We start from the raw sequence: 144179 nt of genomic DNA on the forward strand, positions 1-144179 counted from the left end.
AATACTACTTGTAGGCACTGTAATTTGTTGGAATTGGAGCTGTGATTTCAAAAGCTGCAGTGTCTTGTTTTTGCAGAATTCAATGCACATTTTGCATTCAAACAGCTGGTGAAATAAATATTGAACATGTCACCAACTGTCTAAGTAAATATATTTCTAAAGGTGCTATTGACATGAATTTCTCCCCAGATGTTGGTAACAACCCATCTAATCAATCCACACAGGCAAAGAATCAAACAATACATACATTTAGTAATGTGTAATAATGTGAAATGACAGGGAAAAAGAAATTGAACCCGCTTACTAAAATGTATTTAATACTTCGTAGAAAAGCCTTTCTATGAAGAAATTAGTCGCATGCATTGTTCAGGTGTGATTTTGGTCCACTCTTCCACACAAACACTCTTCAAATCTTGAAGGTTCTGTGGCCTCCTTCAATGAACTCTGACTTTTAGTTTTTTACATCAATTTTCTGTTGGATTCAGGTCAGGGGATTGGTTTCAGAGAAAGAAAATCAAGCTGCTAGAATGGCCCAGCCAATTAAATTTCCTTGGTTGTGTGTTTGGGATCATTGTCTTGGTAAAATGAAACGATGGTGGACATTTTCATCATTTTAGTAGATAGCAACAAATTTTTTATCAATGTCTTTGTACATTTGTCCATTTATTCTTCCTTTAAATATATGAAGTCTGAAATAGGTGCAGCCTCAAATCATGTTTCCTCCTTCAAACTTCACGGTAGGTGTGATGATTTTGGGGTTATATGCAGTGCCTTTTGGCATCCAAATATGGTGTGTATTATGGCATCCAAAGAATTCAATTTGGGTTTCATCTGACCAGACTGTATTATTCTTCCAGCATCTTACAGACTTCTCTAAATGTTGTTGAGCAAATGTTTAAGTGCGGAGTCTTGTGTGATGAGTTATGCGTGCTTGGAGGCCACGGAGGTTGAATGCATTGCTTATTCTTTCCTATGAAACAATTGTACTTCCTTATCCGTAGCACTTTCTGTAGCTCTCCACAAGTGATTCTTGGCTCTTGGACAACTCTTCTGATAATTCTTTTCTCTACTCTGTCTGAAATCTTGCAGGGAGCATCTGGTAGTTGCCAGTTTAAGGTGAGATTATGTTCTATTTTTAGACTTTGGCCACAGCCAACACAGGAACCATCGGTAGTCTAGAAATTCTTCTGTTACCAATGTTTAACAACAATAAGGTTGCAAAGGTTTTGACACAGCTCACTGGTTTTACCCATCATGAGCTGTTTCTTGTTTGGTACCTTGGTAATAAGACACCTTTTTTATAGGATATTAGTTGAACCAGCTGATATTTTTTTTTTTCCACTAAGTGGCAGGATTGCTTTCTAATTAGTGATAGGTTTAAGCTGGTGTCATGACTTTCCATGGCTCTTTGCACTTCTCTTCTTGTGTTCAATACTTTTTCCTTGTCTTTTTTAATTATTATACATAACTTATGGTTAAAAATGCTGGCAGAAACAGCGCAAACAGTGTCTTATCCTAAAACACTGCCAGCAAAGGTGCTGTAAGGGTAAACTCACCTGGAGTGGTTATGAGTCACAACCACTGTAATGGCATAAATAAGACTGCAGCAGAACCCACGTCGAGATGCAGTTCAAATTTAGAGAGAGAGAGGGGTTAGTAGACAGCGCTGCCGTAGAAAAGAGGATCTTTGTAGAAGGCATGATTATATTTACGCGTTTCAAAGCCTTATGGCTTGTTCCTCATTTCTCCTGAGGAAGTCATAAGGCTTTGAAACGCGTAAATATAATCATTCCTTCTACAAAGATCCTCTTTTACAGTAGCACGGTCTATTAACCCTTTTCTCTCCAAATTTACACTGTAACTTAATTTAATTTATGGACATTATGATTTCTTTGCTTGTGTGGATTGGATAGGTTGTTACCGACATCTGCTGAGAAATTCATGTTAATAGCACCTTAGAAATATATTTACTTAGAAAATTGGTGGTGTTCCAGGGCTGTGGAGTCGGAGCTCATTTTGGTGGAGTTGGTATAAAATACTCCGACTCCTAAAATATATAATAAATTGGGGACAGTAGTGCAATGCAGCATGTGCTGAATATTTTACTAAATAACATTTAGTATAATGCTTATATTTAAGTGAAAAATATATTGTAGCACAATGTGAACATTAGACATTTAATTATTTTTATGATACAATAATCAAGATATTTGGATAGAACATAAAATATATTTATTGGAATACAACTTTAGAACACAAACTAATAAATTGTAAATATGTAATACAATATGAAATATATATATATAATATATACACAAGATATATATGTAATTACTGTATAGTACATAGTATATTACATTTACAATTTATTACAGTTTGTGTTCTAAAGTTGTATTCCAATAAATATATTTTAGGTTCTATCCAAATATGTTGATTATTGTATCATAAAAATGATTAAATGTCTGATGTTCACATACACATGTTCATGTATTACAATACATTTTTCACCTAACTATAAGCAATATATGTCGGAGTTGGTGCAAGAGAAATTGAGGAGTCGGAGTCGAAGGTTTGGTTTACTGACTCCACAGCCCTGTGGTGTTCAATACTTATTTCAGCTATATGAAAACAAAATGTGCATTGACTTCTGCACAGACAAATGACACTGCAGATTTTGAAATTACAGCTCAGATTCTACCTATGCAGATAAGTTGTTGAGATTTCATTTACTTAGATACAGATTTTTAAAATGCAAGTATATGCAGAAAGTTTGCAAATAGGTAACAAGTGAGTATACCCTCAGGCTATGTGCCCACGATTTGGACAATAAGCAGTAAATTGACATGATGCTCTTCAGCAATAAACGGACGCAAGTCAGTTTACACTGCGGGCAAAACAAGCACTGTGGGCAGCAGATTTCTAGAAATCCCATCCATTTGTGCTTGTACTGTAAATCGCAGTGTTTTGAATGCAGCAATAACACGCTGCGTCCAAAACGCTGTGAACCCTGATCGTGGGCATGCAGCCTCATCTGACACTTTTTTTTTTTTATTTATTATTTTTATTTTTTTTATTAAGTATGGATGCTTTTTAAAATAAAAACAAAGAAAAGCAGAGGCTTATTCACTTGTCGGCAGTCCAGTGAATACATCACAGGCTTATTTTGGAGGTCTGTTCAAGTTGAAAGCCACAGTACTGCTGAAGCATGTGACAAACACATCATCAGAGAATCATTCGATGATGTGCTCCACTAGCTACCTGACCGCTGCAGCCAATCACAAACTTCAGCAGTCCTGTGAGCCACATATCCAGAGCATTCCTTAGTTTTCTATCATAAAAGCATTCATTCCTTTAAAAAAGAAAATATGCCAGACAACCCCTTTCACATTTTTTCCTTCCTCCTTACAGGCAGAGTTAAACGTTCTTGTGACTTAGCAGCTGGTGGGTTCATTCTTAGTACATTGGGCTCTTGGTAAGTTTTTATTTTCCTTCCTTCTATATTGGCTGAAATGTTAGCAGAGATGCATGTATTATTGTGTGGGAGGTGCAGCTTCAAAACTACTGCCACAACCTTGTAAAGGGACTCTTTCTACCAGGTTCTTGATCACCCATCTGAGAGCAGCATGTAGAGACAGAGACTCTGATTCCAGCGATGTGTCACTTAGGCCTGTTTTACACATCCGGCATTTCTCCTGATGCCGGATCCGGCACGCATGCAGTACAGTACATTCATTTACAGTGGAAGCGCACACCATGCGGTTGTGTGCGTCATGCACAACCGCATTTGTCTGCATGGTGTCACGCTTCTACTGTAAATTAATGTACTGTATGCGTGCTGGATCCGGCATCAGGCGAAATACTGGATGTGTAAAACAGGCCTTACTGAGCTGTTTGCTGTCAGTTTGATAATCAATATTGTCTCTGTTGCAGATCTGGCAGCACACAAAGTACTTCTCTAATGATAATTACTGCTGATTAAACAGTGATTTTATAAAAACTACCCCAAGCAGCTTAGTAAGTGACAACGTTGGAATCAGGATCTTTGCCCCATGTTATGCTGCTCTCAGACTAGGTGACAAAAACCCAGTGACAGATTCCATTTTATAGCTTTTTGTGGAATTAAAATCAAGGTATTATATTCACATTATAATATGCTGAACAGCTATTTGGGGTGTAAATACCAGTTTAATTATTTTTCTGTTTTATTGTAGGTTATACTGTAGATACAATTATGCAAAACTGAGGATTCAGCAAAGAATAGTACAAGAAGGTATTAAAAATAAGGTGATATATGAAGGCAGCAATATTGATCCAGCCGTTAGAGACAGCCGCAAAAGTAGCTCATAACCCAAAAATCATAATCATGGACTGGAGGAGCTCAAGGCTGTTTAACAAGTGGCATGGTGAATTCACCTACTTGTATAGCTAATCTTACAACGTGATGGGAATAGAGAAGCAGTGTAAGAATGCCCTTTACACCATCAAATCAATCTCCGCTTTGTTGGATTCGACATCAAGCTACTTTTTATACTAGTATACACTGGAAACTTGTTGGCAAGTTTTCTGAATGTTATATCAATTTATTGAAATTGTTATTTTAATGTCCTATGGGAATAATAAATCATGTTTTCTGTGTATGTTGCAAACACACTTATATTTGTGTGTTTTTGCTTATTGTATTTTGTTCAAGTCGACAGCACAATATAATCAGATGTCAAGATGTAAGAAAGAAACACTGTGTAAAGGATTATACATTTGTAAGGGAATTCTGAGGTAAACAAGTTAATAAAAAGATGGAAATATTGGGTTCATGGATGGTGTCCAAATAGATTGTGATAGAGCTCGATCTCCAGATCTCCCCCCTATTAATTGTATAGAAGGGAGAAAAAAAATGGGGAGTTATGTCACCAATCCTGCCGTCCCTTTTAATTGATACTTATAAAAAAAAATGTAATGTCGCATTCCTTGTGTCAAGCCACTTATGACCAATAGACAATGCCAGAAGCGTCTTACCTTGGCCAAGGAGAACAAGAACTGGACTGTTGCTCAGTGGTGTTTTCAGATGAAAATAAATTTTACATTTAATTTAGAAATCGCGGTGCCAGAGTCTGGAGGAAGCGTAGAGGCCACAATCCAAGCTGCTTGAGGTCTAGTGTGAAGTGTCCACAATCAGTGATGGTTTCGGGAGCCATGTCATCTGCTGGTGTAGGTCCACTGTGTTTTATCAACAAAGTCAGCGCAGCCGTCTACCAGGAAATTATGAGCACTTCATGCTTCCCTCTGCCGACAAGCTTTTTGGAGATGAAAATTTTCTAGCAGTACTTGGCACCTATTCACACAGCCAAAAGTTCCTATACCTTGTGTAATAACCACAGTATCACTGTGCTTGATTGGCAAACAAACTCGCCTGACCTAAACCCCATAGAGAATCTATGGGGTATTGTCAAGAGGAAGATGAGACACCAGACCCAACAATGCAGATAAGCTGGAGGCTGCTATCAAAGCAACCTGGGCTTCCATAACACCTCAGCAGTGCCACAGGCTGATCACCTCCATGCTTCATCCAAAAGGAGCCCCGACCAAGTATTGAGGCATTTACCGTACACTTTTCAGTAGGCGCCAACATTTCTGAATTTAAAATCATTTTTTCAGTTGGTCTTATAATATTCTAATTTTCTGAGATAATGACTATTGGGTTTTCATTGGCTGTAAGCCATAATCAACATTAACCCCTTAATGACCACGGGCAGTAATATTACGTCCTAAGCGGTCATAGTCTGCCGGCAGCTGGTGGGGATCCGTGCACATGTCAACTGATTTGTACAGCTGACATGGGTGCCTCGCAGGCACAAGTAGATTCGTGTTCTGCCCGTGCCTGTTAACTCCTTAAATGGCACTGTCAAAATGTGACAGCCATTTAAATACCCACCACAGTAAATCTGTACTCACCAGCATTGCAGTGACGTGATCACTGTGAGCCGATGGTTGACATGGTAGCACACGGTCATGTAGCTAGCATGAGTCACTTCCTCTTTCACCGAGCCGCCTGTTGCCAGAGACAAGATGTGAGTTTTTCTGCTAATCTCAGCTGTGTAGCTAAGATCAACAGAAAAGAATGAGCGATCGGACTGCTGATCCTTAGTCCCCCAAGGGGACTAGTAAAATAATAAAAAAAAAACAAAACAAACCTAAAAGTTCAAATAAAATATACACATTTTATATCGCTGCGTTCAGAAATGCCTGATTAAAATATAAAATCAATCTGAGTAAATGGCAAAGTGGCAGTGCCAAAATTACGTTTTGTCGACACAAATTTTGCGCAAAATGTAATAATAGTCGATCAAACCATAGCATCTGCGCAAAACTGGTACCATTAAAAACATCAGCTCGAGACACAAAAGTGACTGAGCCATAGATCCCAAAAAATGAGAATGCTACATGTTATGGAAAATGCCGCAGAACGTGTGCCATTTTTTTTGGAAAAACCTGATTTATTTTTTTTTAACCTCTTAGATAAAAGTAAACCTATGCATGTTTGGTGTCTACGAACTTGTACCGACCTGAGGTATCACACAAACATCAGTTTTACCATTTAGTGAACATGATGAATAAAATATAACAATCATTCAATCGCACTTTGTTTTGCAATTTTTACGCACTTGAATTTTGTTTGCTGTTTTCCAGTACTCTATATGGTAAAACTATTGGTTTCATTTAAAAGTACAACACATCACACAATAAACAAGCCCTCATATGGCAAGATTGAAGGAAAAATAAGTTACGGCTCTTGGAAGAAGGGGGAGCAACAAAAAAAACCCAAACAAACAGAAAATCGGCCGGGGTGAAGGAGTTAACAGAAATAAACACTTGAAATAGATAACGGTTTATAATAACTATATAAGGCTGGTTTCACACTACGTCTTTTTAACATCCGTTGAAAACGTTATTTTAGCGGAAGTACGGATCCAGTGCAAATGCGTTTTCATTTCAATGCATTTGCAATGGACTCGCGTTAACATGCGTTCACCTGCGTTTGCGTGCGTTATAGTGCGGATCCGGTGACTTGCAGTTTTTTAACATGTTTCAAAAACGCTACTTGTAGCGTTTTTGAGCTGCGTCAAAATACTGCAAGTCACCGGATCCTGACTAAACAGCACGCGAACGCAGGTGAACGCTGGCGTGCTGATAGACAGGATCCTGCTTTTGTACTGAGCATGCCCAGAAAGTACTGAGCATGCCCAGAACCAGTCTCGCGTGATCTGTCTCTCTCCTCCTCCCTCCCTCACCCTCTCTCTATCTATGTCTTTCCCCCTTCCTCTCTCTCCCACCTGAGAGCTGCGGACACTCGTAACCAAGGTAAATATCGCGTAACCACTTCTCTTAGTTACCCGATGTTTACGTTGGTTACGTGTGCAGGCAGCCCTGCTCCTAGCAGCTGCAGACACTCGTAACCAAGATAAATATCGGGTATCCAAGCCCGATGTTTACCTTGGTTACCAGTGTCTGCAGCTGTCAGAAGCCGGCTCCCAGTCTAGTTCCCCTCACTCCCGATCACATGACTCCAATGCCCGCCCCTAAACATCCAGTGCAGGATCCTGCAAAATAACAGATGCGTTTGCATACGTTATTTGCTCTAAAAGCAGGATCCGTATTTCCGCTAAAATAACGTTAAGGGCGGATGTTAAATAAACGTAGTGTGAAACCAGCCTAACATATGCATTTTCCTTTTTGTATTGAATTACTGAAATTTCAAAATCTCAAAATTATGAGATTCTAATTTGAGATGCACCTGTACATACAGACACTGTGCCTTGCGAAAGTATTCGGCCCCCTTGAATTTTTCCACACAAATTTATGGTGAAAAATCAACAAGTGGGACACAATTGTGAAGTTGAGTGAAATGTATTGCTTATTTTAAACATTTGTAAAAAATAAAAAAACTGAAAAGTGGGGCGTGCAATATTATTCGGCCCCTTTTACTTTCAATGCAGCAAACTCACTCCAGAAGTTCATTGAGGATCTCTGAATGATCCAATGTTGTCCTGAATGACTGATAATGATAAATATAATCCACATGTGTGTAATAAAGTCTCCGTATAAATGCATCTGCTCTGTGATAGTCTCAGTGTTCTGTTTAAAGCGCAGAGAGCATCATGAAGACCAAGGAACACAACAGGCAGGTCCGTGATACTGTTGTGGAGAAGTTTAAAGCTGGATTTGGTTACAAAAAAATTTCCAAAACTTTAAACATCCCAAGAAGCACTGTGCAAGCGATAATATTGAAATGGAAGGAGTGTCATACCATTACAAATCTACAAAGACCAAGCCATCCCTCAAAACTTTCATCTCAAACAAGGAGAAGACTGATCAGAGATGCAGCCAAGAGGCCCATGATCACTCTGGATGAACTGCAGAGATCTACAGCTGAGGTGGGAGAGTCTGGCTATAGGACAACAATCAGTCGTACACTGCACAAATCTGGCCTTTATGGAAGATTGGCAAGAAGAAAGCCATTTCTCAAGCATATCCATAAAAAGTGTAGTTTAAAGTTTGCCACAAGCCATCTGGGAGACACCAAACATGTGGAAGAAGGTGCTCTGGTCAGATGAAACCAAAATCAAACTATTTGGGCACAATGCCAAACGATATGTTTGACGCAAAAACAACACAGCTCATCACCCTGAACACACCATCCCCACTGTCAAACATGGTGGTGGCAGCATCATGGTTTGGGCCTGCTTTTCTTCAGGAAGATGGATAAAAATTGATGGTAAATGGATGGAGCCAAATACAAGACCATTCTTGAAGAAAACCTGTTGGGAGTCAGCAAAAGACCAGAGACTGGGACGGAGATTTGTCTTCCAACAAGACAATGATCCCAAACATAAAGCAAAATCTACAATGGAATAGTTCACAAATAAACGTATCCAGGTGTTAGAATGGCCAAGTCAAAGTCCAGACCTGAATCCAATCGAGAATCTGTGGAAAGAGCTGAAAACTGCTGTTCACAAACGCTCTCCATCCAACCTCACTCAGCTCGAGCTGTTTGCAAAGTAAGAATGGGCAAGAATTTTAGTCTCTCGATGTGCAAAACTGATAAACACATACCCTAGCGACTTGCAGCTGTAATCGCATCAAAAGGTGGCGCTACAAAGTATTAACTTAAAAGGGACGACTAATATTGCACGCACAAATTTTCAGTTATTTTTTAAAAAAGTTTAAAATAAGCAAAAAATTTCGTTCAACTTCACAATTGTGTCCCACTTGTTGTTGATTCTTCACCAGAACATTAAACATTTTTATCTTTGTTTGAAACCTGAAATGTGGGAAAAAGGTTGAAAAATTCAAGGGAGCCGAATACTTTTGCAAGGCACTGTAGAACGTAGTGTTCAATATTGACAATGCACCACTACATTCCCCATGCAGTTAAATGGAAAAGGCTATAACATACAAACGAATATATAGCCCTATAACACAAAATAGTCAGTACAAAATATACAATTATGAAAGTTTATTAATAGATTAAAAACAAGATAAAAAGCTATAAAAGTAGTGTTATATGCACCAAACGGCACAGCAAGGGACAATAGAACAAATAGCTCAATGATAATGCTATGTACTCCAATAAGAGCAAATGTTATACAAATAGGAGTACGAACAATATCAATAAAAGCCAATGGTTACTATGAGATTTTATATACCGTATTTTTCAAAAAAATAAGACCTCCCCCAAAAATAAGCCCTAGCAGGGATTTTCAGCATTTTCGGAGAAAGGCTTAAATATAAGCCCTCCCCCGAAAATAAGCCCTAGTCCCGGATCAATAATGAAGTGTCCGTGCAGCTAAAAAAGTTACAGATACGGCAGGACACTTCCTTATACCCAGCGGCACCCGGCAATCACATTCACCAGACGCCAAGCAGCAGGACCTGCAGTGATCGCACACATCACACCACACACACACACCCGCACATATCACACACACACACCAGATCTCACACACAAACATCAGAACGCACACAATCAGATCGCACACACAAACATCGGATCACACGCAAACATCAAATCACACACACACACAAACATCGGATCGCACACACACCTCATCCAGCGACACCGATCTCTTCCCACCGGGAGAATCCTGAGAGGCAGTGCGGTGCAGCGCGACGAACAGGACCTGCAGCCGGACACGTGACTTGCTCTAATTCCCTGCTGCCGTAAGTGCTGGATGTGATGTGATGTGTGTCTGCGATCGGCTGTGTTTTTCTGCGTTCGGATGTGTGTATCTGTGATCGGATGTGTGTATCTGTGATCGGCTGTGTGTGCCTGTGATCGGATGTGTGTATCTGTGATCGGCTGTGTGTGTCTGCGATCGGATGTGTGTATCTGTGATCGGCTGTATGTGCCTGCGATCTGTGTATATCTCTGATCTGCTGTGTGTGTGTGTGTGTGTGAGAGAATGAGAGATCTGCTGTGTGTGATCTGCTGTGTATGTCTGGGATCTTCTGTGTGTGTCAGCGTGTCAGCTAGCAGCAGGGTAGGACGGCGTACATCACCGACCGGAGATCACAGGAGGACCTGGGAACCACGCAGACGCCCTGGTCTGGGGAGTATGAGTCTCCTGGGAAGGGGGGGGGGGGGGGAAGTCTGCTTTTTTGGGGGGTAAACTTACCCACAACCGTATTTCTCCAAGAATAGGACCTCCTCAAAGAGACTGTCTTATTTTTGGAAAAACACGGTGTGTGTGTGTGTATATATATATATATATATATATATATATATATATATATATATATATATATATATATATATATATATATATATATATATAAAATTTATTATATATATATATATATAATCAGAAATACACAACCAATTAATAAATACCTATATCAAAGATGATAAAGTGACGTATGCGCAAATTACAGAAAAGTGCACTTTTAATGATAACCAACCTTAGTAGAAGAATGTTTCTTAGAATAAGAAATATATGATGTGTATAGAAAAAATGGCCCCAAAATTTGGCATGTATATAGGTTGAATAAAGTGCAAGTTTAAATAAAGTGCAAATTTAAATAGGTGTCAATAGTATCAAAGTGCATAGTAATAAAAAGAGATGATGGACAGAAACACTTAATGTATAACTTACTGGGTGCTGATGTATCAGAGGAAGGGTGATAACAGAGAGCAATAACCAGGCAGAGCACACAATAACATGTCAAGATGGTATATACCTAAATGAACAAGTGTTTGCCTGAGGGCATGTCCCGCTTATTGCTGTGCCGACACCAGGACCCTACACGTGTTTCAGTGTGTAGCCTTCGCCAGGGAGTGTGGCCATAACGCGTACAGTCTAATACTCGCGTATACATTCAGAATAGCGTGTTCAATGCAAGTCAATGGGGAAAAACTCGCAAAATAACGAGTAACCTGAATGCCGTACTATTCATGCGAGTAGCGAATAGTATGCCATTCGGGTTAGGCTGCTTTCACACATCCGGCTTGAGCTGTGCGTCTCAATCCGGCTGTGCAAGCTATGCAACGGATGCGGTGAAAACACCGCATCCTTTGCATATGTTTTTCCCATGCGGCCCGTCCAGTTTTTGCCGCTTGCGGCATGCTACTGAGCATGCGCAGTGGCAAAAACCGCATGCGGCGGCCGGATGCGTTTTTTGCCGCATCCGGCCGCCATAGGCATGCATTGAAAAATGCGCCGCATCGGCCGAATGCGGCGCAATGCGGTTTTTTTTGCCGCACGAAAAAAACGTGCCAGGCAACGTTCCATCCGGCCGCCGCATCGGCTAAATCTGCCGCATGCGGCAAAAACCGGACCGAACGCAAGGCCATGCAGAAAAATGCGGCACTAATTAAAGTCTATGCAGATAAAACGCAACCGGCAGCAAAAAAAACCGGTTGCGATTTTCCTGCAAAGTGCCGGATTGTGCCGCATTGCAGAAACCGGAGGTGTGAAAGCAGCCTTACTCGTTACATTGCAAGTATTCCACATTAACTTGCATTGCACATGCTATTCGGACAGTACTAGTTTTTAGTATAGCGAGTACGAATAGTTAGGTACTCGTTCAACTGTAATCCAAGTATTCATAAGAGACCACTCACCTGGATCTGTGCTAATAGATCACCATAGACAAAGTGATCTATTTCAGCATGTTGGTTTTCAAGCTAATGTTGCTTTCATAAAAACTTTGTGGACACTGTCAAAGGAGTTTTCTAAATAGGTGAAAAGGTAAATGCTCTAACCCAGCTTTTTGGACACAATTATTACATTAGGAGTGTGTCACAAGTAAAGCTGAGGAAATAGATTTGCAGACCCCTTGCCTAGCAGACACATTGGTAAGCCATCATTTCCAGGGCTTTCACCAACACAATGGGTTAACGTATAGGAATAAAAGTTACTTATCCTGAAAGGGCAGCCTAACCCTATTGTAGGATACGATTAGTATGGTACACAAAAAAAGAAATTACGTATTTCCTTTAAGGACATAAAACTAGTGTGGCGCTGCATCACTCATTAATTTCCTTTCATTGCCGCCGTGCTACAGCCACCCATTACAGCACATATCCATTTAAGGGGCCTTTGGGTATAGAACTGGACTATAGGGGGACCCTCTCAAATTAGACAACGCCCTCTCCAAGATATTTAGAAATCCTTTAAGGGTTAAATTATCCAACCCACAGGTGTAGTTAAAGCCGCCAACAAGTCTCCTTGTTTCTAACAAAACAATTGACATGCTTGTAGCTATCATGTAGCCTAAGGCTATATTCACACAGTAGAGAAACACAAAAAACTGGAGCTTTAAATGTGCAAAATGTATTTTTTTTAATTTATATTATTACAGAGCAGAGAAGTAAAAATTCACTATAGAAAATAAAACGCCACGAATGGAAATAGAAACTAGCCCAATGTCAGTGGGTCACCAGTTAATCAATATACAAATATCACAGCAGTAAGGCTCTGTGCCCACGTAGCGTATTTTCATGCAGTTATGCTGCGATCTGCACCGCAGTGTAACTGCATGTGTCCTGTATCCCCAGCATAATCTATGAAGATTGTGCCTAATCCAAGCCCACGTGGCGTCTTAGAGCGCAGCGCTTCGGCTGCTTCCAAATCGCTGCGTTCTAAGAAGTGACATGTCACTTCTTTCGTGCGCTTTGCATACAGCCCCCGCTCTGTATATGGGAGGGGCTGCATCCAGAGCGCATGAAAATCGTTTTTTCAGTACGCACTGTTTCTGCAGCGATTTGAAGCGCACGTGTGCTGTTGAAATCGCTGCAGAAATTTCTGCAGGGACAGAACGCAACGTGGGCACATAGCCTTAGGAAAGTGCCCATGTGCATAAAGTGCATATATCATTAAAAAAAAAAAAAAAATATATATATATATATATATATATATATATATATATAATATATAATAAAAGTGTGATAATATACGGTAGCTGGAGAAGAGCAGCACGCTGCAGCCGAAAAACTGCAGGTGATCCCAAATCCGTAACCGGTGAATATCTTCCATAAAAAAAAATATATATATATTAAAATTCTTTATAAAACCATTAGGCAAGGTTTAGGCTATGACTGCACTTTGTGTTGTTCTACTTGCAGTTCAGAACGCACGTTTTTGCCTTAATTGATTTAGCCAAAGTTGCCTTTTCCAGAAATTTAGCGCTAAAAACGCATGCATATTTACTGCGTTTTAGATGCGTTTTCAACGCTTTTTAACCTGCGTTTTGACAAATGCGTTTTGAACATCAAGACACTGCTAAATAAAGTTTACACAGTCAAACAATGAAAAAAGTGAAAAAAAACAATACCTTTATGATTTGTGAATTAATAAAGAAAAAAGTTATTTAATGAAATTATAGCGGTTTTATAATATTTAATGCTAAAATAGCAATAAAATCATAATTTTCTTTAATTTAATCGTCGGACTATGTGTGTGTGTAAAGGGACATATTATTCCATTATTTTAATGTCAGAAAAGCATGCATTTTTGAAGTTCAAAATTCAAATTTGAAGTTTCTTGGTTTTTGCCATTTCTCATTGACTTCAATGTTAGCAAAACACACCCAAAATGGCAAAAACAATTGACATGCTGCTTCTTTGAACGCATGGTTTTTGCCACAAAATATGCAAATTAAACGCAGCGTTTTAAAACGCAAAGTGCGGACTAGAAATCCCCATTTTCCATAGACTTTGCTGGAAAATCAAAATGCATGCCTTTTGGCATGAAAAAGGTGCATCTCAAAATGGACCTAAAAAGCACCTGAAACGCAAAGTGCGGTCTAAGGCTATGTGCGCACTAGGCGTTTTTTTCACGCTGCGTTTTTATGTGCGTTTTTGTCTAAAAAACGCACCCGCGGCTAAAAAAACGCGGCAAAAACGCATGCGTTTTTGCCGCGATTTGGTGCGTTTTTGCTCACTGCGTTTTTAATCAGTGCACAATGCCATTAAAGATTGTTGATGAAAAAAAAAAAAAAAAAGGTCTGATGTCATTTCCTTCTTCAAAATGTTCATTGTATGCAGGAGAGCAGACAGCTGCAGAACTAGTGTATGCAGGAGAGCAGACAGCAGCTGCAGAACTACAAGTCTCAGCATCCTCCATTCACTAGTGTAAGCAGGAGAGCAGACAGCAGCTGCAGAACTACAAGTCTCAGCATCCTCCATTCACTAGTGTATGCAGGAGAGCAGACAGCAGCTGCAGGACTACAAGTCTCAGCATCCTCCATTCACTAGTGTAAGCAGGAGAGCAGACAGCAGCTGCAGAACTACAAGTCTCAGCATCCTCCATTCACTAGTGTATGCAGGAGAGCAGACAGCAGCTGCAGAACTACAAGTCTCAGCATCCTCCATTCACTAGTGTATGCAGGAGAGCAGACAGCAGCTGCAGAACTACAAGTCTCAGCATCCTCCATTCACTAGTGTATGCAGGAGAGCAGACAGCAGCTGTAGAACTACAAGTCTCAGCATCCTCCATTCACTAGTGTATGCAGGAGAGCAGACAGCAGCTGCAGAACTACAAGTCTCAGCATCCTCCATTCACTAGTGTATGGAGGAGAGCAGACAGCAGCTGCAGAACTACAAGTCTCAGCATCCTCCATTCACTAGTGTAAGCAGGAGAGCAGACAGCAGCTGCAGAACTACAAGTCTCAGCATCCTCCATTCACTAGTGTATGCAGGAGAGCAGACAGCAGCTGCAGAACTACAAGTCTCAGCATCCTCCATTCACTAGTGTAAGCAGGAGAGCAGACAGCAGCTGCAGAACTACAAGTCTCAGCATCCTCCATTCACTAGTGTATGCAGGAGAGCAGACAGCAGCTGCAGAACTACAAGTCTCAGCATCCTCCATTCACTAGTGTATGCAGGAGAGCAGACAGCAGCTGCAGAACTACAAGTCTCAGCATCCTCCATTCACTAGTGTATGCAGGAGAGCAGACAGCAGCTGTAGAACTACAAGTCTCAGCATCCTCCATTCACTAGTGTATGCAGGAGAGCAGACAGCAGCTGCAGAACTACAAGTCTCAGCATCCTCCATTCACTAGTGTATGGAGGAGAGCAGACAGCAGCTGCAGAACTACAAGTCTCAGCATCCTCCATTCACTAGTGTATGCAGGAGAGCAGACAGCAGCTGCAGAACTACAAGTCTCAGCATCCTCCATTCACTAGTGTATGGAGGAGAGCAGACAGCAGCTGCAGAACTACAAGTCTCAGCATCCTCCATCCAGGACTGTATGCAGTTTTTTGCCCAAAAAGAAAAAAAAAAATGACATGGGCTTCGCCATATTTTTGTATGCTAGCCGGGTACAGCAGGCAGGTACGGGCTGCCCCCAACCCCCAGCTGCCTATTTGTACCCGGCTGGGAACCAAAAATATAGAGAAGCCCTTTTTTTTTTAATTATTTCATGAAATAATTAAAAAAAAAAAATGACGTGGGCTTCGCCTAATTTTTGAGTCCAGCCGGGTACAACTAGGCAGCTGGGGATTGGAATCCACAGTGCAGGGTGCCTATGCTTTCTGGGCACCCCCACTGCGAATTGCAGTCCGCAGCCACCCCAGAAAATGGCGCTTTCATAGAAGCGCCATCTTCTGGCGCTGTATCCAACTCTTCTAGCTGCCCTGGTGACGGGTGGCGAGCTAGGTAATAATGGAGTTAGGGCTAGCTGTATATTATCAGCTAGCCCTAAGCCCGAAATTCATGGTGTCACGCCAATATTAGACATGGCCACCATGAATTTCTAGTAATGATAAAAAAAAAAACACAACACACAGAAAAATATTTTTATTAGAAATAAAACACAACACAATTAGTGACTCCATCTTTATTGAAATAAACCCCCCTCCGCAGTAATCCTGGGTTAGGGTCCCGCGCCGTCCAATCAGGATCCAATATCATCTGATCAGTTTGCTGGAAGGCATACCGATCAGATGATGTGTCAGGATCAAGTGCCTGAATCACATCACACATCAGCTGATTGTATAAAAGCCGATTATACAATCAGCTGATGCATCAGTAGAAAAAAAAAATAAAAAAAATAATACTCACTTATGTGCTGTGATTACCGGCAGCTCCTGGAGCGATCGATTGGACAGGAGTCTGATCCTATACGATCGCTGCAAGAGCTGCCGGTAATCAGCTGATGAAGTCCCCTGACGGCAGGATCAGCTGATAGCCGGCCGGGCGCGAAAAAGCCGGCGAGACTACGATCAGCTGATGCGTCAGGTGACTGCATCAGGTGATCAGCGCCAGGTCCTGCCCCGGGGAGACTGCACACAGCCAGAGCGGCGGGACCGGGAGGAGATGGGAGCGGGCATGGCACCGGGACCCTGCGGACAGGTGAGTATATGACATTTTTTTTTTTCTACTGTTCACTTTGTTTTTCGCCGCTGCCTCCACCTCCCGCCCAGACATGGCGCCGCACGGAGCTGACATGCACAGGACGGGAGGTGGAGGCAGCGGTGACGGTACCGGGAGGATTCCTGCTTCTGTGTTTACCAACAGAAGGAATCCTCTTCCTGTACACGTCACTGTAGTGCCCACCCCTTGCGTGTATAGCTGCGTTTTTAGTCATAGAAACGCGGCTATATGCGTTATTCATTGCGTTTTTAACATCTCATTGAATTCAATGAGTGAAAAACGCAGTGGAAAACGCAGAAATAATTGACATGCTGCGTTTTTGTGGTCACCACAAAAACGCAGCTAAAAAAAAACGCTGTGTGAGGACAGCACTTCTGAAAACCCATTGACATTGCTGGGGAAGCAATGTCACTGCGTTTTCAGCACAAAAACGCGGTAAAAAACGCCGCTAAAAACGCGGCAAAAACGCCTAGTGCGCACATAGCCTTAGCCTTAAACACAAACTGGTGTCTGCAGCTTTCTGCAATGCTAGTGCTGAAGATCAGGTTACAGGCTACATGCTATCAGGTTTTATCAGCATCCATCAGAACATATAGCAGTAGAGCTTGGCAATTTTTTACTGGTTAATTTGAGTTGCAAACGACCCTGGCAGCCTTTTGATCATATGCAGATACTTAGGCTATGTGCGCACGTGTGCGCTCTGCACCGCACCGAAAATGTGCGCTTCAGAGCGCAGCTGAAAAGCTGCGTTCTGAAGCGCATGGTGCCGGCAGATTCGTGCACTCTGCATGCTGCCTCTCCCTATAGACAGCATGCAGAACGTACGAAAGAAGTGACATGTCACTTCTTAGAACGCAGCGATTCGTCAAGCAGCCGAATCGCTGCGTTCTAACATGCCACGTGCGCACGGCTCCTGCACAATCTCCATTAACGAGATAGGACGCATGCAGTTACGCTGCTGTGCAGAACGCAGCGTAACTGCATGTAATACGCACACGTGCGCTCATACCCTAATACAGAAAAGTTAAATCCCCAAACCTTCCTTAAAAAGGAAACTTAGGCTGGGTTCACACATAGCGACAACGACATCGCTGTTACGTCACCATCTTCTGTGACGTAACAGCGACCCTCTAAGTCGCTGTTATGATCGCTGCTTAGCTGTCAAACACAGCGACGCAGCAGCGATCATAACGTCGCTACATGTGCAGAGAGCAGGGAGCCGCGCACACTGCTTAGCACTGGCTCCTTGCTCTCCTAGCTACAGTACACATCGGTTAATTAACCCGATGTGTACTGCAGCTACATGTGCAGAGAGCAGGGAGCCGCGCACACTGCTTAGCGCTGGCTCCCTGTTCTCCTAGCTACAGTACACATCGGGTTAATTACACTATGTGTACTGCAGCTACATGAGCAGGGAGCCGGCAGCACAGGCAGCGTGAGAGCGTCGGAGGCTAGTAACGAAGGTAAATGTCGGGTAACCACCTTGGTTACCCGATGTTTACCCTGGTTACAGCTTACCGCAGCTGCCAGATGCCGACTCCTGTTCCCTGCTCACTTCATTTCGTCGCTCTCTCGCTGTCACACACAGCGATGTGTGCGTCACAGCGGGAGAGCGCCTTTGAAGAAAACGAACCAGGGCTGTGTGTGACGAGCAGCGATCTCACAGCAGGGGCCAGATCGCTGCTCAGTGTCACACACAGCGAGATCGCTAATGAGGTCACTGTTGCGTCACCAAAACAGTGACGTAGCAGCGATTTCGGTAGCGATCTCGCTATGTGTGAAGCACCCCTTAGGAGAATTTTACCCCCAAACTATTTATATGTAGATGTAAGGGTATGTGCGCACGTGTGCGTATTACATGCAGTTACGCTGCGTTCTGCACCGCAGCGTAACTGCATGCGTCCTGCATCCCCTGCACAATCTATGGAGATTGTGCAGGAGCCGTGCGCACGTGGCATGTTAGAACGCAGCGATTCGGCTGCTTGCCGAATCGCTGCGTTCTAAGAAGTGACGTCACTTCTTTCGTGCGTTCTGCATGCTGTCTATAGGGAGAGGCAGCATGCAGAGCGCACGAATCTGCCGGCACCATGCGCTTCAGAACTCAGCTTTTCAGCTGCGCTCTGAAGCGCACATTTTCGGTGCGGTGCAGAGCGCACATGTGCGCACATAGCCTAACTTTCAAAGACAAGTCCAGCAATACCATTACATGGCCAGTCCATTCCTCCACTAATGAGAAAGTATGGGTATCACCTAATAGGCTGCGGGCTAGTGACTGTGAATCTGCATGTGTGAACAGCACTCTATGCAAGCCATCAGTGTGCAGTTTTATTATCCAGCAATCGCCCCCTCCATTTTTTTTGGCAGTGTGTGATTTGCTCCTCCTGCACCTGTGATGCCTCCACTTAGTGGGGGCTTAGCTGCATCCTGCTAGAGTACTACGGTAGTTTTTGGCCCGGGAGATGTACAACTGCTGCCCTTCTTTGCTGTAAGGAATGCTTAATTTTTGGAGGATATTTATTCCTATTTTTGTTGCTATTTTTATACATAGTTTGCGGACTCTATTTGCAGAGCCCCTGATATGCCTTAGTAATGGAAACCCCCCTCAAGTGACCCTTTATTAAAATTTACACCCCTCTGGGAATTCATCTATGGGGATAGTGTGTTTTTACACTATGAGCATTTTCCAGAAACAAACCTGCACAGTAAGTTGCAGAGTGAAAATTGCCAATATGACATTGTAGTGCCCAATATACTGTAGCGCCCCATACATTGTGCTTCTGGAACCACACAATCGTAAAATAGGAGGGCTCACCGCACTACGTTAATTTCAAACATGGATGCTAACTGTGGTGGTTTAGGAGCACTGTTAGGCTCAAAAGGGAAGGGCAGTAGGATTTACAAGCGGAGATTTCTTTGGGTGGGAGCCATGTTGCTTTTCAAGAGCCTTTTTTGCTACCAGTTACTTGGACATCCCCTATATGTTTCTTAACAAATGACGGACCCGAGTGGGGACTTGTGTTTTTGTGGGTTGAGTTAAATCTTTTATTGGTAGTATTTTGGAGGTAGAGAACATTTTGGATTAGTTCACATGTATCTGGTGCTCTAGGCTGAGAGCACTTACATTGGGGTTCCCAACTAAATATCTAAAAAATATAATTCACATAAATCAGTGAATGGATCCATTCACTACTGAAATTGATTGAATTACTCCAGACTCCATTTGGTCTCTGTTTAGTGGTGTCCAGCTTTCCAGAGGTTCCTAAACCTGTGGCTAAGGGCAGTTTCACACATCTGGCATTTCACCGGATACGGCACGCATGCAGTACAGTTGATTAATTTACAGTGGAAGCGCGTCACCATGTGGACAAATGCGGTTGTGCATGAAGCATGGCGTCACGCTTCCACTGTAAATAAATTACTGTACTGCATGCGTGCCAGATCCAGCGAAATGCCGGATGTGTGAAACAGGCCTTACCGTGCTTTTGTGCACGCCTAAAAAGAGCGACACCACTGTATCACAGGCCAGACAGCGTCCAGTGTCTTCAACTGTTTCACTGTACTGAATATTCCATCTTACATATTTAAAATCTTTATACTTTCATTTTTTTCCACTTTAGTTTTGCGATTTCTTTAAAAATATTTTCACAATTTAAAAACTTTTTTACTTAGTCCCTCTATTGGACTTTACCTTTCATTACTCTGTTCGCTGATTTAATGCATTGCCATGTTCCAACATGGCAATACAAGACACCAATCAGTGATGAAGTGACCGAAGTCTCAAATCATTCTCCTGGCATGGTCTTGCCATAGCAGTTTGACCCAGAGGTAGTCATGGCAACAATCTGGCCATCGCAATGACATCGCGGAGGTGCAGATAGGGGGGAGCTCCATCTCCTTTCCTAAGCGTCCTAAATATTTTAGAGACGTGGGGGGGGGGGGGGGGGGGTAAACTGCCTGGGGCAGTGCAGGCAACACTTCCGGCTGTCACGTATGCATAGCTCCCTGTGGCAATCATGTGGGCTCTGCTCCTGTGCCCTGCCCGCACGCCATGGCGTACCCATACATATCTCAGGTCCGCCTTCTCAACTATAACGTATGGGTACGTTATAAGTCATGAAGAGGGTTAAGTGATCTGAAATGTTATGAACCCAAAATAGGTACCAATAAAAGCTTCAACTCAACCCACACAAAAAGAAAGAAAAACCCTCACCTCAGGTCCATCATCAGTTAATGGAAATCTAGTGGGTTTCAACATTACGGGTAGAAAAAAAAAATAAATAAAACCATTGCTTCCCCCAAAGAAATTAAGCTCCCATAGCCAAATGCCCCTCTCCCTTCTTGGCCCCACAGTGGGCCTAAATTGCAGTTAGCATCCACGTTTGGCATTACTGTAGTGAGGAGACCTTGTGGTTTACGGGTTGCGTTTCCAAATGCATGAGCTGGGCACATTAAGGGGCACTACATTGTATTGGACATTATAATGACATATTTACAATTTTCTTTCTGCAAAATCCACTCCGTACTGGTTTTTGGAAAACACCCATGGCAGTCAAAATAGACACGAAACCTGTAGATGAATTCCCAGAGGGGTACAATTTCCAAAATGGGGTAATGTGAGGGGTTTCTTCTGTTCTTACAAGGGATTTGCAATTTGTGTCTCCAAACTATTCTAGGAAAATCTGTACTCAAAGTCAAAATAGCGCAACTTATTCCCGAGCCCTGCTGTGTGGCCACTGCTATAGAGCCACATATGAACCTCAGGAGAAATTGCGTAACAAATTACGGAGGTCCGTTTTCTCATCTTACAGTATGAAATCCCAAGCACTCAATTGGACATGAGAGATAATGCAAAATGTGTTTTATTGATAATTATTTGCAAAAGGAAAAAAGAAACTCCACTACTAAAAATAGAGCAAAGCCAACGTTTCAGCCTAATTCGGCCTTTGTCAAGGTCTTGCGTATAATAGAATGGTGGATGGGACGAATTGGACGTCTAAGGACTGTAACATAAGTGAGGCGTTACTTTTCAAAGGTACCTTGCAAAAGGTGCAGTTACCGCAGACCTCTGGGACCCCGTCCCCCATTCCTCGTGCTCTTCAGGCATCCTCTTTCTCCCTCTACCTATCTTCCAGGCCTTCCTGGCTTTTGCAAAGTACCTTTGAAAAGTATTGCATTACATTTTGCATTACCTCTCTTGTCCAATTGAGTGCTTGGGATTTATCATACTGTCTAGTTATTTTTCCCTTAAGCACCTCCCTCTTAAAAGGTAGCAGAGCCCAGCTTTACCCTTGTATTCCGTTTTCTCATCTTAGTCCATTTGATTAAAAGCTTGGGGCTTAAAGATTTAATGGATTTTTTTAAAAAAAAATTTCAGTCTTATTACACAATTCTTTGAATCACCTGTGGATTTAAAAATGATAACTACAAATTTCGTTAAGGGGTTCAGGGACAGGAAGATAATCCAGCATCCAGTTCCAGAAATTTAAAACATCAATTTTATTCAGAAAAAAATTAAAATTCCATGTTCCATAGTTGCATTAAAAACGCATCATAGCGGGTGTAAACATGGATACGCGTTTCGGACGTATGTGTCCTTAGTCTAGATAGCACTATGCAAAATGACATGTTACTATAAGGCTATGTGTCCACGGTAGAATGTACCTGCAGATTTTTCTGCATGAAAATCCGCGACTTTCGGGCGGGTGCGGATTTGCCGCGGATTTTTTTTTTCCCCCATTCTATACCCAAAATCCACACCAAATCTGCAACAAACAATTGACATGCTGCAGATTTTTCCGGATCAAAATCCGCGGCAAATCCGCAGCGGAAAAATCCGCAGCATGGACACAGCATTTCCAAAATGCCATTGAAATGGCTTGGAAGTGCCGCTGCTGCAGATTTGCGGCAAATCCGCGGTAAATCCGCAGCGTGGGCACATAGCCTTAGGGTAAGAACAGGAAGTGGTGGAACAATCAAGTCAAGTGAGATACACATGTTTCACAGATTTACCACACGAGGAGGAAAAAAAAAAAAAAAAAAGAGTGAAATAATTTAGAGGACATTGGAAATCTCATTTTTCACATTCATGCCATGCGGCATTCTTGTTTTAAGTAAGAACATCCATTTTGCCTCTCTACACAATAAAATTTCCCCCATGTCACCACCTCTGTTTGGTAAAACAATTTTTTCAGCTGCAACAACTTTTAAAGAATCCAGATTGCCCTCATGCTGGCTCTGAAAATGTCTAGATGCCGCAGATAAAGTGTGAGTGGTAGTGTGACTGACATCATAAACATGCTCGCATATGCGTCTTCGTAGTGCACGTGTTGTGGATCCCACATACTGAATATGGCACTGTGTACAAGTTACAACATATATCACACCACTTGTGCCACAATTTATCAATGTGCGGATTTTAAATTCCTGTTCAGACACACTTGAAACAACTTTAGTAGTGCCTGTAATGAACTTCCACAGTCCACAATTTTTTTGTCCGCACTTGTAAGAGCCAACAGTGGGCAACCAACTTTGCTGGGCATTTTTATTTGTTTTTAGCATTTTTATTTTGGTGGTTGCTAGGGGCAACCATATTTGCAATAGTTTTATTGCGTTTAGAAACGAATTTTACACCATCTTTTAAGATGGTCCTTAAAGTGTCATCCACATACAGAATTGGCAAATCTTTCTTCATGACACTAACAATACTATAAAAATCACTGCTATAATCAGTGGAAAAAAAACACAGGTGAACAGTCCATTGAACTTGAAGGAGATATTTTTTTCGTTTGCAAATACTGTTCCTTGGTTTTTCCATCTGATTTTTTCTTGGCTGCACTGATGATTTTAGATGAACAGGAATTTAAAATCCGCACACTGATAAATTGTGGCACAAGTGGTGTGATAGATGTTGTAACTTGCACACAGTATGTGGGATCCACAACACGTGCACTAAGAAGACGCATAGCATGTTTATGATGTCAGTCACACTACCACTCGCACTTTTCTGCGGCATCTAGACATTTTCAGAGCCAGCATGCGGGCAACCTGGATGCTTTAAAAGTTGTTGCAGCTGAAAAAATTGTTTTACCAAAGAGAGGTAGTGACATGGGAGACATTTTATTGCGTAGAGGCAAAATGGATGTTCTTACTTAAAACAAGAATGCCGCATGGCATGAATGTGAAAGAAGGGAATTTTGTTACTTACCGTAAATTCCTTTTCTTCTAGCTCCTATTGGGAGACCCAGACGATTGGGTGTATAGCTACTGCCTCCGGAGGCCACACAAAGCATTACACTAAAAAGTGTAAGGCCCCTCCCCTTCTGGCTATACACCCCCAGTGGGATCACTGGCTCACCAGTTTTAGTGCAAAAGCAAGAAGGAGGAAAGCCAATAACTGGTTAAACAAATTCACTCCGAGTAACATCGGAGAACTGAAAAACCGTTCAACATGAACATGTGTACCCGAAAAAACCCAAAAATCCCGAAGGACAACAGGGCGGGTGCTGGGTCTCCCAATAGGAGCTAGAAGAAAAGGAATTTACGGTAAGTAACAAAATTCCCTTCTTCTTCGTCGCTCCATTGGGAGACCCAGACGATTGGGACGTCCAAAAGCTGTCCCTGGGTGGGTAAATTAATACCTCAAGTTAGAGCTGCAAAACAGCTCTCCCCTACGAGGAGGCAACCGCCGCCTGCAGGACTCCTCTACCTAGGCTGGCGTCTGCCGAAGCATAGGTATGCACCTGATAATGTTTGGTGAAAGTGTGCAGACTCGACCAGGTAGCTGCCTGGCACACCTGTTGAGCCGTAGCCTGGTGTAATGCCCAGGACGCACCCACGGCTCTGGTAGAATGGGCCTTCAGCCCTGATGGAACCGGAAGCCCAGCAGAACGGTAGGCTTCAAGAATTGGTTCTTTTGATCCATCGAGCCAGGGTGGTTTTGGAAGCCTGCAACCCTTTGCGCTTACCAGCGACAAGGACAAAGAGTGCATCGGAACGGCGCAGGGGCGCCGTGCGGGAAATGTAGATTCTGAGTGCTCTCACCAGATCTAACAAATGTAAATTCATCTCATACCGATGAACTGCATGAGGACAAAAAGAAGGCAAAGAGATATCCTGATTAAGATGAAAAGAGGATACTACCTTCGGGAGAAACTCCTGAATGGGGCGCAGCACTACCTTGTCCTGGTGGAAGACCAGGAAAGGAGCCTTGGATGACAGCGCTGCTAGCTCAGACACTCTCCAAAGAGATGTGATCGCTACCAGTAAAGCCACTTTCTGTGATAGTCTAGAAAGTGAAACCTCCCTCAGAGGCTCGAAGGGCGGCTTCTGGAGGGCAACTAGTACCCTGTTCAGATCCCATGGATCTAACGGCCGCTTGTACGGGGGTACAATATGACAAACCCCCTGCAGGAACGTGCGCACCTTAGGAAGCCGTGCTAGACGCTTTTGAAAAAAGACGGATAGCGCCGAGACTTGCCCTTTAAGGGAGCCGAGCGACAAACCTTTTTCTAACCCAGATTGCAGGAAAGAAAGAAAGGTAGGCAATGCCAAAGGCCAGGGAGACACTCCCTGAGCAGAGAACCAGGATAAGAATATCTTCCACGTTCTGTGGTAGATCTTAGCGGACGTGGGCTTCCTAGCCTGTCTCATGGTGGCAACGACCCCTTGGGATAATCCTGAAGACCCTAGGATCCAGGACTCAATGGTTACACAGTCAGGTTCAGGGCCGCAGAATTCCAATGGAAAAACGGCCCTTGGGACAGTAAGTCCGGTCGGTCTGGTAGTGCCGACGGTTGGCCGACCGTGAGATGCCACAGATCCGGATACCACGCCCTCCTTGGCCAGACTGGGGCGACGAGTATGACGCGGCTGTAGTCGGATCTGATCTTGCGTAGCACTCTGGGCAAGAGTGCGAGAGGTGGAAACACATAAGGGAGCCGGAACTGCGACCAATCTTGCACTAAGGCGTCTGCCGCCAGAGTTCTGTGATCGCGAGACCGTGCTATGAAGGTTGGGACCTTGTTGTTGTGCCTGGACGCCATTAGGACGACGTCCGGCCTTCCCCAGCGGCTACAGATTTCCTGAAACACGTCCGGGTGAAGGGACCATTCCCCTGCGTCCATGCCCTGGCGGCTGAGGAAGTCTGCTTCCCAGTTTTCTACGCCGGGGATGTGAACTGCGGATACGGTGGAGGCCGTGGCTTCCACCCACGTCAGAATCCGCCGGACTTCCTGGAAGGCTTGCCGACTGCGTGTCCCTCCTTGGTGATTGATGTATGTCACCGCTGTGGAGTTGTCCGACTGAATTCGGATCTGCTTTCCTTCCAGCCACTGCTGGAAGGCTAGTAGGGCAAGATACACTGCTCTGATTTCCAGAACATGGATCTGAAGGGTGGACTCCTGCTGAGTCCACGTACCCTGAGCCCTGTGGTGGAGAAAAACTGCTCCCCACCCTGACAGACTCGCGTCTGTCGTGACTACCGCCCAAGATGGTGGTAGGAAGGATCTTCCCTGTGATAATGAGGTGGGAAGAAGCCACTATTGCAGAGAGTCCTTCCGAAAAGGATACTTTCCTGTTCAGGGATGTTGACTTCCCGTCCCATTGGCGGAGAATGTCCCAATAAGAGGACGCAGATGAAACTGCGCAAACGGAACCGCCTCCATAGCCGCCACCATCTTCCCGAGGAAGTGCATGAGGCGTCTTAAGGAGTGCGACTGACCTAGACGGAGAGGCTGCACCCCAGTCTGTAGTGACCGCTGCTTGTCCAGCGGAAGCTTCACTAGCGCTGACAGGGTATGAAAACTCCATGCCAAGCTACGTTAGTGATTGGGTCGGTGACCGGTTTGACTTTGAAAAGTCGATGATCCACCCGAACGTCTGGAGAGTCTCCAGCGCAACATTCAGGCTGAGTTGGCATGCCTCTTGAGAGAGTGCCTTGACAAGTAGATCGTCCAAGTAAGGGATCACAGAGTGTCCCTGTGAGTGCAAGACTGCTACCACTGCCGCCATGACCTTGGTGAACACCCGTGGGGCTGTCGCCAGACCGAATGGCAGAGCTACGAACTGAAGATGGTCGTTTCCTATCACGAAATGTAGAAAAACATTGGTGCTCTGTAGCAATCGGCACGTGGAGATAAGCATCTTTGATGTCTATTGATGCTAGGAAATTTCCTTGAGACATTGAGGCAATGACGGAGCGGAGAGTATCATCCGGAACCGCCTGGCCTCCACGTGCTTGTTGAGCAGTTTTAGGTCCAGAACGGAACGGAAAGAGCCATCCTTGTTTGGCACCACAACCAGATTGGATGAAAACCGTGTCTTGTTCCTGAAGAGGAACCGGGGTAATCACTCCTTATGCCTGCAGAAGAGCATCGGCTCGGTGGGGAGGTGGGGACGTTCTGAAGAATCGAGTCGGAGGACGAGATCAGAACTCTGTCCTGTGCACGTGGGCACACTGTCCCTCACCCACCGGTCTGTGACCTGTGGCAGCTAAATGTCGCCAAAGGCGAGCGAGTCTGCCATCAACCGCGGATGCGGAAAGATGAGAGAGCTGAGAGTCATGAGGAGACCGCCTTGGTAGCGGTTTCTCCGGCTGCCTTCCTTGGGCGTGATTGAGCCCGGCCGGCAGCTGAGCCCCTCTGAGGCTTTTCAGCCCTTTTGGACGAGGACAATTGGGACCTGCCCGAGCCTGGGAAGGACCGAAACCTCGACTGTCCTTCCAGGACAGCATTAATAGAGTAAGTCGCAATGCAGACATTGCGAGGTTACGGACGCCCCTGCGGCACAGAGGTACCTGTGCTCAAGACCAGCTGCGCAAGAACAGCTGAAAAGCTTAGGGTGCCCATACGGCTGTGAATGCCGGAGCAACCGACACGCCGATAGCCTCATAGACAGATTTCAACCAGAGTCCATCTGTCTGTCAATGGCATCTGTAAGTGAAGTCCCATCTCCACTGCAACTATGGCTCTAGCCGCAAGCCTGGAGATTGGAGAATCCACCTTTGGACCCTGGGTCCAACGCCTGACCACGTCAGGGGGAAAGTGGTAACGTGTATCCGTAATACGTTTGGAGAAAACGCTTATCTGGGAAGCGTGGTGTTCCTGGACTGCTTCTCTGAAGTCAGCGTGGCCAGAACAATACTCAATATACGTTTGAGCTACTGAAATGGGACTTCTCCTGCTGTGAAGCTGACTCCTCCGCTGGGGGAGCTGAGGGAGAAAGATCCAACATTCCATTGATGGACGCTATAGGATCATGCCTTATGGCGTCACCATCCGGTGTATCCGGAGTGAGAGCGGTGTCAGGATCAAAGTCCTGATGAGCTACGTCTGCCTCATCATACAGAGAGCCTCCCGGGACTTCCCCCCGGAGCACCGATTTTATTCCGAGTGAGGGTGGCCAGGGAGCAATGATCCAGATTGCCCATGGCCTGTCCGGACTGCAAGTCTCTATCCCCTTGCAACTCCGTCCCTGTCCTTGGACAGGGTTGAGAGGTGGTTCTTTTGGCCACGTCAAGTAGAGACCCCGGCTGACCAAGTGCTACAGGGGAGCATTGCACCCAATGGGGAGCAGTGCCGTGGAACAGTATCACATGCAGCAAAAACAGCATCGAAAGCCTGTGTTGCTTATATGCTGCTGCCGACTTATAGAGCCAAGAATGGCGACCGTACAGTGCAATGTATATCATACAAGCATAAAGTACAAATGAACACTGCAGCACATGCAATACCAGCAGCATAGAAAGCCTGCTTTTCTGCTGCTGTAGACTAGCCATCTAGGGGAATATAGCCCAGGATAGCGACCATACAGTGCAATGTATAGCATACAGGCATAAGTACAAATGAACACTGCAACACCTGCAATACAAGCAGCATAGAAAAAAACCTGTGCCTCAGCACCCTTGCTTTTCTGCTGCTGTAGTCTAGCCATTCTATGGCGAATATAGCCAAGACTAGCGACCGTACAGTGCAGTGTATAGCATACAAGCATAAATACACATGAACATTTCAGTACGTGCAATACAAGCAGCATAGAAAGCCTGTGCCTTAGCACCCATGCTTTCCTGCTGCTGATGTGTCGCCATCTAAGAGGGCATATAGCTCAAAATAGCGACCTATGCAGTGCACTTAAATACAAATAGACAAACTGCGGTATTTAGTGTCAGCACCCCAGGTGCCGCTTACCGCCCGCCTATAAGCGGGTGTGTGGGCGCCCTAGTCCTGTTGTTTGCCCAGAGTCCGTTCTCTCAGCTCGGGCTGCAGGAATGGCTGCCGGCGTCCTTCTCCAGCTCGTATGAGTAGGGGCGGGCCGTGGGCGTGCCCCAAGTCAGAGCGGGAAACCGGCGTCCCACAGTGTCTAGTGAGAGGGCTGGAGCATGTAAATAAGGCTCCAGCCCTCGGCGCTGCTGATTATACAGCGTCTCTCCCCTACCCTGATTGACAGGGTGGGGGCGGGAACGAAGCTGAGCTAGGCCGCAAAAGCCGGGGACTGGATTTATAAGCGCCGCCGCCGTAAAAGCGCGGTCGGCGCTAAGTCCCCGGCGCACTACAAGTCCCAGCCGCGCCGCCGCTCCCAGAGCGTCCGGCGCGGTAGTTCCCAATAAATAAAGTCACTCAGCTAGGCTGCAGTGACTGTAACCCTTTACTGTCCCCGGCGCACTAGCACACCCAGCAAGTCTGGAGTGTGCTGTGCCTGTGTGTACGGGGACACAGAGTACCTGAATGGTGCAGGGCCATGTCCCTGAACGGCACTCCCGCTCCACATCCAGCAGGTTCAATGGGTCTGTGGATGGAGCCCGGCCTCAGGGCTTTGGGGCCGGTAAGATCCCACTTCCTCAGAGCCCCTCAGGGGGATGGGGAAGGAAAACAGCATGTGGGCTCCAGCCGCCGTACCAGCAATAGGTACCTCAACCTTACAAACCACCAGTGGGGTGAGAAGGGAGCATGCTGGGGGCCCTATATGGGCCCTCTTTTCTTCCATCCGATATAGTCAGCAGCTACTGCTGACTAAACAGTGGAGCTATGCGTGGATGTCTGACCTCCTTCGCACAAAGCCGAAAAACTGGTGAGCCAGTGATCCCACTGGGGGTGTATAGCCAGAAGGGGAGGGGCCTTACACTTTTTAGTGTAATGCTTTGTGTGGCCTCCGGAGGCAGTAGCTATACACCCAATCGTCTGGGTCTCCCAATGGAGCGACGAAGAAAATGAGATTGCCAATGTCCTCTAAATTATTTCACTTTTTTTTTTTCCTCCTCTTGTGGTAAATCTGTGAAACATGTGTATCTCACTTGACTTGATTGTTCCACCACTTCCTGTTCTTACCCTTATAGTAACATGTAATTTTGCATAGTGTTATCTAGACTAAGGACACATATGTCCGAAACGCGTATCCATTTTTACACCTGCAATGCAACTATGGAACATGGAATTTTAACTTTTTTTCTGAATAAAATTGATGTTTTAAATTTCTGGAATTGGATGCTGGATTAATCTTCCTCTCCCTGAACCTCGTGGTAACAAGGTCTAACTACCAAAAGTCCGTGCACCGTTGTGGCTGATACTCTAATCTCCTGAAAGGGTGAGCTGGTTTTTTTCTTCTTAATGAAATTTAGACAAGGGGTATAGTTTCCAAAACGGGGGCTACTTGTAAGGAGCAGGGGTTCTACTGTCTTGGCATTTCAGGGCCTCTCCCAATGTAACATGGTGTTCAATCTGTTCTAAACAAAACTTGTGCTCCAAAACTCAAATGCTCCGCCTTCCCTTCAGAGCCCTGCAGTGTGCCCAAATAGTAACTGGCCATATATCGGGGCATCGCTGTACTGCAGGTGGAAAAAATATTGTAAAAATTTTCATGCCCAAATATTATAAATTTATGTCGAGCACTAGTGCATTCAAGATGCTCACCACACCCCCAGGAAAATCCCTCCTTGTATTGTAGTTAAAATGAAAAGAGAAAAAAAAAAAAAGTGGACTGACGTGTGGGAGGTTTGTTATTTTAGCACCTAGGGGGTCTCTGCAAATACAAAAAGGTGTCTACAATCTATTCCAGAAAGAGGAAGGAAAAAAAAAAAAAAAAAAAAAAACACAAAACAAATTTTTTTTCTTCTAGTTTGCATTAATTCTTGTTAAGCACCTGAAGTGTTAAACTTAATACAATGATAAATACTTTGAGAAGTGCAGTTTTTAAAATGTGGTTTTTGTTTGTAGATTTTCTGGCACAAGCACCTCAGACACTTTATAAGGGAAGTTGTACCTAAAAATTTAAGATTTTGCAAATAAAAAAAAAAAAATCCCCAAAACTACTGATTGAAACGTGGTAAATGTTAGTTATTGACTATTGTGTTCTATGACAAAATAATTTTTATATCCCCTTAAAATTGCAAACCTTTCCAAATGTCAATTTGATATTTTCATAAATACATACAAAACATATCAACCTAAATTTACCACTCTAAGTACAATGTGTCATGGAAAAAAAAAAAAACACAATCTGAGAATCACCAAGATGTGGAAGCATGGAGTTATTACTACATACAGTAAAAATGAACATGTTTTATTAGGACACAAGTCATTTTTTACCTTTAAGTAGGGAAAACCATCATGAGGACCAGTGGTACAGCTATTGTAACGAGAATAGTGCCTAGTTTTGCCATCGTATTCATGGTAAACTTTGAGGGAACATACAGCTGAAGACAAAGGAAACTTCATATTGCAGCGACGGTTCATCGATGAACAGTTTATTATATGGGAGGGCCATGAAGATCAAACTCTAGCGGGTAATCAGCTCATTTTACACCAGAGTAACCCAGAGGTCAAATTTATCAATATAGTAATTAGCATAAAAAATTCAAATAGAAGTGGACTTCCACGCTGTTGTAAGATGGTCAGCAGTAATGGTTAAATGTGATGTTATTACGCATTTCAGAGATCACATCTCCTTCAGATAAATCACATGTACATATATGTATATTTCCAAACCATCCCTAAAAGAACCCAGTTTTATTTTTATTTTTTTGTAGAATATGTGTAAATACCACCTTAATAGATTAAAACCCTATGGTCTCCATGAGTTCACAGAAGTGATCAGACTCAACATACGGGTAGTAGATATAACAAATGTATTCTTATATATCAAGGACTATTTATCAACCTGATTACAGTTAGGTTCTCTCTTTGGTAAAAGTTAGAATACAGATAAAAACACAAAAACAATCTGGTCTCCAGTGATCTGAACATTTCAGTGACCAGTCTATGTACAAGTATTGCACACCTTTTCTGGGCCAACCTTTTAACCAAAAAGTAACATGTAGTTAGATTAAATTGTATTTTAGATGGTAGTGTTAGAGCTTAAATTACACCAAACATAAGAGCGCAAAAGGTTTGGTTTTGCGCTCATTTGTCATGAGCTGAACTCTTAAGATGTAAAACTTTCTACGTACACAAGAGGCCTTTTTCACTCTAACACTGTTCACAAATTTGTGTAAATCTGTGTTCAGGTACATGCCAATGATCCGGAAATGCCAAGTTCTAGACACAGCATCTTCTCTCATGTAGATACTCATGTTCAACGCAGTGTCCATGATCAGGGTTCTGGGCGAAGGGGATTTGCGTCTCCACAAGCATAAATTGATCTGCTGCGACTGGGAAAGCTGCACTGCAGGTCAGTTTACACTGCAGAGAAAGAGAGACTGCATAGAATTTTTATAAATTCCATCCACTGTGCTTGTATTGTACAATGCAGCATTTTGAACACAGGGGTAAGGGGGAAGAAAAAAAAAATACTTCTATTCACTTAGTGAGCACTTCTTTGCCAAAATAATCCATACAGCTCACTGCTGTGGCATATCAAGATCCTGATTAGAAAGCATGATTAATGATTATTGCACAGGTATGCCCTAGGCAGGCCACTCTAAAAATATGCAGTTTTAGGCTATGTTCACACATGCATCTTTTGTAACTACAAAGATGCAGCGTTTTTGGGCTAGTGCGGTTACTGCCAAATTCTCTGAAACACTTTTGGAGCTGGCTAATGGCAGAGAAAATGAACATTCAATTCGAATAGGTTTGAGGGACATTCCTGCAGTCAGCATGCCAATTGTGCAATGTGTAGCATTGTGCTATGATAAAACTGCACACTCATTTTAGAGTTGCCTTTTATTGGCAGTCTTAGGCTCTGTGCGCACTTTGCGTTGAGTTTCTTGCAGTTCTAAACGCATCCTCTGGCAGAAATGGTCTGTCAAATTTGGTTTTGACCACAAAACCGCTAAAAATATGCTTGCGTTTTTACCGCGATTTACATGCTTTTTCAGTGCTTAAAGTCAGATGCGTTTTGAATACAAATACACTACACTACTAAATAAAATTTAAACAAACACTGAAGAAAAAAAAAAAACAGGAAAAATGATAAATATGATTAAAGTCATGCACAAAATGGCTAATTTTATTAAAATTACAACTTTTATAATATTTATGCATAAAATAACATTAAATTATGTTTTTTCATTAATTTAGTTGTCGGACTGTGTAAAGGGACATATGCCCTTATATAGTCAAAAAGGCATGCGTTTATTTTGTCAAAAAAGCATGTTTTCTGAATCAAAAAAGCATGTTAAATGCTGGGATTTTGATTTAGGATGAGTTTTGAAAGTTCACATTGACTGTTCGCAAAACACTGCCAAAATGGCAAAAACAATTGACATGTTGATTCTTTAAACGTTGAGTTTTTTGCCAAATTTTCTGCAACTGAAACGCAGCATTTTTAACAGCATTGTGTGCACAAGAAATCATAATTTCCCATAGACTTTGCTTGAAAATCAAAACGCATGCATTTTAGCATTAAAATGCTGCAGAAACGCATGAAAAACACAAAGTGCGCACAAAGCCTTAGTGATACCGGTCAAATAATCATGATATGCCATACCTGTGAGGTGGATGGATTCTCTCAGCAAAAGAAAAGGGGCTCACTGACCGCTTTAGGCCAGAATCACTTGAGACTCGCGCTAGTCTCGCATCGCATCACCCGGCATGGCCTCACACTCTCCAGACAGGAGCAGGATGGCAGCATGCATTTCTATGCAGCTGAGAAGCTCCTGTCTGGAGAGCATCAGGCCATGCCGGGTGATGCGAGTCTCTCACAAGTGTGACTCCAGCCTTAGACACGTTTGTGAACAATATTTGAGAGAAAAAGGCCTTTTGTGTACATGGAAAAGTCTTAAAATCCTTGAGTTCAGTTGTCAGGTCTTTTGGACAAGTCATTGGAATGTAATAGCCTTGTATGTTTGTCTCATCCTGAGGAAGGAGTTGGTAAAACTTTGAAAACCCATTTTAATATCCATCTCTCCACCGATTTACTTTAGCGGTGGTGCTACCGGCTATTAGTTTGTACATGTTCCCTTAGATGGTTACAATCTCATCAATTCATACCAAGGGCAAACACCACTGGAGTGGAACCAGCAACAACTACCGCTATCACACAAGCAAAACCTTATGTCCTCAATACATCCAGGTAAGTAGTGAGCAAAAACCACAAGGGGAAGTTATCTACTTCACCTTTACAGATATACCATTACAGTAGTGCACTGAGCCCAGTTTTATTTTGATATACTAGAAATCTGCTCTAAAATATGGTGGGGATATTTTCCCTCTTTCAAGCTGCGATATGCATGACCAAAACCAAGGTAACATTCATAGTATAAGAACTTAATAAATGAGGCAACAAGCTTTTATTATAAATCAATTTTTATTCAATACAAAAATAAAACTGAGGTGGGTGTATAAAATAAATGTAATATTCAGTTGGATCTTTGTGTCTAGTAAACGACTCATCTCTTCACGTATGGTCCTTGAGCTCTTGAAGTTACAAATAGTACCCTCTGGGATTCAGGAAATGCACTGAGTTTTAGGTCAATAAAAATGACCTAACCAAAGAACCAGTTATGAATTTTCATATTACTGTTCCAAACTTCCATTTTGGAGTTATACTATACTGGAAGCTTGGTGGCCATAAATACTAACTGCATTGTATTTACATATTCCAAAACCATTTGAGTCGTTCCACAAGTCTTACCGTATGTTGAAAATTTAGCTTTGTAACCCATACCCCTAACCATGTGCTATATAGCAAAGAAAAAATTTGCCTAAAAAGGCACAAACGTTATATATCACATTCCAGGTTATATACATGGTATTGCACATTGCTTCTGCTCACATTAATGTAATAGGATTCAGTAGAAGAATGTACACGCTAGTATGTCCCTCGAATGGCATATTGCATGGAAAGTAAATGTCTACAATATGAATGGTTTGGATTGGGGTCTGTCTAGTATATGTTCAACCTGTGTGCAAATCGAAACACATGGCATCAGACTTATAAGTGATAAATCGCTGGCCCTGATGTACATAAAGTGCAGGGCACTACCACCACATTGCTATACAGCATTCTGCAGCATATTAAAAAAAAAAAAAAAAAAAAAAAAAAAACATTTCAAAAACAGAGTTCCAACAGAGATAAAAAGGCAGGTACCCAATTTTCAGTTCACCTTCCTAAAATCATAATAGGTAAAGCAAGATATTGCTTACACCTGAGAAATGCAAATGAAGCCAGTTGGTTAATGCTCAATCTTCTGGGTGCGGAGATGAGAATAAAGGAAACTACAGAAATGCCTTGTATGATCTTATTACCCTTTGTTAGAACTAGATGGACAACCTTCCACAATTGTAAGTGAATTCATTGTTGTCACCTAAGCTTAAGGTACTGTCACACATAACGAGATCGCTAGCGAGATCGCAGCTGAGTCACCGTTTTGGTGACGCAGTAGCGATCCCGTTAGCGATCTCGTTATGTGTGACACCTACCAGCGATCAGGCTCCTGCTGTGAGATCTCTAGTCGTTGCAGAATGGTCCAGGTCATTTTCTTCAAAGGCGATGTCCTGCTGGGCAGGACACATCGCTGTGTTTGACACTGTGTAACAGGATCACAGTGACTGCTGAGATCGTTATACAGGTCGCTACTGCGATCTGTATTGTTCTGCATCGCTGGTAAGATCTCACTGTGTGACATCTCACCTGCGACCTCCCAGCGACTTACCTGCAATCCCTATCAGGTCGCATCGTTTTTGGGATCGCAGGTAAGTTGTTATGTGTGAAGGTACCTTTAGGATTAGATAGCATACCTTCACCTTTATCTTTACAAAACTGGTCTGACCAGACTCATGAGGGAAGATATGACATTTGTTCCAATACTGCTCATGCTAGATAGATAAAAAAAAAAAAAAAAAAGGGGGACAAAAGTGATCTAGAGCCATGGTTTCTGCAACAGCAGAAGCTTTCTATTAACATAAGTGCAACAGTCATATTTCCTGATGTTTAAGGAAAGGACTGAAATATAGGTCAGTTTAGAGTGGATTCTACCAAACAGCTTAAAGACTTTCCATGTGACCATCTGAAAACAGGTCAGATATACTGCCGTGCTCTTTCTGAAGAAGGGAATTTTGTTACTTACCGTAAATTCCTTTTCTTCTAGCTCTTATTGGGAGACCCAGACGATTGGGGGTATAGCTGCTGCCCTCTGGAGGCCACACAAAGCACTACACTAAAAAGTGCAAGGCCCCTCCCCCTCTGGCTATACCCCCCCGTGGTATCACGGGTTCTCCAGTTTTAGTGCCAAAGCAAGAAGGAGGAAGCCAATAACTGGTTTAAACAAATTAACTCCGAATAACGTCGGAGAACTGAAAAACCGTTCAACATGAACAACATGTGTACCCGCAAACAACCAAGAAATCCCGAAGGACAACAGGGCGGGTGCTGGGTCTCCCAATAAGAGCTAGAAGAAAAGGAATTTACGGTAAGTAACAAAATTCCCTTCTTCTTCAGCGCTCTATTGGGAGACCCAGACGATTGGGACGTCCAAAAGCTGTCCCTGGGTGGGTAAAGAGATACCTCATGTTAGAGCTGCAAAACAGCCCTCCCCTACGGGGATGTCACTGCCGCCCGCAGGACTCTTCTACCTAAGCTGGCATCCGCCGAAGCATAGGTATGCACCTGAAAATGTTTGGTGAAAGTGTGCAGACTTGACCAGGTAGTTGCCTGGCACACCTGTTGAGCCGAAGCCTGGTGTCGTAGCGCCCAGGACGCACTCACGGCTCTGGTTGAATGGGCTTTCAGCCCTGAAAGAACCGGAAGCCCTGCAAAACGGTAGGCTTCCAGAATTGGTTCTTTGATCCATCGAGCCAGGGTGGCTTTAGAAGCCTGCAACCTCTTGCGCGTACCAGCGACAAGGGCATCGGAACGGCGTACGGGCGCCGTGCGTGAAATGTAGATTCTGAGTGCTCTCACCAGATCTAGCAAACGTAAATCATTCTCATACCGGTGAACCGGATGAGTGCAAAAGGACGGTAAGGAGATATCCTGATTAAGATGAAACGAGGATACTACCTTAGGGAGAAACTCCGGAATGATGCGCAGCACTACCTTGTCCTGGTGAAAACACCAGGAAGGGAGCCTTGGATGACAGAGCTGCCAGCTCAGACACTCGCCGAAGCGATGTGATCGCAACGAGAAACGCCACCTTCTGTGACAGGCGAGAAAAAGAAACTTCCTTCAGAGGCTCGAAAGGCGGCTTCTGGAGAGCAACTAAAACCCTGTTCAGATCCCATGGATCCAACGGCCCCTTGTACGGGGGTACGATATGACAAACCCCCTGCGGGAACGTGCGCACCTTAGAAAGACGTGCTAGACGCTTCTGAAAGAACACGGATAGTGCTGAGACTTGCCCTTTGAGGGAGTCTAGCGACAAGCCCTTTTCTAACTCCTATTGTAGGAAGGAAAGAAAGATAGGCAATGCAAATGGCCAGGGAGACACTCCCTGAGTAGAGCACCAGATTAAGAAAACCTTCCACGTTCTGTGGTAGATCTTAGCAGACGTGGGCTTCCTAGCCTGTCTCATGGTGGCAACGACCCCTTGGGATAATCCTGAAGACGCTAGGATCCAGGACACACAAGCCACACAGTCAGGTTCAGGGCCGCAGAATTCCGATGGAGAAAACGGCCCTTGAGACAGTAAGTCTGGTCGGTCTGGTAGTGACCCCGGTCGGCCGACCGTGAGATGCCACAGATCCGGGCACCACGATCTCCTCGGCCAGTCTGGTGCGACGAGTATGACGCGGCTGCAATCGGATCTGATTTTTGCGCAGTACTCTGGGCAAGAGTGCCAGAGGTGGAAACACATATGTGAGCCGGAACTGCGACCAATCTTGCACTAAGGCGTCTGCCGCCAGAGCTCTGTGATCGCGCGATCGTGCCATAAATGCCGGGACCTTGTTGGTGTGCCGAGACGCCATTAGGTCGACGTCCGGCCCCCCCCCAGCGGCAACAGATTTCCTGAAACACGTCCGGGTGAATGGACCATTCCCCCGCGTCCATGCCCTGGCGACTGAGGAAGCCTGCTTCCCAGTTTTCTACGCCCGGGATGTGAACTGCGGATATGGTGGATGCTGTGTCCTCCACCCACATGAGGATTCGCCGGACTTCCTGGAAGGCTGCTGACTGCGTGTCCCTCCTTGGTGGTTGATGTATGCCACCGCTGTGGAGATGTCCGACTGGATTCGGATCTGCTCCCTTCTAGCCACTTTTGGAAAGCTAATAGGGTAAGATACCCTGCCCCGATTTCCAGCACATCGAACTGAAGGGTGGACTCCTGCTGAGTCCACGTCCCCTGAGCCATGTGGCGGAGACAAACTGCTCCCCACCCTGACAGACTCGTATCTGTCGTGACCACTGCCCAGGATGGGGGCTATGGCAATGAGGTGGGAATAAGCCACTATTGCAGAGAGTCCTCGGCCGTCAGGGAAAGGGAGACTTCCCGTCCAGGGAGGTTGACTGCCCATCCCATTTGCGGAGAATGTCCGATTGCCGTTGGCGCAGATGAAACTGCGCAAAGAGAACTGCCTCGATGGCTGCCACCATCTTCCTTAGGAAGTGCATGAGGCGCCTTAAGGGGTGCGACTGGCCTTGAAGGAGAGACTGCACCTCTGTCCACAGTGAACGCTGCTGGTTCAGCGGAAGCTTCACTATGGCTGATAGAGTATGAAACTCCATGCCGAGATACGTTAGTGATTGAGTCGGAGACAGATTTGACCTTGCCAAATTGATGATCCACCCGAAAGTCTGGAGAGTCTCCAGCGTAACATTCAGGCTGCGTTGGCATGCCTCGAGGGAGGTTGCTTTGACGAGTAGATCGTCCAAGTACGGAATCACTCCGTGAGAGTGCAAGACTGCTACCACTGCTGCCATGACCTTGGTGCCCACCCGTGGGGCTGTCCCAGACTGAATGGCAGAGCTACGAACAGAAGATGTTCGTCTCCTATCACAAAACGTAGAAAACGTTGGTGCTCCGTAGCAATTGGCACGTGGAGATAGGCATCTTTGATGTCTGTTGAGGCAAGGAAGTCTCCTCGAGACATTGAGGCAATGACGGATCGGAGGGATCCCATCCGGAACCGCCTGGCGTTCGCATGCTCGTTGAGCAGTTTCAGAACCAGAACAGGACGGAAGGAACCGTCCATTTTTGGAGCCACAAAGAGATTGGAGTACAAACCCTCGCCCTCGTTCCTGAGGGGGGACAGGGATCACCACTCCTTCTGCTCTTAGAGCGTCCACCGCCTGCAGCAGGGCATCTGCTCGGTGGAGAGGTGGGGCCGTTCTGAAGAATGGAGTCGGAGGACGAGAACAGAACACTGTCCTGTGCACGTGAGCACAATGTCCGTCACCCACCGGTCTGTGACCTGTGGCAGCTAAATGTCGCCAAAGGCGGGGGAGTCTGCCATCAACCGCGGATGCGGAGAGAGGGAGAGAGCTGAGAGTCATGAGGAGACCGCCTTGGTAGCGGTTCCTCCGGCTGCCTTCTTTGGGCGTGATTGAGCCCGGCCGGAATCTGAGCCCGTCTGAGGTTTTGTAGCCCTTTTGCACGAGGACAATTGGGACCTGCCCGAGCTTGGGAAGGAACGAAACCTCGACTGTACTTTTAGGACAGCATTAATAGGGTAAGTCGCAGTGCAGACATTGCGGCGCAAGAACCGCTGAAAAGGTTAGGTTGCCTATACGGCTGTGAATGCCGGAGCAACCGACACGCCGATAGCCTCCTAGACAGATTTCAACCAGAGTCCATCTGTCTGTGAATGGCATCTTTAAGTGAAGCCCCATCTCCAGTGCAACTATGGCTCTATATGCAAGCCTGGAGATTGGAGAATCCACCTTTGGACCCTGGGTCCAGCGCTGACCACGTCAGGGGAAAAAAGGGATAACGTGTATCCTAAAAACGTTTGGAGAAGACGCTTATCTGGTAAGCGTGGTGTTCCTGGACTGCTTCTCTGAAGTCAGCGTGGCCAGAAAAATACTCAATATCTGCGTGAGACACTGAAAAGGAACTTCTCCTGTTCGTCTCCTATCTCCACTGGGGGAGCTGAGGGAGGAAGATCCAACCTTCCATTGGTGGACGGTATAGGATCATTCCGTATGGCGTTACCACCCGGTGTATCCGGATTGAGAGCGATGTCAGTATCAAAGCCCTGAAGAGCTGCCTTTTGTTCAAGTAGATTGCCCATGGGTGCAAGTCTCTAAATTATGACTACTCCGTCCCTGTCCATGGACAGGGTTGACAGGAGGTTTCTTTGGCCACAACTAGTAGAGCCCCGGCAGACGAAGTGCTAGAGACCCCGGCAGACGACGTGCTACAGGGGAGCATGCACACAATGGGACGGTGTCATGAACAGCATCCCATGTAGTAAAAACAGCACTGAAAACTGTGTTGCTTTTTTGCCGCTGCCGACTAGCTATCTAGAAGTATATAGCCAAGATTGGTGACCGTACATTGCAATGTATAGCATACAGGCATAAAGTACAAATGACCACTGCAGCACAAGCAATACAAGCAGCATAGAAGCCTGTGCCCTGGCACCCCTGCTCTTCTGCTGCTGTATACTAGTCATCTAGGGGAATATAGCCCAGAAGAGTGACCCTACAGTGCAATGTATAGCATACAAGCACAAGTACAAATGAACACTGCAGCACATGCAATACAAGCAGCATAGAAGCCTGTGCCCTGGCACCTCTGCTCTTCTGCTGCTGTAGACTGGTCATCTAGGGGAATATAGCCCAGAAGAGTGACCATACAGTGCAATGTATAGCATACAAGCACAAGTACAAATGCACACTGCAGCCCATGCAATACAAGCAGCATAGAAAAAAACCTGTGCCCCAGCACCCTTGGTTTTCTGCTGCTGTAGTCTAGCCATTCCAGGAGAATATAGCTAAGACTAGCGACTGTACAGTGCAATGTATAGCATATCAGCATAAACACAAATGAACACCTCAGTCGTGCAAAACAAGCAGCATAGAAAGCCTGTGCTTTAGCACACCTGCTTTCCTGCTGCTGATGAGTCGCTCCCCAAGCGGGCATATAGCGACCTATGCAGTTAAAAACAACACATGTATACACTGCATATATATTGTGGTCAGCACTATGTGTGCCCTTACCGCCCGCCTATAAGCGGGTGTATGAACGCCCCTGTCCTGCCTTGGTGCCCCGAGCTCTGTAATGGCTGCCGGCTTCTTCCCCAGCTCGTGTGAGGAGGGGCGGGCCGTGGGCGTGCCCCCAAGGCAGAGCGGGAATCCGGCGCCCGACAGTGTGCAGTGAGAGGGCTGGAGCATGTAAATAAGGCTCCAGCCCTCGGCGCTGCTGATTGCTCAGCGCCTGTCCCCTTCCCTGAGTGACAGGGAGGGGGCGGGAACGAAGCGGCACTAGGCCGCAGAAGCCGGGGACTGGAGTTATAAGCGCCGCCGCCGTAAAAGCGCGGTCGGCGCCCAGTCCCCGGCGAACTACAAGTCCCAGCCGCGCCGCCGCTCCCGGAGCGTCCGGCGCGGTAGTTCCCAAAACACAAAGTCACTCAGCAAGGCTGCAGTGACTGTAACCCTTTACTGTCCCCGGCGCACTAGCACACCCAGCAAGTCTGGAGTGTGCTGTGCCTGTGTGTACGGGGACACAGAGTACCTGTAATGGTGCAGGGCCATGTCCCTGAACGGTACTCCAGCTCCGTATCCAGCAGGTTCAAATGGGTCTGTGGATGGAGCCCGGCATCAGAGCTTTGAGGCCGGCAGGATCCCACTTCCACAGAGCCCCTCAGGGGGATGTGGAAGGAAAGCAGCATGTGGGCTCCAGCCTCCGTACCAGCAATAGGTACCTCAACCTTACAACACCATCCAGGGGTGAGAAGGGAGCATGCTGGGGACACTATATGTGTCCTCTTTTCTTCCATCCGAAATAGTCAGCAGCTACTGCTGACTAAAATCTGTGGAGCTATGCGTGGATGTCTGACCTCCTTCGCACACAAAGCTAAAACTGGAGAACCCGTGATACCACGGGGGGGTATAGCCAGAGGGGGAGGGGCCTTGCACTTTTTAGTGTAGTGCTTTGTGTGGCCTCCAGAGGGCAGCAGCTATACCCCCAATCGTCTGGGTCTCCCAATAGAGCGCTGAAGAAAATAAGGGTTATACATGACAATTCTGACCGTGACCAACTAAATTCTTGCCCCCACTGGCTCAGAGGTTTTTTCTTTAGTGCTTTTTGCACTGTACAATATTTGTAGCTCCAAAAAAAAAAAAATAAATAAATAAAATGCTTTGTGCTCATGCTGGGTACATGAGTAACCACATTATCCAAGGGAAGTTAGTTTCAAGGAGACAGCAGGAATTTGTAAAATATATTTCACACTACATGGACAGAAGCATTGGGACGTGTCAGTGAATTCAGGTTTTCCTTCAAATCCCATCGACACAGATTTATATAATCCAGCCCCTAGCTATGTGGTCTAGCTTTACAGAGCAAATGTGACATTGGGTCACTCAAAAGAGCTCAATGCCAGCGTGGTCCTGTACTAAGAGCCACAGTCAAACATGGCCATTGTGATATTCCTCCCTCCTAAATAGTCTTTCAAATGTGAAAAAAAAAATGGAAGAGTTAGGAACCAAAGCTACTCCACCACAAAAGTGGTAGATGGGGGTTGTCAAGTACTGAGGGGTATAGTGCACAAAACATGGCATTAACAGGTTCATGACATGAGTTCCCATGGCCGACCAGCTGCAAGCAAGCCTTACATAACCAAGCACAACACAACAAGTGTTGGATAGTGTGTGGTAGAGAGCATGGTAGAGCAGACACTGAACCAGTGGAAATGTGTACCTTTATCTGGCAGTATGAAGGACGAGTCAATTTGGCAGATGCCAGAACGTGGCTGTAAAGTTTCAAGTTTCATGAAAGAGAAAGTTAGAGTTGGTCTGCACCCAATAGTTGCCATGAAAGGTAGGCTTACTGCTCTTGTATACCAGGATAATTTAGACATTTGCTTCTGTGTGACAATTCTGGTAAGGCCCCATTCTGTTTCAGCAAAAATGTGCACAAAGTGAGGCCCATAAAAGGCACAGTGGGGGGGGGATGTTTGGTGTGAAAGAACTTTACCAGCCCACACAGAGCCCTGACATTAAGGCTGTGTGCGCACTTTGCGTCGAGGTAGTTGCAGTTCAAAAAGCATCCTCTGGCAGAAATGACAATGCTTTGGTCTTTAAAAATGCATGTAAAAGGCAAAGAAAGTAGCCTATGCGCACCTTGCGGTTTTCTTGAGTTTTTAGTGCTTTTCCGGTGCTTTTAGAAACGCTGCAGTTTTGTATTAAATTGAATGGATGGGAAACGCAGCCAAAAATGGCAAAAACAATTGACATGTTGCTTCTTTAAACACTGACGTTTTGCCCAAATTTATGCAAATTAAACAGCGTTTTGAACAGCAAAGTGCGCACAAGAAAGCTCAATGTCCCATGCTTTAAAAGCATAACGCAAGCATTTTGGCATGAAAACGCTGCAGTTGAAAAAGCAGTGGAAAAGCAGGTAAAGAAGCAAAGTGCGCACATAGCCTAAACCCATCGAGTACCTTTTGGGATGAACTAGAACAAAGATTGCAGGCACTCAGAACTGTGGCCTCACAAAAGCTTTCCAGCATACTCCCTCCTAAGTCTTGTAGAAAGCCTTCCCAAAAAAAAGGTCAAATGTTTATTGCAAAAAGGAGTAGAAAAGTATTAAACATTATATAAAAATATATTTAGAATAGGATATCTCAAGTTCCTCTGTTCAATTATTAGGTATGTGTCCCAATACTTTTATCCATAGTGAGTGTTACATAATCTAGCTATTCCTTCTTTTCACTTATTGCAGCAGTATTTCAGAGACGGAATATGAAGGAAATGTCTGGTACTAGTCAAAGGATCTTCTGCATGACAAGACAGGCCAAGCAGTTCTAGCTTTTAGAAAAATAAAAAAAATATACTTACCAATGTATTTAGTACTTACCAAGCACATTGTTAAATCGTACAAACCAAGCTATTGAAGAAAAAAAAATAGAGCGTTAGTTACACAGGCCAAGAACTGTATGATGCAATACAAAGAAAGACTGTTAGGCATCGATGAAATCTACAGAGATTTATTCAATGCACAATACAACTCAGAAGGGGGTTTAAGGCCCTCTGCGCACACTGCGTTTTTGCCACAGATTTGCCATGGTTTTTGCTCATAACCATTCTGCAGTCCTGGGAAGGCTGTCAAACTTTATCCAATCTAGCTATACAGTGAGGAAAATTAAAAGTATACTGCCGATTTTGCAAGTTTTCCCACCTACAAAGAATGGAGAGGTCTGTAATTTTTATCTTCAATTGTACCAGACAAGAAAAAAAAAAAAAAAAAAGTTTGATTTTTAAATCATTAAATTTGTATTTTATTGCATGAAATAAGTATTTGATCACCTACCAACCAGCAAGAATTCGGCCTCACATTTTTTTCTTTAAGAAGCCCTCCAACAGTGCACTCATTACTTGTATTAATTGCACCTGTTTGCACTAGTTACCTGTTTAAAAAAAAAAACCACATCTGTCCATACAATCGCTCCAACCTCTCCACCATAGCAAAGACCATACAGCTGTCTAAGGACACCAGGGACAAAATTGTAGACTTGCACAAGGTTGGGAAGGACTGCAGGACAATAGGCAAGAAACTGTCGGAGCAAGTAATAGAAAATGGAACAAACAGAAGGGGACTGTAAATCTTATTCGGTCTAGGGCTCCATCTCTCACCTCATGAGGTAAGGAGGATTCTGAGAAAGGTCACAAATCAGCCTAGAACTACACAGGAGGACCTGGTCAATGTCCTGAAGAGAGCGGGGACCAGTCTCAAAGATTACAGTTTGTAATACAGTACACTGTCATGGATTAAAATCCTGCAGGGCACACAAGGTCCCCCTGTGCATGCCAGCTTCAAGTTTGCCACTGACCATCTGGATGATCCAGAGGCGGCACGTGGTCAGATGTGATCAAAATACCGAAAAGTTGTATCAACTCCTCTCCACATTTGGAAGAGGAAGACTGATTACTACAACCCCAAGAACACCATCCCAACTGTGACAGAGGAAAAAAAAAAAATTATGCTTTGGGGGTGCTTTTCTGCAAAGGGGACAGGTCAACTGCACCGTATTGAAGGGAGGATGGATGGGGCCATGTATTGTGAGATTCTGGACAACCTCCTTCCCTCAGTAAGCTTTGAAGATATGCTGGAAGACCCAGCCATGACCCATCTTGACAATGACCCAAAATACACAGCCAGGGCAACTAAGGTATGGCTCCATAAGAAGCATTTCAAGGTCCTGGAGTGGTCCAGCCAGTCTCTATCCCAAAACTCAATAGAAAATCTTTGGAGGGAGCTGAAACTCCATGCTGGCCAGCAACAGGCCTGAAACCTGAAGTATCTGGAGACCTGTTTGGAGGAGTAGGCCAAAATCCCTGCTGCATTGTGTGTAAGCTTTGACAAGAACTACAGGAAACATTTGACCTCTAGATGCAAGCAAAAGGTTTCTGCACCAAATATTAAGTTAGTTCTGTTTTTCTATTACAAACATTCCATGCAATAAAATGCAAATTCATACAATTTGATTTTCTGGATTTTTTTTGGAGGGGGGGGGGTGGAATGTTGTTCAAGGTTGAAGTGTACCCATGATAAAAATTAGAGCCCTCCATTCTTTGTAGGCGAGAAAACTTGCAAAGGCGGCAGTGTATCAAACACTTTTTTACCAACTAAGTATGCTTTAAGACTGGTTATCTTTGTGTTTGATCTCATGAGCAAGAAAATCTGCTCATGCGATGACAATTAAGTTATAAAGAAGAAAAAAAAATAAGCATATAAAAAGGCTGGTGGAAGTTACTCACATTTGACAGTGAATTCACAAAAGGAATTCTGAAAAACAAAAACAAAATAGTCACACATCTATATAAAAAACCCCAGCTTGAGTGCCTGTAAATATAAAATCATGCAGATCAACTACCCGTCTGAATGACCTGTGCCATGAATACGAAGTATACAGATGTTTGCACTATAGCTGATAAGTTGAAGTGTGACATCAATGAGAAACAGAAGACACAAAGTCTCATTTTATCATTTAGAATGAAGACCTAGTCTGCAAAACTGAAAACTCAAATGGTGCAGACGTCCACAAGTTTGAGCTTTCCCAAGCATAAGATCAGTACTTTCAACAGGATTGTAAGCAATATAATCAAACAAAAAACCATTGAATCCACTGGAGCTCGGTATTAAACAATGCAGCCCCTAGATACAGCCTTGTGCATATTTGCTTCCAAGCAGTGACATCAGCACTTTCTAAAGGCATGTAATACCTCGAGCAGATGTTCAGGCAAGGCCCACCATTTTGGAAGAGGCTGCCACAACTTGTATTTTCTGCCTTCTCCCCTACCTATAGTAGTAGTTTAAGGATTATAATCTTCAGCCTTATTTCAATCAAAGGCAAAACACGAACCTAGTTATTTAAGCCAGCACTTCAGAATCTTTAAACCAGACCCTGATATGGTTATTCACCTTTACATTAAGAACCATGATCACATATTTGTATATGCTGCCATTTTCTTAAACAATCACAATCACACAGGAAAAATTAATAAGGCACCAGAGAAATTATAGGAGTACTTTATTTCAGACTAGAAGTGGGGACAATCCCTTTGTGTAAAAGGGATTAACGGAGTTATACAACTTACCAGAAACTTGTTAATTAGAATAATAAATTCAAGCAAGTACTTTATTTACAAAGTCAGTTCAGTGGAGACGCTCCCATCCAAAGTTAAGAGACGGGAAGCAGGCTTGACAATCTTTACCTTACGGGCATAAGCCACATAACGTCAGTTGCTCCATAGTATTTTGCACCATTCAGCTGGGACATAGGTGAAAATCCCTCCATGTAACGGTTTACTTTATACCATGCTTCTCATCGCAGGGTTGGGACACCGAAGAACTGCTTTGCACGGGTCTTGGGTAGCAAATAAAGCAGCTGGTGTATATCTGAGGCGACTGCCATGCCATGGCCTTTGAGATGTGCATATGGACCAAGGCCAACTGCTGTAAAATGGACGGCATCCCAATCCACTGGGTTATAGTGGAGAGAGTGTGGACATCAGCACATTCCTTTCAGCTCTTTAATTGCAGTCAAGTCTAAGCATATCACAGACATGGCAGTTGTATGGGGCAGGGATTAGGTTTCTCAGACGTTGGTGACAATCCCAAACAAGAGTGTAATTCACTTTTATTTATTGCATTTGTTCTATGGATGGATTCCAGCTCGACCTCTTTAGAGGTTAGCAGGCAATATGTAAAGAACTGACATTTTTCCAAAAAAACTATAGTAATGTAACTCACAATATCAATTTACAATGATGGTGCAACTACAAGCATACTAGGCAAATAAGAACTGCAAGGGAAGGGGAAGAGGAGATACAAACACGGCTAACGTCATACAGATCCCAGACAGCTAAATTTACAAGTTTCGTTTAATAAGAAACAGGCAGTCGCCTTTTCTTCGCAGAATCAAAATTTAACAAATGGCAAAACACAGTTTTAAACCTTCACAAGTTAAAGTCTCTGCAGTTTCCACAGGTAAAGCAGAAGATGTAAGAGCTAGAAGCACTCCAACCTCACCAACTTGCTTGCAATATTTTTAGGTTATTCTCTTTACATGGCAAACAGCCTTCATTCCCTGACAGATCAGGATGTTCACTCTCAGAACTAACACGATGTACAACTGCAGGGTCATCAAGAGACCGCTGCACGGGCCGAGAACCTTTACGCCTTCATGTTTAGAGTCTGACAGCTAAACCTGACTTCCTTTCCTAGTGTTCAATGGAGTCATTTTGCTTAATAAAAACGCCAGTTACAAAACAATAACTTTACTGTATATATATGGTTAAAAAAAAAAAAGCAAAATAAGTGTACAGATAAAATGTAAAACCCTGAAATACTAACATTCTCTTATCGTGCACAATGCTGAGGTTCTTATCAATCACTTAAAACTGCAATAAAAATTTACAAAAACAAAAATTTAACCCAAAAAGAAAAAAGCAACTAAAATGAACCAAAAGCAGTAAAGAACCCGCAGGCACTTCCTCTTGTGGAATGTTTGTTTTTTTATAATTAGCCTAAAGAAAAACAGTCGACTTCTTGTGAAGGTTTGAAGAGAAATGTGTATCAGTTCACTTTTATTTGGGTATTCAATAATATCCTTGGTGGTACTGCTGGCTCCATGGCTTTTGACCCCAGTATTGCTGCAATTAGAAAAAGGGGTAAATATTAACATGTTAACAAGCTTGTAAGCTTAGATGCCAACAAGAATTGCTTGATTATGTGTAACATTTGAATGTCATTAATTTAACTAGGAGCCTAATTGTGACTAGATACCGAAAGAGCCTTTAAGTCTTTTGTACCCTGCAGTATGTGGAATATAATCTAAGTCTAGAGTCAGGTGCACCCTTGGGAGAGGCTGTGGTAGATGGCAGGCCACTGGTGGGGAGCCATTCCTAAATTTGCACAGACAATACTTACACCCTGCTGCTGCCACTGGTTGTAACCCTGAGAATGGTTTTTGAAGCCACGGTTGTTTCCCCGTCCTCTATAATTCTGCAGATTTAACAAGAGTCAGGATTTAAAAATCAAGTTAAATGCAATAAGATGTTTAATATATATAGGGTATTTTAATTTTACTTCTGGAGTGGTGCTTCTATTCCAAGTTCCCTGACCCCTACAGCATCTTCATCTTATATTACCACAGCTCTGGCTGGTTTTCTGCAGTGGGTGACCTACCCGCAGCAGCGTCTGTTTCACGGAGCACCGGAGGTCAAGAAAATGCAAATTTCACAGCCTTGTCCTGGCTCAGTTTAATGGAGAGCTTGGGACGCAACTTCCAGCCAGTCAGAATTTACGGGCACAAGACAGTCGTGGAGCCGGACCAATGATAATAAAAAGGTGAAAATGCCAGCCAGAGCAGTGTGCGGGTAGTGGCAGGGACAAAAAAAAAAAAAAAATTCCACATTGTGGTTATGATAACATGATTTCCAGGAGCCGGCAACCAGTCTCAGTGTGTACGCGAAAAACTTCTGCACTTCCGATCATGCACAGTGCGCGCCTCTGAAGCTGGGTCTAGTACACCTGGCTTTGGAGGTCTGCAGATGCTGCCAAAGTGAGCCATGCACAAGATTTCTACAAGCTGCAGTGACAGACACTTGGAAGAAGGGAATTTTGTTTACTTACCGTAAATTCCTTTTCTTCTAGCTCCAATTGGGAGACCCAGACAGTGGGTGTATAGCTACTGCCTCTGGAGGCCGCACAAAGAACTACACTTAAAAGTGTAAGGCCCCTCCCCTTCTGGCTATACACCCTCCCGTAGGAGTACGGATTCCTCAGTTTTAGTACCAAAGCAAGAAGGAGGAAAGCCAATAACAGTTTCAAAAACAAATTCAATCCGATAACTAGATCGGAGAACTTAAGAAACAACGTGAACAACATGTGCACCCGAAAAAACGAAACCCTAAAAACAGATAGGGCGGGTGCTGGGTCTCCCAATTGGAGCTAGAAGAAAAGGAATTTACGGTAAGTAAACAAAATTCCCTTCTTCTTTTTCGCTCCTAATTGGGAGACCCAGACAGTGGGACGTCCAAAAGCAGTCCCTGGGTGGGTAAAAAGATACCACATGAACGGGCTGTCATACAGCCTCTTCCTACAGGTGGGCCACCGCCGCCTGAAGGACCCGTCTACCTAGGCTGGCGTCTGCCGAAGCGTAGGTATGCACTTGATAGTGTTTGGTAAACGTGTGCAGACTCGACCAGGTAGCCGCCTGGCACACTTGCTGAGCCGTAGCCTGATGCCTCAACGCCCAGGACGCACCAACGGCTCTGGTAGAATGGGCCTTCAGTCCAGATGGAATCTGAAGCCCAGCAGAACGGTATGTGTGAAGAATTGGTTCCTTGATCCACCGCGCCAGGGTGGATTTGGAAGCTTGCGATCCCTTATGCTGACCAGCGACTAGGACAAAGAGCGCATCCGAACGGCGTAGAGGCGCCGTGCGAGAAATGTAAATCCTGAGTGCTCTCACCAGGTCCAACAGATGTAAACCCTTTTCAAATTGGTGAACTGGATGCGGACACAAAGATGGCAAAGTGATATCCTGATTGAGATGAAAGGAAGAAACCACCTTGGGAGAAAACTCTGGAATTGGACGCAGTACTACCTTGTCTTGGTGAAACACCAGGAAGGGAGATTTGCAAGATAACGCCGCCAGCTCGGACACTCTTCGAAGAGATGTGACCGCTACAAGAAAAACTACCTTTTGTGAAAGCCGAGAAAGGGGAACCTCTTTCAAGGGCTCGAAAGGCGGCTTTTGAAGAGCAAGGAGAACCTTGTTCAGATCCCAGGGTTCCAATGGCCGTCTGTAAGGAGGAACGATATGACAAACTCCTTGGAGAAACGTGCGTACTTTAGAAAGCTGTGCCAAGCGCTTCTGAAAGAATACGGATAACGCGGAGACTTGACCCTTAAGCGAGCTAAGGGACAAACCTTTTTCCAACCCAGACTGCAGGAAGGAAAGAAAAATTGGCAATGCAAATGGCCAGGGAGAAAACCCTTGAGCCAAGCACCACGCTAAGAATATCTTCCACGTCCTGTGATAGATCTTAGCTGAGGATGGTTTTCTAGCCTGTCTCATTGTGGCAACAACTCCCTGAGATAAACCTGAGGCCGCTAGGATCCAGGACTCAATGGCCACACAGTCAGGTTCAGGGCCGCAGAATTCAGATGGAAAAACGGCCCTTGAGACAGCAGATCTGGACGGTCTGGTAGTGCCCACGGTTGGCCTACCGTGAGATGCCACAGATCCGGGTACCACGACCTTCTTGGCCAATTTGGAGCGACGAGTATGGCTCGCTGGCAGTCGGACTTGATTTTCCGGAGAACTCTGGGTAACAATGCTAGAGGTGGGAACACATAGGGGAGTCGGAATTGCGACCAATCCTGAACCAAGGCGTCTGCCGCCAGCGCTCGGTGATCGTGAGACCGTGCCATGAAAACTGGGACCTTGTTGTTGTGCCGTGACGCCATCAGATCGACGTCCGGCGACCCCCAGCGGCAACAGATCTGTTGAAACACGTCCGGGTGAAGGGACCATTCTCCTGCGTCCATGCCCTGGCGACTGAGAAAGTCCGCTTCCCAGTTTTCCACGCCTGGGATGTGAACTGCAGATATGGTGGACGCTCTGCTTTCCACCCACGTCAAAATCCGCTGGACTTCTTGAAAAGCTTGGCGACTGCGTGTTCCCCCTTGGTGGTTGATGTACGCCACCGCCGTGGAATTGTCCGACTGAATCCGAATCTGCTTGCCTTCCAGCCATTGTTGGAAGGCTCGCAGGGCAAGATAGATTGCTCTGATTTCCAGAACATTGATCTGCAAGGTGGACTCTTCCTGAGTCCACGTCCCCTGAGCCCTGTGGTGGAGAAACACCGCTCCCCACCCTGATAGGCTCGCATCTGTCGTGACCACTGCCCAGGACGGGGGAAGGAACGACTTTCCCTGTGACAATGAGTTGGGGAGAAGCCACCAACGTAGAGAGTCCTTGGCAGTCAGAGAGGGAGACAGTCCTGTCGAGGGACGTCGATTTCCCATCCCATTGGCGCAGAATGTCCCATTGGAGAGGGCGCAGATGAAACTGCGCGAACGGGACTGCCTCCATTGCTGCTACCATCTTTCCTAGGAAATGCATGAGGCGCCTCAGTGAGTGCGACTGGCTCTGAAGGAGAGATTGCACTCCAGTCCGTAGCGAGCACTGCTTGTCCAGTGGAAGCCTCACTATCGCTGATAGAGTATGAAACTCCATGCCAAGATAAGTCAGAGATTGGGTCGGGGTTAGATGAGACTTTGGAAAGTTGATAATCCACCCGAAAGTCTGGAGAGTGTCTAGCGCCACCTTCAGACTGTGTTGGCATGCTTCTTGAGAGGATGCCTTTATAAGCAGGTCGTCTAGATACGGGATGACCGAGTGACCCTGCGAGTGCAGAACAGCTACTACTGCTGCCATGACTTTGGTGAAGACCCGGGGGGCTGTTGCCAGACCGAAGGGTAACGCTACGAACTGTAGGTGCTCGTCGTGAATGACGAAACGTAGGAAACGCTGATGCTCTGGTGCAATCGGCACGTGGAGATACGCATCTTTGATGTCTATTGATGCTAGAAAATCTCCCTGAGACATTGAGGCTATGACGGAGCGTAGGGATTCCATCCGGAACCTCCTGACTTTTACGTGTCTGTTGAGCAACTTCAGATCCAGGACGGGACGATACGATCCGTCCTTTTTTGGGACCACAAACAGATTGGAGTAAAAACCGTGACCCTGTTCCTGAAGAGGGACGGAGGTCACCACCCCTTCCGCCTTTAGAGCGGCCACCGCCTGCAACAGAGCATCGGCTCGGTCTGGTGGTGGAGAAGTTCGGAAGAAACGAGTTGGCGGACGAGAATTGAACTCTATCCTGTACCCGTGAGATAGAATATCTCTCACCCAACGGTCCTTGACGCTTGCTAGCCAAATGTCGCCAAAGTGGGACAGCCTCCCACCGACCGCGGGTGTGGGCATCGGAGACCGCAAGTCAGGAGGACGTCGTTTTGGCAACGGTTCCTCCGGCTGGTCTTTTTGGGCGTGACTGAGACCTCCAAGAATTTGAACGTCTCTGGTCCTTTTGAGTCTTTTTTGACGAGGCGAATTGGGACCTGCCCTGTCCTCGAAAGGACCGATAACCAGACTGACCCCTCCTCTGTTGGGGCTTGTTTTGTCTGTGTTGCGGTAAGGAAGAGTCCTTACCCTTGGAGTGTTTGATGATTTCATCCAAACGTTCTCCAAACAATCGGTCACGAGAAAAAGGCAAATTGGTTAAGCACTTCTTGGAATGAGAATCTGCTTTCCAATGTCTCAACCACAGAGCCCTACGCAAAACAACTGAGTTGGCTGACGCCACTGCCGTGCGGCTTGTAGCGTCCAGAACAGCATTAATCGCGTACGACGCGAATGCCGCCATTTGCGAGGTCAATGGTGCTACCTGCGGGGCAAATGCACGTGTGACTGAGTCGACTCGCGCAAGCCCGGCCGTGATAGCTTGGAGTGCCCATACGGCCGCAAAAGAAGGCGCTAATGACGCTCCAATCGCTTCATAGATGGATTTCAGCCAGAGCTCCATCTGCCTGTCAGTGGCATCTTTAAGTGCCGCTCCATCTTCAACAGCAACCAAGGATCTAGCTGCAAGCCTGGAAATTGGAGGATCCACTTTTGGACACTGGGTCCAACCCTTGACCACTTCAGAGGGAAAAGGGTAGCGTGTATCTTTAAGTCGTTTAGGAAAACGCCTTTCAGGATAAGCGTGGGGTTTCTGGATTGCGTCTCTGAAGTCAGCGTGGTCCAGAAAAGTGCTTAATGTACGCTTAGGGTATCTGAAATGGATTCTCTCGTGCTGCGAAGCTGACTCCTCTACAGGAGGAGCTGGTGGGGAAATATTCAACATCTGATTGATGTTAAATATAAGATCATTAACTATGGCGTCACCATCTGGTGTATCTAGATTGAGAGCGGTCCCAGGATCAGAATCCTGATCAGTTACGTCCGCCTCATCACCCATAGATTCATCCCGCTGGGATCCAGACCATTGAGATGAATGTGAAGGCCCGTCATAACGAGCCCGCTTAGGCTGCCCGGGGCCATCGTCCGAGTCAGAGTCTTCACCCTGAGGTGTAGATGCCCGTCCCGGAGCTAGGAGCTGAGGGGGACCAGGGGGCAATACATGCACAGTGTCCGTGGTCTGAAGTACAGGCCTAGCTCGCAATGTGTCAAGAATTTGTGACATAGTGAGAGACATTCTGTCAGCAAAAGCTGCAAACTCAGTTCCTGTCACCTGGACAGCATTCACAGGTGGTACACCCTGGGACACGTCCAGCAGAGGTCCCGACTGTGCAAGCACCGCAGGGGCCGAGCACTGCACACAATGGGGGTCCGTGGAGCCTGCCGGTAGAAAAGTCCCACATGCGGTGCAGGAAGCATATAATGTCTGTGCCTTGGCACCCTTGCGTTTTACGGGCGACATGCTGCTGGCTCTCTGCATGTGAGAGAGTCTATAGCCAAAGGGCGACCAGCGCTATGTAATACCAAGTATTTGTAGCAACAAAATACTAAGAATACTACGAGCACAAGAGGGGGTGAGCCCTGAGGGCTGCTTACCGCCCGCTGAACAGCGGGTAAGAGGCTGCAGAATGCCTTGTCTGGGTCTCCCCGGCTCCCCTCTGCAGCTCAGCGTGTCAGCAAGAATGGCTGCCGGCTTATGTGGAGAGGGGCGGTCCGTGGGAGTTCCCCAACAAAAGTGCGGGAACAGTGTCCCCTCTGTGCTGACTGTGAGGGCTGGAGTATGTAAAAACGACTCCAGCCCTCAGCGCTGATGCACTGGCCAGCGTCCCGCCCCTCTCCTGACTGGCAGGTCTGGGGGCGGGAACGAACGAAAGCAGGCCGCAAAAGCCGGGGACTCGAGTTATCAGCGCGGCCGCCGTAAAAGCGCGGGCCGCGCTGAAGTCCCCGGCGCACTACAAGTGCCAGCCGCGCCGCTGTTCCAGCGGCCGGCGCCACCGAGTCTAGACGTGGGCAGCGTCCCGCCCCTCTCCTGACTGGCAGGTCTGGGGGCGGGAACGAACGGAAGCAGGCCGCAAAAAGCCGGGGACTGTAGTTATCAGCGCGGCCGCCGTAAAAGCGCAGGCCGCGCTGAAGTCCCCGGCGCACTACAAGTGCCAGCCGTGCCGCAGTCCCAGCGGCCGGCGCGGCCGATTCCCATAAGTGTGCCTGCTTCAGCTAAGCTGAATGAGGCCATGGCACAGGCGCCGCAGCGCTGATGTCCCCCGGCGCACTACAACACCCAGCATGCTGCGGTGTGAGCGCCAAATGCACGGGGACACAGAGTACCTTAAGGAAGCAGGGCCATGTCCCTGATGTACTCCGCTCCATCCAGCATCTTCTCCAGGGGCTGTAGATGGAGCACGGTCTCAGTGCCTGGAGACCGGTAAATCCCACTTCACCCAGAGCCCTGTAAAAAGGGATGGGGAAGGAATCAGCATGTGGGCTCCTGCCGCCGTACCCGCAATGGGTACCTCAACCTTACAAACACCTCCGACATAAGTGGGGTGAGAAGGGAGCATGCTGGGAGTCTGTATAGACCCTCTTTTCTTCCATCCGACATAGTCAGCAGCTGCTGCTGACTAAAAACAATGGAGCTATGCGTGCGTGTCTGACCTCCTTGCGCACAAAGCTAAAACTGAGGAATCCGTACTCCTACGGGAGGGTGTATAGCCAGAAGGGGAGGGGCCTTACACTTTTAAGTGTAGTTCTTTGTGCGGCCTCCAGAGGCAGTAGCTATACACCCACTGTCTGGGTCTCCCAATTAGGAGCGAAAAAGAAATCATGTTATCACAGCAACAGGGCCATGATAGCATGGGAAGAGGGCAGACTAGTCAAAGGCCTAATTAGTAGAAGAACAGCACACATTCTAAATTATTTTTTTCTCTTAAACACTGAGTTTAGTAAACAGATTAGACAGGGATGGCTAGGAAGGGATTTTGGTATACAAATAAGAATTGCTGCAGGGTTGGAGGGCATAAAGGGGACCTGACAGGTCCCCTTTAACTGAGATCAAACCACCAAAACAGTTATGTTTTTGCTTACCTGATTGTAGTTTCCACGATTAGGCATTGAACCACCACCACCTCCACGGCCATAGTTCCCACGGTTGTTGTAACCACCTCTGTTATGGTAGACAGGTGCACGAGGATATGGATAGCCAACTGCTCCGCCACCTGCACCACCACCTCCACGCTGTGGCATGTTACCCCTCCTGTTATATCCTCCACGATTCGCTGGAGCTAAAGAGGGGGGAAAAAAAAAAAAACAAAAAAAAAAAAACCCCGTCATTAACAGTTTTTGCTTTTATATTCCCTAGATTATGCAGTGCTCATCTTCCCTTACTTTATGGAATAGAGCAGACAAGCCTTTCGTTTTGACATACCTCCACCACGGTAGTTTCCACCACGCATATTATAGCCTCCACCTCCACGGCCTCTATGTCCGCCATGACCTTGTCCCACTCCACCTCTGGACTTGTTTTTGTTCTTATTCACTTTTTTGGCTCCCACATTTTGCTTCTTTTCAGGTGGAAGAGATTTTTTGCTCTCCTCTTTATACTGCTCTATAAGTTTCTCCGCTTCTTCTTTTTGCAGTTCCACATACACAATTTCATCAAAGCACTCACTGGCTTCTGGTAGTGTGAAATTCCCTGTAAACAAGAAGGCCAACATATGCAATGTAATTTTCAAAATGACATGGGCAGCAGTAATAGTCTAGATCAGGGGTCTCAAACTCGGCTGGGTGTATGGGCCGCACACAGGAAAAAAAGAATTTTGTTTACTTACCGTAAATTCTTATAGTTCCGTATTGGGAGACCCAGACATTGGGTGTATAGCTTCTGCCTCCGGAGGACACACAAAGTACTACACTAAAAAGTGTAGCTCCTCCCTCTGAGCATATACACCCCCTGGATAACCAAATATAGTCAGTTTAGTGCAAAAGCTGAAGGAGAATAGCCACCCACAAGTAGAGATAGAGCAAGAACCGGAACAACCGGAGCCTCTGTCTACAACAACAGCTGGTGATAACACGCGGAACAAGAAACTGCCAACAGGCAACAGGGAGGGTGCTGGGTCTCCCAATACGGAACTATAAGAAAAAGAATTTACGGTAAGTAAACAAAATTCTTTTTTTCTTTATCGTTCCTATGGGAGACCCAGACATTGGGACGTCTCAAAGCAGTCCATGGGTGGGAATAAACAGAAAACTGAGAAGTAGGCGAAACCTAACTTCACAAATGGGCGACAGCCACCTGAAGGATGCGTCTGCCCAAGCTTGCATCTGCCGAAGCATGAGCATGCACTTTGTAGTGCTTTGAAAAGGTATGCAGGCTAGTCCAAGTGGCAGCCTGACAGACCTGCTGAGCCGTAGCCTGGTGCCTAAAAGCCCAAGAGGCACAGACAGCTCTGGTCGAGTGTGCCTTGATCCCCGGCGGGGAAGGCACCCGAGTACACTGGTAAGCATCCGAAATGGCCGACCTAATCCAACGAGCTAAGGTCGGCTTAGAAGCAGAGAGGCCATTACGCCGACCTGTGGTCACCACAAAAAGAGGTGCACCGCCTAAGAGCAGCGGTGCGAGACACATAGATCCGGAGCGCCCGCACCAGATCCAGAGTATGCAACACTTTTTCAAAGCGATGAACAGGAGCCGGACAAAAAGAAGGCAGGGAAATGTCCTGGTTAAGGTGGAAAGGAGAAACCACCTTAGGGAGAAAGTCCGGAGTCGGACGGAGAACCACCTTGTCTTGATTAAAAACCAAAAAAGGTGACTCCGAAGAGCGCAGCCAAATCAGAGACTCTCCTGAGGGAAGTTATGGCCACTAGAAAGACCACTTTCTGTGAAAGACGAAACAAAGAAACCTCCCCAAGAGGCTCAAAGGGGGGTTTCTGCAAAGCCGTGAGGACCAGATTAAGGTCCCAGGGATCCAAAGGCCGCCGGTAAGGCGGAATGATGTGAGATGCGCCCTGCATGAAGGTGCGCACCTGAGCCAGCCGGGCGATACGCCGCTGGAACACTGACAGAGCCGAGACCTGTCCCTTGAGGGAATTGAGGGATAGTCCTAGCTGCAGACCGGACTGTAGAAAGGACAGGAGGGTCGGCAAAGAAAACGGCCAAGGAGCATGGCCGGAAGAGCGACACCAGGACAGGAAAATTCTCCAAGTCCTGTGATATATCTTGGCCGAGGAAGACTTCCGAGCGCGAGTCATAGTGGAGATGACTTCAGGAGGGATACCAGAAGTCGTCAAGATCCAGGACTCAAGAGCCACGCCGTCAATCTGAGAGCCGCAGAATTCTGGCGGAAAAACGGACCTTGTGAGAGAAGGTCTGGACGGTCCGGGAGATGCCATGGCACCTCTACGGAAAGATGGAGCAGGTCTGGGTACCAAGCTCGCCTGGGCCAGTCTGGAGCAATGAGGATGACCCGACGGCCCTCCATTCTGATCTTGCGCAGGACTCTGGGCAAGAGAGCTAGAGGGGGAAACACGTAAGACAGACGAAACTGGGACCAATCTTGAACCAGCGCGTCCGCTGCAAAGGCCTGAGGATCGTGGGAGCGAGCCACGTAAACCGGAACCTTGTTGTTGTGCCGGGATGCCATTAGATCCACTTCCGGAGTGCCCCACTTGCAGCAGATTGACCGAAACACTGCCGGATGCAGAGCCCACTCGCCGCTGTCCACGGTTTGACGGCTGAGATAATTGCTTCCCAGTTTTCCACGCCAGGGATGTGGACTGCGGATATGGTGAACATGGAGTCCTCCGTCCACTGAAGGATGCGTTGAACCTCCAACATTGCCAGGCGGCTGCGTGTCCCGCCCTGGTGATTGATGTAGGCAACCGCTGTTGCGTTGTCTGACTGGACTCGAATGTGCTTGCCCGCCAACAGGTGGTGAAAGGCTAAGAGAGCTAGAAGCACAGCTCTGATTTCTAGCACATTGATCAAGAGGGCTGATTCGGACGGAGTCCAAGTGCCCTGCGCTCTGTGGTGGAGATATACTGCTCCCCAGCCGGATAGACTGGCATCCGTGGTGAGGATCACCCAGGACGGGGCCAGGAAGGAGCGTTCCTGAGACAGAGAGGGGCCGAAGCCACCACTGAAGGGAGCCCCTGGTCTGTGGCGACAGAGCCACTAACCTGTGCAAGGAGGAAGTCCGCTTGTCCCAACAGCGGAGAATGTCCAGCTGCAGAGGACGCAGATGGAACTGGGCAAAGGGAACCGCTTCCATTGACGCCACCATCTGACCCAGCACCTGCATTAGGTGCCTGATGGAATGACGGCGGGGCCTCAGCAAAGAGCGCACCGCCAGATGGAGGGACTGCTGTTTGACTAAGGGCAGCTTCACAAGTGCCGGCAGAGTCTCGAATTGCATCCCTAGGTACGTGAGCTTCTGGGTCGGAGTCAGAGTGGACTTGGGCAGATTGACAAGCCACCTGAATTGGACTAGAGTGGCGAGAGTGAGCGAGACACTCCGCTGACAGTCTGCACTGGATGAAGCCTTGACTAGAAGGTAGTCCAGGTAAGGCATCACCGCCAACCCCTGGAGGTGCAGAACCGCAACCACAACTGCCATGACCTTGGTGAATACTCGAGGGGCCGTGGCTAACCCGAAGGGGAGAGCCACGAATTGGAAATGTTCCTCTCCGATTGCAAAACGTAGCCAACGCTGGTGTGAAACTGCAATTGGCACATGCAGATAGGCATCTCTGATGTCGATGGATGCCAGGAAATCTCCTTGGGTCATTGAGGCAATGACTGATCGCAGAGACTCCATGCGAAAATGCCGCACCTGAACATGCTTATTGAGAAGCTTGAGATCCAGGATGGGCCGGAAGGAACCGTCCGTTTTGGGGACTAGGAAGAGATTTGAGTAGAAACCTCTGAACCGTTCCCGGGCGGGAACCGGTACAATTACTCCGCTGGCCTGCAAGGATGCCACGGCCTGTGAGAAGGCGGCAGCCTTGGAGCAGGGGGAGTTGACAGAAAAAAATCTGTTTGGCGGGCTGGAAGAGAATTCTATCCTGTAGCCGTGGGAGATGATATCCCGCACCCACTGATCGGAGACGTGTTGAAACCACACGTCGCCAAAGTGGGAGAGCCTGCCACCGACCAAGGACGTTGCTGGCGCGACCAGATAGTCAAGAGGAGGCTGCCTTAGTGGCAGCAGCTCCTGCGGACTTCTGAGGACGCCCAGTTGGAGGAACGAAAGGAACGAAACCTCGACTGGTTCCTGCCCTGGACAGGTTTCCTGGTTTTAGTTTGTGGCATGGAAGTACTCTTCCCGCCAGTAGCTTCCTTAATAATTTCATCCAGTTGTTCACCGAACAGCCTGGACCCAGCAAATGGGAGCCCAGCAAGGTACTTCTTTGAAGAAGCGTCTGCCTTCCACTCTCGAAGCCACAAGATCCTGCGGATAGCGAGGGACTTAGCCGAAGCCACCGCAGTGCGGTGAGAAGCCTTCAGCATGGCAGACATGGCATAGGATGAAAAAGCCGAAGCCTGGGAAGTTAAGGCAACCATTTCGGGCCTAGAGTCCCTGGTGAGGGAATGCATCTCCTCTAGAGAAGCAGAGATGGCTTTGAGAGCCCACACTGCTGCAAAAGATGGGGAGAACGAGGCCCCTGCCGCCTCATATACAGATTTGGCCAGAAGGTCAACCTGCCGGTCAGTTGAGAACGCTGATAAAATGGCGCCGGAGCGAGGAGAGGGGGCGGGGCCTACTCTGAGAGCGGGAACTGGAGGGCCAAGGAGATTTACAGGGGAGGGAACATTTCCTCAGAGAGGAGTGTCCTTCCCCTGTGCCGAACGGCCGCTGGGCGGAGCCGCACTGTCCCTCTGCATGATTGACATGCAGGGGCAGTGAAATCGAAACTAGGCCTCAGGCGAAGCCGGGGCCTAAATTTAACGATGCGGCCGGCGCGCAGGCACCATCGGCGCGGTTCTCAGGCGAAAACCAGAGAACCGGCCGGAAATGTCAGAATAGATACACAGCCCACTCTCCCCAACAATAAAGTACAAGGGACCCCCCGAAAATAACGTCTCAGATACTTAGCTTGTGAGATGCAGGGTTTCAAGTCCCTGGGGATGAGTGCTCCGTCCGGCAGGATCCTGAAGGGCTGCGGATGGAGACCGGTCTCCTGCAAGGCAGGGAGAACCGTGCTGGCTCCCACTTCAAGCCAGAGCCCGAGGGATGGTGAAGGAGCGCGGCATGTAAGGCTCCAGCCCTGAAATCAACCTTAACAACACCGCCGACTCAGTGGGGTGAGAAGGGACATGCCGGGAGTCCAGGCTTGGACCCGCTTTTCTTCAAACTTTCCAAAAACCAAAAATCAGATGAGAATGCATGTGTGGATGTATGCCTCCTGAACACAAAGCATTGAACTGGCTATATTTGGTTATCCAGGGGGTGTATATGCTCAGAGGGAGGAGCTACACTTTTTAGTGTAGTACTTTGTGTGTCCTCCGGAGGCAGAAGCTATACACCCAATGTCTGGGTCTCCCATAGGAACGATAAAGAAACAAATAATTTGAGGGGCCGCATTCCTTTCAGGACAAAGTGACATTGGTAGTGGTACCATTTTTTCCTTTCTATACACCCTTGAATCACTGTTTTTGAACATTTTTCATTTGTCCATTATAACACGTGTGTGTGTGTGTGTGTGTGTGTGTGTGTGTGTGTGTGTGTGTGTGTGTGTGTGTGTGTGTGTGTGTGTGTGTGTGTGTGTGTGTGTGTGTGTGTGTGTGTACGTACACACACAACTTTTTTACATTTTTTCCCCTTTTTGTAAGTAATACAGTTTTACAATAACCACCGCATAGTAATTTTGGCCAACATCTGTAGTAATGTGCCCCATCTTGTTTCCCATTCTGTAAAAATGTGTGCATCCTTGTCCTTGTAGCAATGTGCCCCAGCCTCAGCTAACACACCCCCACCCTGTGCAGCCTCAGCTAACACACACACACACACACACACACTGCAGCCTCAGCCAGCAACACAGAACCCCACACACACACGAAAACATTCTTCTCACCTGCTGTCAGCGGCACGCAGGCACGTGGACCCGGTAATGATCACAGCTGCTGTCATCGCTGAACTTTCAGCCGGCGCGTGCAGAGCAGTTCTCACTGCACAACAGCCACAGGCAATCATCTGAGGTCATATGCAGCAGGTGCTTGCCTCTGTTTGGCAGGCGGCTGTTATTGCGTTCTGCAACAAAAACTTCACTGTGCGCGGCAAAGGCAAAACTGTAGGCTGAAATAAATAACTGGCAGCTGCCACCCCTGCAGCGGTCACCATCTTTACCAGGTCCACGGGCCTGCAGGCCGCAAGAAGCCACCTGAAGGGCCGCATGCGTGTTTGAGACCCCTGGTCTAGATAGATATAAACCACCACAAAACATGCACACAAGAAAAAAAAAACAAAAAAAAAAAAAAAAAACACGGCATTGTACACTTGCCTTTCATCTTAAGCACTGCATGCTCAGGAAGGTCCTTTCCTTCAACCTCTGCTTTCTTTTGAGTTCTCTCTTTATAGACCTCATCACTTGGACACACAACAACAGCCTTCCGCTGAAATCCAGCAAACAGGCACATTTTTCTCCTCTGCGCAGCAGCAGATACATTGGTCTACGAGAATAGAAAATTTTTTAGGTACTTTCCTTAAGGAGCTGTGCATCAATAGGACAACCTCTTCCCATTAATTTATTCTATAACAATCAAACAATCAAAACCAGTTAAAATTTTTCAGTCAAAATACTGACTATAAAAAGGCTTTAAAGTTCGAGCTACGTGGCATGTAAAATAGTCAGAATAATTTTATACTTTTGACAGTTCTAGGACTGATCACATTGCTTGCCCCCTTTCAGCCATGTCCAGCTCACCATTAGGCAGCCCAACTATAAATACTAATTCTACCACTATATTCAGCAGGGCTGTGGAGTCGGAGTCGGAGTCGTGGAGTCGGAGCTCATTTTGGTGGAGTCGGAGTCGGTATAAAATGCACCGACTCCGACTCTTAAAATATATAATAAATTGGGGACAGGAGTGCAATGCAGAATGTGCTGAATATTTTACTAAATAATAACATTTAGTATAATGCTTATATTTAAGTGAAAAATTTATTGTAGTACAATGTGAACATCAGACATTTAATTGTTTTTATGATACAATAATCAAGATATTTGGATAGAACATAAAATATTTATTGGAATACAACTTTAGAACACAAAAAACTAATAAATTGTAAATATGTAATATATATATATATATATATATATATATATATATACACACAGTGTATATACACACACAAGATATATATGTAATCTACTGTATATTACATAGTGTATTACATATTTACAATTTATTACAGTTTTTTGTGTTCTAAAGTTGTATTCCAATAAATATATTTTATGTTCTATCCAAATATCTTGATTATCGTATCATAAAAATTATTAAATGTCTGATGTTCACATACACATATTCATGTACTACAATAAATTTTTCACCTAACTAAGCAATATATGTAGGAGTCGGAGTCGGAGCCGGAGTCGGAGTCGGAGTCGGTGCAAGAGAATTTGAGGAGTCGGAGTCGGAGTCGAAGGTTTGGCTTACCGACTCCACAGCCCTGATATTCAGAAATCTTCTGTGACCATCTGCTAATGTCTGTTAAGAGAATGGCTTGTAGGAAATCCGATCAAATATACCAAGTCTGATTTAGATTTTGTAGACTAGCCACAATTACCCTGCAAAAGACCAACAGATTATACAGCCACAATTGACTGCTGTCTTATCAACTGGATACCCCAAATTGCAGATTTGGATGGAGCCAAGCAAGTGTGACATTCTCCATGAAACACGGATGAGCTGGTTCCATCAAATACTTGGAAGCGCTTTACTGTCTACAGCCACTGAGCCACCACTTATCTTCATGTCAAAGGAACAAAACCTTACTTGATCTAGAATAAAGTTCCTCTTCTTCCGAGCAGCAATTTCAATGAACTTGCTAAGGCACTGTGGGGCCCTCTGCAGCAAAGCATTTAGTTTTCCTGTGTCAGTCATCTTTTTATTACCAACCTGAAGGAGAAAAATTAAATACGTTATACTGCAGATGATAGTCTCGCTACTGTTAGTGAAGGGCTGCGATAGTGACATATGACACTTGTCAAACACTCCTGATTCATTAAAAAGGTGTACAGCTCTTAATAGGGAACCTGCAGCCACCAGTAAGCTTTTATGTGCAGTGTTCTAGAACACTGTATATAAGTGCCCAGGCTAATCTGTATAAGGCTATGTGTCCACGTTGCTTTTTACCTGCTTTTTCAACTGCAGCGTTTAATGCCAAAATAGATGTGTTCTGCTTTTCAAGCAAAGTCTATGGGAATTTGGGTTTCTTGTGCCCACTATGCAGTTCAAACTGCAGCCTTTTTCTGGCAGAAATTTGGACAAAAACTCTGCTTTGCAGTTCAAAACGCAAATGGCAAAAACAATTGACATGTCAATTGTTTTTGCCATTTGCGTTTTGAACTGCAAAGCAGAGTTTTTGTCCAAATTTCTGCCAGAAAAAGGCTGCAGTTTGAACTGCATAGTGGGCACAAGAAACCCAAATTCCCATAGACTTTGCTTGAAAAGCAGAACACATCTATTTTGGCATTAAACGCTGCAGTTGAAAGAAGGGAATTTTGTACTTACCGTAAATTCCTTTTCTTCTAGCTCTTATTGGGAGACCCAGACAATTGGGTGTATAGCTACTGCCTCCGGAGGTCACACAAAGTATTACACTAAAAAGTGTAAGGCCCCTCCCCTTCTGGCTATACACCCCCCGTGGGATCACGGGCTTACTCAGTTTTAGTGCCAAAGCAAGAAGGAGGAAAGCCAATAACTGGTTTAAACAAATTCACTCCGAATAACATCGGAGAACTGCAAACCGTTCAACATGAATAACATGTGTACCCGCAACAAACCAAGAATCCCGAAGGACAACAGGGCGGGTGCTGGGTCTCCCAATAAGAGCTAGAAGAAAAGGAATTTACGGTAAGTACAAAATTCCCTTCTTCTTCAGCGCTCTATTGGGAGACCCAGACAATTGGGACGTTCAAAAGCTGTCCCTGGGTGGGTAAATAAATACCTCTTGATAGGGCTGCAAGACAGCGCTCCCCTACGGGGAGGCCACTGCCGCCTGCAGTACTCTTCTACCTAGGCCGGCATCCGCCGAAGCATAGGTATGCACCTGATAATGTTTGGTGAAAATGTGCAGACTCGACCAGGTAGCTGCCTGGCACACCTGTTGAGCCGTAGCCTGGTGGCGTAATGCCCAGGACACACCCACGGCTCTGGTTGAATGGGCCTTCAGCCCTGATGGAACCGGAAGCTCAGCAGAACGGTAGGCTTCAAGAATTGGTTCTTTGAGCCATCGAGCCATGTTGGCTTTAGAAGCCTGCAATCCCTTGCGCGTACCAGCGACAAGGACAAACAGTGCATCAGATCGGCGCATAGGCGCCGTGCGGGAAAAGTAGATTCTGAGTCCTCTGACCAGATCTAACAAATGTAAACCCGTTTCAAACCGGTGAGTCGGATGAGGACAAAATGAAGGTAATGATATATCCTGATTAAGCTGAAACGCGGATACTACCTTAGGGAGAAACTCCTGAATGGAGCGCAACACTACCTAGTCCTGGTGAAACACCAGGAAGGGAGCCTGATATGACAGAGCTGCCAGCTCATACACTCGCCGAAGAAACGTGATCGCCCTAGAAAAGCCACTTTCTGTGACAGGCGAGAAAGGGGAAACTCCCATCAGAGGCTCGAAAGGCGGCTTCTGGAGAGCAACGAGTACCTCGTTCAGATCCCATGGATCTAACGGCCGCTCGTACGGGGGCACAATATGACACTCCCTGTAGCAACGTGCGCACCTTAGGAAGACGTGCTAGACGCTTCTGAAACAACACGGATAGTGCCGAGACTTGCCCTTAAAGGGAGCCGAGCGACCAACCGTTTTCCCGACCAGAGTGCAGGAGGGCAGGCAAAGTAGGCAAAGCCGATGGCCAGGGATACACTCCCTGAGCAAAACACCAAGATAAGAATATCTTCCACGAGTTGTGGAATATCTTGGCAAACCGCGGCTGGCGAGCCCGTCTCATTGTGACCCTGACGTAATGCTCACAGTCGACTGACGGTGAGATGCCACAGATCTCGGTACCACAACCTCCTCGGCCAGTCTGGGGCGACGAGAATAGTGCGGCAGCAATCGGAAGCTGGAACTGCGACCAATCTTGAGCCAAGGCGCCTGTCGCCAGAGCTCCCGCCATGAAAATCGAGACCTTGTAGTTGCCGAGACGCCATGATGTCGACGTCCGTCCTCATCCCGCGGCTACCGATTTCTTGAAGCCAAACGGGAGCAGGTCCCATTCCCCTGCGTCCACGTCCTCGCGACTGAGGAAGACTTGCTTCCTAGTGTTGTACGTCCGGAATGTGTACGCCACCTGTGGATAGTCCGACTGAATTCGGTTCTGATTGCATTCCAGCCACTGCAGGAAAGCTTGCAGTGCAAGATACACTGCCCAGAGCTCTAGACCACTGAGTTGAAGAGTGGACTCCTCTGAAGACGGTCTTTGACCGTCTGTGAAAGGGGGACGTTACTGTGTAGGAACATCGACTTCCTTCCCCTTAGCGAAGAATCTTCTAATGATGCGGACGCAGATGAAACTGCGTGAAAAAGCTCGCCTCTGGATGAGGCGCCTCCTTGAAGGAGAGACTGCACCCTCGTCTGTAGTGAACGCTGTTTGTCCAGCGGAATTCACTATCACTGAGAGAGTGTGAAAACTCTATGCCAAGATATGCCAGCGATTGGGTTCAACTTAGAAGAAGTCAAAGACCTCCCCGAAACTCTGGGAAGGGTCCAGCGCCATGTTCAGGTTGTGTTGGCATGCTTCTAAAAGAGAGTGCCTTGACAAGTAGATTGTCCAAGAAAGGGATCACAGAGTGACCGTAAGAGCGCGGGACTGCTCCCACTGCTGCCATGAACTTGGTGAAAAACCCGTGGGGCTGTCGCCAGCCGAAGGGTAGGGCTACAAAACGAAATATGCCCGTAGCCAACGCCGGTGCCTTGGAGCAATCGGCACGTGGAGATAAGCATCCTAATGTCTATGGATGTTAGGAAAAACTCTTTGAGACAGTGAGGCAATGACGGAGCGGAGTGATTCCCTCCGGAACCGCCTGGTTGTCACGTGCTTGTTAAGCAGTTTAAATTCCAGAACGGGACGGAAGGAGCCGTCCTATCTTGGCACCACGACCAGGTCGAAGCAAAAGGCGTAACTGGTTCCTGAAGAGGAACAGGGATTACCACTCGTCCTGCCTGCAGAAGAGCCTCGTCTCGGTCGGAGAGGTAGTTTGAGACAAACTGACTCTCTCTCACCGGCCTTTGACCTGTGGTAGGTAAATGTCGCTAAAGCGGGGGAGTCTGCTCCCCGCGGTTGCGGAGTGAGAAGGCTGAAAATTATGAGAAAAAAACGCTTTGGTAGCGATTCCTCCGGCTGCCTTCCCCGGGCGTACTTGAGCCTGCTAGGAATCTATGCCCTTCTGGGCCTTTTGAGTCGTTTTGGACAGTTGAATGAATTCATTCAACCCTTACCAACAGACTATCACTAGATAAAGGCAACCTGGTTAAGCACTTTGTTGGAAGAAGCATCTGATCCAATCTGTTAACCACTAGGCTCTGCGTAAAAAATACGGAGATGGCCGATGCCACCGCCGTCCGGCTCGTAGAGTCTCGGACAGCCTTAACAGCATGGTTCGCCATGCGGCGATTGCGAGATTACAGACGCTGCTGAGACCGAGATGTACCGGTGACAGCGTCCCTCTGCGCAACACTATCTGAAATAGCTTGGAGTGCCTTCACGGCTGCGACTGCCGGAGCAACCGACCTGCCGATAGCTTCATAGACAGATTGCGGCCAGAACCTATCTATCTGTCAATGGCATTTTGACGTGAAGCCCCATCCACCACTACAACTATAGATCCAGCTGCAAGCCTGGAGATCGGGAGATCCACATTTGGACCTGGGCTAGCGCTTGTCCAATCAGGGAGGAGAGTGTCTCATTAATACGGTCGGAGAACGCTTATCGTGAAAAGCGTTGCGTTTCTGGACTGCATCTCTAGGATCAGAGGGCCAGACGAGTACGCAATTGCTTGCGATATTAGAAAAGAGATCTCCCCTGCTGTGAAGCTGACTCTTTCACTGATGGAGTCGAGGGCTATTCCCAGCGAGCCTGCTTAGGCCCTCTTGAACTGACGTCCGTGTCGGAGCCTGCCCCCTGGGACGCGTGAAAACCACCCTGGAGCCTTGAGCTGCTCCTCAAATCATGGTGGCCAGGGGCATTGCAACTATATTGCCCAAGGTCTGCGTGGGCTGCCAGACTGTAAGATGTCAGCCATAGTCACAGCCAATATAACAGCGTAAAGAAACTGCAATTTCGTCCCTGTCTCTGGGCAGGAAGCACAGGTGGTTCTTTTAACCACATATAGCCGAAAACCCCGGTCAAGCAATTGCCCGCACTGGGGTCCTAGACTCGTATTACATGCAGTACAAGCAACATATAAAGTCCTCATTGGCCTTTTCTTTTTCTGCTGTTGTTGTCTAGCTATCTAAGTGCATAGCCTAGGATAGCGACCGTACAGTAAATAATCATACAAGCATGAAGTACAAATAAACACTTCAGCTCATGTAGTACACGCAGCATTGAAAACTTGTGGCTTGGCACATTAGCTCTTCTGCTGCTGTTGTCTATTTATCCAGGAGCTTGAGACAAGGATAGCGACATACAGTGAACGTATAGCATTCAAGCACGAAGTACAAGTAAACACTTCAGCACCTGTAGTACCCGCAGCATTGAAAACTTGTGGCTTGGCACATTAGCTCTTCTGCTGCTATTGTCTATATATCTAGGAGTATGAGACAAGGATAGCGACATACAGTGAATGTATAGCATACAAGCCTGAAGTACAAGTAAACACTTCAGCACATGTAGTACACGCAGCATTGAAACTTGTGGCTTAGCACATTAGGCCTTCTGCTGCTATTGTCTATATATCTAGGAGTATGAGACAAGGATAGCGACATACAGTGAATGTATCGCATACAAACATGACAGTAAACACTGCCAGCACATGCAAATGCAGCAGCCTTGCAAGCTGGTGCCTTGGCACCACTGCTCTACTGCTGCTGTTGTCTAGTTAACTAGGAGCATGAGGCAAGGATAGCGACATACAGGAAATGTATAGCAGACAAGCATGACAGAAAAACACTGCAGTACAAGCAAATCAAGCAGCATTGAGAGCCTGTGCCTTGGCAGCGTTGCCTTACTGCTGCTATTGTCTGTTTAACTAGGTGCATTAGCCAAGAAAAACGACATATAGTGCATGTATAGCATGACAATAAACCCAATTGCAGCACCTGCAAATGAAGCGGCAATGAAAGCTTGTGCCTTGGCACTTTGCTGTTGCCAAATCTGCCAACAAACACTGCAGACTAATCATTGAACACTTGTCTAGCCATCTAGGAGAGTATGCCCAGAATAGCGACAGTACAGTGCTGCATCGCATATCCGCACACAGTTCAAAAGCCCACTTCAGTATTAGTGGGACCAGTACTGCCTATCGCCCGCCCAGCGCGAGTATGAGGTCGCTCAAAAACCTGTGCCTGGTTCCGTTCTCCCAGAGTGGAAACCATAATGGCTGCCGGCTTCTCTTCCACGTCCTGTGCAGAGGGGCGGGCCGTGGGCGAGCCCCAGCCAAGAGCGGGAACCCGGCATCTCACTGTGTTCAGTGAGAGGGGGCTGGAGAATGCAAAGCAGACTCCAGCTCCCTGCGCTGAGATCTGTACAGCGTCCCGCCCCTCCTCTGACTGGCAGGGCTGGGGGCGGGAACGAAGCGGTGCCAGGCCTCAGAAGCCGGGGACTAAAGTTACAGGCGCCCCCGCCGTAAAAGCGCGGTCGGCGCCAAGTCCCCGGCGCACTACAAGTCACATCAGCGCCGCCGCCGTATGAGCGGTCGGCGCAAGTTCCTAAACATGACCCGTCGCTCAGCCATGGCTGCAGCAACATAAGCCCATCACTAATGTCCCCGGCGCACTATAACGCCCAGCAAGCCCGGAGCGTGCTGTGCTTGCCGGAGACACCGAGTACCTGACCGATGCAGGGCCTTGTCCCTGATAGTACTCGTGCTCCACATCCATCAGGTTCTTCTGGGTCTGTGGATGGAGCCCGGCCTCAGGGCTTGGAGGCCGACAGATCCCACTTCCACAGGGCCCTCCAAGGGGATGTGGAAGGAAAACAGCATGTGGGGCTCCGGCCTCTGTACCAGCAATAGGTACCTCAACCTTGCAACACCATCTGGTGAGAAGGGAGCATGCTGGGGACACTATATGTGTCCTCTTTTCTTCCATCCGAGATAGTCAGCAGCTACTGCTGACTATACAATGTGGAGCTATGCGTGGATGTATGACCTCCTTCGCACACAAAGCTAAAACTGAGTAAGCCCGTGATCCCACGGGGGGTGTATAGCCAGAAGGGGAGGGGCCTTACACTTTTTAGTGTAATACTTTGTGTGACCTCCGGAGGCAGTAGCTATACACCCAATTGTCTGGGTCTCCCAATAGAGCGCTGAAGAAAAGCAGGTAAAAAGCAACGTGGACACATAGCCATACAGCTCTCATACTCATCTGCGGGGCGGTAGTCGCTGGTCTCAGTGCCGTGCCTCCTCTGCTCCGTGTGGATGATGCATGCTACATCATCCAGAGTCCTCCATTGCGCTCCTGCACTTCTGATTTGCCCTTTGACCTTTCCCTGCACCTGCTCATTACAGCGCTTTGCTCGGCTAGCAGCAGAGAGAAGTGCGCAGAAGCACAATGAAGGATTCTATGGACGGCGTAGGACAAGTCATCCACATGCAACAGGAAAGGAGGACGGTGAGCGCAAGCAGAGGGGAAGAACTGGACAGCCCTACAGGTGAGTAATAAAAGCTTGGGGGGGCTCGTTACACAGATCAGCTCGGGCACTTCAGTACTATATTCTACAGGATGGGCCATAAGTATGGATACACACTGATAAAATAGAAGTGGTTGCTGATATCACCTTACCGTTTGTGGCATATTAGTACGTGGGAGGGGCCAAACATTGCGGCCATCTGCAAAGCCACTATTTTGAATCCAACTTTAATTTTTTCAATGGGAAGGGGGTCATGTGACAGATCAAACACAGAACTGCACAATAAAAACAATGGTGTGCTCATTTTTAATGTAGCTTTATTCATTATTGAGATATTGACACATTTGTGACATGGAACAACGACAGTAATCCACTTAAGGCCCTGTGCGCACACAGTTTTCACCCACGGTTTTGCTTCAGAAATTTCTTGAGAAAGGTTTGTAATTTTTCTGCAGATATTTCCCAGAAAACCTATGGGGGGGGGGGAAGGGAGCTGTGCACACTGCGTTTTCTTCAAGAAAATTCTTTCTGCAGAATTTCTTGAGAAAATGTGCATGTCACTTTTCCTCCGGAAGCTGCGGGTATTTCACTCCATTCACTGGAATGTAATCGCAAACTACCGCGGGTATACCGAATCTAGCAAATGATGTGCGGTATACCCTCGGTATAGCCGTGGTTTACCTGCGGTAATGTTCATCACTAGCCTGCGTGGAAGTGGAGCAGAGAGTAAACACACACAGATCACACTCCCTGGACGCCGCTCGGAAGCACTTCCGTGTGACCTCCGGCGGGTGTCCGTGCAGTCTGTGTCCAACTCCAGCCCCGCGGCTGCCTGCAGTGTCAGTGTCTGCCCGCCCTGCAGTATCAGCAGCTTCTCACGCTGCAGTGCTGGCAGCCGCGGGGATGACGAGCGCTGCTGTCAGGTTACATGAGATCATTACCTGCTGTGACGATCTCCTGCTCAACTGACGTCAGCGCTGTCACTGCCTTCTATGCCCGTTTCGCGGGCGGCCAGAGACTGACTAGCGCTGAGGTCACGGTCTCGCAATACTGCTGAGAACACGGCGGCCATAGAAGTCAGTGACAGCGCTGACGTCAGGAGTGCAGGAGATTGTCACTGCAGGTAAGGATCTCATCTAACCTCCTGATGGCAGCGCTGGTCATCCCCTGCAGTGACCTGGGCTGACCTATTGATGTTAGCTCAGGTCACTGCACTACTCTTCCAGCCAATGGGGAACATTTTGTTCATTGTCTGGGACAGTGGTATGGATCGTCGTGGGACCCCCTTATTGGATTACGCCGGACCTGGAATTGTTCTCTTCAATAAATTGGTGAGAGAGTGAATGTTTTGGGTAGTGTTTTCTCAAATAAAACTTTTTTTGTTGTCTATTTTTATTTCTTACTGACTGGGTTGGTGATGTCGGGTATCTGATAGACGCCTGACATCACTAACCCCAGGGCTTGATGCCAGGTGACATTACACATTGGCATCAACCCCATATATTACCCCGTTTGCCACCGCACCAAGGCAATGGGATGAGTTGCGGCAAAGCGCCAGGATTGGCACATGCAATGGATGCGCCACTTCTGGGGCGGCTGTGGTCTGCTATTTTTAGGCTGGGGAGTGTCGAATAATGGTGGACCTCCCTAGTCTGAGAATACCAGACCACAGCTGTCCGCTTTACCTTGGCTGGTGATCCAATTTGGGGGGGTGGGGGACCCCACGTTTTTGGGTTTAAATTAAATTTAATGTAAAATAACAGCGTGGGGTGCCCTCTGTTTTGGATTGCCAGCCAAGGTAAAGCTGCCAGCTGTGGTCTGCAGCCGTCTGCTTTACCCTAGTAGGCTACAAAAGATATGGGGGACCTCACGTCGGTTTTTTTTTATTATTTATTTAAAGTCACTGAAAGTCACTAAAGGGTGCCAGCTTAGTATATGCAGGGAGCAATACTGCAGAAGAAATGCTACCACAGGCCTCTTGTATCAGTTATTTCAGGTGTCCCACAACCTGGATCTGTGATATTGCTGTCGGTGTAGCAAGAGTGGGAGAAGAGAATCGCGTTGACAATTCAACACAATGGGCAGCACTTTCAGTACATCCTGTAGTGGGTTACTGTCGTTGTTCCATGTCACAAATGTGTCTTCTCAATCTAATATATAAAGGGAGGGTGTGTGTGTGTGTGTGTGTGTCTCTCTGCTAAAGGAATCCGCACCGTCGCATTTACAATCAAGAAAATTTTTGCACAGACGCTCCATGCGACTCAGGGAACGTCACACTGTTTGGATGGGAACATTTAACCCCGTGCTTTACAGTTACTCTACAAACATCCTGCATCCATTAAACTGAATGGAGCTGCAGTCTATAAATAGCCACTGTCAGTGGTTGCTATAGCAACAAAATAAACTTAGTATAAGAAGCTTATGTGTGAGGTAATATGGATGTCGGTGGTGAGACAGTCGGGCAAAGAGAGAAACAGAAAGACACACAGACAGACAGAGACAGACAGATACAGAGATTGATAATAAGGATGACCGCGCTCCTCCGGGTGAAAAAACACACACAACTGATGGAATAAAGAAATTGTAACAGCAACGTTTCGAGCTGTGTCTTTGTCAAGCATAGCATATGCTTGACAAAGACCAACAGGTCGAAACGTTGCTGTTACACAACTGATGGAATAAAGAAATTGTATGTTTTTTCACCCGGAGGAGCGCTGTTATCCTTATTATTGGTATGTTATTTCAAGTGATCCCTTGATCATGGACGTGCGCTCCTGAGGTGCTGATGCACAGGCACTTAAGTTTTTTAACCAAGGTGCTGTGGACTTTTCTTTTTTAGATACAGAGATTGAGACAGACTGATGCAAATACAGACAGACAAGGAAAGAGACAGACAGCGAGGCACACAGACAGACTGGGAGAGAGACAAACAGTTACTATCCCGGGCAACGCCCAGGTACTACAGCTAGTAATGAATAAAGCTACGTTACAAATGAGCACATCATTGCTTTTCTTGTGCAATTCTGTGTTTGATGTGTCACATGACCCCCTTCCCATTGAAAAAATTAAAGTTGGATTCAAAATAGTGGCTTTGCAGATGGCCATCATGGCTGTCACCTGGCCTCAAATGTTTAGCCCCTCCCATGTACTAATATGCCGTAAACTGTAAGGGGATATCCGCAACCACTTCCATTTTATCAGGCTGTATCCATACTTATGGCCCACCCTGTAGAATACTGTATATAAGGTCTTACTTGTGGTGGCCACAGTTTATAGGAGACAAGTGTGGTGACTGGTTCCCTTTAATGAATCCGGAGCGTGCCACTCTGGAAGGTTTACACCAGTCCATGACTGGAATAAGATTGTCGTAAGGAATGCTATGGCTAATCATGACATAAGACTGGCTATGGCATCACTCACATCTTCACTCTGCTTATCTTGGCAGAACTGGAAGAAGAAATAAGCGGAGCAAAAATTGAAGCTTTTCAAAGCAGTTTGCACTAGAGTTTTGTAAAAATTGCCTTGAGGAATCAGGGTCTACAGCTGCACATGCAATGATACTTTGCTAACCCCCCCCCCCCCCAAAAGAAGGGAATTTTGTTTACTTACCGTAAATTCCTTTTCTTCTAGCTCCAATTGGGAGACCCAGACAGTGGGTGTATAGCTACTGCCTCTGGAGGCCGCACAAAGAACTACACTTAAAAGTGTAAGGCCCCTCCCCTTCTGGCTATACACCCTCCCGTAGGAGTACAGATTCCTCAGTTTTAGTACCAAAGCAAGAAGGAGGAAAGCCAATAACAGTTTCAAAAACAAATTCAATCCGATAACTAGATCGGAGAACTTAAGAAACAACGTGAACAACATGTGCACCCGAAAAAACGAAACCCTAAAAACAGATAGGGCGGGTGCTGGGTCTCCCAATTGGAGCTAGAAGAAAAGGAATTTACGGTAAGTAAACAAAATTCCCTTCTTCTTTCTTTGTCGCTCCATTGGGAGACCCAGACAATTGGGTGTATAGCTATTGCCTCTGGAGGCCACACAAAGTATTACACTTAAAAGTGTAAGGCCCCTCCCCTTCTGGCTATACACCCCCAGTGGGATCACTGGCTCACCAGTTTTGTGCTTTGTGCGAAGGAGGCAACACATCCACGCATAGCTCCACTTTTTAGTCAGCAGCAGCTGCTGACTATGTCGGATGGAAGAAAAGAGGACACATATAGTGTCCCCAGCATGCTCCCTTCTCACCCCACTGTATGTCGGAGGTGTTTGTAAGGTTGAGGTACCCATTGCGGGTACGGCGGCAGGAGCCCACATGCTGATTCCTTCCCCATCCCTTTTTACAGGGCTCTGGGTGAAGTGGGATTTACCGGTCTCCAGGCACTGAGACCGTGCTCCATCTACAGCCCCTGGAGAAGATGCTGGATGGAGCGGAGTACATCAGGGACATGGCCCTGCTTCCTCAAGGTACTCTGTGTCCCCGTGCATTTGGCGCTCACACCGCAGCATGCTGGGTGTTGTAGTGCGCCGGGGGACATCAGCGCTGCGGCGCCTGTGCCATGGCCTCATTCAGCTTTGCTGAAGCAGGCTCACTTATGGGAATTGGTCGCGCCGGCCGCTGGGACTGCGGCGCGGCTGGCACTTGTAGTGCGCCGGGGACTTCAGCGCGGCCTGCGCTTTTACGGCGGCCGCGCTGATAACTAGAGTCCCCGGCTTTTGCGGCCTGCTTCCGTTCGTTCCCGCCCCCAGACCTGCCAGTCAGGAGAGGGGCGGGACGCTGGCCACTTCCAGGAATCGGTCGCGCCGGCCGCTGGCAGCGGCGCGGCTGGCACTTGTGGTGCGCCGGGGACTTCAGCGCGGCCCGCGCTTTTACGGCGGCCGCGCTGATAACTAGAGTCCCCGGCTTTTGCGGCCTGCTTCCGTTCGTTCCCGCCCCCAGACCTGCCAGTCAGGAGAGGGGCGGGACGCTGGCCACTTCTATGAATCGGTCGCGCCGGCCGCTGGAACTGCGGCGCGGCTGGCACTTGTGGTGCGCCGGGGACTTCAGCGCGGCCCGCGCTTTTACGGCGGCCGCGCTGTTAACTCGAGTCCCCGGCTTCTGGGCCTAGCTCCCTTCGTTACCGCCCACAGCCCTGACAGTCAGGGTAGGGGCGTGACGCTGCATAGAGCAGAGCTGAGAGCTGGAGTATGTTTTGCATACTCCACCCCTCTCACTGTGTGCACTGTGAGTCCGGATTCCCGCACTTTCTCAGGCACGCCCACGGCTTCCTTCTCTACAAGGACACCGGCAGCCATTAGTGTCAGTTTCTGTACGATACAGAGACAAGTGTGGAAGACCCTGGCATTCTGATAGTCACACAATCGCTGTAACAGGCGTTAAGCAGCACCTGTGGTGCTAACCCCACTAGTGCAGAAGTGCACTTATAGATATGCTTGTACTATATACATTGCACTGTTTGGTCGCACGTTGTATATACCCTCCTGGATTATGCGGAGGAGTTATCAGCATATTCTCTGTGTAAAACAAAGGTGCAGAACCACATGTTTTTCTATACAGCTGGTACAGCATGTACGGCTATACGGCCGGCAGGTACATAGACTCCCATTGTATGCACTAATGGCCAGGGGATGAGGACGGTGTCTGCAGTATTTACTGACAGTTTTTCTGAGACTATGGCTATGATACTAGAAGCCTAGCAGTCCGGACATGTCTCTCACAATATGGGCACTGTTGAATCATTGATCCATGGCCCCCCTCAGTGTGAATAACTAACAGCTCCGGGAATGTCACACGCATCCCAGAGTCACGGCTCTGCACGGACGTCAGTCCCAGACAGCCTAAGTGGGCTCGCTATGAGCGGCCTCGGTTTCATCAGGGTCCTAACAGAAGGACTCGCTGTGTAATGAGGCGGAAGTAGCGGCTCAGGATTCTGATCCTGAGACCGCTCTCAATCTGGATACACCTGATTGTGACGCCATAGTAAATAATCTTATAGCGTCCATCTATAGAATGTGGGTTATTTCTCACAGCTCCTCCAGTGGAGGAGTCAGCTTCACGTATTTTTCTGGACCACTCTGCCTTCAGAGAGGCAGTCCAGGAACACCACGCTTATCCAGATATGCGCTTCTCCAAACGGCTTAGGATACACGTTATCCCTGTCCCCTGACTTGGTCAAGGACTGGACCCAATGTCCCGAGCGGCATCCTCCAATCTCCAGGCTTGTAGCTAGATCCATAGTTGCAGTGGGAGATGGAACTGCAAACTCAAAGATGCCACTGACAGACAGATGGATCTCTGGTCGAAAGCCATCTATGAGGCTGTCGGCGCACCGTGGGCTCCGGCATTCTCTCCCTTGGGGCACTCCAAGCTATTTCAGCTTGTCTTACACAGATTGACACGGTTACACGTACATCTGTGCCGCAGGTGGCATCCTTAACCTCTCAAATGTCTGCATTTGTTTCTTACGCGATTCAGGTTGTCCTGGACTCTGCGAACCGTGCGGCGGTAGCCTCCGCTACTCCGTGTTTTTAAGCAGAGCCTGGTCTGCTCGTTAAGTGAATGGAAGGCAGATTCTGCTTCCAAAAAAGGTTGCCTAACCAGTTGCCTTTTTCTGCTGACCGACTGTTTGGTGAGCGTTGGATGTAACCATCAAACAGTCCAGGGGTAAGGATTCATCCTTTCCTCAGCCCGGACACAACAAACCCCAACAGAGCAAGAGGCAGTCGGGGTTTTCGGCCTTTTCGAGGCTCGGGCAGGTCCCATTTTTCCTCGTCCAATGTGGACTCAAAAGGATCAGAGGAGCTAAGATTCTTAGCGGGCTCAGTCTCGCCCAAAAAAGCGACAGTCTGAAAACCCGCTTCCAAGGCGGCTTCCTCATGACTTGCGGCCTCGGTCGGTAGCAGGCTCTCCCGCCTTGGCGATATTTAGCTGCCATAGGTCAATGACCATTGAGTGTGAGACATTCTGTCTCACGGGTACAGGATAGAGCTCACTTCTCGTCCTCCAACTCGATTCTTCAGAATTTCTCCACCTCCCGGCCGGGCCGCTGCTCTTCTGCAAACAGGGTGCACTCTATAGGCAGAAAGAGTGATGACCCCCGTTCCTCTTCAGGAACAAGGTCACGGTTTTTACCCCAAATTCTTTGCGGTACCTATAACAACGGGCCGTTCCGTCCCGTTCTGGATCTAAAAATGCTCAGCAAGCTCGTGGACACCAGGCGGTTCCGGATGGAATCCCTCCGCCATGTCATCGCCTCAAGGTCCCAAGGATATTTCCTAGCATCATTAGGCATCAAGGATGCTTATCCACACGTGCCGATTGATCCAGAGCACTAGCGTTTCTACGCTTCGTTATAGGAGACGAACACCCTCTGTTCGTAGCTCTACCTTCCGGCTAGCGACAGTCCAACTGGTCTTCGCCAAGGTCAGGGCAGCAGTAGTCACAGTCCTGCACTCTCAGGGTCACTCTGTGGTCCCGTATTTAGACGATCTACTTGTCAAGGCACTCTCTTAGGAAACATGCCAACACTGCCCGAACGTTGCGCTGGAGACTCTCTAGAGTTTTGGGTGGATCATCAACTTTTTAAAGTCAGATCCGACCCCGACCCTATCGATAACATATCTAGGCATAGAGTTTCTTACTCTCTCAGCGATAGTGAAGCTGCCGCTAGACAAACAGCATTCACTACGGGCTGCAAGCTCTTCTTTAAGAACCAGTCGCACACATTGAGACGCCTCATGCACTTCCTACGTAAGATGGTAGCAATGGAGGCAGTTCCTTTCGCGCAGTTTTACTGCGTCCACTACAATGGGACATTCTCCGCCAATGGGACGAGGAGTCGACGTCCCTCAACAGAGTCGTCGTTCTTTCTCAGGCGGCCAAGGAATCTCTACGGTGGTGGCTTCTTCTCACCTCTTGGTCAAAAAGAAGGTCCTTCCTATCCCCGTCCTGGGCGATAGTTACGACAGACGCGAGTCTATCAGGGTGGGGAGCAGTTTTTCTCCACTACAGCGCTCAGGGTACGTGGACTCAGCAAGAGTCCACTCTTCAGATCAATGTTCTTGAACACAGAGCAGTGTATCTTGCCCTACAATCCTTCCAACAGCGGCTGGAAAGCAAGCATATCCGACTTCAGTCGGACAGCTCCACAGCGGTGGCATACATCAACCACCAAGGAAGAACGCGCAACCGGCAAGCCTTCCAGGAAGTCCGGCAGGTTCTGATGTGGGTGGAAGACACGGCATCCACCATATCCACAATTCACATCCCAAGTGTGGAAACTAGGAAGCTGACTTCCTAAGTCGCTGAGGTGTGGCCGAAAGAGTATGGTCTCCTCACCCGGACGGGTTTCAGGAGATCTGGCGCCGCTGACAGAGGCCGGACGTCGATCTAATGGAGTCACGGCACAACAACAATGTGCCAGCTTCATGGCACGGTTTCACAATCATCGAGCTCTGGCGGCAAACGCCTTAGTTCAGCATTGGTCGCAGTTCCAGCTACCTTAGGTGCCACCTCTGGCATTGTTGCCCAGAGTACTGCGCTAGATCAAGACCGACTGCGGCCGCGCCATCCTCGTCGCTACAAATTGGCCGAGGATGTTGTGGTACTCGGTTCTGTGGTGCCTCACGGTAGGCTAACCGGGGGCACTACCAGACCAATCAGACTGGCTGTCTCAAGGGCCATTCTTCCATTTGAATTCTACGGCCCTCAACCGGATGGTGTGGCATTGAGTCCTGGAACCTAGTGTCGTCAGGATTACCTCAGGACGTGGTTGCCACCATGAGACAGGCTAGCATACCAACGTCCGCCAAGATTGACCACAGGACGTGGAAGATGTTCTTATCTCGGTGCTCGGCGCAGGGTGTTTCTCCCTGGCCGGTTGCATCGTCTATGTTTCCTTCCTTCCTGCAATCTAGGTAGGAAAATGGGTTGTCGCTCAGTTCCCTTTAGGGACAAGTCTCAGCGCTATCTGTATTTTTTCAGAAACGACGACTTCCTCAGGTACGCACGTTCCTACGGGGAGTTTGTCTTCTCAGCACTCCGTACAAGCGGCCGTTAGAGCCCTGAGATCTGAACAAGGTTCTAATTGCTCTCCAGATGCCGCCTTTCGAGCCTTTGAAGGATGTCTCCCTTCCCGTTTTTCACGGGAAGTGGCCTTCTAGTAACGGTCTCGTCTCTTAGGAGAGTTTCCGAGCTAGCAACGCTCTCATACAAACTCCCTTCCTGGTCCTTCACCAGGACAGGGTAGTTCTGCGTCCGGTTCCGGAATTTCTCCCTAAGGTGGTATCCCATTTTCATATCAGGATATCACCTCACCTTCTTTGTGTCCTCGTCCAGTCCATCAATTTCAGAAAGATTTGCATCTGTTGGTTCTGGTGAGAGCACTCAGGTTCTACTTCCCGCATGGCGCTCCTGCGCCACCCGGATGCACTCTTTGTCCTTGTCGCTGGTCGGCGTAAACAGTCGCAAGCTTCCAGATCCACCCTTGCTCGGGGGCTCGAGGAACCAATTCTTGAAACCTACAGTTCTACTGGGCTTCTGGTTCTCTCAAGGCCGAAGGCCCATTCTACCAGAGCCGTGGGTGCATCCTGGGCATTACGGCACCAGGCTACGGCTCAGCAGGTGTGTCAGGCACCCACCTGGTCGAGTCTACTTACTTTTACCAAGCATTATCAGATGCATACCTACGCTTCGGCAGACGCCAGCCTAGGTAGATAAGTCATTCAGGCGGCGGTTGGCCACCTGTAGGAGAGGGCCGTTTGACGGCCCTATCATGAGGTATTCTTTTACCCACCCAGGGATTGCTTTTGGACATCCCAATTGTCTGGGTCTCCCAATGGAGCGACAAAGAAGAAGGGAATTTTGTTTACTTACCGTAAATTCCTTTTCTTCTAGCTCCAATTGGGAGACCCAGCACCCGCCCTGTTTTCTCGGGGTTTTTCTGTTTTTTCGGGTACACATGTTGTTCAGGTGGTATGGTTCAGTTCTCCGATGTTTCCTCGGATTGAATTGGTCTTTAAACCAGTTATTGGCTTTCCTCCTTCTTGCTTTGGCACTAAAACTGGTGAGCCAGTGATCCCACTGGGGGTGTATAGCCAGAAGGGGAGGGGCCTTACACTTTTAAGTGTAATACTTTGTGTGGCCTCCAGAGGCAATAGCTATACACCCAATTGTCTGGGTCTCCCAATTGGAGCTAGAAGAAAAGGAATTTACGGTAAGTAAACAAAATTCCCTTCTTTTCGCTCCTAATTGGGAGACCCAGACAGTGGGACGTCCAAAAGCAGTCCCTGGGTGGGTAAAAAGATACCACATGAACGGGCTGTCATACAGCCTCTTCCTACAGGTGGGCCACCGCCGCCTGAAGGACCTGTCTACCTAGGCTGGCGTCTGCCGAAGCGTAGGTATGCACTTGATAGTGTTTGGTAAACGTGTGCAGACTCGACCAGGTAGCCGCCTGGCACACTTGCTGAGCCGTAGCCTGATGCCTCAACGCCCAGGACGCACCAACGGCTCTGGTAGAATGGGCCTTCAGTCCAGATGGAATCTGAAGCCCAGCAGAACGGTATGTGTGAAGAATTGGTTCCTTGATCCACCGCGCCAGGGTGGATTTGGAAGCTTGCGATCCCTTATGCTGACCAGCGACTAGGACAAAGAGCGCATCCGAACGGCGTAGAGGCGCCGTGCGAGAAATGTAAATCCTGAGTGCTCTCACCAGGTCCAACAGATGTAAACCCTTTTCAAATTGGTGAACTGGATGCGGACACAAAGATGGCAAAGTGATATCCTGATTGAGATGAAAGGAAGAAACCACCTTGGGAGAAAACTCTGGAATTGGACGCAGTACTACCTTGTCTTGGTGAAACACCAGGAAGGGAGATTTGCAAGATAACGCCGCCAGCTCGGACACTCTTCGAAGAGATGTGACCGCTACAAGAAAAACTACCTTTTGTGAAAGCCGAGAAAGGGGAACCTCTTTCAAGGGCTCGAAAGGCGGCTTTTGAAGAGCAAGGAGAACCTTGTTCAGATCCCAGGGTTCCAATGGCCGTCTGTAAGGAGGAACGATATGACAAACTCCTTGGAGAAACGTGCGTACTTTAGAAAGCTGTGCCAAGCGCTTCTGAAAGAATACGGATAACGCGGAGACTTGACCCTTAAGCGAGCTAAGGGACAAACCTTTTTCCAACCCAGACTGCAGGAAGGAAAGAAAAATTGGCAATGCAAATGGCCAGGGAGAAAACCCTTGAGCCAAGCACCACGCTAAGAATATCTTCCACGTCCTGTGATAGATCTTAGCTGAGGATGGTTTTCTAGCCTGTCTCATTGTGGCAACAACTCCCTGAGATAAACCTGAGGCCGCTAGGATCCAGGACTCAATGGCCACACAGTCAGGTTCAGGGCCGCAGAATTCAGATGGAAAAACGGCCCTTGAGACAGCAGATCTGGACGGTCTGGTAGTGCCCACGGTTGGCCTACCGTGAGATGCCACAGATCCGGGTACCACGACCTTCTTGGCCAATTTGGAGCGACGAGTATGGCTCGCTGGCAGTCGGACTTGATTTTCCGGAGAACTCTGGGTAACAATGCTAGAGGTGGGAACACATAGGGGAGTCGGAATTGCGACCAATCCTGAACCAAGGCGTCTGCCGCCAGCGCTCGGTGATCGTGAGACCGTGCCATGAAAACTGGGACCTTGTTGTTGTGCCGTGACGCCATCAGATCGACGTCCGGCGACCCCCAGCGGCAACAGATCTGTTGAAACACGTCCGGGTGAAGGGACCATTCTCCTGCGTCCATGCCCTGGCGACTGAGAAAGTCTGCTTCCCAGTTTTCCACGCCTGGGATGTGAACTGCAGATATGGTGGACGCTCTGCTTTCCACCCACGTCAAAATCCGCTGGACTTCTTGAAAAGCTTGGCGACTGCGTGTTCCCCCTTGGTGGTTGATGTACGCCACCGCCGTGGAATTGTCCGACTGAATCCGAATCTGCTTGCCTTCCAGCCATTGTTGGAAGGCTCGCAGGGCAAGATAGATTGCTCTGATTTCCAGAACATTGATCTGCAAGGTGGACTCTTCCTGAGTCCACGTCCCCTGAGCCCTGTGGTGGAGAAACACCGCTCCCCACCCTGATAGGCTCGCATCTGTCGTGACCACTGCCCAGGACGGGGGAAGGAACGACTTTCCCTGTGACAATGAGTTGGGGAGAAGCCACCAACGTAGAGAGTCCTTGGCAGTCTGAGAGAGGGAGACAGTCCTGTCGAGGGACGTCGATTTCCCATCCCATTGGCGCAGAATGTCCCATTGGAGAGGGCGCAGATGAAACTGCGCGAACGGGACTGCCTCCATTGCTGCTACCATCTTTCCTAGGAAATGCATGAGGCGCCTCAGTGAGTGCGACTGGCTCTGAAGGAGAGATTGCACTCCAGTCCGTAGCGAGCACTGCTTGTCCAGTGGAAGCCTCACTATCGCTGATAGAGTATGAAACTCCATGCCAAGATAAGTCAGAGATTGGGTCGGGGTTAGATGAGACTTTGGAAAGTTGATAATCCACCCGAAAGTCTGGAGAGTGTCTAGCGCCACCTTCAGACTGTGTTGGCATGCTTCTTGAGAGGATGCCTTTATAAGCAGGTCGTCTAGATACGGGATGACCGAGTGACCCTGCGAGTGCAGAACAGCTACTACTGCTGCCATGACTTTGGTGAAGACCCGGGGGGCTGTTGCCAGACCGAAGGGTAACGCTACGAACTGTAGGTGCTCGTCGTGAATGACGAAACGTAGGAAACGCTGATGCTCTGGTGCAATCGGCACGTGGAGATACGCATCTTTGATGTCTATTGATGCTAGAAAATCTCCCTGAGACATTGAGGCTATGACGGAGCGTAGGGATTCCATCCGGAACCTCCTGACTTTTACGTGTCTGTTGAGCAACTTCAGATCCAGGACGGGACGATACGATCCGTCCTTTTTTGGGACCACAAACAGATTGGAGTAAAAACCGTGACCCTGTTCCTGAAGAGGGACGGAGGTCACCACTCCTTCCGCCTTTAGAGCGGCCACCGCCTGCAACAGAGCATCGGCTCGGTCTGGTGGTGGAGAAGTTCTGAAGAAACGAGTTGGCGGACGAGAACTGAACTCTATCCTGTACCCGTGAGATAGAATATCTCTCACCCAACGGTCTTTGACATTTGCTAGCCAAATGTCGCCAAAGTGGGACAGCCTGCCACCGACCGCGGGTGTGGGCATCGGAGACCGCAAGTCAGGAGGACGTCGTTTTGGCAACGGTTCCTCCGGCTGGTCTTTTTGGGCGTGACTGAGACCTCCAAGAATTTGAACGTCTCTGGTCCTTTTGAGTCTTTTTTGACGAGGCGAATTGGGACCTGCCCTGTCCTCGAAAGGACCGATAACCAGACTGACCCCTCCTCTGTTGGGGCTTGTTTTGTCTGTGTTGCGGTAAGGAAGAGTCCTTACCCTTGGAGTGTTTGATGATTTCATCCAAACGCTCTCCAAACAATCGGTCACGAGAAAAAGGCAAATTGGTTAAGCACTTCTTGGAATGAGAATCTGCTTTCCAATGTCTCAACCACAGAGCCCTACGCAAAACAACTGAGTTGGCTGACGCCACTGCCGTGCGGCTTGTAGCGTCAAGAACAGCATTAATCGCGTACGACGCGAATGCCGCCATTTGCGAGGTCAATGGTGCTACCTGCGGGGCAAATGCACGTGTGACTGAGTCGACTCGCGCAAGCCCGGCCGTGATAGCTTGGAGTGCCCATACGGCCGCAAAAGAAGGCGCTAATGACGCTCCAATCGCTTCATAGATGGATTTCAGCCAGAGCTCCATCTGCCTGTCAGTGGCATCTTTAAGTGCCGCTCCATCTTCAACAGCAACCAAGGATCTGGCTGCAAGCCTGGAAATTGGAGGATCCACTTTTGGACACTGGGTCCAACCCTTGACCACTTCAGAGGGAAAAGGGTAGCGTGTATCTTTAAGTCGTTTAGGAAAACGCCTTTCAGGATAAGCGTGGGGTTTCTGGATTGCGTCTCTGAAGTCAGCGTGGTCCAGAAAAGTGCTTAATGTACGCTTAGGGTATCTGAAATGGATTCTCTCGTGCTGCGAAGCTGACTCCTCTACAGGAGGAGCTGGTGGGGAAATATTCAACATCTTATTGATGTTAAATATAAGATCATTAACTATTGCGTCACCATCTGGTGTATCTAGATTGAGAGCGGTCCCTGGATCAGAATCCTGATCAGTTAAGTCCGCCTCATCACCCATAGATTCATCCCGCTGGGATCCAGACCATTGAGATGAATGTGAGGGCCCGTCATAACGAGCCCGCTTAGGCTGCCCGGGGCCATCGTCCGAGTCAGAGTCTTCACCCTGAGGTGTAGATGCCCGTCCCGGAGCTAGGAGCTGAGGGGGACCAGGGGGCAATACATGCACAGTGTCCGTGGTCTGAAGTACAGGCCTAGCTCGCAATGTGTCAAGAATTTGTGACATAGTGAGAGACATTCTGTCAGCAAAAGCTGCAAACTCAGTTCCTGTCACCTGGACAGCATTCACAGGTGGTACACCCTGGGACACGTCCAGCAGAGGTCCCGACTGTGCAAGCGCCGCAGGGGCCGAGCACTGCACACAATGGGGGTCCGTGGAGCCTGCCGGTAGAAAAGTCCCACATGCGGTGCAGGAAGCATACAATGTCTGTGCCTTGGCACCCTTGCGTTTTACGGGCGACATGCTGCTGGCTCTCTGCATGTGAGAGAGTCTATAGCCAAAGGGCGACCAGCGCTATGCAGTACAAAGTATTTGTAGAAACAAAATACTAAGAATACTACGAGCACAAGAGGGGGTGAGCCCTGAGGGCTGCTTACCGCCCGCTGAACAGCGGGTAAGAGGCTGCAGAATGCCTTGTCTGGGTCTCCCCGGCTCCCCTCTGCAGCTCAGCGTGTCAGCAAGAATGGCTGCCGGCTTCTGTGGAGAGGGGCGGTCCGTGGGAGTTCCCAAACAAAAGTGCGGGAACAGTGTCCCCTCTGTGCTGACTGTGAGGGCTGGAGTATGTAAAAACGACTCCAGCCCTCAGCGCTGATGCACTGGCCAGCGTCCCGCCCCTCTCCTGACTGGCAGGTCTGTGGGCGGGAACGAACGAAAGCAGGCCGCAAAAGCCGGGGACTCGAGTTATCAGCGCGGCCGCCGTAAAAGCGCGGGCCGCGCTGAAGTCCCCGGCGCACCGCAAGTGCCAGCCGCGCCGCTGTTCGAGCGGCCGGCGCCCGAGTTCTAGACGTGGGCAGCGTCCCGCCCCTCTCCTGACTGGCAGGTCTGGGGGCGGGAACGAAAGGAAGCAGGCCGCAAAAGCCGGGGACTGTAGTTATCAGCGCGGCCGCCGTAAAAGCGCAGGCCGCGCTGAAGTCCCCGGCGCACTACAAGTGCCAGCCGCGCCGCAGTCCCAGCGGCCGGCGCGGCCTATTCCCATAAATGTGCCTGCTTCAGCAGAGCTGAATGAGGCCATGGCACAGGCGCCGCAGCGCTGATGTCCCCCGGCGCACTACAACACCCAGCATGCTGCGGTGTGAGCGCCAGATACACGGGGACACAGAGTACCTTGAGGAAGCAGGGCCATGTCCCTGATGTACTCCGCTCCATCCAGCATCTTCTCCAGGGGCTGTAGATGGAGCACGGTCTCTGTGCCTGGAGACCGGTAAATCCCACTTCACCCAGAGCCCTGTAAAAAGGGATGGGGAAGGAATCAGCATGTGGGCTCCTGCCGCCGTACCCGCAATGGGTACCTCAACCTTACAAACACCTCCGACATAAGTGGGGTGAGAAGGGAGCATGCTGGGAGTCTATATAGACCCTCTTTTCTTCCATCCGACATAGTCAGCAGCTGCTGCTGACTAAAAACAATGGAGCTATGCGTGCGTGTCTGACCTCCTTGCGCACAAAGCTAAAACTGAGGAATCTGTACTCCTACGGGAGGGTGTATAGCCAGAAGGGGAGGGGCCTTACACTTTTAAGTGTAGTTCTTTGTGCGGCCTCCAGAGGCAGTAGCTATACACCCACTGTCTGGGTCTCCCAATTAGGAGCGAAAAAGAAAAAAACAAAAACCCACAAACACACAATATGCACCCAAGACAGACACCTGAATTTTCTCACTAAAATTGTGATAAGCAAAGCACATGCACCTTACCATCATTCTTTCCATGATATTATTTGTTCCAAGGACATTGTATTTTCCAGGATTCTCAGAAATATGTTTATTGACCCAAGTGGTTTTCCCAGCTCCTGGCAAACCAATCATCATAATAACCTAACAATAGAAATAAATAGTAAAAACAAGATCCCCATCGTAGAGGGTTAAGTAACTAAATGAACTAAGAAAAACTAAATGATCGCACCTCACAATCCTTCTTTTGATCAGGCCCTAAGGGACCTCTCAGACGCTCGTTAAGTGAGACATTCTGAATAAATGTAAATCCTTCAGGAACTGGAAAGAACGGTTCAGCTTGCTGGCCGAAGTTAAACTCAACAGCACAATTGTGGCAAAGGACATGTGGGAAAAGTGGTCTCTCTGATAGCATATCTTTATCAACTTTAAAAGCCACTCCAAGGTCCTGTCCATTTTTTGCAAACGAAAGCTCAACTTCTTCATCACCTTCAAAATTCTATAAAACATGAAAGAGTATATGGTACAAAATACATGTCTTATCTTCACACAGAAAAACCAAACTTTTTTTTTTTGTTAATCAACTTACGGCCATACAGGTGATTACATCATTCTCATCATACTTTTCACCATAGTCTTCAACCACTGCATTACAAGACTTGGATCCTTTTAGTGAATAGCCATAGGAGTCTTCATCTTCACCTATAGACATTATATGGATAAAATTTACAGAGGACCTGACATGTAATACTGCTATATGTTCTCAGCCAGGTATGTGATAAACACTGCATTTAAAAAAAAAAACAAAAAAAAAAAAACAACACACACACAACACTACACAATTAGCCAACGCGGTACAGAGCCGCACAGTAGACAATTCAGACAGGCTGGTGCCTGGCGGGCTTCTCCCCACCTGCTCCCACAGATTGGCTTAAATGAGCCAGATATATGCTGCCCAGAGACAAAACTCAAGGTTTAAAGAAGCAATATACTGTCAGTAAGTCATCCCCAATCACTAAGAGTCCTATCATTTGTATTTGTTTTAAGGAACTACCAGCCCTTCCTTTAATTTTAAAGAGATTTGAAGATGAATTTGTACAAAAGGAGTTTTCCAGGACTTTGGTTTTCTTTTATGGAAGCAGAACATTTTACATGTACAGGCAGCAAGCCAGTATAAAGCTAGTCCAGCTCTTACCTGAGAAGTGTACGCTCGCCATCTTGAGCCCATAGGCAGCACTACGACAGCCAGGCCATTTAGACTGAATATTATATGCACTTCTCATCGGCAGGAAGGACTGGGAGAATACAGGTTTGCTGCCTCCAACTAGTGCTCTTACTCTCAAAATTAAAAAATATTACTAATATGTTTCAGTTGCATTATACAGGAAATTAGGCATTATTAGTAAGCGGGAAAAACACAAAAACAAAAAAAACCAAAAAAAAAAAAAAAAAACCACCACACGTTGTGTTTGATCTTTTACATACCTAGCATAAACCCACAGGCGCTCAAAGACCAACCAACACGCACTTCATGTACATCAATATCTTTAGAGTACAAATGTTTCACAGGAACCTTTTCGGTCACCTGAAGAAAAAAAAAAAAAAACATTCAGCACAGCAGACAAAAGCCAAATGAACTTGCATAACTTCTCTAAAACATAACCTACCTTCATCTCAAAGAGGACTTTGCCATTTGAGACACCGTATGAGGCTCTGCCACCAGCCCACAGGAAAGCAAAACTCTCCATTGTAAGAGACGTGGCACTTAAACGATCTCGTGAAATCTTGAAGTGAAGATCACAATTATCTGTTAAACATAAATATGGATTAAAATGTGGCCTTTATGCAGGCTGAAGCAGTAGGTGCATACAGGTGCTACAGAAACCGGAGGACATTGGGTCCATGGCTAGTCCCTGGTCTGCCATGCTTGCCCGTATTAGGAGGCAGATTGTGTACATGGTAATTTGAGGAAAATGAAGGGAATTTTGTTTACTTACCGTAAATTCCTTTTCTTCTAGCTCCTATTGGGAGACCCAGACAATTGGGTGTATAGCTTCTGCCTCCGGAGGCCACACAAAGTATTACACTTTAAAAAGTGTAACCCCTCCCCTCTGCCTATACACCCTCCCGTGCATCACGGGCCCATCAGTTTTGGTGCCAAAGCAGGAAGGAGGAAACTTATAAATTGGTCTTAGGTAAATTCAATCCGAAGGATGTTCGGAGAACTGAAACCATGAACCAAAAGAACAATTCAACATGAACAACATGTGTACACAAAAGAACAAACAGCCCGAAGGGAACAGGGGCGGGTGCTGGGTCTCCCAATAGGAGCTAGAAGAAAAGGAATTTACGGTAAGTAAACAAAATTCCCTTCTTTGTCGCTCCATTGGGAGACCCAGACAATTGGGACGTCCAAAAGCAGTCCCTGGGTGGGTAAAAATACCTCGATAAAAAGCCGAAACAACGGCCCCCTCTTACAGGTGGGCAACCGCCGCCTGAAGGACTCGCCTACCTAGGCTGGCATCTGCCGAAGCATAGGCATGCACCTGATAGTGTTTTGTGAAAGTGTGCAGACTCGACCAGGTAGCCGCCTGACACACCTGCTGAGCCGTAGCCTGGTGCCGCAATGCCCAGGACGCACCCACGGCTCTGGTAGAGTGGGCTTTCAGCCCTGAAGGAATCGGAAGCCCAGAAGAACGGTAGGCTTCAAAAATCGGTTCCTTGATCCATCGAGCCAAGGTTGATTTGGAAGCCTGTGACCCCTTACGCTGGCCAGCGACAAGGACAAAGAGTGCATCAGAGCGGCGCAGTGGCGCCGTGCGAGACACGTAGATCCGGAGTGCTCTCACTAGATCTAACAAATGCAAATCCTTTTCACATTGGTGAATTGGATGAGGGCAAAATGAAGGTAAGGAGATATCCTGATTGAGATGAAAAGTGGACACCACCTTAGGGAGAAAGTCCGGGACCGGACGCAGAACCACCTTATCCTGGTGAAAAACCAGGAAAGGGCCTTTGCATGACAGCGCTGCAAGCTCTGACACTCCACGGAGTGAAGTAACCGCCACTAGAAATGCCACCTTCTGCGAAAGACGTGATAGAGAGACATCCCGCAGCGGCTCAAAAGGTGGTTTTTGAAGAGCCCGTAGAACCCTGTTGAGATCCCAGGGTTCCAACGGACGCTTGTAAGGTGGGACTATGTGGCAAACTCCCTGCAGGAACGTGCGGACCTGCGGAAGCCTGGCTAGACGCTTTTGAAAAAACACGGAAAGCGCCGAGACTTGACCTTTGAGAGAGCCGAGAGACAAACCCTTGTCCAATCCCGATTGAAGGAAGGAAAGAAACCTGGGTAAGGCAAACGGCCAGGGGATAAACCCCCTCTCAGAGCACCAGGCTAAGAAGATCCTCCAAGTTCTGTGATAGATCTTGGCGGACGTTGGTTTCCTGGCCTGTCTCATAGTGGCAATGACATCTTGAGACAACCCTGAGGACGCTAAGAGCCAGGACTCAATGGCCACACAGTCAGGTTGAGGGCCGCAGAATTCAGATGGAAAAATGGCCCTTGAGATAGCAAGTCTGGTCGGTCTGGGAGCGCCCACGGTTGCCCCACCGTGAGATGCCACAGATCCGGGTACGACGACCGCCTTGGCCAATCTGGAGCAATGAGGATGGCGCGGCGGCAGTCGGCCCTGATCTTGCGCAACACTCTGGGCAGCATTGCCAGAGGAGGGAATACATAAGGCAGTTGGAACTGCGACCAATCCTGAACTAAGGCGTTCGCCGCCAGAGCTCTGTGGTCCTGAGACCGTGCCATGAATGCCGGGACCTTGTTGTTGTGCCGAGACGCCATGAGATCGACGTCAGGCGTTCCCAAGCGGCAACAGATCTCTTGAAACACGTCCGGGTGGAGAGACCATTCCCCCGCGTCCATGCCCTGGCGACTGAGGAAGTCTGCTTCCCAGTTTTCTACGCCCGGAATGTGAACCGCGGAGATGGTGGAGGCTGTGGCCTCCGCCCACAGCAGAATCCGCCGGACTTCTTGGAAGGCTTGACGACTGCGAGTGCCGCCCTGGTGGTTGATGTATGCAACCGCCGTGGCGTTGTCCGACTGTATGCGGATCTGCCTGCCCTCGAGCCACCGATGGAAGGCCTTGAGGGCTAGATACACTGCCCTTATCTCCAGAACATTGATCTGAAGGGAGGACTCTGTCGGAGTCCAGGTTCCCTGAGTCTTGTGGTGGAGAAAAAACGCTCCCCATCCTGACAGGCTCGCGTCCGTCGTGACCACAGCCCAGGATGGGGGCAGAAAGGATTTTCCTTTCGACAGAGAAGTGGGGAGAAGCCACCACTGAAGAGAGGTCTTGGCTTCCAGAGACAGAGAGACGTTCCTGTCTAAGGACGTCGGCCTCTTGTCCCATTTGCGGAGAATGTCCCATTGGAGTGGACGCAGATGAAATTGCGCAAATGGAACTGCCTCCATTGCTGCCACCATCTTCCCCAGGAAGTGCATGAGGCGCCTCAAGGGGTGCGACTGGGCCCGAAGAAGGGATTGCACCCCTGTCTGCAGCGACCGCTGTTTGTCCAGCGGCAGCTTGACCATCGCTGAGAGAGTATGAAACTCCATCCCGAGGTACGTCAGTGACTGGGTCGGAGACAATTTTGACTTTGGAAAATTGATGATCCACCCGAACCTCTGGAGAGTCTCCAGAGCAACGATCAGACTGTGTTGACAAGCCACCCGTGAGGGTGCCTTGACTAGGAGATCGTCTAGGTAAGGGATCACCGAGTGGCCCTGAGAGTGTAGGATCGCTACGACGGATGCCATGACCTTGGTGAAGGCCCGTGGGGCTGTCGCCAGGCCGAAAGGCAGTGCCACAAACTGAAGGTGTTCGTCCTTAATGGCGAAACGCAGGAAGCGTTGATGCTCGAGCGATCGGCACATGGAGATAGGCATCTTTGATGTCGATTGATGCTAGGAAGTCTCCTTGGGACATCGAAGCGATGACAGATCGGAGGGATTCCATGCGAAACCGCCTGGTTGTCACATGTCTGTTGAGCAATTTGAGGTCCAAAACGGGACGGAATGATCCGTCCTTTTTTGGTACCACGAACAGATTGGAGTAAAAACCGCGACCGCGTTCCTGAAGGGGAACGGGGATCACCACTCCTTCTGTTTTCAGAGTGTCCACCGCCTGAAAAAGCGCAACGGTCCGCTCGGGGGGGCGGAGATGTTCTGAAAAAACGAGTCGGAGGACGAGAGCTGAACTCTATCCTGTAACCGTGAGACAGAATGTCCCTCACCCATCGGTCTTGGACATGTGGCCACCAGGCGTCGCAAAAGCGGGAGAGCCTGCCACCGACCGAGGATGCGGTTTGGGGCAGCCAAAAGTCATGAGGAGGTAGCCTTGGAGACTGTGCCTCCGGCGGTCTTTGGAGGACGTGACTTAGACCGCCATGCAGAAGAGTTCCTCTGGCTCTTCTGTGGCCTGTTGGACGAGGAGGGTTGGGATCTAGCTGAGGGCCGAAACCTCGCTTGAACTTTCCGTTGCTGAGGTCTGTTTGGTTTGGGTTGGGGTAAGGACGAGTCCTTTCCCTTGGATTGCTTAACCCCTTCAGCCCCGGGGCACTTTCCGTTTTTGCGTTTTTGTTTTTTGCTCCCCTTCTTCCGAGAGCCGTAACTTTTTTATTTTTCCGTCAATCTTGCCATATGAGGGCTTGTTTTTTGCGGGACAAGTTGTACTTTTAAATGAAACCATAAGTTTTACCATATGGTGTACTGGAAAGCAGCAAAAAAATTCCAAGTGTGGAAAAATTGCAAAAAAAGTGTGATGGCACAATAGTTTTTGGGGTGTTTTATTCACGGTGTTCACTATATGGTAAAACTGATGTGTGGGTATGATACCTGAGGTCGGTGCGAGTTTGTAGACACCAAACATGTATAGGTTTACTTGTATCTAAGGGGTTAAAAAAAATTCACAAGTTTGTCCAATAAAAGTGGCGCACGTTTTGCGCCATTTTCCGAAACACGTAGCGTTCTTATTTTTTGGGATCTATGGCTCAGTGACAGCTTATTTTTTGCGTCTCGAGCTGATGTTTCTAATGGTAGCATTTTTGCGCAGATGCTACGTTTTGATCGCCTGTTATTACATTTTGCGTAAAACTTGCGGCGACCAAAAAACGTAATTTTGGCGTTTGGAATTTTTTTGCCACTACGCCGTTTACCAATCAGATTAATTGATTTTATATTTTGATAGATCGGGCATTTCTGAACGCGGCGATACCAAATATGTGTATATTTATTTATTTTTTAACCCTTTAATTTTCAATGGGGGGAAAGGGGGGTGATTTGAACTTTTAGGTTTTTTGTTTTTTTTTTAATTTTTTAAAACTTTTTTACTTTTTTTATTTTATTTTACTAGTCCCCCTAGGGGGCTATAGCGATCAGCAATCCGATTGCTGATCGCTATCTGCTGATCACAGCTAGACCGCTGTAAACAGCAGAAATAGTCACTTTCTTTCTTCCTCTGCTCCGTGCCGAGGAAGAATGAAAGTGAAACTTCGTAGCACCAGGCGTCATCACATGACCCTGTGCTACGATGGCAACCACCGAACGTCACGTGACGTCCGGAGGGGGCGGCGGTAAGTAAAAAAGATGGCCGCGCGCATATAGATCTCGCTGCCAGACTTTGGCAGCGAGATCTAAGGGGTTAATGTTCCGGGTGGAATGCGATTCCACTCGGAACATGTAGGCACACATGTCAGCTGTTGAAAACAGCTGATATGTGTGCCGATCCACGCCGCCTGCCCGCGGCAGGGGGCGGGGCTTACCGGGACACGATCCATGACGGATATATCCGTCCATGGTCGTGAAGGGGTTAATAATTTCATCCAATCGCTCGCCAAACAATCGGTCGCCAGAAAAAGGCAAACCGGTCAAGAACTTTTTGGAAGCAGAGTCTGCCTTCCATTCGCGTAGCCACATGGCCCTGCGGACTGCCACAGAATTGGCGGATGCTACCCCTGTACGGCTAGCCGAGTCCCGGACAGCATTCATGGCGTAGGATGCAAATACTGACGCCTGAGAAGTCAAAGATGTGACTTGTGGCACAGCGGTACGGGTGACCGCATTAATCTCAGACAGACAAGCTGAGATAGCCTGGAGTGCCCACACTGCTGCAAAGGCTGGGGCAAAAGACGCGCCTATGGCTTCATAGATGGATTTCAGTAGGAGCTCTATCTGCCTGTCCGTGGCATCCTTGAGCGATGCACCGTCAGCCACTGCTACTACGGATCTAGCCGCCAGTCTAGAGACTGGAGGATCCACCTTGGGACACTGAGCCCAACCCTTAACCACGTCAGCGGGGAAGGGGTAACGTGTCATTAAGGCGTTTAGTAAAGCGCTTGTCCGGGAAAGCCCTGTGCTTCTGGACAGCATCTCTAAAGTTAGAGTGATCGAAGAAAGCACTCCGGGTACGTTTAGGAAACCTAAACTGGTGTTTCTCCTGCTGTGAAGCCGAATCCTCTGTAGGCGGAGTTGGGGGAGACAGATCTAGCACCTGGTTGATGGACGCTATAAGGTCATTTACTATGGCGTCCCCTTCAGGTGTATCCAGATTGAGAGCAACGTCAGGGTCAGAGTCCTGAGCTGCGACCTCCGCCTCCTCTAGAGAATCCTCGAGCTGAGACCCCGAACTGCGTGATGAAGTCGGGGAAGATTCTAAGCGAGCCCGCTTAGCTGGTCTGGGACTGCGGTCCGTGCCGGAGTCCTGCACGTAATAACTAGAGGCCACTCCAGGAACACGCTTAGTCGCAGACCGAGAGGGGCCTGGGGGTGATCCCGCAGTGCCCGGGGCCTGTGTAAGGGCCGGTCTGGACTGCAAAACCTCTAGAAACTTAGCCGACCATTTATCCATAGACTGAGTCATGGAATGAGAAAGCGACTCAGAGAGTTTGTCGGCTAAAACCTCAAACTCTGTCCCTGCCATCTGGACAGGGGGGGCCGGCGGTTCTGCCTGGGCCGAGGGACCCCCTAGTGCCTCAGGCTCCGGCTGAGCGAGTGCCACAGGGGCCGAGCATTGCTCACAGTGAGGGTAGGTGGAACCAGCAGGTAACATAGCCGCACAAGAGGTACAGGTAGCAAAATAACCCTGTGCCTTGGCCCCCTTGCTCCTTGTGAACGACATGCTGTTGTTTCCCAGGAGCGTGATCACTGAGGGTATATAGCCACAAGTTAACAGTACAGCTGAACCGGAAAAAGTATACAAATATAATGTATCTATATACAGTTCAGCACCCTAGGGGCACCAGCACCGGTAACCGGTGTGGCTTACCAACCGCTCCAGCGGTGTGTGGCCACCAGATTCCCTGCCTCGGGTCTCCCAGAGCTGCAGCCAGAAATCCTCCACCGGCAGGAGTTGTTAAAACATGGCTGTCGGCGTTCACAGGGGAGGAGGGAGCCGTGGGCGTAACTTACAAAAGTGCGGGAATCTGGTGCCCCATAGGGATTAGTGAGGGGGGAGGAGGACAGCTATGTGCGCTCCAGCCCTCACTGTCAGCGTCACGCCGACCGTCCCGCCCTTGCCCCTGACTGGCAGGCCCGGGGGCGGGAGTTTAATGTACTAGGCCGCAAAAGCCGGGGACTAAAGTAAAAACCGCGGCCGGCAAGCAGGCACGGTCGGCGCGGTAGTCCCCGGACAAAAAAACAACACTGCAGGCGCTGCAGCATCTGAGGCCCAGGTGCTCCATGCACCGTCCCAAAGGGGACACAGAGTACCTGTAGTTGCAGGGCCTTGTCCCTGACGATACTCAGTCTCCGGTCCGGCAGATACCACCAGGGGCTGCGGAGGGAGCCCGGTCCCAGTGCCTGGATGACCGGTTAGGATCCCACTTCACCCAGAGCCCCTAAGGGATGGGGAAGGAAAACGGCATGTGGCTCCTGCCTTTGTACCCGCAATGGGTACCTCAACCTTAACAACACCGCCGACTCAGTGGGATGAGAAGGGAGCATGCCGGGGGCCCTCTTTTCTTCCATCCGAAATAGTCAGCAGCTGATGCTGACTAAAATGTGGAGCATTGTGTGCATCAGGGCTGTGGAGTCGGAGTCGGAGTCGTGGAGTCGGAGCTCATTTTGGTGGAGTCGGAGTCGGAGTCGGTATAAAATGCACCGACTCCGACTCTTAAAATATATAATAAATTGGGGACAGGAGTGCAATGCAGAATGTGCTGAATATTTTACTAAATAATAACATTTAGTATAATGCTTATATTTAAGTGAAAAATTTATTGTAGTACAATGTGAACATCAGACATTTAATTGTTTTTATGATACAATAATCAAGATATTTGGATAGAACATAAAATATTTATTGGAATACAACTTTAGAACACAAAAAACTAATAAATTGTAAAATATGTAATATATATATATATATATACACACACAGTGTATATACACACACAAGATATATATGTAATCTACTGTATATTACATAGTGTATTACATATTTACAATTTATTACAGTTTTTGTGTTCTAAAGTTGTATTCCAATAAATATATTTTATGTTCTATCCAAATATCTTGATTATCGTATCATAAAAATTATTAAATGTCTGATGTTCACATACACATATTCATGTACTACAATAAATTTTTCACCTAACTAAGCAATATATGTAGGAGTCGGAGTCGGAGCCGGAGTCGGTGCAAGAGAATTTGAGGAGTCGGAGTCGAAGGTTTGGCTTACCGACTCCACAGCCCTGGTGTGCATGTGTGCCTCCTTCAACACAAAGCATTAAAACTGATGGGCCCGTGATGCACGGGAGGGTGTATAGGCAGAGGGGAGGGGTTACACTTTTTAAAGTGTAATACTTTGTGTGGCCTCCGGAGGCAGAAGCTATACACCCAATTGTCTGGGTCTCCCAATGGAGCGACAAAGAAAAAAAAATATATGACATGAGGCTTATTATAAAGGATGGCAAAAAAAACAAAAAAAACAATGACACCTTGCTGATCAGCTGTTCTGTGTCGGAAGCCAGAAATTATTATTATTATAATTATAATAAATCTTCATCTACAGAGCTGCCGTCAATGGATAGTGACTGGGTAGTGCACATCCGCCTCCCATTCAAATCAATGGGGCAGATGTGCAGTACCTGGCTGTGATCAGTTGACAGGGCAGCTCTGGAAATTAGCATAACTGGCCACCTGCTGCCACCACTAGCTCAGAGAACAGTTGATCAGTGGTGGTGCGATTAGACAATGAGGAAATAGCTTATGAATGGGCCAGCAATGTAAAATAGTGGATAACTTCTAATCTGTTTGGTAGCTGAGGAATGGAGTTGGTGGTGAGCACTGCTCTATGCTTTACAACCTGCAAGAGCCCAGATGAGGGTGGCCAAATTGCTGAATCTGGCCCTCTTTGCTCACTGTGCGCTGCTCATGCTTCATAGCCAGTAAAGCACATGGATGCTCTGAGTTTGAAGCTTGAAAAGGACACTAACTTACTTAAAATGCACCAATCACCAGGATTTTCCTATACAACTCAAAGCCAGTGCTATACTGGCACTATCATACCCCAACTAGGATGTAATGTTTTAGAAACAAGTTTGTAAAATGAACAGCTTTTTGATTGGCAGCAGCTGCCGATCAGCCAATAGCTGGGGCGGATATTCATAGTGATTCCCGCCCCCCTGACTGTCCCGTCCCCCCCGTTATTTCTGCTAATTCTATCATAGAAGCGCTTTACTAAGTGGCTGGAAGGACCTTTGCTGTTGTCATACCCATGTGCTAAGAAGGGGCAGGGCCTCAGCCAACAGAAAAATAATGTTGCTTCCTGGTATCAACCATGTTGGCTGAGGCCCCACCCCTTCTGGTCACATGAGTATGGCATCAGTAAAGGTCCTTCTAGCCATTAAGTAGAATGCTTCTATAATAGAATTAGCAGAAATAACAGATAGTGAGAGTGACAGCCATGGGGGCAGGAATCCCTATGAAAACCCACAACAGCCACTAGCTGATTGGCAGCTGCTGCCAATCAAAAAGCTGCTCATTTTACAAACTTTACTTACTTGTGTTTCCAAAACACAATCCTAGCTGACAACTAAAGGTATGTAGAGAATCAACCCGATAGCACTGTCTTTAGGTTATATAGGAAAAGCCAGGTGATTGGTGCACTTTAAACCTGTGGGACCAAATTATAATATATAAATTTATTTCTTTTGCGGGGGTGGACCATGCTCTACTCTACCATAAAAAGTATCAGCAGCATGTGCTTACAAGGCTCAACAAGGTACACAGACCAACTAGTTTCCCATACTTGAGATTGACATTGCTACTTACAGGTGTCCAGCAGAACATTTGTTTCATCCAGTTTTTCATCTTCCTCTTCCACAGGTGGTTGTGGGGACTTTGACCTACAGAATTTTGTATAATTGGTTAGAAAACCCCTGAATGTAGGGAGGCTGAAAAAGTTACATTAGATGAATGTGTTTTACAAACCTGCTGTATTTGTTTTCTTCGATATATTCAAAGTAGCCCCGTCCATGATCTTCACGGGGTCTTTTTACTCCACGTTTCTTATCCTTTTGATCCTTGCCATCTACAAAAAAAATAAAAAAGTTTAAAGCTTTATTCTTCAACATCAAAACCATCCCCCCCAGTACACACATTGCTATAGTGATGGGTATACCCAAAGTTTCCAACAGCAGTATCCATGAGTTTTAGTAGCTGCATAATTTTAACAGCAAATTTGCATGTTACATACTGTACAAGTGCGGTATATTAGATTGACTGGGCATTTTTTTTCCAGTTTTGGTATATCAAGTAATTAAAAACGAACCTGCCATGGGGAATGCGAGGGAAGCAATACACCTGCAGTTATGGTGTATATAGTAGTCTGCAATTCATTCACCTGCAGATTAACAAGAGCTCTGGTCGCTCTGTATAATGTAAAAGAAGGGAATTTTGTTTACTTACCGTAAATTCCTTTTCTTCTAGCTCCAATTGGGAGACCCAGACAATTGGGTGTATAGGCTATGCCTCCGGAGGCCGCACAAAGTATTACACTAAAAGTGTAAAGCCCCTCCCCTTCTGCCTATACACCCCCCGTGCTCCCACGGGCTCCTCAGTTTTGGTGCAAAAGCAAGAAGGAGGAAAAAAATTATAAACTGGGTTAAAGTAAATTCAATCCGAAGGAATATCGGAGAACTGAAACCATTCAACATGAACAACATGTGTACACAAAAAAAAACAGGGGCGGGTGCTGGGTCTCCCAATTGGAGCTAGAAGAAAAGGAATTTACGGTAAGTAAACAAAATTCCCTTCTTTGTCGCTCCATTGGGAGACCCAGACAATTGGGACGTCCAAAAGCAGTCCCTGGGTGGGTAAAATAATACCTCGTAATGGAGCCGTAAAACGGCCCCTTCCTACAGGTGGGCAACCGCCGCCTGAAGGACTCGTCTACCTAGGCTGGCATCCGCCGAAGCATAGGTATGCACCTGATAGTGTTTCGTGAAAGTGTGCAGGCTCGACCAGGTAGCCGCCTGACACACCTGCTGAGCCGTAGCCTGGTGCCTCAAAGCCCAGGACGTGCCCACGGCTCTGGTAGAATGGGCCTTCAGCCCTGCGGGAACCGGAAGCCCAGCAGAACGGTAAGCTTCGAGAATTGGCTCCTTGATCCACCGAGCCAGGGTTGATTTGGAAGCCTGTGACCCTTTACGCTGGCCAGCGACAAGGACAAAGAGTGCATCCGAGCGGCGCAGGGGCGCCGTACGAGAAATGTAGAGTCTGAGTGCTCTCACCAGATCTAACAAGTCCAAATCCTTTTCACATTGGTGAACTGGATGAGGACAAAAAGAGGGTAAGGAGATATCCTGATTGAGATGAAAAGGGGATACCACCTTGGGGAGAAATTCCGGAACCGGACGCAGAACCACCTTGTCCTGGTGAAACACCAGGAAAGGGGCTTTGCACGACAACGCTGCTAGCTCAGACACTCTCCGAAGAGAGGTGACTGCTACTAGGAAGACCACTTTCTGCGAAAGGCGTGAGAGAGAGATATCCCTCATTGGCTTGAATGGTGGTTTCTGAAGAACCATCAGCACCCTGTTCAGATCCCAGGGTTCTAACGGACGCTTGTAAGGAGGAACGATGTGACAAACCCCCTGCAGGAACGTGCGTACCTGTGGAAGTCTGGCTAGGCGCTTCTGGAAAAACACAGAGCGCGCTGAGACTTGTCCCTTAAGGGAGCAGAGCGACAAACCCTTTTCAAGTCCAGATTGAAGGAAGGACAGAAAAGTGGGCAATGCAAAAGGCCAGGGAGAAAAACCCTGAGCAGAGCACCATGACAGGAAAATTTTCCACGTCCTGTGGTAGATCTTGGCGGACGTTGGTTTCCTAGCCTGTCTCATAGTGGCAATGACCTCTTGAGATAATCCTGAAGACGCTAGGATCCAGGACTCAATGGCCACACAGTCAGGTTGAGGGCCGCAGAATTCAGATGGAAAAACGGCCCTTGAGACAGCAAGTCTGGTCGGTCTGGTAGTGCCCACGGTTGGCCGACCGTGAGATGCCACAGATCCGGGTACCACGACCTCCTCGGCCAGTCTGGAGCGACGAGGATGACGCGGCGGCAGTCGGCCCTGATCTTGCGTAACACTCTGGGCAACAGTGCCAGCGGAGGAAACACATAAGGGAGCTGAAACTGCGACCAATCCTGAACTAAGGCGTCTGCCGCCACAGCTCTGGGATCTTGAGACCGTGCCATGAACGTCGGTACCTTGTTGTTGTGCCGGGACGCCATGAGGTCGACGTCCGGCACCCCCCAGCGGCAACAGATCTCCTGAAACACGTCCGGGTGAAGGGACCATTCCCCTGCGTCCATGCCCTGGCGACTGAGATAATCTGCTTCCCAGTTTTCCACGCCCGGGATGTGAACTGCAGAGATGGTGGAGGCCGTGGCTTCCACCCAGATCAAGATCCGCCGGACTTCCTGGAAGGCTTGCCGACTGCGTGTGCCGCCTTGGTGGTTGATGTATGCCACCGCTGTGGAATTGTCCGACTGAATTCGGATCTGCTTGCCTTCCAGCCACTGCTGGAACGCTTTCAGGGCAAGGTACACTGCCCGTATTTCCAGAACATTGATCTGAAGTGAGGACTCTTGCCGGGTCCACGTACCCTGAGCCCTGTGGTGGAGAAAAACCGCTCCCCACCCTGACAGACTCGCGTCCGTCGTGACCACCTCCCAGGATGGGGGTAGGAAGGATTTCCCCTTCGATAATGAAGTGGGAAGAAGCCACCACCGAAGGGAAGCTTTTGTCGCCTGAGAGAGAGAGAGACGTTCCTGTCGAGGGACGTCGGCTTCCTGTCCCATTTGCGAAGGATGTCCCATTGAAGAGGACGCAGGTGAAACTGCGCGAAAGGGACTGCCTCCATTGCTGCCACCATCTTCCCCAGGAAGTGCATGAGGCGCCTCAAGGGGTGTGCCTGACCTTGAAGGAGAGATTGTACCCCCTTCTGTAGCAACTGCTGCTTGATCAGCGGAAGCTTCACTATCGCTGAGAGGGTATGAAACTCCATGCCAAGATATGTCAGCGATTGGGCCGGTGTCAGATTTGACTTTGGAAAATTGATGATCCACCCGAAACTCTGGAGAGTCTCCAGAGTAGCGTCGAGGCTGTGTTGGCATGCCTCTTGAGAGGGTGCCTTGATCAGGAGATCGTCCAAGTAAGGGATCACCGAGTGACCCTGAGAGTGGAGGACCGCTACTACAGTAGCCATAACCTTGGTGAAAACCCGTGGGGCTGTTGCCAGGCCGAACGGCAGTGCCACGAACTGCAGGTGTTAGTCTCCTATGGCGAAGCGCAAGAAGTGCTGGTGCTCCGGAGCAATCGGTACGTGGAGATAAGCATCTTTGATATCGATCGATGCAAGGAAATCTCCCTGGGACATTGAGGCGATGACGGAGCGGAGGGATTCCATCCGGAACCGCCTGGTCTTTACGTGTTTGTTGAGCAGTTTCAGGTCCAGGACAGGACGGAAAGACCCGTCCTTCTTTGGGACCACAAACAGGTTGGAGTAAAAACCGTGACCCTGTTGCTGAAGAGGAACAGGGACCACCACTCCCTCTGCCTTCAGAGTGCCCAGCGCCTGCAGAAGAGCCTCGGCTCGCTCGGGAGGCGGGGATGACCTGAAGAATCGAGTCGGGGGACGAGAGGTGAACTCTATCCTGTAACCGTGAGACAGAATGTCTCTCACCCAGCGGTCTTTTACCCGTGGCAGCCAGGTGTCGCAAAAGCGGGAGAGCCTGCCACCGACCGAGGATGCAGATTGCGGAGGCCGAAAGTCATGAGGAAGCCGCTTTGGTAGCGGCACCTCCTGTGGTCTTTTTTGGACGTGACTTAGACCGCCATGAATCAGAGTTCCTTTGATCTTTCTGAGGCCTTTTGGACGAGGAGAATTGGGACCTGCCCACGCCCCGAAAGGACCGAAACCTCGACTGCCCCCTCCTCTGTTGGGGTATGTTCGGTTTGGGCTGGGGTAAGGATGTATCCTTTCCCTTGGATTGTTTGATGATTTCATCCAAACGCTCGCCAAACAATCGGTCGCCAGAAATTGGCAAACTAGTTAAGCGCTTTTTGGAAGCAGAATCTGCCTTCCATTCCCGTAGCCACAAGGCCCTGCGGAGTACCACCGAATTGGCGGATGCAACCGCCGTACGGCTCGCAGAGTCCAGGACAGCATTAATAGCGTAAGACACCATTGCTGACGTGTGAGCGGTTATGGACGCCACCTGCGGCGCGGAAGTGCGTGTGGCTGCGTCAATTTGCGCTTGACCTGCTGATATAGCTTGTAGCGCCCATACGGCTGCGAATGCTGGGGCAAAAGAAGCGCCGATAGCTTCATAGATGGATTTCAACCAGAGCTCCATCTGCCTGTCAGTGGCATCTTTGAGTGAAGCCCCATCTTCCACTGCAAGTATGGATCTAGCCGCCAGTCTGGAGATTGGAGGATCCACCTTGGGACACTGAGTCCAACCTTTGACCACGTCAGGGGGAAAGGGATAACGTGTAATCTTAAGGCGCTTAGAAAAACGCTTATCTGGACAATCATGGTGATTCTGGACTGCCTCTCTGAAATCAGAGTGGTCCAGAAACATACTCTGTGTACGCTTGGGAAACCTGAAACGGAATTTCTCCTGCTGAGAAGCCGACTCCTCCACCGGAGGAGCTGAGGGAGAAATATCCAACATTTTATTGATGGACGCAATAAGATCGTTCACTATGGCGTCCCCGTCCGGAGTATCAAGATTGAGAGCGGCCTCAGGATCAGAATCCTGATCAGCTACCTCCGCGTCATCAACCAGAGATTCCCCTCGCTGAGACCCTGAACAACATGATGATGTCGAGGGAATTTCCAAGCGAGCTCGCTTAATCGGTCTGGGGCTGGGGTCCGCGTCAGAGCCCCCAGCCTGGGATCTATGAGATACCCCGGGGTGACATTGTTGGTCCAACTGAGGGGGGCCAGGGAACAATGACTCAACAGAGTCCCTGTGCTGAGATACCGGTCTGGACTGCAAGGGTTCTAGTATCTTAGCCATAGTTTCCGAGAGTTTATCTGTAAAGACTGCAAACTCCGTCCCTGTCACCTGGAGTGTCAGCAGGTGGCTCCCCCTGGGCCCCCCTTAGCAGAGGCTCCGGCTGAGTAAGTGCAGCAGGGGCCGAGCAGTGCACACAATGAGGGTCAGTGGAACCTGCCGGTAGCGGCGTCGTACATGCGGCGCAGGCAGCATAGTAAGCCTGTGTTTTGGCACCCCTGCCTTTTGTGGGCGCCATGCTATTGTCTTCCCTGAGCAACACAATAGAGTATATAGCCAGAAAACAACTGTGCACTATACAGTGTAAAGTATATACCATAAACATATCATTACACCTCTGCACAATGGGGCTAGCACCACAGGTGCTGCTTACCACCCGCTTAAAGCGGTTGTGAGGCCACCAGAATCCCTGCCTGGGTCTCCCAGAATTTGTCCCCCTCTGCAGCGTCCGAGGAGCTGACAGGAATGGCTGCCGGCGTCCTGAGGAGAGGAGGGAGTCGTGGGCGTGACCCAGAAAGTGCGGGAACTGGAGCCCCACAGTGCAGAGTGAGGGGGGTGGAGTATGCAAAGCATTCTCCAGCCCTCATTGCTGCTCGTCTGTACAGCGTCCCGCCCTTCCCCTGCTTGTCAGGGCTGTGGGCGGGAGGAAGAAAGACTAGGCCGCAAAAGCCGGGGACTCTAGTAATAAGCGTGGCCGCCGTAAAAGCGCGGCCGCGCGGAAGTCCCCGGCGCACCACAAGTCCCAGCCGCGCCTCAGTGTTAAACATGGCGGCGGCGGTCAGCGCGGTAGTCCCCCTACATAAACACACTCAGCGACGCTGAGTGTGTAATGGCACATTTAACCCGGTCAGCACCGCGGTCCCCGGTGCACTAGCACACCCAGCAATGCTGGAGTGTTGCTGTGCTCGGTCCCCACGGGGACACAGAGTACCTCCAAGTAGCAGGGCCATGTCCCTGAACGATACCCGGCTCCTATCCAGCAGGCTCCCAGGAGTTGTGGATGAAGCACGGTCTCAGTGCCTGGAGACCGATAGGATCCCACTTCACCCAGAGCCCTAAGGGGGATGGGGAAGGAAACAGCATGTGGGCTCCAGCCTCCGTACCCGCAATGGATACCTCAACCTTAACAACACCGCCGACAAGAGTGGGGTGAGAAGGGAGCATGCTGGGGGCCCTATATGGGCCCACTTTTCTTCCATCCGACATAGTCAGCAGCTGCTGCTGACTAATCTATGGAGCTGTGCGTGCATGTCTGCCTCCTTCGCACAAAGCATAAAAACTGAGGAGCCCGTGGGAGCACGGGGGGTGTATAGGCAGAAGGGGAGGGGCTTTACACTTTTAGTGTAATACTTTGTGCGGCCTCCGGAGGCATAGCCTATACACCCAATTGTCTGGGTCTCCCAATGGAGCGACAAAGAAACCACCTTTATAATACTAACCTAGGGGGTGGTCCGGTGGGTGTTGCTGCTCTTGGTCCCATCTTGAGCAATTGCCTTTCTTCTCCCCAGCCCAGTGTTTTGATGCATCTCATGTCATCCACGTAGGCTGGCACTGCGCTCGTGCACTTTGATCTGCCCCTTTGAGTGCAAAGTACTGTAACGTGCAGGCGTGAGGAAAGGTCAAAGACTGCCTGCACATGCGCACTACAATACTGACCTCAGCAGGGCTGATCAAAGTGAGTCTGTGCAGGATCGCAATGCTGGCCGGTGTGGATGACGAGGACGCGCCATTCACATGGGCCTCAGAAGGACGACGGCGAACGCGCAAGATAGAGGAGGCGCTGGACTGAGTGCAGAGACACCCATATCAGACCGGACTGCCTCCTAGGCGAGTATAATAAAGGTGTTTTATACATTACACAGTGGCCTCTGCTCTTATATACAGTATTCTGGAATGCTGTATATAAGGCAGGGGTGAGGAACCTCCGGCCTGCGATTACTTTTTCTGTGGCCCCCAGGCACATGCGCTCAAGCGGCAGCCGCACTTTTGCAGTCTTCCAGCCCTTTAAATCCCCTGGCATGATGCGAGAAAGCGCACACACTCTGGTCTGTGGGTAGATGCTAGAGCGTATGGGCTCCTTCCAGATCCTGATTGCAGCTGGTACATTGTAACAGACTACTGAAGACGCTAGAATGAACGGGCTCCTTCCGGGACCTGACTGCAGCCCGTACTTTCTAGGCTCAACCCTGGCCTGTGTTAGCGTGCTCAGGGATTACCTTGTGGGCAGGGTAAGCAGCAGGGCTGTGGAGTCGGAGCTCATTTTGGTGGAGTCGGAGTCGGTATAAAATGCACCGACTCCGACTCTTAAAATATATAATAAATTGGGGACAGGAGTGCAATGCAGAATGTGCTGAATATTTTACTAAATAATAACATTTAGTATAATGCTTATATTTAAGTGAAAAATTTATTGTAGTACAATGTGAACATCAGACATTTAATTGTTTTTATGATACAATAATCAAGATATTTGGATAGAACATAAAATATTTATTGGAATACAACTTTAGAACACAAAAAACTAATAAATTGTAAATATGTAATATATATATATATATATATATATGTAATTATGTCGGTGCAAGAGAATTTGAGGAGTCGGAGGTTTGGCTTACCGACTCCACAGCCCTGGTAAGCAGCACGCTGAGCTCATGTCACAGAAGAGGTGAAGCAGATTTACCAGCCTCCCTGCTGTACACGTCTCTGAGACCTGTGCTGTGTACCTCCCGCCCCCCAGTACTGCAAGTCTGCAAGCCATTGCTGCCCCCCTCATCCAGTGCTGTGTACCCCCTAGTACTGTGTGTACCCCCACTGCTCTTCGTGGTGCCCAAGGCCCTCCTGGGATGTGTACTCCCAGCGTCTCCTGTGATGTATATGCCCCAGCGTCTCCTGTGATGTATATGCCCCAGCGTCTCCTGTGATGTATATGCCCCAGCGTCTCCAGACTGAGAAACCTGGAAAAGCAGTAGTGAGAAACAACATGATCAATATCACTAAACATCACAGCTGCACCAAAGAGAAGCAGCTCCAGCCATCATATTAGGGGTGAGTTAATTGTTTGACCAAATAGCAGGGTAGTTTTCAAGTTGATGTGGCCCCCGAAGGTTTGTAGAAAATTCTAAAATGGCCCTTGGCAGTAAAAAGGTTCCCCACTTTTGCCGCGGAAACCCTGCGGATTTATCTGGATTTTCCAGAAAAATCCGCACGTTTCAGCAAGTACAGACACTCCCCATGTTATCCTATGGGGAGTGTGTGTCCATGTTGCGGAATGTGCGGCTGCGGAATATCCTGCAGATGTCCTGCAGCCGCACATAACTGCATGTCAATTATTCCTGCTGATTTACCTGCGGAAATCCCGGCGCTGCACCATGGAGCTAGAGGCTTACCTGCCTTGATAGACCCCCGTCACTTTCTTCTGGTGCAGAGGACGTCATGGTAGTGGAGCTAAGAGCAAGAAGCAGGAGGTGGGCGGGGCCTGCACGAGCTCCGGTCATGTGACAGCCAGAGCTAGTTCAGGCCTGCCCACCTCTCCTGCCCAGTGACAGTGCAGACGCTGACGGCCGGACAGTGAAGTGCTGCGTGATGGAGGCAAGTATGAATGCCCCAATCACTCCAGCACTTGTTCTGCATTGAGGATGCAGTGCTGAAGCCATGGTACTGTATCCTCAATGCAGAATGCCCGCACCATATCCGCAGGACATTCCGCAATAAAACCGCAGCATGGAAACAGACAAAGTTGTGCTGCGGTTTTCTGGGAGATCCTGCGGAATGTCCTGCAGATATAACCGCAGGACACTTTTCCCGTGGGCACATAGCCTTAAAGTCCAGAGAATGGCTCCCCATCACATCAGTGGAGTTTAAATGGAACCAATCAGGATTTTCGTATACAAGCTAAAGCCAGTGCTATACTGGCACTATCAGGCTGATTACATACCATGAGTGGTCAGCTCGGATGTTTAGGTTTTCGAATCCAAGAAAGTGAAAGTTATAAAATCAGCAGCTACTTGATTGGCATTTGCAACAGAGCAGATGATAACTGCTGGGTATTCAGCTGAATTCCCACCCCCTGCCTGTTCCTCCCTTTCTGTACTCTATGCCAATTTTACTATTCACCAAGATGGCGTCGGAGTTGGCACCATCCCCTGCTATTCTATTCTTCCGGCTGAGAGGGCGGCGCATGCGCCCTCACATCTTTTCCTCTCGTGACCGCGGGGTCACAACAGAAGTGGACAACAGCTGATCGGAGGACACTATTAGCTGCTGAAGAGGACACCATACCAACACAGCAGCCTGCCAGGACACCGTGCCAGCACAGCGGCATGGACGTCACAGGTTTAGGTGAGTCGCTTGTGAACTTACCTCACCTGACCCAGTGTGATCCGGTGCTGATGTTGCTGGCACGCTGCTGTCAGATTGTTCTTGTCGCATCCTCCGATCAGCTGTTTCACGGGGCAGTCTCCACTTCTGTTGTGACCATTGCCGCTCCCGCGGGCACAAGGTGTGAGGACGTATGTGGCGCCCTCGCAGCCGGAAGAATAGAATAGCAGGTGATAACACGTTCTTCACAAAGATGGCGCCGGAGATAAGCGCTATGTGCAGGCACCAACTCCGATGACAACTTAAGGTCCAGTCACACTAAACAACTTACCAGCGATCCCAACAACGATAGGGATCGCTGGTAAGTTGCTAGGAGGTTGCTGGTGAGATGTCACACTGCGAAGCTCCAGCGATCCCACCAGCAACCTGACCTGGCAGGGAACGCTGGAGCGTCGCTACACGAGTTGCTGGTGAGCTCACCAGTGACCAGCCCCTAGCGCCGCGTGGAAGATGCTGCGCTTGGTAACTAAGGTAAATATCGGGTAACCAACCCGATATTTACCTTGGTTACCAGCGCACGCAGCTACACGTGCAGAGAGCAGGGAGCAGCGCACACTGAGCGCTGGCTCCCTGCTCTCCTAGTTACAGCACACATCGGGTTAATTACCCGATGTGTGCTGCAGCTACATGTGCACAGAGCAGGGAGCAGCGCACACTGCTTAGCGCTGGCTCCTTGCTCTCCTAGCTACAGCACACATCGGGTTAATTAACCCGATGTGTCCTGCAGCTACATGTGCACAGAGCAGGAGCCGGCACCGACAGTGAAAGCGGCGGAGGCTGGTAACAAAGGTAAATATCGGGTAACCAAGGACAGGGCTTCTTGGTTACCCGATGTTTACATTGGTTACCAGCCTCCGCAGAAGCCGGCTCCTGCTGCCTGCACATTTAGTTGTTGCTGTCTCGCTGTCACACAGCGATCTGTGCTTCACAGCGAGACAGCAACAACTAAAAAATGGCCCAGGACATTCAGCAACAACCAACGACCTCACAACAGGGGTCAGGTTGTTGCTGGATGTCACACACAGCAACATCGCTAGCAACGTCACAAAAGTTGTTCGTTAGCAGCGATGCTGCTAGCGATGTTGCTTAGTGTGACGGGGCCTTTAGTGAATAGTAAAATTAGCATAGAGAACAGAGGGAGGAACAGGCAGGGGGGCGGAAATGCAGATGAATACACACCCAGTTATTTACTCCGTTGCAAATGCCAATCAAGTAGCTGCTAATTTTATAAACTTCACTTTCTTGAATTTGAAAGCCTAAACATCCGAGCTGACCACTAATGGTATGTAGATAAGCTGCCTGTATAGCACTGGCTTTAGCTTAGGCTATGTGCGCACGTTGCGTACTAGCCTGCAGAAATTTCTGCAGCGATCTGAAGATCACACGTGCGCTTTAGATCGCTGCAGAAATGTCCGTAGTGAGCGCCGATTCCATGCGCTCTGCCTGCAGCTCCTGCCATAGACAGAGCAGGAGCTGCCGGCAAAGCGCAGGAAAGAAGTGACATGTCACTTCTTTTTGCGCAGCGCTTCGGCAGTAGCCGAAGCGCTGCGCTCTGAGACGCCACGTGAGCACGGCCCCTGCACAATCTCCATAGACTGTGCAGGGGACGCAGGACGCATGCAGTTACGCTGCGCTGCAAAGCGCAGCGTAACTGCATGAATTTACGCAACGTGCGCACATAGCCTAATATATGAAAATCCTGATTAGTTCCCTTTAATGACAAGGCCCAGAGTGATCAGACATTCATCACCTAAGGGCTCTGTCAGACATCCGGTCACATTGACTTGATCTCAGACTGGCAAGTTATCCCTGCGGGAGCATAGCAGCTTTCTATGAGGCTGTCATGATCGGCTCAGGAAAGCCATGGCTAGTCCAAGATCAAACCAATGTGCAGACAACTGAATGAGCCTTAACCTGGTTAGTGTTCGTGTGTTAGTCCACCTTGACAACAAAAAACAAAAAAACTCATCTCCGATATTATTACATGCTCTCCCGGGGATCACGTGACGTGTTTTGGGCTCAGGACTCTAGTGACGCAACACCCTCACGTGGGCCCCGGGAGAGTGAGTACAGACATTGCCGAAATGGCACTAGAGGATTGTAGGAGCTTCTCTATTTAGATTGGCACAAACATGAAATGAGAAGGTTGTCCAAATAATGGACAATCTCTTTAAAGGGAACCTGTCAGGTCCCATATGCGTTCTAACCTAGAAGCAGGGTGATGTGTGGCCTAGTGACCCCTTTCTACCCATCCCTGTGTTGTAATAGTGTGTATTATGAATGTATAAAATATGTTTTATTACTTATGTGTTCCTTATGTAAATGATCAGGGGCTCTAGTCCCTGGGCATCGCTTTGCCCTGTGGTTATTGGCATGTTTTCCGTGGTATCACGCTCCTGTGGGCATGATACCATCTATTTACTTGAGCAACGTCCCTGTCGCTCCTTGAGATCCCACGCGTGCGCCCTTACCATCCCCATAGCCTTCTTATCCGATGCTTGCTTCTTGGCTTCAGACGCGCACTGAGCATGCTCAAGACTCCTGTGGTCCTGGTCATGCGCAGTGCGTGTCTTAAGTCAGCAAGTAACAGCCGAGACAGCGCATGACCGGAACCACAGGAGTCTTGAGCATGCGCAGTGCGTGTCTACAGCCGAGAAGCAAGCACCGGATAAGAAGGCTATGGGAATGGTAAGTGCGCAGGATCTCAAGGAGCGACAGGGACGTTGCTCATGTAAATATATGGTATCCTGCCCACAGGGGTGTGATACCCCGGAAAACATGCAAACACTCACAGGGCGATGCGACACCCAGGGCGCTAGAGCCCCTGCTCATTTACATACGGAACACATAAGTAAACATTTTTATACATTCATAATACACACCATTACAACACAGGGATGGGTAGGAAGGGGTTACTAAGCCACACATCACCCTGCTTCTAGGTTACAACGCATAAGGGACCTGACAGGTTCCCTGTAAGTTGCAACCATGCAAAGCCTTCACTGATACACAAGTGAAGCTGCTATCTAGTAATGGGCCTGTGTGACTTCCTATATCAGCTGTCCTTATACTATTCCGTATAACCGAGTAACACCAAACAGGACAACCCACGTTACATCCGGACAAGTGATGAGTATCTCCGGGAGATAACAGACATCTAGTGACTACCAATTCCTGGCGACTTAGCTTTGACAAGAAAAAGGCCACAACTAACAATACTAAGTCACCGCTAGACATGGATTACACCCAGGAAAGCATGTAATCCTGGCCATGCTGTAATTCCTATATACAAGGTGGATTACACAGCTCCACACGCCACCGCCAGAGGCCACACATTTTGCTGGTAATAGAGCAGCCTTATATTAACCATTCGTAGTAGGCCCTAAGAGTTCATACTAATCCACAGGAGAACAAAGCAGCCATATAGCCCACCACAGGCCCCCATACATAGCAGACCGCCTATATGACGCCTTTGTTCTGGTGAGAGAAGCCCCTCCAGGTGTCACCAGCCCCCATGGATGACAGAGGCAGGAGTGTGGAGATGGCTCGTCCTCCAGCTGCCGTATACGGGGCTTACATTAGGGGCCATCTGCCAGCACTCCCATTATCTGCTGGTAGCCTCCAGACAATTGCAGCCCATCCCCCACAATACACAGAGGGGCCGGAATGGCTGCTCCCGGCAGAGGACCTCGGAAGTGACGTCACACAATAACGGCCGCGACCCCCTCGCACTCACCGCCGCGGGCGGGCGCTCCGACCCCCTCGCACTCACCGCCGCGGGCGGGCGCTCCGACCCCCTCGCACTCACCGCCGCGGGCGGGCGCTCCGACCCCCTCGCACTCACCGCCGCGGGCGGGCGCTCCGACCCCCTCGCACTCACCGCCGCGGGCGGGCGCTCCGACCCCCTCGCACTCACCGCCGCGGGCGGGCGCTCCGACCCCCTCGCACTCACCGCCGCGGGCGGGCGCTCCGACCCCCTCGCACTCACCGCCGCGGGCGGGCGCTCCGACCCCCTCGCACTCACCGCCGCGGGCGGGCGCTCCGACCCCCTCGCACTCACCGCCGCGGGCGGGCGCTCCGACCCCCTCGCACTCACCGCCGCGGGCGGGCGCTCCGACCCCCTCGCACTCACCGCCGCGGGCGGGCGCTCCGACCCCCTCGCACTCACCGCCGCGGGCGGGCGCTCCGACCCCCTCGCACTCACCGCCGCGGGCGGGCGCTCCAGCCTCGTCGCACATGAGGGCCATGAGAGGCCGCGGGCCGCTGGACTGCGCTGCCTCAGACTTCTTGTCCCCGCCATTCTCTCCCGCCTGCTCTTCGTCCTCCTCCAGGCCCACAGGGATGCCCTCTTCTTCCTCGTCGTCCTCCTCTTCTCCCTCCTGGAAGCCCTGGTCGTCCCCGTTCTCATCCTCAGGGCAGACTGCCGTGGATTCCTCCTCGGCGCCCTGGCTCACGTTGCCGCCATTCTCGCCGCCCACCTCCATGCCCTCCTCATCGTCGTCTTCGTCCTCCTCTCCCACTCCCGGCTCGGCTTCTTCTTCTCCGACATCCATGCCTTCTGCAGACACTCCCCCGCCCACGGCGCCGCCGCCAGAGCTCTCCTCGTCCAGCGCGGCCTGCAGCCTCTCCATCAGGTCGGCCTTCAGGCCCTTGTCGCTCAGGCGTCGCTTCTTCAGCTCCTCTTTCAGCTCCGACACTTTCAGCTTCTTCACGTTGACCGGGGAGCTCATATTTGCGGCGGGGATGGAGTCCTGCAATACCACTCGCTGTATAGACTGCTTCTTCTCCCTGCGTCGCGACTCCTTCAAAATGGCGGAGAAAATAAGGACGGAGCGCGCGTGCCCTCTGGGGGAGGCAGAGAATGAACGTCTGTGTGAGGGGATCGCCCAGGGTTTACTGACCCCGCCCTAATAAGGGGCTCGGCGTAGTGCGGCCTGCTCCACCAACCCCGCCTCCCATGCAATGCACGACTGCTCTATAGCGCCATCTAGTCAAACCTCCCGACAGAAACGTTATGGCGCGAAAAACCAGCAGCACCAGGGACTGCGCATGCGCAGCCTAACTACATCGCGCGGCTTGAGCTCAGTCCGCCCAGGGCCAGCGACGTGAGGGCTGCACTACGAAAACCGTCCTCAGCCCTTCCCTCATGGGGAGCAATTGTGCAGGCTGCGGTCACGTGATGAGAAGCTGCTGCAGGGTCTGCCCTAGTCTGGGGTCCTGCAGCTCCACAGGGAAACCAAACCCAAGGGCTGCTGTATTAACCCATTCAACCCCCAACAATTTTCTGTTTTTCCCTTCTTCCAAGAGCTGTAACTTTTTTTTATTTTTCCATCAAAATAGCAAAATGAGGGATTGTTTTTTGCGGGACAAGTTGTACTTTTGAATGAAACCATTAGTTTTACCATATAGTGTATAGAAAATCAGGAAAAATATTCTAAGTGCAGGTAAATTGCAAAAAAGTGCAATTTCAAAGTTGCTTTTTCGTTTTTTATTTACCATGGTCACTATGTGGTAAAACTGATATGTAGCTATGATGCCTGAAGTCAGTGCGTGTTCGTACATATCAAACATGTATAGTTTTACTTTCATCTAGGCAAGGAACTTTTTTACTGCCGGGGACCATTTGGAATTTTCTATCAACCTTCGGGGGCTGCACAATATTATCATTTTGAAAATTACCGTGCTATATTTGGTTAAATAACTCACCCCTAATGTGGTGGCTGGAGCTGATTCTCTTTGATGCAGCTGTGATATTAGGCAATATTGATCATGTTTCTCACAACTGCTTTTCCAGGTTTGTGTCGGTCTGGAGAGGCTGGGACATATACATTACAGGAGATGCTGGGGCATATACATCACAGGAGGGGCTGGGGGCATATACATTACAGGAGATGCTGGGGCATATACATTACAGGAGGGGCTGGGGGCATATACATTACAGGAGATGCTGGGGCATATGCATCGCAGGAGCTGCTGTGGCATATACATCACTAGGGGGGCATGGATAGCACTGGGAGAGCACAGACAGCACTGGCGGCTATATGCGCATGCAGCATCTTTTACTGCGTTTATGGTGCGTTTTTGTTAAGTTTTGTGGTCACAAAGATGCACCCAAATGTATGCATTTCCTTCCCCACAAAATCTATGAGATTTCAATTTTGTTGTCGGAACAGTGCATCTGTTTTTGGATGCGTTTTTGAAGACAAAGCCAAAATGCAGCATGTCAATTCTTTTTGTGTTTTGTCGCTTTGTTTCGGAGGACTGGCAGATCAATCCCATGCTGACTTTCAGTCGGTGGGGGATATTGATCCCTGCCAGATGCCAGTCCCCATAAAAAGTCTATGGGGACCAGAATCCTGCGCAAAGGGGTAGGAGTAATTACTTCATACTTACCCAGTCACTAGGGTGGCTGTCACTCTGCTCCGACGGCCACTCATTCACTTGCTGGGCTGCTCAATACCTTAATTGAATATGCACTGCTTCCCCCGCCCACCGGCATCTGTGATTAGTTGCAGTCAGACGAGGTCCCACCCTGAGTGACATTATGTCTGACGCTTCCAAACACAGACGTCAGTGTGCGGGTCTATATCGTACAGTAAAATAAATAAATTAAAAAAATTGATAGAGGAACCCTTCTTATTATGATACCCAGCACAGATAAATCCCGACAGCTGGGGGCTGGTATTCTCAGGCTGGGGAGACCCATGGTTATTAGGTGCCCCCAGCCTAAAAATATCACCCTGCAGCCACCCGAAATTGCCGCATCCATTAGATGCGACAGTCCTGGCACTTTACCCGGCCCTTCCCGATTGCCCTTATGTGGTGGCAATCGGGTTAATAAGGAGTTATTGGCTGCCCACAGCTGCAACTAAACCCTAGATTAGTAATGGGAGACAATGGGTGTTTCTGTTTATTTACTTACAGATTAGAGATGGGGGGGTCTCATAGACACATTCCATTACTAATCTAGGGCTTAGTGGCAGCTGTGGGCTGCCATTAACTTCTTATTACACCAATTGCCACCGCACCAGGGCAATGAGAAGAGCCGGATCCAGCACCAGAATTGGCGCATGTAACGGATGCGCCACTTCTGGGGAAGTTGCAGGCTGCTATTGTTAGGCTGGAAAGGGCCAAATAACCATGACCCTTCATATCCTAATAATATCAGCCCCCAGTTGTCTGCTGTACCTTGGCTGATTTTTAGAAAATAGCGGGGACCCCACCTCATTTTTTTTTAAATTGTTTTTTTTTTTTTTTTTTTTTTAAACACATCAAATAATTTAAAACACAGCAAAGGATCCCCTCTATTTTTCATAACTAGCGAAGGTACAGCAGACAGCTGAGGTCTGCAGCCCACAGCTGCTGCTGTTCCTGTGCTGGATATGAAAAATAGGGGGGACCCCATATCATTTTTTATCAAAAAATAATTAAACAGCTGGCCAAGCTAGCTATCCCTCTATCAGGCTATTCTGTTATCATTTTCTGTCTATTCTATATGTTTTTTCTTTATTCCTTTCTGTCTATTCTATGTTTTTTCTTTCTATCTATTCTTTCTATCTATTTTTCTATCTCTCCTAGCTATATATCAATTATCCTATCCTATTTTGTTTCTCCTTTAAAAAACGCATTAACAAAAACGAGACAAAACCTCATGCGTTTTTTGGGCCACAAGCTGCGTTTCTGTGACCACAGGATAAAAAGACACACTCGAGATGCAGTGTGCACATATAGCCTAATTTCTCATCTTTAAAATAGGTATACAGCTAATTACACCAACGGGGTACAGACACAGTGGGTCTAATCCTACTTGTTTTTGCAGAAAACTGTCTTATTCATAGATAAGGCAGATTGTGGCACCACAGTGGCTCAGTGAGTAGCTGGGGTTCTGGGTTCAAATCCCACCAAGAACAACATCTGCAAGGAATTTTTATGTTCTTCCCGTGTTTGCATGGGTTTCCTCCGGGTTCTCCGGTTTCCTCCCACACTCCAAAAACATACTGATAGGGAATTTACAGTAAGGGAAAAAAGTATTTAGTCAGCTGCCAATTGTGCAGGTTCTCTCACTTAAAAAGATGAGAGGCCTGTAATTGATATCGGTAGACCACAACTATGAGAGACAAAATCCGGAAACAAATCCAGAATATTACCTTGTCTGATTTGGCAAGATTTTTTTTTGCAAATTATGGTGGAAAATAAGTATTTGGTCAGTAACAAAAGTTCATTTCAATATTTTGCTATATATCCTTTGTTGGCAATGACAGATGTCAAACGTTTTCTGTAAGTCTTCATAAGGTTGGCACACACTGTTGGTGGTATGTTGGCCCATTCCTCCATCCAGATTTTCTCTAGAGCAGTGATGTTTTGGGCTTGTCGCTGGGCAACACAGACTTTCAACTCCCTTCAAAGGTTTTCAATGGAATTGAGATCTGTAGACTATCCAGACCACTCCAGGACCTTCATATGCTTCTAATGAAGCCACTCCTTCGTTGCCCTGGCTGTGTGCTTGGGATTATTATCATGCTGAAAGACCCAGCCACGTTTCATCTTCAATGCGCCCTTGCTGATGGAAGGAGGTTTGCACTCAAAATCTCACGATACATGGCCCCATTCATTCTTTCATGTACACAGATCAGTTGTCCTGGTCCCTTTGCAGAGAAACAGCCCCAAAGCATGATGTTGCCACCCCCATGCTTCACAGTAGGTATGGTGATCTTTGAAAGCAACTCAGGATTCTGTCTCCTCCAAACACGACAAGTTGTGTTTCTACCAAACAGTTCTACTTTCATTTCATCAGACCATATGACATTCTCCCAATACTCTTCTGGATAATCCAAATGCTCTCTAGCAAATGTCAGACAGGCCCAGACATGTACTGGCTTAGGCAGAGGAATACGTTTGGCACTGCAGGATCTGAGTCCCTAGAGGCGTAGTGTGTTACTGATGGTAGCCTTTGTTACGGTGGTCCCAGCTCTATGCAGTTCATTCACTAGGTCCCATCGTGTGGTTCTGGGATTTTTGCTCACCATTCTTGTAATCATTTTCACCCCACAGGGTGAGATCTTGCGTAGAGCCCCAGATCGAGGGAGATTATCAGTGGTTTGTATGTCTTCCATATTCTTATTATGGCTCCCACAGTTGATTTCATCACACCAAGCTTCTTGCCTATTGCAGATTCAGTCTTCCCAGCCTGGTGCAGGGCTACAAGTTTTTTTCTGGTGTCCTTTGGCGGAACTTTGGTCTTCACCATAGTGGAGTTTGGAGTGTGACTGTTTGAGGTTGTGGACAGGTATTTTATACAGGTAACAAGTTCAAACAGATGCCATTACTACAGGTAATGAGCGCAGGACAGAGGAGCCTCTTAAAGGATAAGTTACAGGTCTGTGAGAGCCAGAAATCTTGCATGTTTTTTGATGACTAAATACTTATTTTCCACCATAATGTGCAAAAAAATCTTGCCAAACCAGACGTGATTTTCTGGATTTATTTTCTCATTTTGTCTCTCATAGTTGTCGTTTACCGATGTTAATTACAGACCTCTCTAATCTTTTTAAGTGGAGTAAATAAAATAAATCCCTTTCGGCGCTTCCGGAGGATAAATGGGATATCAGTGCAAGTTTGCAAAAACTTCAAGAACAAATGTTTATTATTAGGTTCGATTAAAAAACGGACAATTACGGACAACGCGTTTCAGCTAACAAAAGCCTTCATCAAGTATAGTCTACATTGCTGGTATTTAGAAAATCTAATTTATAGACTGATCTGTCTATGTGTATCATGTAGGCGTGTATTAGAAACATGGGTGTGTGCTTCTAATTAGATTATCACTCCACCTCAAGAGGTAAATGGTGGTTTTTGTGCTGAAATCCTTATATGGATCGTGTGTAGGGGCAAGCAAATATTACTGCTATGCATGAATGATACAAATTATGAATGAAAATAAAAAATGTAATTATTAATAAAGAAAATATTGGTGTTTTCTTTATTAATAATTACATTTTCTTTATTAATAATTACATTTTTATTTTTATTTTCATTCATAATTTGTATCATTCATGCACGCCTACATGATACACATAGACAGATCAGTCTATAAATTAGATTTTTTAAATACCTGCAATGTAGACTATACCTGATGAAGGCTTTTGTTAGCTGAAACGCATTGTCCGTAATTGTCCGTTTTTTAATCAAACCTAATAATAAACCTCTGTTCTTGAAGTTTTTGCAAACTTGCACTGATATCCCATTTATCCTCCGGAAGTAACGAAAGGGATTTATTTTATTTACTCCATTACCCACGTGGGAGCACCTTTTCAGGACTCCCATTGTTTTTCCCGAGGATTCGTGCTGCATACTGGAGGTTTAATAAAAGAGTTCATCCACTACATGGATCACACAAGCGAAAACAGAAGAAATCTGCACGGTGAGTGTAAAATTCGTACGATCATTGCAATCTGTGTTTACATATATCTACACTTAGATTTGGCGCCCCGTTGTCTTCCTCTTTTTTTTCTTTTCTTTTATTCTGTAATCTTTTTATGTGGGAGAACTTGCACATTTAGCGGCTGACAAAATACTTTTTTTCCCCACTGTAGATTGTGAGCCCCAATGGGGACAGTGTTGCCAATGTATGTATAGTTGTTATGGTCAGGAGCAGTGCTTTTTTTGCGGTGGTACGCGCCGGTACGGCGTACCGGAAAATCTGAAGAGCGCCTCTGGCTCTTGTCCACATGGCTAATTTGTAAACTATACAAATTAGCCATGTGGATCGAAGGCACATGCCAGAGGCGTCTCTAAGGGGCGCTGTCGGGCTGCCTGATGCGACGGTGTGGAAGTCTGCCGGGTGGGAGCCGCTAGTCTCTGAGTGCAGCTGTCACGCTGACAGCCGCACTCATAGAAAGTGCAGCACGCGGCTCCCACTGCTCAATAGTCCTCGTATCTATCAGACGCGAGGACAATTGAAGCGGTGACGCCGGCGCTGACTTCCGGCTCAGCGCGACGGCTGTCATGTGATCAGGTCAGCTGATCAGACTGCTGACCCGGAAGCCAGCGCCGCAGCGCAGAGGCGGCAGAGAAATGCTGAGAAGTGCTCCACTGTGGAGCTGAAGAAGACACGGACGGAGGAACATTATGGAGTAAGAGGGGAGTATTTATGAAACAGTATGGGGGAGAGACGGGGGGGAACTATTTGTGGACACACTATGGGGGACAGAGGGTGAGGGAGGGAACCATCTGTGCACACACTATGGGGGGGACAGAGGGTGGGGAGGAGGCAATATGTATATACACAGTATAGATGGGGGAGGGAACTATCTGTGGACAGAGTATGGGGAGAGAGAGGATGAGGTTTCATGCATGGGGAGAGAAATGATGAGGGGTGATGTATGGGGAGAGAGGATGAGGTTTCATTCATGGGGAGAGAGGATGAGGGGTGATGTATGGGGAGAGAGAGGATGAGGTTTCATGCATGGCGAGAGAGGGAGGGGTCATGTATGGGGAGAGAGGATGAGGTTTCATGGATGAGGGGTGATGCATGGGGAGAGAGAAGATGAGGTTTCATGCATGGGGACAGAGGATGAGGGGTGATGCATGGGGAGAGAGAGGATGACGTTTCATGCATGGGGACAGAGGACGTGGAGCGAACTGGAAAGAAATTTTGAGGACACAGAATAAAGAGTGACATGGTATGAGGAGCAATTGGGCAGGATGGGGAGTGAGGTGGAAAAGTATATGGACACACAGGAGGTAGTGAGGAGACAGTAAGGGATGAGAAGGATGTGAGGGGCACAGAATATAGACTGGGTAGTGGAGGGGGGTGGTATGGAGAGGGGGCAGTATGGGAGGACAGTGTGAAGTTATAGCGAGGAGAGGGGAGTGTGATGAATGCACAGTATAAAGACTGGGCAGTATAAGGGGACACAGTGTAAAGGACACTGTAAACAGTAGGCTCAGTTTGGAAAGGGAATATGGAGGGCATGTACCATAAGAGGGACAGTGTGGGTCATATTTTGTGCAGAGAATACTGGGGACATTATTTATTCTGGGGCACAATGTAGGGCAGATATTTTTAAGTAGAAGTATTATAATCATTCTGCTATTTTAGGGGCATCGTGTCGGGATGTGTTACAGAAGACCGGAGAAGATGGAAATCTGCAGAGACGAGATGTGAAAAGTCATCATGGCGTCAGGACAAGATGAAGAATAGAAAGAAATGACTAGAGACAACATCATCTATAAGGTACCTGAATGATACAGCGCCGGAAGATGGCGCTTCTATGAAAGCGCCATTTTCTGGGGCAGCTGTGGACTGCAATTCGCAGTGGGGGGCCCAGAAAGTTTGGGCACCCTGCACTGTGGATTCCAATCCCCAGCTGCCTAGTTGTACCTGGCTGGACTCAAAAATTTGGTGAAGCCCACATCATTTTTTTTTTTAATTATTCCATGAAATTCATGAAAAAAAAGGGCTTCTCTATATTTTTGGTTCCCAGCCGGGTACAACTAGGCAGCTGGAGGTTGGGGGCAGCCCGTAGCTGCCTGCTGTACCTGGCTAGCATACAAAAATATGGCGAAGCCCACGTCATTTTCTTAAAAACGTTTTCAGGGAAAAACCTTTATAAAAAAAAAAAATGCTTCCCTGCATTTCTATTGCCAGTGAAAGTAACACCAAGCAGCGGGGGCTAGCAGCCAGTAGCTGCTTTGGTTACCCTTAGCAATAGAAAATGCAGCGGGAGCCCACAAACAATGTGATTTTTTTGTTTTTTTATTTTTAATGAATTTTTTTTAAAAAAAATCGACATGGGCTTCGCCCATCGAGCACCAGAGCATTTTACTGCTCAATTCATCCCAAGTAATCAGATGACTCCAGTGTCGGCCGATTACTTGTTCTGTGTTCCCCTGCATCCATCGCAGCGTGTACGGGCTGTGAGGTCAGCGGAGTGGAGACAGTGACATGCTCTGCTCTGACACATAGTGTGCTGCATGTCACTATCTTTCTCCACTCTGGCACTTGTTGTGCAGGTGACCGGATGCTACATGTCACTAACTGTCTCCACTATGGGACTTGTTGTGCAGGTGAGAGTGTATACAGTTGGTACTATGCAGCAGAAATCACAGAGTGGGGCAGTTAGTGACATGTATCATCCGGTCACCTGCACAACAAGTCCCAGAGTGGAGACAGTGACATGCTCTGCTCTGACACATAGTGTGCTGCATGTCACTGTATCCACTCTGGGACTTGTTGTGCAGGTGACCGGATGATACATGTCACTAACTGCCCCACTCTGAGACTTGTTCAGGTGAGAGTGTATACAGTTGGAACAATGCAGCAGAAGTCACAGAGTGGTGCAAGTTAGTGACATGTATCATCTGGTCACCTGCACAACAAGTCCCAGAGTGGATACAGTGACATGCAGCACACTATGTGTCAGAGCAGAGCATGTCACCAACTTGCTCTGCTCTGTCACCTGCGGTGCTGCATGTCACGTTTTTGCCGCGATTTGGTGCCTTTTTTGCTGCGTTTTTGCTCACTGCGTTTTTAATCAGTGCACAATGCCATTAAAGATTGTTGATGAAAAAAATAAAAAAGGTCTGATGTCATTTCCTTATTCAAAATGTTCATTGTATGCAGGAGAGCAGACAGCAGCTGCAGAACTACAAGGCTCAGCATCCTCCATCCAGGACTGTATGCAGTTTTTTACCCAAAAAGAAAAAAAAAATGACATGGGCTTCGCCATATTTTTGTATGCTAGCCGGGTACAGCAGGCAGGTACAGGCTGCCCCCAACCCCCAGCTGCCTATTTGTACCCGGCTGGGAACCAAAAATATAGAGAAGCCCTTGTTTTTTTTAATTATTTCATGAATTTCATTAAATAATTTAAAAAAAAAATGACGTAAGCTTCGCCTAATTTTAGTGTCCAGCCGGGTACAACTAGGCAGCTGGGGATTGGAATCCACAGTGAAGGGTGCCCAAGCTTTCTGGGCACCCCCACTGCGAATTGCAGTCCGCAGCCACCCCGGAAAATGGCGCTTTCATAGAAGCGCCATCTTCTGGCGCTGTATCCAACTCTTCCAGCTGCCCTGATGCCGGGTGGCTAGCTAGGTAATAATGGAGTTAGGGCTAGCTGTATATTATCAGCTAGCCCTAAGCCCGAAATTCATGGTGTCACGCCAATATTAGACATGGCCACCATGAATTTCTAGTAATGATAAAAAAAAAAACACAACACACAGAAAAATATTTTTATTAGAAATAAAACACAACACAATTAGTGACTCCATCTTTATTGAAATAAAGAACCCCCCTCCGCAGTAATCCTGGGTCAAGGGTCCCGCGCCGTCCAATCCAGATCCAATATCATCTGATCGGTTTGCTGGAAGGCAAAGCGATCAGATGATGTGTCAGGTTAAACTACGTGAATCACATCACACATCAGCTGATTGTATAAAAGTCGATTATACAATCAGCTGATGCATCAGTAGAAAAAAAATAAAAATAAATAAATAAAATACTCACGTCTGTGCTGATTACCGGCAGCTCCTGCAGCGGAGTCTGATCCTGGCCCATCACTGCAGGAGCTGCCGGTAATCAGCTGATGAAGTCCCCTGACGGCAGGATCAGCTGATAGCCGGCCGGGCGCGAAAAAGCCGGCGACACCACGAGAATCGATCAGCTGATGCGTCAGGTGACTGCATCAGGTGATCCACCGCCAGGTCCTGCAAGCTTTGTGCGTGCCCCGGGGAGACTGCACACAGCCGAAGCGGCGCTACCGAGACAGGGGCTGGAAGCAGGCATGGCACCGGGACCCTGTAGACAGGTGAGTATGACATACACACACACATACACACTCACACACACTGTATATACACACACACACTGTATATACACACAAACTGTATATACACACACACACTGTATATACGCGCACACATACACTGTATATACACACACACACTGTATATACACACACACACACTGTATATACGCGCACACATACACACACACTGTATATACGCACACACACTGTATATACGCGCACACATACACATACACTGTATATACACACACACACTGTATATACACACACACTGTATATACGCGCACACATACACACACACTGTATATACGCACACACACTGTATATACGCGCACACATACACATACACTGTATATACGCGCACACACACTTTCTTCCCCTGGCTGTGTAGAGCTGCTGCTGTCTCTGTATGATTGATCTCAGTGCATCCACTGGGAAGAGGCAGGGAGGAGGGTTTGGGTGGGAGCAGAGTGGGTGTATTAGACACAATGGGTGTGTTAGATAAGCCAGACACCGCCCTAGAGCCACAAAGAATTCTGGGACTTGTAGGAACTGAACACAGGAAGTCAGAGGAGAGATTAACCCCATCAGAGCTGGAGCCAGCATTGACCGTGTGCTGCTAGTGCACAATAAAAGGTAATTTTGCTGAAAAAACATAATAGATGTGTTGAGGGGCACATATTAGCAAGATTTATCAGAAAAAAAAATCAGTTTTGGTAACTGGACAACTTCTTTAATGTACACTCTGCATCCCATCTTAACAGAAAAAAACAAATGTAGAAATTTTTGCAAATTTACTAAACTATAAAAATTGAAATATCACTTGGTCATAAGTATTCAGACCCTTTGCTCAGACACTGATATTTAAATCATATGCTGTCCATTTCTTCTGATCCTCCCTGAGATGGATCTACACCTTCATTGGAATCAAGATGTGTTTAAACTGATAGGACTTGATTTGGAAAGGTACACCTGTCTATATAAGACCTCACAATCCATGTCAGTCCAAATGAGAATCATGAAGTTTAAGAAACTGCCCAAGGAGCTCAGAATTGTGGCAAGGCACAAATCTGGCCAAGGTTACAAAATAATTTCTGCAGTACTCAAGGTTCCTAAGACCACAGTGGCTTCTATATTCCTTAAATGAAAGAAGTTTGGGACCACCAGAACTCTTCCTAGACCAGGCCATCCAGCGAAACTGAGCAATCGTGGGAGAACAGCCTTGGTGAGAGAAGTAAAGAAGAACCCTAAGATCACTATGGCTGAGCTCCAGATATGCAATAGGGAGATGGGAGAAAGTTCCACAAGGTCAACTATCAGTGCAGCCCTCCACCAGTTGGGTCTATATGGCAGAGTGGCCAGACGGCAGCCTCTCCTCAATGCAAGACATATGGAAGCCCGGATAGTTTGCAAAAAAAACACACAAAGGACTCCCAGACTATGAGAAATAAGATTCTCTGGTCTGATGAGACAGAGAGAGAACTTTTTGGTGATAATTCTTAGCGTTATGTGAGGAGAAAACCAGACACTGCTCATCACCTGCCCAATGCAATCCCAACAAGGTTCACCATCCAACAAGACAATGACCCTAAGCAAACAGCTAAAATAACAAAGGAATGGCTTCAGAACAACTCTGTGATCATTCTTGACTGGCCCAGCCAGAGCCCTGACCTAAACCAAATGGAGCATCTCTGGAGAGATCTGAAAATGGCTGTCCACCAACGTTCATCATCCAACCGGATCTGCAAGGAAGAATGGCAGAGGATCCCCAAATCCAGGTGTGAAAAACTTGTTGCATTATTCCCAAGAAGACTCATGGCTGTATTAGCTCAAATAATGATTCTACTCAATACTGAGCAAAGGGTCTGAATACTTCTGACCATGGGATATTTCAGTTTTACTTGTTTAATGAATTTGCAAAAATTTCAACATTTTTTGTTTTTTTTTTTCTGTCAAGATGGGGTGCAGAGTGTATATTAATGAGAAAAAAATGAACTTGTTTTTTAATTTACCAAATGGCTGCAATGAAACAAAGAGTGAAAAATATAAAGAGGTCAGAATACTTTCTTTGTCGCTCCATTGGGAGACCCAGACAATTGGGTGTATAGCTTATGCCTCCGGAGGCCACACAAAGTATTACACTAAAAGTGCAAAGCCCCTCCCCTTCTGCCTATACACCCCCCGTGCATCACGGGCTCCTCAGTTTTTATGCTTTGTGCGAAGGAGGCTGACATCCACGCATAGCTCCACAGCTTAGTCAGCAGCAGCTGCTGACTAGGTCGGATGGAAGAAAAGAGGGCCCATAACAGGGCCCCCAGCATGCTCCCTTCTCACCCCACTGTGTCGGCGGTGCTGTTAAGGTTGAGGTACCCATTGCGGGTACACAGGCAGGAGCCACATGCTGTTTTCCTTCCCCATCCCTTAATGGGCTCTGGGTGAAGTGGGATCCTAATCGGTCTCCAGGCACAGGGACCGTGCTCCCTCCGCAGCCCCTGGGAATCTGCTGGATAGGAGCCGGGTATCGTCAGGGACAAGGCCCTGCTACTGTGAGGTACTTTGTGTCCCCGTGGGGACCGCGCATGGAGCGCTTGTGCCATACACATTACAGCACTGCTGGGTGTGTTAGTGCGCCAGGGACTACCGCGCATGGAGCGCTTGTGTCATACACATTGCAGCACTGCTGGGTGTGTTAGTGCGCCGGGGACTACCGCGCGGCCGCGATTATTGCCGGCCGCGCTTATAACTTTAGTCCCCAGCTTCTGCGGCCTAGTGTCGTATATTCCCGCCCACAGGCCTGCCAGTCAGGGGAAGGGCGGGACGCTGCACAGATCGTCAGCGCTGAGGGCTGGAGCATACATTAGTATCCTCCTCCCTCCTCACTCAGTACACTGGGGCACTAGATTCCCGCACTTTTCTTGGGCACGCCCACGGTCCCCTCCTCCCCACAGAACGCCGGCAGCCATTCCTGTCAGCGATTCAGACGCTGGAGAGGAGAGACAACACAGGGAGACCCAGGCAGGGAATCTGGTGATCACACAACCGCTCTGAGCGGTCGGTAAGCAGCACCTGTGGTGCTGGCCCCACTGAGTGCCGAAGTGTATATATATATATAGGCTTATAGGCTATACATTTGCACTGTACGGTCGCTCTGTTGTTTTTTGGCTATATACCCTCCTGGATTGTTCTCAGAGGAGACAACAGCATGTCGTCCGCAAAAAGCAAGGGTGCCAAAGCACAGGCGTACTTTGCAACCTGTACCTCATGTGCAGCTATACTACCGGCAGGTTCCACTGACCCTCATTGTGTGCAATGCTCGGCCCCTGTGGCACTTACTCAGCCGGAGCCTCTGCTACAGGTGGCCCAGGTGGAACCACCTGCTACCACTGTCCAGGTGACAGGGACGGAGTTTGCAGCTTTTGCTGACAAACTGTCTGAGAGTATGGATAAATGGTCTGCTAAAATACTAGAAGCTTTGCAGTCCAGACCGGTGACTCAGGCCCCGGGCACTGTTCAATCTTTGACCCCTGGTCCCCCTCAATTGGAACAGCAAAGTGCCCCTGGGAATAGGTCCCAGGGTGAGGTCTCTGACACGGACCGCAGTCCCAGACCGCCTAAGCGGGCTCGCTGGGAAATTCCCTCCACCTCATCACACTGTTCAGGGTCTCAGCAGGAGGACTCTCTGGAGGATGAAGCGGAGGTAACAGATCAGGATTCTGATCCTGAAGCCGCTCTCAACCTAGATACACCTGAAGGTGACGCCATAGTGAATGACCTTATAGCAACCATCAATCAGGTGTTGGATATTTCTCCCCCAGCTCCTACAATTGAGGAGTCAGCTTCTCAGGAGAAATTCCGTTTCAGGTTTCCCAAGCGTACATTGAATACGTTTCTGGATCACTCTGACTTCAGAGAGGCAGTCCAGAAAAACCGAGACTGTCCAGACAAGCGTTTTTCCAAGTGCCTTAAGGATACACGTTATCCCTTCCCCCCTGATGTTGTCAAGGGCTGGACTCAGTGTCCTAAGGTGGATCCTCCAATCTCCAGACTGGTGGCCAGATCCATAGTTGCAGTGGAAGATGGGGCTTCACTCAAAGATGCCACTGACAGACAGATGGAACTATGGTTGAAATCCATCTATGAAGCTATCGGCGCGTCGTTTGCTCCAGCATTCGCAGCCGTATGGGCACTCCAAGCTATCTCAGCTTGTCAGGCGCAGATTAATGCAGTAACACGTACATCTGCCCCGCAAGTGGTGTCCTTAACCACTCAGGCGTCGGCGTTTGCGTCCTACGCCATTAATGCTATCCTGGACTCGGCGAGCCGTACGGCGGTAGCATCCGCCAATTCGGTGGTAGTCCGCAGGGCCATGTGGCTACGTGAATGGAAGGCAGACTCTGCTTCCAAAAAGTTCTTAACCGGTTTGCCATTGTCTGGCGACCGCTTGTTTGGTGAGCGATTGGATGAAATCATTAAACAATCCAAGGGAAAGGACTCATCCTTACCCCAGTCCAAACCAAACAGACCTCAACCACGGAAGGTACAATCGAGGTTTCGGTCCTTTCGGACCGCGGGCAGGTCTCAATTCTCCTCGTCCAAAAGGCCTCAGAAAGATCAGAGGAACTCCGATTCATGGCGGTCTAAGTCACGTCCTAAAAAGACCGCCGGAGGAACCGCTCCCAAAGCGGCCTCCTCATGACTTTCGGCCTCCTCAAACCGCATCCTCGGTCGGTGGCAGGCTCTCCCGCTTTTGCGACGCCTGGCTGCCACAGGTAAAAGACCGATGGGTGAGAGACATTCTATCTCACGGTTACAGGATAGAGTTCAGCTCTCGTCCTCCGACTCGTTTCTTCAGAACATCTCCGCCCCCCGAAAGAGCCGATGCTCTTCTGCAGGCGGTGTGCACTCTGGAGGCGGAAGGAGTGGTGATCCCTGTTCCTCTTCAGCAACGGGGTCACGTTTTTTACTCCAACCTGTTCGTGGTGCCAAAAAAGGACGGATCCTTCCGTCCTGTTCTGGACCTAAAACTGCTCAACAAGCATGTGAAAACCAGGCGGTTCCGGATGGAATCGCTCCGCTCCGTCATCGCCTCAATGTCCCAAGGAGATTTCCTAGCATCAATCGACATCAAAGATGCTTATCTCCACGTACCGATTGCACCAGAGCATCAGCGCTTCCTGCGTTTCGCCATAGGGGACGAACACCTTCAGTTCGTGGCACTGCCTTTTGGCCTGGCGACAGCCCCACGGGTCTTCACCAAGGTTATGGCAACAGTGGTGGCAATCCTACACTCTCAGGGACACTCGGTGATCCCTTACTTAGACGATCTACTTGTCAAGGCACCCTCTCAAGGGGCATGGCAACACAGCCTGAACATTGCTCTGGAGACTCTCCAGAGTTTCGGGTGGATCATCAACTTTCCAAAGTCAAATCTGACACCGGCCCAATCACTGACATATCTTGGCATGGAGTTTCATACTCTCTCAGCGATAGTGAAGCTTCCGCTGAACAAACAGCGTTCACTACAGACAGGGGTGCAATCTCTCCTTCAAGGCCAGTCACACCCCCTGAGGCGCCTCATGCACTTCCTAGGGAAGATGGTAGCAGCAATGGAGGCAGTTCCTTTTGCGCAGTTTCACCTGCGCCCACTTCAATGGGACATTCTCCGCAAATGGAACAGGAAGTCGACGTCCCTCGACAGGAACGTCTCCCTTTCTCGGGCAGCCAAGGCTTCCCTTCAGTGGTGGCTTCTCCCCACTTCTCTGTCGAAGGGGAAATCCTTCCTGCCCCCATCCTGGGCGGTGGTCACGACGGACGCGAGCCTGTCAGGGTGGGGAGCGGTCTTTCTCCACCACAGGGCTCAGGGTACTTGGACTCAGACAGAGTCCTCCCTTCAGATCAATGTTCTGGAGATAAGGGCAGTGTATCTTGCCCTAAAGGCGTTCCAGCCGTGGCTGGAAGGCAAGCAGATCCGAATTCAGTCGGACAACTCCACAGCGGTGGCATACATCAACCACCAAGGCGGGACACGCAGTCGGCAAGCCTTCCAGGAAGTCCGGCGGATTCTGCTGTGGGTGGAAGCCACAGCCTCCACCATATCCGCAGTTCACATCCCGGGCGTAGAAAACTGGGAAGCAGACTTTCTCAGTCGCCAGGGCATGGACGCAGGGGAATGGTCCCTTCACCCGGACGTGTTTCAGGAGATCTGTTGCCGCTGGGGCATGCCGGACGTCGACCTAATGGCGTCCCGGCACAACAACAAGGTCCCGACATTCATGGCACGGTCTCAAGATCACAGAGCTCTGGCGGCAGACGCCTTAGTTCAGGATTGGTCGCAGTTTCAACTCCCTTATGTGTTTCCTCCTCTGGCACTGTTGCCCAGAGTGTTACGCAAGATCAGGGCCGACTGCCGCCGCGCCATCCTCGTCGCTCCAGACTGGCCGAGGAGGTCGTGGTACCCGGATCTGTGGCATCTCACGGTCGGCCAACCGTGGGCACTACCAGACCGACCAGACTTGCTGTCTCAAGGGCCGTTTTTCCATCTGAATTCTGCGGCCCTCAACCTGACTGTGTGGCCATTGAGTCCTGGATCCTAGCGTCTTCAGGGTTATCTCAAGAGGTCATTGCCACTATGAGACAGGCTAGGAAACCAACGTCCGCCAAGATCTACCACAGGACGTGGAAGATATTCCTGTCGTGGTGCTCTGCTCAGGGTTTTTCTCCCTGGCCATTTACCTTGCCCACTTTTCTGTCCTTCCTTCAATCCGGATTGGAAAAGGGTTTGTCGCTCGGCTCCCTTAAGGACAAGTCTCTGCGCTCTCTGTGTTTTTTCAGAAGCGCCTAGCCAGACTTCCACAGGTACGCACGTTCCTGCAGGGGGTTTGTCACATCGTACCTCCTTACAAGCGTCCGTTAGAACCCTGGGATCTGAACAGGGTGCTGATGGCTCTTCAGAAACCACCGTTCGAGCCAATGAGGGATATTTCTCTCTCACGCCTTTCGCAGAAAGTGGTCTTCCTAGTAGCAGTCACTTCACTTCGGAGAGTGTCTGAGCTAGCAGCGTTGTCGTGCAAAGCCCCTTTCCTGGTGTTTCACCAGGACAAGGTGGTTCTGCGTCCGGTTCCGGAATTTCTCCCTAAGGTGGTATCCCCCTTTCATCTCAATCAGGATATCTCCTTACCCTCTTTTTGTCCTCATCCAGTTCACCAATGTGAAAAGGATTTGCACTTGTTAGATCAGGTGAGAGCACTCAGATTCTACATTTCTCGTACGGCGCCCCTGCGCCGCTCGGATGCACTCTTTGTCCTTGTCGCTGGCCAGCGTAAAGGGTCACAAGCTTCCAAATCAACCCTGGCTCGGTGGATCAAGGAACCAATTCTCGAAGCTTATCGTTCCTCGGGGCTTCCGGTTCCCTCAGGGCTGAAGGCTTATTCTACCAGGGCCGTGGGAGCGTCCTGGGCCTTGCGGCACCAGGCTACGGCTCAGCAGGTGTGTCAGGCAGCTACCTGGTCGAGCCTGCACACTTTCACGAAACACTATCAGGTGCATACCTATGCTTCGGCAGATGCCAGCCTAGGTAGGCGAGTCCTTCAGGCGGCGGTTGCCCACCTGTAGGACGGAGCCGTTTACGGCTCTATTATGCGGTATTATTTACCCACCCAGGGACTGCTTTTGGACGTCCCAATTGTCTGGGTCTCCCAATGGAGCGACAAAGAAGAAGGGAATTTTGTTTACTTACCGTAAATTCCTTTTCTTCTAGCTCCAATTGGGAGACCCAGCACCCGCCCCTGTTCCCTTCGGGCTGTTGTTCTTTGTGTACACATGTTGTTCATGTTGAATGGTTTCAGTTCTCCGATATTCCTTCGGATTGAATTTACTTTAAACCAATTTATAATTTTTTCCTCCTTCTTGCTTTTGCACCAAAACTGAGGAGCCCGTGATGCACGGGGGGTGTATAGGCAGAAGGGGAGGGGCTTTACACTTTTAGTGTAATACTTTGTGTGGCCTCCGGAGGCATAAGCTATACACCCAATTGTCTGGGTCTCCCAATTGGAGCTAGAAGAAAAGGAATTTACGGTAAGTAAACAAAATTCCCTTCTTCCGTACCCACTGTATATTGACGATGATATAAGAAATAAACAATACAGAGTTGGTTAGGAATAGACTTGAGCAAAGAGAGGCCCTGCTAACTAAGACACCAAAGGATAGGATAGATCACTGGGTACAGCCAGCAAAACTCTAATAAATGCTAACTGCCTATGATCAAAATTCCCTTAGGACCACACGATCCTCCACCCACTACATCAGGGAACTCTTGTGCAGGACACTAGACAGGATTAGCATCCAAGAGAGGTTGTCTCAAAAATCGGCTAAGTACCAACTTGAACCTGAACATCTGCTCAGACGCTGAACTCCATATAAGACTATAGGGACCCAAACATTGGGATGTAAAATGGTGGTAGAAAGAGCTAGGGGAATTAGAGCAGGACAGATATACTTACCAAGCCTCCCACGTGGCTGTAACACTGCTTCCGGGGCCACTCATTAACTCTCATACATATTCACTGCTTTCCTCACTCACCATTAGTCCCAACTTCTGTGATTGTTTGCTGTCAGACCATGCCCCCACACTGTGTGACAGCATCTGTGATTGGTTTGAATTACACACGCTGTGTGGGTCCCTATATTGATGTAAAAATAAATAAATTGGCGTAGGATGTCAGCACAGATAAAACGTATAGCTACAGGCTGCAGTTCCCAGCTGTGTTCTTATCTTGGCTGTGTATAAAAATAAGAGCGAGCCTATAAATCTTTATTTAAATTATTTAAATAATTTTAAAAATCGGCATGCGAGGCCCCTCCCAATTTTGATGCCCAGCTAAGATAAAACAGACAGCTGGGGGCTAGTATTCTCAGGCTGGGGATGCCCAATGTTACTGAGCCCTCTCCAGCCTAAAGATAGCAACTTGCAGCCACCTAGAAGTGTCACATCTATTAGATGAGACAATCACGGGACTTCACACAGCTCATCCCAATTGCCGTGATGCAGTTGCATTGGGGGATAATATAAGAGGTTAATGACAGCTCACAGCTGCAACTAAGCTCTAGATTAGGTAAGGTCTATGAGACCCCCCCATTACTAAACTTGTAAGTGAAAAGAAAAACATACACCGAAAAATCCTTTATTTGAGATAAAATACAAAAAAACACCTTCTTTCTCCAATCTATTAACCCACCAAACACCCAGGTCCAACGTAATCCATACTAAGTCCCACGATGATCCCGGCTCTGCTACATCCTGAAGTCGCAGCGCATGGGAAGATTACAATACATTACCGCCCGCTGCTGCTTCAGGCATACAATCATTGAGCCGCAACTGTGAGCTGTGATGTTACTCAGTTTACCTGCGGTCACAGTTGGAAGTTCCCATGGTACCCTACCTGTTACCGCAAATAAACTCATCTTAGGTGAACTCATTGAGCTCAGTCACCTCACCTTCGTGAACTCATTCAGTTCTAAAACCTGCATCTCCTGACAGAAAACTGCTTTTTTTTTTTTTTTTTGCGAAGAGATGCAGATTTGGTGCTGGAATTTATACAAAGGTGGAGGACTGTGGGAACCTCCAGCTGTGACTGCAAATAACCTGAATGATGTCACTGCTCATTGCATGGCTCATTTTCTGACTGAAGCTCACAGTGGGTGGTCATGTTTTATGGCCGCACGCTGACACTTCAGATGTAGCAAAGCTGGAATCATCGTGGGACCTCTTGTGGATTACATCCAACATCTATGTTTTGGGGGCTAATAAAGGGGTGAAAGAGGTTTTTTTTTGTATTTTATTTCAAATAAAGGATTCTTTGGTGTTTGTGTTTATTTCTTTTTCACTCACAGATTAGTAATGGGGGGTCTCATAAAGGCCTCTTATTACTAATCTAGGGCTTAGTGACAGTTGTGAGCTGTTATTAACCCCATATTACCCCAATTGCCACCAGGGCAATCGGGATGAGCCAGGTAAAGAAATCCCTTTTATAGCCACAGCCTTCCACTTGGATACACTGCGTCCTCATCGATTGGTTGGACAAGATCGCCTCTCCCATTGGATGAATCTCAAGCTGCATGGACAATGTTCATCCAAATGACGTCTACAGAAAGACTGAAGATATCTACATGGAGTCTGCAAGTCACAGACTCGACAATGGCTACTAAGGTAATTTACATTAGATTAGCAATACACAACTACATTACAATGAATGCTCCGAAGGGTCTGGTCCCAAACAATAGTTAAGCAAACATGAGTTACCACACAGTAGAACAATACGTCTGGCTGAATGTTAAGAAACTTTAACCCATGAGAGTCCATGTCGTCACATTCCTCCCCCTTCTTAATATTAGCCAGACATGATAGGCTTCCGATCATCCTTCTCCTCTTGACGGCATTGTCCTTTTTAATGGTGAGGTCAGCAACAGAGGCTCGCATCTATACACGTCCCCCTGATTACCTTCCCCGGGTTGAGCAGCCATATTGCCGGCAAGCACTAAGGTGGGGTCCATGAGTTGGGCCTGCATACATTGCTTACTATCAATCTTTCCCAAGTCAATAGCCACAGTGTGGTTAGGCTTACTCACGGTTCTTGACTCAGAAGTGGATGCTGGAGACTGGGAATGTGAATTATCCTTGGAAAAGATGTTAGAAAGATCCACATCAGGGTCCTGCTTGGCTTGGAGGTGGGTGATGGCTGCTTAAAACTGACTGGATAGTCCTTGTCCTAGGTCATTCTCCAAAATGACTGGTGTGAGCAGGTAATCCCCAAGCCCCACTTTCACTGCCCTCTGAGTGGTATCCAAAATTACAGGCTTGGTGGGGACATCTATGAACCCCACTTCAACTTCCTCCTGGCTAGTCCCCGAAACAACAGGTGTGGGGAGGCTGTCCATAAACTCCATATGGACCTCTTCCTGGTCAGACCCCAAAGTAACTGGTGTGGGGACGGTGTCCATAAGCTCCACATCAGCCTTGCTCTGGTCAGTCTCCACAATGACAGGTATAGGGAGACTGTTCACAAGTCCCACATCGATCGCTTCCTGGTTAGTTCCCAAAATACCAGGGGTGAGGATGCTGTTCATAAGCTCCACATCAGCCTTGCTCTGGTCAGTCTCCACAATGACCGGTATGGGGAGGCTGTTCACAATCCCCACATCGATCACTTCCTGGTTGGTCGCCAAAATACCAGGTGTGGGAAGGCTATCCACAAGCTCCACCTCGACCTCTCCCTGGTCAGTCCTTAGGTCCAATTGCACACATGCCAGAGGGACGTCCGAGCGCTGGCCCTCAGCCAGGGAGATGGATAATTGGGAATCTGGTAAATGGTCTTCTGGGGAAACAATAACTGGGCTTACCAGAGTGATGGAAGATCCAATGTCTCGAAGTCCCTGAGCCTGTATATCACCGACCTTGACCGTCTGGATGTGGGGATGGAGGTTGGCTGGTGTACGGTGTCCGGCCTGCCGTAGGGTGTGGACTGGATAAACCACTTCCTCAGCTATTGGTGTTTCTTGGGAGTAGCATTCCTCAGGTCTCGTTGGTTTATCTCGGCATATGTTGACTGGTTGGAGTGACAGACGGGCTCCAAGCATGCGGCCTCGGTTTTGGAGACAATCTCTATCTATATGTCCATGGTGCCCACATGTATAACAGCGCCATAGATTGGGCAAGAGACCGGACCTGTTTGTAGTCCTTTGTTTTGGTGCAGCTTCTGCTGGGTAGCGGGACCATCCTTCTCGAGCGGCTGGTGCTAGCAGTACGGCAGCTGGAATCCCATAAACATATTCCAGAACCCAAGCCCTCTCTTCTCTTGAGGATCTAGGCCCCAATGCATCCAACAACGCTGTGGCTTGGGCCATTTTGGACAAAGTTGATTCCCGATTGTCACTAGATCCATGATGTGGCACATAGTGTAAATCCTCTGGGTCAAAATCGGCAGGATCCTCATCGTCCTCTGCATCATTCTGGGCATCCCAACGGACTAATTTCTGGATCAAGTCCGACCGAGTCTCAGCATTCCAGTAGATAATCTTTCGCCTCTGGCACAGATCCTGTAGCATCCATTTACTGCTGCGGTCGTAACTCCTCTCTGGTTCTCGTCCCATGGCTGAGCTGGTGGGGTTGGACATGGCAGCGTCCGAAACCTGAATGCCTCCCGTATGGCCTGCTGGGTATGCTTATGTGCCTCCCTGGTTGTTGAGCCCTGGACGGTGTCCACGAACACCAGTCCGCTGCAGCTCCCCTGGGTAAACCAGGCTGAATAGTATCCCACTGCTGCCACCAATTGTGGAGACACGGGGCTCAGTGGGTGCTCTTGTCCACTAAAACCCGCCTCCTTTAGAAAGACAGCGTGGCTCAGGGCTCATCCCAACTGAACGCCGGCCTCCTTAACCGTGGGCGTAACACTACTCAGACAACACAGGGTGAGGGAACCACAATAATTAGACTTTATTGGATCCCCAAAATATTAACGGCACATAACACATAACCAGCAAAACACACAAATGTAACAGGCAACAGAGTCTCACCCTTCCGCTGGCTCACCAGGGATTTAGAATGTCCATGCCTCACAGGTTCCAGGGCTACTTACTCCAATCCAGCAGCACCCCGCTTTCCGCGGGCACCCACCGTGACTGGAATAATGCCAGATATAGCAAGCTGGCTGATGTCTGCAAAGTCTGTAACAGGTGACTGAACTGTCCCAACCTGAGTGTCCTCCTTAGGTAGTCCTGGTATGATGATACAATCCTGGCAGCCGGAGTCGAAAGCCCTCGGCTATGGATATGGTCTCCAACCGGAACCGGAGTCCGTAGGTTGAAGCCATAAGATATCCTGATCCTCTAGTCAGCTCCTAAGAGCCTAGACTGGATCCATCAGCATCCATCAACAACCTGGTGGCTTAAAGAAATCCCTTTTATAGCCACAGCCTTCCACTTGGATACACTGCGTCCTCATCGATTGGTTGGACAAGATCGCCTCTCCCATTGGATGAATCTCAAGCTGCATGGACAATGTTCATCCAAATGATGTCTACAGAAAGACTGAAGATATCTACATGGAGTCTGCAAGTCACAGACTCCACAATGGCTACTAAGGTAATTTACATTAGATTAGCAATACACAACTACATTACAATGAATGCTCCGAAGGGTCTGGTCCCAAACAATAGTTAAGCAAACATGAGTTACCACACAGTAGAACAATACGTCTGGCTGAATGTTAAGAAACTTTAACCCATGAGAGTCCATGTCGTCACAGGAGGGACCCTAGTTTTTTTTATTTGTTTATTTTTACATTACGATATAGACCCACAAACAGGATCTGTGATTGCAAGCAATCAGACACACTGTCACACAGGAATGCCTGTGGGCTGGGGAAGCTGTGAATATGTATGAAGCTAATGAGCTGCCCCGGAAGTAGAAAGAGTGGCCCCAGAAGCAGTTATAGCCGCGTTGGAGACTCGATAAGTATAGCATGGCTGCTTTTTTCTAATTTTTGTTATTTTTCCTTTGTTTATTTTCTATTACCGTAGCTGCCGGACCAGGATCATTACCCGGAGTTCCATGAGAATTCTGTGTCCGGCACTCGGGTACTTTTGAACCCACAAGGATTTGGACTTTTACAGTCCAGATCCGCCCATCTCTAATAAGTACTGATTCACCATTTTGTTTAGTGCTGTGTATATATATTTTCTAGAAGGAAAAAAGTTTTAGACCGTTATCTGACTTGAATATATACAGTATGTGTTATTCTTTTTTAAGTACGTGATATTTTAATCTTACCATTAAAGGCTGCATTTATCACTAGTGTAGGGATTCAGGTCTGGTAGGTGATGGCAGGGATGCAGTAAAGAGGCACACACAGGTTTTCAGTCCAAAAATGGTCAGTGTTTTATTCACACTCAACACAAAAACATAAATGTACAGTCTAACTTCAGAGTAGGGATACGAAGGAAAAAGTCCAGCTTGGTATACAGCACAGCAAAAAGTCCAGGACATACCAGTCCATTAAGATATGGGGTTTATTTTTCTTCACAACAGCCAGACAGACTGCTTTAGTTCTCCAGCCCATCCACCCCCACACTGAGAGGTTTTGGCTCCCTATTTATGCTGTGCTAATCATATGTAACACCCTGGGGTCGAGGGGTTTTCACCCTACTCGTTGCCGGGCGGGGGGTGCAGATCCTCTGCGTCGTCACAGGCTGGGCTGGCCCGGCTTCTTGACCCCGAGGCATACAGAAGGGAGGGAAGGCGGTGGACAGGAGGAAGGATGGAAGACGGGGGTGGTAGTGACGGTTAGGAAAGTCTTTTTAGATTGTGACGCCACCTGTGGTCGACGGCAGAGATGGGCTGCGGGTGCTGCTCTCCGGGGCTGATGGTGAAGGTCATAGCTGGGATGGTGTCGCTCCCGACAGGCGGAGCGGGGGTACCCCGGGAAGGATGATGAAGGACGGATGGGGGTTGTGGTAGTGCCCGTTGGTGCCGCAACGCTGGGCGCGGGCGCCGGAAAATGAGAGGCAGGGGCTGCGGTTCCAGGTCTTTTACTCACTGGTAGTTCAGACGCTGCCCCAGAGTACTGGTGTCTGCCCCGAAGAGCTCCAGCCGATCCTGGATAGTGCCCGTGGAAGTCTTTCTAGTAAAGTGTTCCCCGTTTGCTATCTGGAACCCGGGCCGAGCCTCCAGCTCCAAGCCACGGGCCCCACGAAGAAAGAGAAACACTCGACTCCTGTTGTCTGTGCGAGATGTTATCCCAAGCTGTGCCTGAGAAAGTCTGCTGTAGTGAGATGGTTGCGCCTACTTCTACCCCAAGTGTTGCCCACCCCCAGTGGTTGTCCTAACGACTGGAGAAGTCCCATGCTTCGTGATGACTCACTACCCTGTCTACCCTAGTCCACCCCCCTGTGGGAAAGCACCTTACTGTTGTATGTGTGTGGTTTTGTGAAGGCACCAACAGTTTAACCCCCTCCTAACCCGGGATGGATATTACCCCTGAAATGAGGTGTAATACCCTGTGGCGCCTGAAGCCCAGGGGCGCGACATTCCCTGGTGGCAAATGGCAACACTCTGAGGCTGCAACAATTTACAGGAATTACCGCATTTTGTTATGCAATTAAGAAAACAACATTTCTTCCCTTTTTGGGAGAGACAGCAAATAAAGCATTTCAACGTTTTCAACGATACCGGTCACAGATCATCAAAACACTTCAAGTCAGAACATATCAGCAATGAGAAAACATTCTGCATATGGAAAACATTAACAATTATTCTTGCTTGGCTGCTGGTGTTTCCAGAGGGCCGGTCCCAACCCCCTGGTTTGGCACGATTATTGGACATCCTTGAGCCAAATGTCCAGCTCGCTTGCACTGACAGCAAACATGAATGAGCAGACCAGCGGGATCAGCCAGAACAGTGCTCAGACGACCTCCCGGAACCCCTGGTTTGAAGGGTAGGATCATTACTACCTCACCCACAGTCCCATCATGGTGTTATGAGCGATGAATCTGCCAGCACTGCGCCCCACCGGGACCCGGTTATACCTAGCGTGTCAATGTATAAGTCTCAGCTGGGCGGTGAACACTGGTCGTGTTGCTGGATCCATCCTCGCCAACACTCGGTGGTTGCAACTTTTCTGTGCACTGCGAAGCTCCATCCACTCCCAAGGTATCAGGTTTTAAGTCCTTTCTTTCCTCCTCCAACTGGTCATCCAAGGTGGTAGACTCCACCCCCGGTAAGGGATCCTCTGCTTGCACGCTTTTCGGGGTGCCGCCTACGACGGCACTCCCGCCTTTCTTCCCGCGTGGAAATGCGAATAGCGACTGTTCTTTTTGCAAATGAACGGTTCACCACCAAATTATCCGGTTTAGCACATTTCTGTAGGCGCACAGTACTCGGTTGTTGCGGGCACGAAGATGCTGTTCGTGATGCCAAATGTAACACCCTGGGGTCGAGGGGTTTCACCCGACTCATTGCTGGGCGGGGGATGCAGATCCTCTGCGTTGTCACGGTTTCATGACCCCGAGGCGTACAGAAGGAGGGAAGGTGGTGGACGGGAGGAAGGATGGAGGACGGGGGTGGTAGTGACGTAATAGGAAAGTCTTTTTAGATTGTGACGCCACCTGTGGTCCATGGCCAGAGATGGGCCGCCGCTGCGGGTGCTGCTCTCCGGGGCTGATGGTGAAGGTCGCAGCCGGGATGGTGTCGCACCCCACAGGCGGAGCGGGGTTACCCCAGGGAGACTGATGAAGGACGAACGGGGGTGGTGGTAGTCGCCGTTGGCGCCACAGTGCTGGGCGCCGACAAATGAGAGGCAGAGGCAGGGGCTGCGGTTCCAGGTCTTTTACTCACTGGTAGTTCAGGCGCTGCCCCAAAGTACCGATCTCTGCCACGATGGGCTCCAGTCGATCCCGGATAGTCGGCGGTCACCGCCGGTGCCCGTGGAAGTTTTTCTAGTGAAGTGTCCTCCGTTTGCTATCTGGAACCCAGGCCAAGCCTCCAGCTCCAAGCCACAGTACCCATGAAGAAAGAGAAACACTTGACTCCTGTTGTCTGTGCAAGATGTTATCCCAAGCTGTGCCCGGGAAAGTCTGCTGTAGTGAGATGGTTGCGCCTACTTCTACCCCAAGTGGTGTCCGCCCCCAGTGATTGTCCTAGCGACTGGGAAAGTCCCATGCTTCGTGATGGCTCACTACCCTGTCTACCCTAGTCCACCCCCCTGTGGGAAAGCACCTTACTGTTGTATGTGTGTGGTTTTGTGAAGGCACCAACAGTTTAACCCCCTCCTGGATATTACCCCTGAAATAAGGTGTAATACCCTGTGACGCCTGAAGCCCAGGGGCGCCACACATACACCTGTGCACATCAGGTATCGCCTCAAAACCTGGGCTAGCAGTGAAGAAACAGGACAGGATTAACCTTTTCTCTGCAGCTCACCAGTGCAAAAGGCACACGCTAGGAGGAATACAGCTCCTATCAACCACCATACCCTTTACTGCAGTGTTCCCCAACTCCAGTTTGATTTCCTTAGTATTGCACAGCTGTTGGAATTATCACCTGTGCAATCCAAGGAAATCCTGAAAACATGCACTGTTGGTGGCTCATGAGGACTGGAGTTGGGGAACACTGCTTTACTGCATCACAGAAAGTTCACTTTCACTTTATTTCTTATTAAAATTAGTAAGGTGGGCCTGGGATTTAGTATTTTTTCCCTTACTATTTGCTATTTTTTTGTTAAAAACAGTTTTTTTCCCCACTTACTACATATTGTATTGCATATTTACAATTTATTACAGTTTTTTGCGTTCTAAAGTTGTATTCCAATAAATATATTTTATGTTCTATCTAAATAACTTGATTTTTTTATCATAATAATAATGAAAAGCCTGATGTTACCATTTTACTACAGTAAATTTATTACTTAGACATAAGCCATGTATGAGGGAGTTGGAGTTGTGGAGTCGTAGTCAGGAGGTTTGGCATTCTGAATTAAGAGCCCTGGGAAAGGTCGGAAAGTGTAACGGTCCTGCTTTATTCCTTTTTTTTTTTTAAATTATCCGGGTGGCTAAACCGAACAGTAACAAGGACTTCCCTGGAGTCTGTTAACGAACATGAGGTATCTGGCATGGACCCCTAAGTTTATAGTTCGAGTTCATTCATCACTATTTATAATGTACACTTTTCCTATGCTAATTAGGTCTTGGATATCAGGGGTAATTGACAGAAAAACCAAAAGAAAAACCCCTAAAACGTCAATTTTATTATTTCTATTAAAAAGCAGAAAATTCCCACAGGGCAATGCTGCTACTTGTCCATCACTTTGGGCTATTGGTTACTGAGCCATTCCCGATCTTCTAAAGCTAAGTATTATATGTGTAAGATTGGGATGATTATTATGGTTACCTGGACCTTGTTGTTCTATCCCCATAGATATTACTGTTGCTTCACTCTTTAAAGTGCCTTCTATGAAGTGTTTACATATCCCCTATGTGCCTTCTGTGAAGTATGTATATATTCCCCCTGTACCTTCTATGAAGTGTTTACATATCCCCTATGTGCCTTCTGCGAAGTGTGTATATATTCCCCCTGTACCTTCTATGAAGTGTTTACATATCCCCTATGTGCCTTCTGTGAAGTGTGTATATATTCCCCCTGTACCTTCTATGAAGTGTTTACATATCCCCTATGTGCCTATTGTGAAGTGTGTATATATTCCCCCTGTACCTTCTATGAAGTGTTTACATATCCCCTATGTGCCTTCTGCGAAGTATGTATATATTCCCCCTGTACCTTCTATGAAGTGTTTACATATCCCCTATGTGCCTTCTGTGAAGTGTGTATATATTCCCCCTGTACCTTCTATGAAGTGTTTACATATCCCCTATGTGCCTTCTGTGAAGTATGTATATATTCCCCCTGTACCTTCTATGAAGTGTTTACATATCCCCTATGTGCCTTCTGCGAAGTATGTATATATTCCCCCTGTACCTTCTATGAAGTGTTTACATATCCCCTATGTGCCTTCTGCGAAGTATGTATATATTCCCCCTGTACCTTCTATGAAGTGTTTACATATCCCCTATGTGCCTTCTGTGAAGTGTGTATATATTCCCCCTGTACCTTCTATGAAGTGTTTACATATCCCCTATGTGCCTTCTGTGAAGTATGTATATATTCCCCCTGTACCTTCTATGAAGTGTTTACATATCCCCTATGTGCCTTCTGCGAAGTATGTATATATTCCCCCTGTACCTTCTATGAAGTGTTTACATATCCCCTATGTGCCTTCTGCGAAGTATGTATATATTCCCCCTGTACCTTCTATGAAGTGTTTACATATCCCCTATGTGCCTTCTGTGAAGTGTGTATATATTCCCCCTGTACCTTCTATGAAGTGTTTACATATCCCCTATGTGCCTTCTGTGAAGTATGTATATATTCCCCCTGTACCTTCTATGAAGTGTTTACATATCCCCTATGTGCCTTCTGCGAAGTGTGTATATATTCCCCCTGTACCTTCTATGAAGTGTTTATTTATGCCCTAGGTCGCCTTATAAATATCAGTAAGGGTGATATGATTGCAGTTTAGTGATTCCTCTGCTTTGGGCCTCTGTGAGGATTATAGTGTCGTTTATACTATAGACACCTGAATTATCTCCTCTGTTCTGAACACAGTGGGGCTACAGAGGGACTATTTGATTAAATATATCTGTATAAAATTCACCAGATTCTGTAAGCAAATACACACATAGCACTTTATATAAACATTGATGTACTTTATTGAAATACTGTTGGAGGCACTAAGCACTTTATAATAATGATGTTGCTGCATATAATGGCGTATAAAACTATATTATAAAGAAACATTGTCCATAAAACATTACTGCGTCTAATCTATCTTGTCAATTTGATATTGTCCTAATTGTGTGTGATTGGTGACTGAGAATTTTTGTCTGCAGTGCAAATATTCCTGCACTCCCCTTCTCCCAGACCAGCTGCACTTGAGAACAGCGGAGGGAAAGAAGGGTGAGCCATCGATGAGCGGGGGCGCCATTGCGTCTAGGTGTAGGGTGCCAACCTCTGTGGCAAGGTAGAGCTATAGAAGGAACTTTTTGGCCACACCCTTTATTACACTGCAGTATTGTATGTTCCCATTCATAACTGGTATTCTTTTGACGGGCAACATTTATATTTGTGTGACATTTGGAATTAATTATTGCTTGCAGTGCAATAAAATACAGGTTCTTTACCTCTGCTCCCGCCGAGATATCATATTCTAGCACTGATATATGGGGGCCTCTATGAGGTCATTTTTTGACGTCCTGTTTGCACTCAAGAACTGTTTTTTGTCCCCAGTAATTGTTTTGGTTTTTGTGTGGGAATAATCTGCTTTTTAATAGAAATAATAGAATTGAAGTTTTAGGGGTTTTTCTTTTGGTTTTTAGGTCTTTGACTAGTAGAAGGGGTGTTGTTTTCCCAGACTTTTCAGCCACTGTGGGTGTGATAACATGATTCCCAAGAGCCATTGTTACCACCAGCTCCTGGAATTCTTGCTCATGCATGCAGCTATGTTCACTCACATTGTACACTACAGTTCAAAGGTTTGGGGTCACCCAGACAAATAATTTTGTCTTTTCCATGAAAAATCATACTTTTATTTATCAAATGACTTGCATAATAAATAGAAAATATAGTCCAGACATTGACTAGAATAGAAATAATGATTTTTACTTGAAATAATAATTTTCTCTTTCAAACTTTGGTTTCGTCAAAGAATGCTCCTTTGCAGCAATTTCAGCTTCGCAGACCTTTGGCATTCTAGCTGTTAATTTGCGGAGGTAATCTGGAGATATTTCACTCCATGCTTCCAGAAGCCCCTCTCACAAGTTAGATTGGCTTGGTGGCCACTTTTCACGTACCATACGGTCAAGCTGCTCCCACAACAGCTCAATAGGGTTGAGATCTGGTGACTGGGCTGGCCACTCCATTACAGATAGAAAACCAGCTGCCTGCTTCTTCCCTAAATAGTTCATGCATAATTTGGAGGTGTGCTTTGGGTCATTGTCCTGTTGTAGGATGAAATTGGCTCCAATCAAGCGCTGTCCACAGGGTATGGCATGGCATTGCAAAATGGAGTGATAGCCTTCCTTTTTCAAAATCCCTTTTACCTTGTACAAATCTCCCACTTTACCAGCACCAAAGCAACCCCAGACCATCACATTACCTCCACCATGCTTGACAGATGGCATCAGGCACTCTTCAAGCATCTTTTCAGTTGTTCTGCGTCTCACAAATGTTCTTCTGCGTGATCCAAACACCTCAAACTTTGATTCGTCTGTCCATAACACTTTTTTCCAATCTTCCTCTGTCCAATGTCTGTGTTCTTTTGCCCATATTAATCTTTTCCTTTTATTAGCCAGTCTCAGATATGGCTTTTTCTTTGCCACTCTGCCCTGAAGGTCAGCAGCCCGGAGTCGCCTCTTCACTGTAGACGTGGACACTGGCGTTTTAAAGGTACTATTTAATGAAGCTTCCAGTTGAGGACCTGTGAGGAGTCGATTTCTCAAACTAGTGACTCTAATGTACTTGTGTTGTTGCTCAGTTGTGCAGCGGGGCCTCCCACTTCTCTTTCTACTCTGATTAGAGCCTGTTCGTGCTCTCCTCTGAAGTAAGTAGTACACACCGTTGTAGAAAATCTTCAGTTTCTTGCCAATTTCTCGCATGGAATATCCTTCATTTCTAAGAACAAGAATAGACTGT

General features: G+C 47.9%; 2 protein-coding genes across 2 annotated transcripts in view; one reads left to right on the forward strand and one right to left on the reverse strand.

Annotated features, from left to right (window-relative positions):
- Window positions 1-4650, forward strand: part of COX20 (cytochrome c oxidase assembly factor COX20) — an 11774-nt gene extending 7124 nt beyond the window's left edge. Inside the window, exons 3-4 of the mRNA XM_075339597.1 lie at window positions 3409-3472; window positions 4212-4650. Coding sequence (XP_075195712.1) covers window positions 3409-3472; window positions 4212-4347 — 200 coding nt within the window. The 3' untranslated portion in view covers window positions 4348-4650. The remainder of the gene's footprint in view (window positions 1-3408; window positions 3473-4211) is intronic.
- A 42263-nt stretch (window positions 4651-46913) lies between these two features.
- Window positions 46914-112967, reverse strand: HNRNPU (heterogeneous nuclear ribonucleoprotein U). The gene is made up of 14 exons (XM_075339598.1): window positions 112283-112967; window positions 98607-98706; window positions 98448-98521; window positions 88777-88916; window positions 88595-88694; window positions 87699-87811; window positions 87342-87608; window positions 87134-87253; window positions 63927-64049; window positions 62432-62600; window positions 56358-56624; window positions 56018-56214; window positions 48832-48906; window positions 46914-48554 (listed from the first exon to the last, which is right to left on the reverse strand). The coding sequence occupies exons 1-14, from the start codon at window positions 112806-112808 to the stop codon at window positions 48501-48503; spliced, it is 2325 nt and encodes a 774-aa protein (XP_075195713.1). The 5' UTR covers window positions 112809-112967; the 3' UTR covers window positions 46914-48500.
- Window positions 112968-144179: the final 31212 nt, after the last annotated feature.

Source organism: Anomaloglossus baeobatrachus, chromosome 3 (assembly GCF_048569485.1).
Source record: "Anomaloglossus baeobatrachus isolate aAnoBae1 chromosome 3, aAnoBae1.hap1, whole genome shotgun sequence".
Classification (NCBI taxonomy): Eukaryota; Metazoa; Chordata; class Amphibia; order Anura; family Aromobatidae; genus Anomaloglossus; species Anomaloglossus baeobatrachus.

Coding starts and splice junctions, on each gene's coding strand:
- HNRNPU (XM_075339598.1), bottom strand. CDS start 112,808: ATGAGCTCCCCGGTCAACGTGAAGAAGCTGAAAGTGTCGGAGCTGAAA. Junction 98,707..112,282: donor TGGAGCGCCCGCCCGCGGCG/GTGAGTGCGAGG, acceptor TTTTTTTTGTAG/ATGGCAAGGATCAAAAGGAT. Junction 62,601..63,926: donor GGAACTTTATTCTAGATCAA/GTAAGGTTTTGT, acceptor CTATTCTCGTAG/ACCAATGTATCTGCTGCTGC.